Source organism: Scardinius erythrophthalmus, assembly GCF_964197995.2.
Source record: "Scardinius erythrophthalmus genome assembly, contig: HAP1_SCAFFOLD_46, whole genome shotgun sequence".
NCBI lineage: Eukaryota > Metazoa > Chordata > Actinopteri > Cypriniformes > Leuciscidae > Scardinius > Scardinius erythrophthalmus.
The window spans coordinates 780,365-924,543 of record NW_028296543.1 but is presented as its reverse complement, the minus strand read 5'-3'; the positions used below and the strand labels follow the sequence as shown (position 1 = coordinate 924,543).

The window sequence follows — 144,179 nt, the reverse complement described above, 5'->3', positions numbered from 1 at the left end:
AGGTGCAGGTGATGACGACAGATGGTGAATGTGATGAAGACAGAAGGTGAATGTGATGAAGGTGAATGTGACACCAATATCACTGAAACATTTGTGTGTGTGTGTGTGTGTGTGTGTGTGTGTGTGTGTGTGTGTGTGTGTGTGTGTGTGTGTGTGTGTGTGTGTGTGTGTGTGTGTGTGTGTGTGTGTGTGTGTAAGCATGCATTGAGTTAACATGGAAAAACTGGTTTGCTTTAGTGCAGAAAACTGGTTTAAAGTGAAAGTGAGCCAATAAGTGGTCTTCTACTGCCCTCTGCTGGCCATTCTACTTAATAATGAAATATTTTACATGTGCTTTTGCATTCATACTTGGACACACACTAAAAATCACGTATATAACTAACTATTATAACACAATAATATTTTGTCAGTGTTCATCACCTCATTTGCACTGACACTTCACATATTTGCTAGTAATGTGGTTAATCATGCTAGAAACATTGTAAATCATAGTAAATAATACTGAAATGAGGTGTATCAAGGTAAATCATGCTAGAATCCTAATAAATCATTCTGGAACATGGTATATGATAGTAAATCATGCTAGAATCATATTAAATAATTCTAGAATGTGGCAAATCGTTGTGGGAGGAGCCTATTTTACTCAAATGGCTATAACTCAAGAAGTAAATGAGATATCTTCACCAAACTCAGTACACATGTGTATGGGTTCAATTTGAGGTCACAGTAAACAATTCTATGGAGATCGGAGCATAGGTGGCGCTATAACTGTTAAAAAGCTTTAAAACCATATATATCCCATGGCAAATTGCCTGTATTGGCTGTAAATGGTCTTTTCCATCTATTATGTCAGTGGTTACATGCTTGCTAAATAAATCTTAATAACTTTTGATGCTTTTGTGCTTAAATGCCTTAAAGGCCTTAACTGCTTGAACCCCGATAAATGCTGCTTGCAGCTTTAATTATTATTATTATTTTTCCGCCATAAAACGCATCGTGCAGCCCAAACCGTAAGACCTAGAGACTTGAAACTTTGCCAGATGGTAGTACTATTGCTCGCTACTCAGATACACGGACTCAGCCCAATCGGCCCATAGGTGGCGCTATAGCAACCAAAAGCGCGAAACAGCTCATAACTCCTAGACCTTATGTCGTAGACTCAAGTGTCTTATATCATTGGAAAGCTGGACGCCTGACGAACAAAACGTATATCTCCGATTTCATTTCCGTCATGATAGATTTTCCGCCATTTTGAATTTTGTCAAAAACCTACTTTTGCGAACTAGTCCCTGGTTTTTTGCCCGATCGGAACCAAACCAGTGCAGAATTGTTCTCTGGAGTCTGAAGATCAATAATTATCGAAAAAAAGTCGAAATTCTGATTCTTGGTCGCTAGGGGGTGATAAATTAATGTTGTGGGAGGAGCCTATTTTACTAAAATGGCTATAACTCGAGAAGTAAATGAGATATCTTCACCAAACTTGGTACACATGTGTAAGAGGTCAATCTGAGGTCACAGTAAACAAATTGCGTCGATTGGCCACATGGTGGCGCTATAAAACAAAACAAAAACGTATAAACACCTGACCGTTTTTCCGAATGACTTGAAATTTGGTATGCAGTGTCTTGGCCCAAGGGGCCATGTATGTCTAAAAGGAATATGGCGTATCTAAAAAAACATGGCCGCCATTGGCCAATGAGGTTTGAGCACCGTTGACGAAGTCCGATCGGAGCGAAACTCGGTGGGCATGTTTGGCTCAAGCCCCTAGAGGTCTGTAAGAATTTTGAAAGAAATCGGCCACTAGTTGGCGCTAACGAGTTTTATGGCTCTGTAATCACGTGGTGTAACAAATTTCGTCACAAAATGCATTATCATTTGATAGACCTCCTCATCCTGAACAACTTTGCCTCAAAAACCATTGCTGTCAATCAAACAGTTCATTAAATATTCATGAATATGTCAAAAACCTACTTTCGCGAACTAGTCCCTGGTTTTTCGCCCGATCGGAACCAGACCAGTCTAGAACAATTCTCTGGACTCTCTAGATCAATAATTATCAAAAAAAAGTTGAACTTTTGCATTTGGATGGCTGTAATAGGGTCATTTATAAAATGGGCGGGGCAAAATAAATAAAAAAGCCTATAAATCATAAATAAAAACTCAGAACTTCACAAAAATTGGTGAACATATGTGAAATAACATCATTAACAAGCATGCCAAATTTTATGGAGATCGGACCAAAGGTGGCGCTATAACTGTTAAAAAGCTTTAAAACCATATATTTCCTATGGTAAATGGTCTTTTTCATCTATTATGTCAGTAGTTACATGCTTGCTAAATAAATCTTAATAACTTTTGATGCTTTTATGCTTAAAGGCCTTAAAGGCCTTAATTGCTTGAACCCCGATAAATGCTGCTTGTTATTATTATTAGGGGTTCAAGCACGAAGTGCTGAAACCCTATTGTAATTGCTCTGATTTTTAGGGGTTCAAGCACGAAGTGCTGAAACCCTATTGTTATTGTAAGGATTTTTATTAGGGGTTCAAGCACGAAGTGCTGAAACCCTATTGTATTTGTGCTGATTTTTATTATTATTAGGGGTTCAAGCACGAAGTGCTGAAACCCTATTGTAATTGTGCTGATTTTTATTATTATTAGGGGTTCAAGCACGAAGTGCTGAAACCCTATTGTAATTGTGCTGATTTTTATTATTAGGGGTTCAAGCACGAAGTGCTGAAACCCTATTGTAATTGTGCTGATTTTTAGGGGTTCAAGCACGAAGTGCTGAAACCCTATTGTAATTGTGCTGATTTTTATTATTATTATTATTATTATTATTCTGCCGTAAAACGCATCGTGCAGCCCAAACCGTAAGGGCTAGAGCTTTGAAACTTTGCCATATGGTAGTACAAAAATCGAGGAGAGGTTATCAAATTATGACCCCGATTGGCCCATAGGTGGCGCTATAGCAACCAAAAGCGCGAAACTGCTCATAACTCCTAGACCGTAAGTCATAGACTCAAGTGTCTTATATCATTGGAAAGCTGGACGCCTGACGAACAAAACGTATATCTCCGATTTTATTTCCGCCATGATAGATTTTCCGCCATTTTGAATTTTGTCGAAAATCTACTTTTGCGAACTAGTCCCTGGTTTTTTGCCCGATCGGAACCAAACCAGTGCAGAATTGTTCTCTGGAGTCTGAATATCAATAATTATCAAAAAAAAGTTGAAATTTCGATTCACGGTCGCTAGGGGGTGCAAAATTAACGTTGTGGGAGGAGCCTATTTTACTAAAATGGCTATAACTCCAGAAGTAAAAGAGGTATTTTAACCAAACCTGGTACACATGTGTAAGACGTCAATATGAGGTCACGGTAAAAAAATCGCGGCGATTGGTCACATGGTGGCGCTATAACATGAAAAAAACATAAAACAGGCTATAACCACCTGACCGTTAGTCCGATTGACTTGAAAATTGGTATGCAGTGTCTTGGTCCAAGGTGCCATGTATGTCTATGAGGACATTGGTGTATCTCAAAAAACATGGCCGCCATCGGCCAATGAAGTTTGAGCACCTATTAGACAAGGTTAACGGAGGCCTATCGGAACGAAACTCGGTGGGCATGTTCGACTCATGGCCCTAGAGGTCTGTAAGAATTTTAAAAGAAATCGGCCACTAGTTGGCGCTAACGAGTTTTATGGCTCTGTAATCACGTGGTGTTACACTTATTGTCACAAAATGCATACCATTTGATAGATCTCCTCTTGTTGAACAACTTTGCCTCAAGAACCATTGCTGTCAATCAAACCGTTCATTAAATATTCGTAATTATGTTAAAAACCTACTTTTGCGAACTAGTCCTAGGTTTTTCGCCCGATCAGAACCAAACGAGTCTAGGACAATTCTATGGACTCTCAAGATCAATAATTATCAAAAAAAAGTTGAACTTTTGCATTTTTCGCATGGGTATATTGGGTCATAAAGAAAATGGGCGTGGCAAAATGCACTCAAAAGCCTATAAATCCTAAACAAAAACTCAGAACTTCACGAAAATTGGTGAGCTTATGTGCCATAACATCATTAACAAGCATGCAAAATTTCATGGAGATCGGACTATAGATGGTGCTATAACTGTTAAAAAGCTTTAAAAAACACATATTTCCTATGGTAAATTGCCTGTATTGGCTGTAAATGGACTTTTCCATCTATTATTTCAGTGGTTAAAAGCTTTCTAAATAAATCTTAATGTCTTAAATGCTTATGTGCCTAAAGGCCTTAAATGCTTGAACCCCGATAAATGCTGCTTGCAGCTTTAATTATTATTATTATTATTATTATTATTCTGCCGTAAAACGCATCGTGCAGCCCAAACCGTAAGGGCTAGAGCTTTGAAACTTTGCCATATGGTAGTACAAAAATCGAGGAGAGGTTATCAAATTATGACCCCGATTGGCCCATAGGTGGCGCTATAGCAACCAAAAGCGCGAAACTGCTCATAACTCCTAGACCGTAAGTCATAGACTCAAGTGTCTTATATCATTGGAAAGCTGGACGCCTGACGAACAAAACGTATATCTCCGATTTTATTTCCGCCATGATAGATTTTCCGCCATTTTGAATTTTGTCGAAAATCTACTTTTGCGAACTAGTCCCTGGTTTTTTGCCCGATCGGAACCAAACCAGTGCAGAATTGTTCTCTGGAGTCTGAATATCAATAATTATCAAAAAAAAGTTGAAATTTCGATTCACGGTCGCTAGGGGGTGCAAAATTAACGTTGTGGGAGGAGCCTATTTTACTAAAATGGCTATAACTCCAGAAGTAAAAGAGGTATTTTAACCAAACCTGGTACACATGTGTAAGACGTCAATATGAGGTCACGGTAAAAAAATCGCGGCGATTGGTCACATGGTGGCGCTATAACATGAAAAAAACATAAAACAGGCTATAACCACCTGACCGTTAGTCCGATTGACTTGAAAATTGGTATGCAGTGTCTTGGTCCAAGGTGCCATGTATGTCTATGAGGACATTGGTGTATCTCAAAAAACATGGCCGCCATCGGCCAATGAAGTTTGAGCACCTATTAGACAAGGTTAACGGAGGCCTATCGGAACGAAACTCGGTGGGCATGTTCGACTCATGGCCCTAGAGGTCTGTAAGAATTTTAAAAGAAATCGGCCACTAGTTGGCGCTAACGAGTTTTATGGCTCTGTAATCACGTGGTGTTACACTTATTGTCACAAAATGCATACCATTTGATAGATCTCCTCTTGTTGAACAACTTTGCCTCAAGAACCATTGCTGTCAATCAAACCGTTCATTAAATATTCGTAATTATGTTAAAAACCTACTTTTGCGAACTAGTCCTAGGTTTTTCGCCCGATCAGAACCAAACGAGTCTAGGACAATTCTATGGACTCTCAAGATCAATAATTATCAAAAAAAAGTTGAACTTTTGCATTTTTCGCATGGGTATATTGGGTCATAAAGAAAATGGGCGTGGCAAAATGCACTCAAAAGCCTATAAATCCTAAACAAAAACTCAGAACTTCACGAAAATTGGTGAGCTTATGTGCCATAACATCATTAACAAGCATGCAAAATTTCATGGAGATCGGACTATAGATGGTGCTATAACTGTTAAAAAGCTTTAAAAAACACATATTTCCTATGGTAAATTGCCTGTATTGGCTGTAAATGGACTTTTCCATCTATTATTTCAGTGGTTAAAAGCTTTCTAAATAAATCTTAATGTCTTAAATGCTTATGTGCCTAAAGGCCTTAAATGCTTGAACCCCGATAAATGCTGCTTGCAGCTTTAATTATTATTATTATTATTATTATTATTCTGCCGTAAAACGCATCGTGCAGCCCAAACCGTAAGGGCTAGAGCTTTGAAACTTTGCCATATGGTAGTACAAAAATCGAGGAGAGGTTATCAAATTATGACCCCGATTGGCCCATAGGTGGCGCTATAGCAACCAAAAGCGCGAAACTGCTCATAACTCCTAGACCGTAAGTCATAGACTCAAGTGTCTTATATCATTGGAAAGCTGGACGCCTGACGAACAAAACGTATATCTCCGATTTTATTTCCGCCATGATAGATTTTCCGCCATTTTGAATTTTGTCGAAAATCTACTTTTGCGAACTAGTCCCTGGTTTTTTGCCCGATCGGAACCAAACCAGTGCAGAATTGTTCTCTGGAGTCTGAATATCAATAATTATCAAAAAAAAGTTGAAATTTCGATTCACGGTCGCTAGGGGGTGCAAAATTAACGTTGTGGGAGGAGCCTATTTTACTAAAATGGCTATAACTCCAGAAGTAAAAGAGGTATTTTAACCAAACCTGGTACACATGTGTAAGACGTCAATATGAGGTCACGGTAAAAAAATCGCGGCGATTGGTCACATGGTGGCGCTATAACATGAAAAAAACATAAAACAGGCTATAACCACCTGACCGTTAGTCCGATTGACTTGAAAATTGGTATGCAGTGTCTTGGTCCAAGGTGCCATGTATGTCTATGAGGACATTGGTGTATCTCAAAAAACATGGCCGCCATCGGCCAATGAAGTTTGAGCACCTATTAGACAAGGTTAACGGAGGCCTATCGGAACGAAACTCGGTGGGCATGTTCGACTCATGGCCCTAGAGGTCTGTAAGAATTTTAAAAGAAATCGGCCACTAGTTGGCGCTAACGAGTTTTATGGCTCTGTAATCACGTGGTGTTACACTTATTGTCACAAAATGCATACCATTTGATAGATCTCCTCTTGTTGAACAACTTTGCCTCAAGAACCATTGCTGTCAATCAAACCGTTCATTAAATATTCGTAATTATGTTAAAAACCTACTTTTGCGAACTAGTCCTAGGTTTTTCGCCCGATCAGAACCAAACGAGTCTAGGACAATTCTATGGACTCTCAAGATCAATAATTATCAAAAAAAAGTTGAACTTTTGCATTTTTCGCATGGGTATATTGGGTCATAAAGAAAATGGGCGTGGCAAAATGCACTCAAAAGCCTATAAATCCTAAACAAAAACTCAGAACTTCACGAAAATTGGTGAGCTTATGTGCCATAACATCATTAACAAGCATGCAAAATTTCATGGAGATCGGACTATAGATGGTGCTATAACTGTTAAAAAGCTTTAAAAAACACATATTTCCTATGGTAAATTGCCTGTATTGGCTGTAAATGGACTTTTCCATCTATTATTTCAGTGGTTAAAAGCTTTCTAAATAAATCTTAATGTCTTAAATGCTTATGTGCCTAAAGGCCTTAAATGCTTGAACCCCGATAAATGCTGCTTGCAGCTTTAATTAGGGGTTCAAGCACGAAGTGCTGAAACCCTATTGTAATTGTGCTGATTTTTATTATTATTATTATTATTATTATTCTGCCGTAAAACGCATCGTGCAGCCCAAACCGTAAGGGCTAGAGCTTTGAAACTTTGCCATATGGTAGTACAAAAATCGAGGAGAGGTTATCAAATTATGACCCCGATTGGCCCATAGGTGGCGCTATAGCAACCAAAAGCGCGAAACTGCTCATAACTCCTAGACCGTAAGTCATAGACTCAAGTGTCTTATATCATTGGAAAGCTGGACGCCTGACGAACAAAACGTATATCTCCGATTTTATTTCCGCCATGATAGATTTTCCGCCATTTTGAATTTTGTCGAAAATCTACTTTTGCGAACTAGTCCCTGGTTTTTTGCCCGATCGGAACCAAACCAGTGCAGAATTGTTCTCTGGAGTCTGAATATCAATAATTATCAAAAAAAAGTTGAAATTTCGATTCACGGTCGCTAGGGGGTGCAAAATTAACGTTGTGGGAGGAGCCTATTTTACTAAAATGGCTATAACTCCAGAAGTAAAAGAGGTATTTTAACCAAACCTGGTACACATGTGTAAGACGTCAATATGAGGTCACGGTAAAAAAATCGCGGCGATTGGTCACATGGTGGCGCTATAACATGAAAAAAACATAAAACAGGCTATAACCACCTGACCGTTAGTCCGATTGACTTGAAAATTGGTATGCAGTGTCTTGGTCCAAGGTGCCATGTATGTCTATGAGGAGATTGGTGTATCTCAAAAAACATGGCCGCCATCGGCCAATGAAGTTTGAGCACCTATTAGACAAGGTTAACGGAGGCCTATCGGAACGAAACTCGGTGGGCATGTTCGACTCATGGCCCTAGAGGTCTGTAAGAATTTTAAAAGAAATCGGCCACTAGTTGGCGCTAACGAGTTTTATGGCTCTGTAATCACGTGGTGTTACACTTATTGTCACAAAATGCATACCATTTGATAGATCTCCTCTTGTTGAACAACTTTGCCTCAAGAACCATTGCTGTCAATCAAACCGTTCATTAAATATTCGTAATTATGTTAAAAACCTACTTTTGCGAACTAGTCCTAGGTTTTTCGCCCGATCAGAACCAAACGAGTCTAGGACAATTCTATGGACTCTCAAGATCAATAATTATCAAAAAAAAGTTGAACTTTTGCATTTTTCGCATGGGTATATTGGGTCATAAAGAAAATGGGCGTGGCAAAATGCACTCAAAAGCCTATAAATCCTAAACGAAAACTCAGAACTTCACGAAAATTGGTGAGCTTATGTGCCATAACATCATTAACAAGCATGCAAAATTTCATGGAGATCGGACTATAGATGGTGCTATAACTGTTAAAAAGCTTTAAAAAACACATATTTCCTATGGTAAATTGCCTGTATTGGCTGTAAATGGACTTTTCCATCTATTATTTCAGTGGTTAAAAGCTTTCTAAATAAATCTTAATGTCTTAAATGCTTATGTGCCTAAAGGCCTTAAATGCTTGAACCCCGATAAATGCTGCTTGCAGCTTTAATTATTATTATTATTATTATTCTGCCGTAAAACGCATCGTGCAGCCCAAACCGTAAGGGCTAGAGCTTTGAAACTTTGCCATATGGTAGTACAAAAATCGAGGAGAGGTTATCAAATTATGACCCCGATTGGCCCATAGGTGGCGCTATAGCAACCAAAAGCGCGAAACTGCTCATAACTCCTAGACCGTAAGTCATAGACTCAAGTGTCTTATATCATTGGAAAGCTGGACGCCTGACGAACAAAACGTATATCTCCGATTTTATTTCCGCCATGATAGATTTTCCGCCATTTTGAATTTTGTCGAAAATCTACTTTTGCGAACTAGTCCCTGGTTTTTTGCCCGATCGGAACCAAACCAGTGCAGAATTGTTCTCTGGAGTCTGAATATCAATAATTATCAAAAAAAAGTTGAAATTTCGATTCACGGTCGCTAGGGGGTGCAAAATTAACGTTGTGGGAGGAGCCTATTTTACTAAAATGGCTATAACTCCAGAAGTAAAAGAGGTATTTTAACCAAACCTGGTACACATGTGTAAGACGTCAATATGAGGTCACGGTAAAAAAATCGCGGCGATTGGTCACATGGTGGCGCTATAACATGAAAAAAACATAAAACAGGCTATAACCACCTGACCGTTAGTCCGATTGACTTGAAAATTGGTATGCAGTGTCTTGGTCCAAGGTGCCATGTATGTCTATGAGGACATTGGTGTATCTCAAAAAACATGGCCGCCATCGGCCAATGAAGTTTGAGCACCTATTAGACAAGGTTAACGGAGGCCTATCGGAACGAAACTCGGTGGGCATGTTCGACTCATGGCCCTAGAGGTCTGTAAGAATTTTAAAAGAAATCGGCCACTAGTTGGCGCTAACGAGTTTTATGGCTCTGTAATCACGTGGTGTTACACTTATTGTCACAAAATGCATACCATTTGATAGATCTCCTCTTGTTGAACAACTTTGCCTCAAGAACCATTGCTGTCAATCAAACCGTTCATTAAATATTCGTAATTATGTTAAAAACCTACTTTTGCGAACTAGTCCTAGGTTTTTCGCCCGATCAGAACCAAACGAGTCTAGGACAATTCTATGGACTCTCAAGATCAATAATTATCAAAAAAAAGTTGAACTTTTGCATTTTTCGCATGGGTATATTGGGTCATAAAGAAAATGGGCGTGGCAAAATGCACTCAAAAGCCTATAAATCCTAAACAAAAACTCAGAACTTCACGAAAATTGGTGAGCTTATGTGCCATAACATCATTAACAAGCATGCAAAATTTCATGGAGATCGGACTATAGATGGTGCTATAACTGTTAAAAAGCTTTAAAAAACACATATTTCCTATGGTAAATTGCCTGTATTGGCTGTAAATGGACTTTTCCATCTATTATTTCAGTGGTTAAAAGCTTTCTAAATAAATCTTAATGTCTTAAATGCTTATGTGCCTAAAGGCCTTAAATGCTTGAACCCCGATAAATGCTGCTTGCAGCTTTAATTATTATTATTATTATTATTCTTCTCCGCTAAAACGCATCGTGCAGCCCAAACCGTAAGTGCTGGAGACTTGAAACTTTGTCAGATGGTAGTACAAAAATCGAGGAAAGGTTCAGAGAGTATGACCCCGATTGGCCTATAGGTGGCGCTATAGCAACCAAAAGCGCGAAACTGCTCATAACTCCTAGACCGTATGTCGTAGACTCAAGTGTCTTATATCATTGGAAAGCTGGACGCCTGACGAACAAAACGTATATCTCCGATTTCATTTCCGTCATGATAGATTTTCCGCCATTTTGAATTTTGTCAAAAATCTACTTTTGCGAACTAGTCCGTGGTTTTTCGTCCGATCGGAACCAAACCAGTGCAGAAATGTTCTCTGGAGTCTGAAGATCAATAATTATCGAAATAACGTCGATATTTCGATTCAAAGTCGCTAGGGGGCTCAAAATGAACGTTGTGGGAGGAGCCTATTTTACTAAAATGGCTATAACTCAAAAAGTAAATGAGATAGCTTCACCAAACTGGGTACACATATGTAGGATTTCAATCTGGGGTCACAGTAACAAAATAGCGACGATTGAACACTAGGTGGCGCTATAACATGAAAAAAACATGAAAGGGCTATAACCACCTGACCGTTAGTCTGATTGACTTGAAAATTGGTATGCAGTGTCTTGGTCCAAGGTGCCATGTATGTCTATGAGGACATTGACGTATCTCAAAAAACATGGCCGCCATTGGCCAATGAAGTCGAGCACCTATTAGACAAGGTTAACGGAGGCCGATCGGAACGAAACTCGATGGGCATGTTCGACTCATGGCCCTAGAGGTCTGTAAAAATTTTGAAAGAAATCGGCCACTAGTTGGCGCTAACGAGTTTTATGGCTCTGTAATCACATGGTGTTACACTTATTGTCACAAAATGCATATCATTTGATAGATCTGCTCATGCTGAACAACTTTGCCTCTATAACCATTGCTGTCAATCAAACCGTTCATTAAATATTCGCAAACATGTTAAAAACCTACTTTTGCGAACTAGTCCTAGGTGTTTCGCCCGATCTGAACCAGACCAGTCTAGGACAATTCTCTGGACTCTCTAGATCAATAATTATCAAAAAAAAGTTGAACTTTTGCATTTGAGTGGCTGTAATAGGGTCATTTATAAAATGGGCGTTGCAAAATACACTCAAAAGCCTATAAATCCTAAATGAAAACTCAGAACTTCACAAAAATTGGTGAGCATATGTGACATATCATCATTAACAAGCATGCAAAATTTTTTGGAGATCGGACCAAATGTGGCGCTATAACAGTTAAAAGGCTTTAAAACCATATGTTTCCTATGGTAAACTGCCTGTATTGGCTGTAAATGGTCTGATCTGTAAAATGGTCTGTAAATCTCTGATCATATAATTTTCATATCATAATGTTCAAAACTAGTGCAATACAATTCTCTGTACTCACTAGATCAATAATTGTCAGAAAAAGTTGAACTACTTCATTTGGTTAGCTATAATAGGTTCACTTCAAAATGTGGCCTTTACCAAGTGTCCCCGAAAGCCTATATCTCTTTAATAAAAACAAGTCAGAACTTAAGAAGTTCTGCTCTTAAGAAGCATGAAAAATTTCAGACAGATCGGACAAAATTTGCCTCTATAACAGTTAAAAAGGTAAAAATGATATAACATGGCATATTAAGTCAATAAGTGGTATTGTACTGCCCCCTGCTGTCATTTCATCATACTACTCCCTAATATTGTTATATAATTCATATTTAGACTTTATAAAATCATTATTTTAACATTTACAATCACATTTTGTCAAAACTCATCTATTGAAGTATTACTATTGACAATTCTGTCAAATTAAGGAATGGAATCCTGAAACGAAAGTAAAAACGGAGGCCGCCATTTAGGCCACGCCCCCCCAGTACAAATTCACTCATAACTCGAAAACGGAAAGACGCTGCACGCTCAAATTTTGATGGTAAGGACCTCTCTTGATCGAAACGTATCGTCGCGGGCCTCGGGCCTTCCAGAGATAAAAGCCCTGAAATATATGCCTTTGAACGATCAGAACTCCCGGTCCCAATCGCCCCAAAACACCGCGATGGTCTCATTCAACAAGACTCCTCAAGCACTATCTATGCTCTGAGTTTCAGAATTTTTCGCCTTTTGGTTCCGGAGATAAAAGTGATAAACCAAATTCCCATTCATTCATTCATTAATTCAATCAATCACTTCAACTGTTGCACCACTAGAAACACACCACTGTTGTCCACTGGAGGGAGCAGCAGGATTACACATGATCTTTTTATTCGCTTTCAGTATTGGGAAACAAACAAATGCTTTAAAAAGCAATCTTTTTTATTATGATGTTTTTTATTTTATTATGATATTTGTATATATTTTATTTTTTAATTTTTTATTATGATTATTATGAAGTTTTATATTATTAGATAAAGAAATGCCTATAGACAATTAAATATTATTATTATTATTATTATTACGGACTGGTAATACAGATCACAAAGAAATATGTGAAATGGTTAGACCATTAAAAGATATTTTCACAATATCACATCCTAAAAACATGGAAAACATATTTATCTTTGTGTGTGTGTGTGTGTGTGTGTGTGTGTGGATGTGTGTGTGGATGTGTTTGTGTGTGTCTGTGTGTGTAAGCATGCTTAATGGAAAGAACATGGAGAAACTGCTTTGTTTTACTGGTGGATAAAAAAGTCTTTCAAATGAAAGTGAGTCAATTAGTGGTCTTCTACTGCCCTCTGCAGGACATTCTACTTAATAAAATATTTTCACCTGTGCTTTTGCATTAATTTTTGTATAAAGTATATAATTACTTGCATGAAAATCACCTATTATAACACAATCATGTTTTGTCAAAGTTTATCACTTCATTTGTACTGAGCTCTCAGTTTGAACAATTCTGCCCCTCAATCTGAAAATGGTGTTATACAGAGGAGATTTGCAATTATCATTTTGTTACCTATCTTTTATTTTAAATATCTACATCTACAACAAAATGTGTGTGCATGTGTGTGTTCAAGCATGGTTAGTGTATTAAGTATTATTGTTTAAGTATTATTGTTTTCATTTACATTTTAACCACCAGATGAAGACCACTCATTGGTTCATTCTGCTCACTAAAATATTATTTTTCATTTTTTTTCCATTTGAAATATTGTTTAAACTTAATAAAATCATTAAAATAACATTTCAAATCATATTTTGTCTGTTTATAAATCCCACAGACTCACATTGGCTGCAATACTAATGTTTTTGTAAGACACAGACCTGATAGTCTAATCTGTGTGTATTGTGCATATATTATTGATATTATTACTATTGCAAATCATGTTATTGTAACTCATATCTTAATAGAATATTATTTGTAATTTTAATTCTTTATTTCTTAATTGATTTTTTTATGATTACTACAGATATTATCACCAAAGATATAAACTACACCTTCACTTTTAGTATTGATACGCTGCACACACAGCACAATCACACACTCACTAATGCATTCAAATAAATGTAATCTTAATGTGCTACTTTATTTGTACATGATTAGAGTGAACAGAAATCTAAGACTATTTTTCTTCTTTTGTTAAAGCCATTTCAGACTACAAGTAAGCATTATATTACTAATCATCTATTTTAAAGGTGCCATACAATTGAAAACTGTATTTATCTTGGCATAGTTGAATGATAAGAGTTCTGGACATGGAACTGACATACCGTGAGCCTCAAACACCATTGTTTCCTCCTTCATGTGTAAATCTCCTGTTTGCAAAAGACCGCTGAAAAATGAGTGAATCCCAGCATAACACTGACTGTGACGTTGGAGTCAGGATCATTAATATTTATACCCCCCAAATTTGCATATACCAGCCCATGTTCTAGGCCAGGCAGTGTTAACGTGGACCTGCACAGCTGAATCATCAGAAGATCTGCAGGTATTGTGAAGAAGCAAGCAAGGACAATAGTGAAAATGGCAGATCATGGATATAAATGTTATGTTCGAGGCTGTGCTGCAGATTTGAGAACTTTTCATTCCCTTCCCACAAAACTGTCAACAGGCATGGTTGATGTTTACAACAGGATACCTCACCATTTTAATTCAAAGCTGTTAGTTTGCTCTGCCCATTTTACCACAGACAGTTTTTCTAACCTGGGAGTGGGACAATATCAAGCAGGTTTCGCTCATTGTTTGATACTGAAGAAGGGGGCAGTTCCAACTAATGTTATATTTCCATTACAACCCCTACCGCAAGCAGAAAGTAACATTAGTGATTTTATCCACTACTTGACTGTTGAAGACATTTCTGTTTCAGAGATATCAGAGAACAATTTAAAATATATCAATGCATTCTACAGCACCTTTAAAATAATTATTTAAAATGGAGATCAGGCCATATAATCACAAAAACAGGAAAAGGGCTATAACCACCTGACCATTAGTTCGATTGACTTTAAAATTGGCATGCAGTGTCTTGGTCCAAGGTGCCATGTATGTCTATGCCGCCATCGGTTTTTAGCCCGATCGGAAATATACCAGTGCAGTACAATTTTCTGGAAGCTCTAGATCAATAATTATATAAAAAACTTAAACTTTACCCATTGGGTAGCCATAACAGGATCATTTAGAAAATGGTTATGGCAAAAAACACTCAAAAGCCTGTAAATCCTAAACAAAAACTCAGACAACTCACTAAACTGCCTTATGTGCTTAAAGACCCTAAATGCTTGAACCCCGCTAAATGCTGCTTGCAGCTTTAATTATTATTATTATTCTGCCGTAAAACGCATCGTGCAGCCCAAACCGTAAGGGCTAGAGCATTGAAACTTTGCCAGATGGTAGTACAAAAATCGAGGAGAGGTTCAGAGATTATGACCCCGATTGGCCCATAGGTGGCGCTATAGCAACCAAAAGCGCGAAACTGCTCATAACTCCTAGACCGTATGTCGCAGACTCAAGTGTCTTATATCATTGGAAAGCTGGACGCCTGACGAACAAAACGTATATCTCCGATTTCATTTCCGTCATGATAGATTTTCCGCCATTTTGAATTTTGTCGAAAATCTACTTTTGCGAACTAGTCCCTGGTTTTTTGCCCGATCGGAGCCAAACCAGTGCAGAAATGTTCTCTGGAGTCTGAAGATCAATAATTATCAAAAAAAAGTTGAAATTTCGATTCACGGTCGCTAGGGGGTGCAAAATTAACGTTGTGGGAGGAGCCTATTTGACTAAAATGGCTATAACTCCAGAAGTAAAAGAGGTATTTTAACCAAACCTGGTACACATGTGTAAGACGTCAATATGAGGTCACGGTAAAAAAATCGCGGCGATTGGTCACATGGTGGCGCTATAACATGAAAAAAACATAAAACAGGCTATAACCACCTGACCGTTAGTCCGATTGACTTGAAAATTGGTATGCAGTGTCTTGGTCCAAGGTGCCATGTATGTCTATGAGGACATTGGTGTATCTCAAAAAACATGGCCGCCATCGGCCAATGAAGTTTGAGCACCTATTAGACAAGGTTAACGGAGGCCTATCGGAACGAAACTCGGTGGGCATGTTCGACTCATGGCCCTAGAGGTCTGTAAGAATTTTAAAAGAAATCGGCCACTAGTTGGCGCTAACGAGTTTTATGGCTCTGTAATCACGTGGTGTTACACTTATTGTCACAAAATGCATACCATTTGATAGATCTTCTCTTGTTGAACAACTTTGCCTCAAGAACCATTGCTGTCAATCAAACCGTTCATTAAATATTCGTAATTATGTTAAAAACCTACTTTTGCGAACTAGTCCTAGGTTTTTCGCCCGATCAGAACCAAACGAGTCTAGGACAATTCTATGGACTCTCAAGATCAATAATTATCAAAAAAAAGTTGAACTTTTGCATTTTTCGCATGGGTATATTGGGTCATAAAGAAAATGGGCGTGGCAAAATGCACTCAAAAGCCTATAAATCCTAAACAAAAACTCAGAACTTCACGAAAATTGGTGAGCTTATGTGCCATAACATCATTAACAAGCATGCAAAATTTCATGGAGATCGGACTATAGATGGTGCTATAACTGTTAAAAAGCTTTAAAAAACACATATTTCCTATGGTAAATTGCCTGTATTGGCTGTAAATGGACTTTTCCATCTATTATTTCAGTGGTTAAAAGCTTTCTAAATAAATCTTAATGTCTTAAATGCTTATGTGCCTAAAGGCCTTAAATGCTTGAACCCCGATAAATGCTGCTTGCAGCTTTAATTATTAGGGGTTCAAGCACGAAGTGCTGAAACCCTATTGTAATTGTACTGATTTTTATTAGGGGTTCAAGCACGAAGTGCTGAAACCCTATTGTAATTGCCCTGATTTTTATTATTATTATTATTCTTCCCTAAAACGCATCGTGCAGCCAAAACCGTAAGGCCTAGAGATGTGATACTTAGTCAAATGGTAGTAGTATTGCTCGCTACTCAGATACACGGACTTAGCCAAATCGGCCCATAGGTGGCGCTACAGCGACCAAAAGCGCGAAACTGCTCATAACTCCTAGACTTTATGTTGTAGACTCAAGTGTCTTATATCAATGTAATCAAGACCTCATGGCAAACAAAACGTATATCTCCGATTTTATTTCCGGTATGCAAATTTTTCCGCCATTTTGAATTTTGTCAAAAACCTACTTTTGCGAACTAGTCCTAGGTTTTTCGACCGATCGGAACCAAACCAGTGCAGAAATGTTCTCTGGAGTCTGAATATCAATAATTATCGAAAAAAAGTTGAAATTTCGATTCACGGTCGCTAAGGGGCGCCAAATTGTATGTTGTGGGAGGAGCCTATTTCACTAAAACGGCCATAACTCCAGAAGTAAATGAGGTATCTTCACCAAACTCGGTACAATTATTTATGAGGTCAATCTGAGGTCAGAGTAAAAAAATTGCGGCGATTGGCCACATGGTGGCGCTATAACATGAAAAAAACATAAAACTGGCTATAACCACCTGACCATTAGTCCAATTGACTTGAAAATTGGTATGCAGTGTCTTGGTCCAAGGTGTCATGTATGTCTATGAGGACATTGGTGTATCTCAAAAAACATGGCCGCCATCGGCCAATGAAGTTTGAGCACCTATTAGACAAGGTTAACGGAAGCCGATCGGAACGAAACTCGGTGGGCATGTTCGACTCATGGCCCTAGAGGTCTGTAAGAATTTTGAAAGAAAACGGCCACTAGTTGGCGCTAACGAGTTTTATGACTCTGTAATCACGTGGTTTTACACTTATTGTCACAAAATGCATATCATTTGATAGATCTGCTCATGCTGAACAACTTTGCCTCAAGAACCATTGCTGTCAATCAAACCGTTCATTAAATATTCGTAATTATGTTAAAAACCTACTTTTGCGAACTAGTCCTAGGTTTTTTGCCCGATCGGAACCAAACGAGTCTAGGACAATTCTATGGAATCTCAAAATCAATAATTATCAAAAAAAAGTTGAACTTTTGCATTTTTCGCATGGGTATATTGGGTCATAAAGAAAATGGGCGTGGCAAAATGCACTCAAAAGCCTATAAATCCTAAACGAAAACTCAGAACTTCACGAAAATTGGTGAGCATATGTACCATAACATTCTAAAGAAGCATGCAAAATTTCATGTAGATCGGAAGATAGGTGGCGCTATAACTGTTAAAAAGCTTTGAAAACCCTGTATTTCCTATGGTACATTGCCTGTATTGGCTGAAAATGGTCTTTTCCATCTATTATGTCAGTGGTTAGATGCTTGCTAAATAAAACTTAATAGCTTTTGATGCTTTTGTGCTTTAAGGCCTTAAAGGCCTTAATTGCTTGAACCCCGATAAATGCTGCTTGCAGCTTTAATTATTATTATTATTATTATTATTCTGCCGTAAAACGCATCGTGCAGCCCAAACCGTAAGGGCTAGAGCTTTGAAACTTTGCCAGATGGTAGTACAAAAATCGAGGAGAGGTTATCAAATTATGACCTCGATTGGCCCATAGGTGGCGCTATAACAACCAAAAGCGCGAAAGTGGTCATAACTCCTGGACCGTATGTCGTAGACACAAGTGTCTTATATCATTGGAAAGCTGGTCGTCTGACGAACAAAACGTATATCTCCGATTTCATTTCCGTCATGATAGATTTTCCGCCATTTTGAATTTTGTCGAAAACCTACTTTTGCGAACTAGTCCCTGGTTTTTTGCTCGATCGGAACCAAACCAGTGCAGAATTGTTCTCTGGAGACTGAAGATCAATAATTATCGAAAAAAAGTTGAAATTTCGATTCAGGGTCGCTAGGGGGCGCAAAATTAACGTTGTGGGCGGAGCCTATTTTACTAAAATGGCTATAACTCCAGAAGTAAATGAGGTATTTTCAACAAACTTGGTACACATATGTAAGAGGTCAATCTGAGGATACGGTAAAAAAATCGCGGCGATTGGCCACATGGTGGCGCTATAACATGAAAAAAACATAAAACAGGCTATAACCACCTGACCGTTAGTCCGATTGACTTGAAAATTGGTATGCAGTGTCTTGGTCCAAGGTGCCATGTATGTCTATGAGGACATTGGTGTATCTCAAAAAACATGGCCGCCATTGGCCAATGAAGTTGAGCACCTATTAGACAAGGTTAACGGAGGCCGATCGGAACGAAACTCGGTGGGCATGTTCGACTCATGGCCCTAGAGGTCTGTAAGAATTTTGAAAGAAATCGGCCACTAGTTGGCGCTAACGAGTTTTATGGCTCTGTAATCACGTGGTGTTAGATATATTGTCACAAAATGCATATCATTTGATAGATCTGCTCATGCTGAACAACTTTGCCTCTAGAACCATTGCTGTCAATCAAACCGTTCATTAAATATTCATGAATATGTTAAAAACCTACTTTTGCGAACTAGTCCCTGGTTTTTTGCCCGATCGGAACCAGACCAGTCTAGGACAATTCTATGGACTCTCTAGATCAATAATTATCAAAAAAAAGTTGAACTTTTGTATTTGTATGGCTGTAATAGGGTCATTTATAAAATGGGTGTGGCAAAATACACTCAAAAGCCTATAAATCCTAAATGAAAACTCAGAACTTCACAAAAATTGGTGAGCATATGTGTCATAACATCACAAACAAGCTTGCAAAATTTTATGGAGATTGGACAATAGTTGGCGCTATAACTGTTAAAAAGCTTTAAAACCATATATTTCCTATGGTAAACTGCCTGTATTGGCTGTAAATGGTCTTTTCCATGTCTGATCATATAATTTTCATATCATAATGTTCAAAACTAGTGCAATACAATTCTCTGGACTCACTAGATCAATAATTGTCAGAAAAAGTTGAACTACTTCATTTGGATAGCTATAATAGGTTCACTTCAAAATCTGGCCTTTACCAAGTGTCCCCGAAAGCCTATATCTCTTTAATCAATGCTCAGACCTTCTTAAAAACAAGTCAGAACGTGTGAAATATCACCCTGAACAAGCATGAAAATTTTCAGACAGATCGGACAAAATTTGCCTCTATAACAGTTAAAAAGGTGAAAATGATATGATTTAATGGCATGTTAAGCCAATAAGTGGTATTTTACTGCCCCCTGCTGTTTAAAATAGTCATTTTCTCATATTGGTATTGGTATCAGCCATGGTAAATCATGATAAATGATGGTGTGTGTGTGTGTGTGTGTGTGTGTGTGTGTGTGTGTGTGTGTGTGTGTGTGTGTGTGTGTGTGTGTGTGTGTGTGTGGTACAAATATAACAAAGGTTTTATTTTCCAACATGAAAACAAACATAACAGAGTGCTAGTGCACAAACAATAACCGACAATGATAATGGATGAGAGGGGAACTTAAATACACAGATCAAGACAAGGACAACAGGTGACGGTTATGATGATGAGGAGCAGGTGATGATGAGGAGGGTGATGAGGAGCAGGTGCAGGTGATGACGACAGATGGTGAATGTGATGAAGACAGAAGGTGAATGTGATGAAGGTGAATGTGACACCAATATCACTGAAACATTTGTGTGTGTGTGTGTGTGTGTGTGTGTGTGTGTGTGTGTGTGTGTGTGTGTGTAGCATTATTGTGTGTAGCATATGTAGCAATTATGCATTATTGAGTTAACATGGAAACACTGGTTTGCTTTAGTGCAGAAAACTGGTCAAAATCATGAGGTTTAAAGTGAAAGTGAGCCAATAAGTGGTCTTCTACTGCCCTCTGCTGGCCATTCTACTTATTAATTAAATTTTTCCACATGTGCTTGCATTTATACTTGAATACACACTAAAAATCACTTATATAGCAATAACTATTATAACACAATCATATTTTGTCAGTGTTAATCACTTTATTTGCACTGACACTTCAAATAATTGCTAGTAATGTGGTAAATCATGGTAAATCATGGTTAACTATGCTCTGTGTGTGTGTGTGTGTGTGTGTGTGTGTGTGTGTGTGTGTGTGTGTGTGTGTGTGTGTGTGTGTGTGTGTGTGTGTGTGTGTGTGTGTGTGTGTGTGTAAGCATGCATTGAGTTAACATAGATAAACTGGTTTGCTTTAGTGCAGAAAACTGGTTTAAAGTGAAAGTGAGCCAATAAGTGGTCTTCTACTGCCCTCTGCTGGCCATTCTACTTATTAATGAAATATTTCAACATGTGCTTGCATTCATACTTGAATACACACAAAAAAAATCACTTATATAGCAATAACTATTATAACACAATCATATTTTGTCAGTGTTAATCACTTTATTTGCACTGACACTTCAAATAATTGCTAGTAATGTGATAAATCAGGCTAGAAACATGGTAAATCAAAGTAAATAATACTAGATTGTCGTTTATCTCCTGGTAAATAATACTAGAACGTGGTATATCATGGTAAATCACGGTTAACTATGCTGTGTGTGTATGTGTGTGTGTGTGTGTGTGTGTTTGTGTGTGTGTGTGTGTGTGTGTGTGTGTGTGTGTGTGTTTGTGTGTGTGTGTGTGTGTGTGTGTGTGTGTGTGTGTGTGTGTGTAAGCATGCATTGAGTTAACATGGAAAAACTGGTTTGCTTTAGTGCAGAAAACTGGTTTAAAGTGAAAGTGAGCCAATAAGTGGTCTTCTACTGCCCTCTGCTGGCCATTCTACTTAATAATGAAATATTTTACATGTGCTTTTGCATTCATACTTGGACACACACTAAAAATCACGTATATAACTAACTATTATAACACAATAATATTTTGTCAGTGTTCATCACCTCATTTGCACTGACACTTCACATATTTGCTAGTAATGTGGTTAATCATGCTAGAAACATTGTAAATCATAGTAAATAATACTGAAATGAGGTGTATCAAGGTAAATCATGCTAGAATCCTAATAAATCATTCTGGAACATGGTATATGATAGTAAATCATGCTAGAATCATATTAAATAATTCTAGAATGTGGCAAATCGTTGTGGGAGGAGCCTATTTTACTCAAATGGCTATAACTCAAGAAGTAAATGAGATATCTTCACCAAACTCAGTACACATGTGTATGGGTTCAATTTGAGGTCACAGTAAACAATTCTATGGAGATCGGAGCATAGGTGGCGCTATAACTGTTAAAAAGCTTTAAAACCATATATATCCCATGGCAAATTGCCTGTATTGGCTGTAAATGGTCTTTTCCATCTATTATGTCAGTGGTTACATGCTTGCTAAATAAATCTTAATAACTTTTGATGCTTTTGTGCTTAAATGCCTTAAAGGCCTTAACTGCTTGAACCCCGATAAATGCTGCTTGCAGCTTTAATTATTATTATTATTCTGCCGTAAAACGCATCGTGCAGCCCAAACCGTAAGGGCTAGAGCTTTGAAACTTTGCCAGATGGTAGTACAAAAATCGAGGAGAGGTTATCAAATTATGACCTCGATTGGCCCATAGGTGGCGCTATAACAACCAAAAGCGCGAAAGTGGTCATAACTCCTGGACCGTATGTCGTAGACACAAGTGTCTTATATCATTGGAAAGCTGGTCGTCTGACGAACAAAACGTATATCTCCGATTTCATTTCCGTCATGATAGATTTTCCGCCATTTTGAATTTTGTCGAAAACCTACTTTTGCGAACTAGTCCCTGGTTTTTTGCTCGATCGGAACCAAACCAGTGCAGAATTGTTCTCTGGAGACTGAAGATCAATAATTATCGAAAAAAAGTTGAAATTTCGATTCAGGGTCGCTAGGGGGCGCAAAATTAACGTTGTGGGCGGAGCCTATTTTACTAAAATGGCTATAACTCCAGAAGTAAATGAGGTATTTTCAACAAACTTGGTACACATATGTAAGAGGTCAATCTGAGGACACGGTAAAAAAATCGCGGCGATTGGCCACATGGTGGCGCTATAACATGAAAAAAACATAAAACAGGCTATAACCACCTGACCGTTAGTCCGATTGACTTGAAAATTGGTATGCAGTGTCTTGGTCCAAGGTGCCATGTATGTCTATGAGGACATTGGTGTATCTCAAAAAACATGGCCGCCATTGGCCAATGAAGTTGAGCACCTATTAGACAAGGTTAACGGAGGCCGATCGGAACGAAACTCGGTGGGCATGTTCGACTCATGGCCCTAGAGGTCTGTAAGAATTTTGAAAGAAATCGGCCACTAGTTGGCGCTAACGAGTTTTATGGCTCTGTAATCACGTGGTGTTAGATATATTGTCACAAAATGCATATCATTTGATAGATCTGCTCATGCTGAACAACTTTGCCTCTAGAACCATTGCTGTCAATCAAACCGTTCATTAAATATTCATGAATATGTTAAAAACCTACTTTTGCGAACTAGTCCCTGGTTTTTTGCCCGATCGGAACCAGACCAGTCTAGGACAATTCTATGGACTCTCTAGATCAATAATTATCAAAAAAAAGTTGAACTTTTGTATTTGTATGGCTGTAATAGGGTCATTTATAAAATGGGTGTGGCAAAATACACTCAAAAGCCTATAAATCCTAAATGAAAACTCAGAACTTCACAAAAATTGGTGAGCATATGTGTCATAACATCACAAACAAGCTTGCAAAATTTTATGGAGATTGGACAATAGTTGGCGCTATAACTGTTAAAAAGCTTTAAAACCATATATTTCCTATGGTAAACTGCCTGTATTGGCTGTAAATGGTCTTTTCCATGTCTGATCATATAATTTTCATATCATAATGTTCAAAACTAGTGCAATACAATTCTCTGGACTCACTAGATCAATAATTGTCAGAAAAAGTTGAACTACTTCATTTGGATAGCTATAATAGGTTCACTTCAAAATCTGGCCTTTACCAAGTGTCCCCGAAAGCCTATATCTCTTTAATCAATGCTCAGACCTTCTTAAAAACAAGTCAGAACGTGTGAAATATCACCCTGAACAAGCATGAAAATTTTCAGACAGATCGGACAAAATTTGTCTCTATAACAGTTAAAAAGGTGAAAATGATATGATTTAATGGCATGTTAAGCCAATAAGTGGTATTTTACTGCCCCCTGCTGTTTAAAATAGTCATTTTCTCATATTGGTATTGGTATCAGCCATGGTAAATCATGATAAATGATGGTGTGTGTGTGTGTGTGTGTGTGTGTGTGTGTGTGTGTGTGTGTGTGTGTGTGTGTGTGTGTGTGTGTGTGTGTGTGTGGTACAAATATAACAAAGGTTTTATTTTCCAACATGAAAACAAACATAACAGAGTGCTAGTGCACAAACAATAACCGACAATGATAATGGATGAGAGGGGAACTTAAATACACAGATCAAGACAAGGACAACAGGTGACGGTTATGATGATGAGGAGCAGGTGATGATGAGGAGGGTGATGAGGAGCAGGTGCAGGTGATGACGACAGATGGTGAATGTGATGAAGACAGAAGGTGAATGTGATGAAGGTGAATGTGACACCAATATCACTGAAACATTTGTGTGTGTGTGTGTGTGTGTGTGTGTGTGTGTGTGTGTGTGTGTGTGTGTGTGTAGCATTATTGTGTGTAGCATATGTAGCAATTATGCATTATTGAGTTAACATGGAAACACTGGTTTGCTTTAGTGCAGAAAACTGGTCAAAATCATGAGGTTTAAAGTGAAAGTGAGCCAATAAGTGGTCTTCTACTGCCCTCTGCTGGCCATTCTACTTATTAATTAAATTTTTCCACATGTGCTTGCATTTATACTTGAATACACACTAAAAATCACTTATATAGCAATAACTATTATAACACAATCATATTTTGTCAGTGTTAATCACTTTATTTGCACTGACACTTCAAATAATTGCTAGTAATGTGGTAAATCATGGTAAATCATGGTTAACTATGCTCTCTGTGTGTGTGTGTGTGTGTGTGTGTGTGTGTGTGTGTGTGTGTGTGTGTGTGTAAGCATGCATTGAGTTAACATAGATAAACTGGTTTGCTTTAGTGCAGAAAACTGGTTTAAAGTGAAAGTGAGCCAATAAGTGGTCTTCTACTGCCCTCTGCTGGCCATTCTACTTATTAATGAAATATTTCAACATGTGCTTGCATTCATACTTGAATACACACAAAAAAAATCACTTATATAGCAATAACTATTATAACACAATCATATTTTGTCAGTGTTAATCACTTTATTTGCACTGACACTTCAAATAATTGCTAGTAATGTGATAAATCAGGCTAGAAACATGGTAAATCAAAGTAAATAATACTAGATTGTCGTTTATCTCCTGGTAAATAATACTAGAACGTGGTATATCATGGTAAATCACGGTTAACTATGCTGTGTGTGTATGTGTGTGTGTGTGTGTGTGTGTTTGTGTGTGTGTGTGTGTGTGTGTGTGTGTGTGTGTGTGTGTGTGTGTGTGTTTGTGTGTGTGTGTGTGTGTGTGTGTGTGTGTGTGTGTGTGTGTGTGTGTGTGTGTAAGCATGCATTGAGTTAACATGGAAAAACTGGTTTGCTTTAGTGCAGAAAACTGGTTTAAAGTGAAAGTGAGCCAATAAGTGGTCTTCTACTGCCCTCTGCTGGCCATTCTACTTAATAATGAAATATTTTACATGTGCTTTTGCATTCATACTTGGACACACACTAAAAATCACGTATATAACTAACTATTATAACACAATAATATTTTGTCAGTGTTCATCACCTCATTTGCACTGACACTTCACATATTTGCTAGTAATGTGGTTAATCATGCTAGAAACATTGTAAATCATAGTAAATAATACTGAAATGAGGTGTATCAAGGTAAATCATGCTAGAATCCTAATAAATCATTCTGGAACATGGTATATGATAGTAAATCATGCTAGAATCATATTAAATAATTCTAGAATGTGGCAAATCGTTGTGGGAGGAGCCTATTTTACTCAAATGGCTATAACTCAAGAAGTAAATGAGATATCTTCACCAAACTCAGTACACATGTGTATGGGTTCAATTTGAGGTCACAGTAAACAATTCTATGGAGATCGGAGCATAGGTGGCGCTATAACTGTTAAAAAGCTTTAAAACCATATATATCCCATGGCAAATTGCCTGTATTGGCTGTAAATGGTCTTTTCCATCTATTATGTCAGTGGTTACATGCTTGCTAAATAAATCTTAATAACTTTTGATGCTTTTGTGCTTAAATGCCTTAAAGGCCTTAACTGCTTGAACCCCGATAAATGCTGCTTGCAGCTTTAATTATTATTATTCCGCCGTAAAACGCATCGTGCAGCCCAAACCGTAAGAGCTGGAACTTTGAAACTTTGACAGATGGTAGTACAAAAATCGAGGAAAGGTTCAGAGATTATGACCCCGATTGGCCCATAGGTGGCGCTATAACAACCAAAAGCGCGAAACTGCTCATAACTCCTAGACCGTATGTCGTAGACTCAAGTGTCTTATATCATTGGAAAGCTGGACGCCTGACGAACAAAACGTTTATCTCCGATTTCATTTCCGCCATGATAGATTTTCCGCCATTTTGAATTTTGTCAAAAACCTACTTTTGCGAACTAGTCCCTGGTTTTTTGCCCGATTGGAACCAAACCAGTGCAGAAATGTTCTCTGGAGACTGAATATCAATAATTATCGAAAAAAAGTGGAAATTTCGATTCACGGTCGCTAAGGGGCGCCAAAACGTACGTTGTGGGAGGGGCCTATATTACTAAAATGGCTATAACTCCCGATGTAAATGAGGTATCTTCACCAAACTTGGTACACATGTGTATGAGCTTACTCTGGGGTCACAGTAAAAAAATCGCGACGATTGGCCTCATGTTGGCGCTATAAAATGAAAAAAACATAAAACAGGCTATAACCACCTGACCGTTAGTCCGATTGACTTAAAAATTGGTATGCAGTGTCTTGTTCCAAGGTGCCATGTATGTCTATGAGGACATTGGCGTATCTCAAAAAACATGGCCGCCATTGGCCAACGAAGTTTGAGCACCTATTAGACAAGGTTAACGGAGGCCGATCGGAACGAAACTCAATGGGCATGTTCGGCTCATGGCCCTAAAGGTCTGTAAGAATTTTGAAAGAAATCGGCCACTAGTTGGCGCTAACGAGTTTTACGGCTCTGTAATCACGTGGTGTTACAAATATCCACACAATATGCATATCATTTGATAGATCTCCTCATCCTGAACAACTTTGCCTCAAGAACCATTGCTGTCAATCAAACTGTTCATTAATCATTCATTAATATGTTAAAAACCTACTTTTGCGAACTAGTCCTAGGTTTTTCGCCCGATCGGAACCAGACCAGTCTAGGACAATTCTCTGGACTCTCTAGATCAATAATTATCAAAAAAAAGTTGAACTTTTGCATTTGGATGGCTGTAATAGGGTAATTTATAAAATGGGCGTGGCAAAATACATTAAAAAGCCTATAAATCCTAAATAAAAACTCAGAACTTCACAAAAATTGGTCAGCATATGTGACATAACATCATTAACAAGCATGAAAAATTCTATGGAGATCGGACGATAGGTGGCGCTATAACTGTTAAAAAGCTTTAAAATCATATATTTCCTATGGTAAACTGCCTGTATTGGCTGTAAATGGTCTTTTCCATCTCTGATCATATAATTTTCATATCATAATGTTCAAAACTAGTGCAATACAATTCTCTGGACTCACTAGATCAATAATTGTCAGAAAAAGTTGAACTACTTCATTTGGATAGCTATAATAGGTTCACTTCAAAATCTGGCCTTTACCAAGTGTCCCCGAAAGCCTATATCTCTTTAATCAATGCTCAGACCTTCTTAAAAACAAGTCAGAACGTGTGAAATATCACCCTGAACAAGCATGAAAATTTTCAGACAGATCGGACAAAATTTGCCTCTATAACAGTTAAAAAGGTGAAAATGATATGAATTAATGGCATGTTAAGCCAATAAGTGGTATTTTACTGCCCCCTGCTGTTTAAAATAGTCATTTTCTCATATTGGTATTGGTATCAGCCATGGTAAATCATGATAAATGATGGTGTGTGTGTGTGTGTGTGTGTGTGTGTGTGTGTGTGTGTGTGGTACAAATATAACAAAGGTTTTATTTTCCAACATGAAAACAAACATAACAGAGTGCTAGTGCACAAACAATAACCGACAATGATAATGGATGAGAGGGGAACTTAAATACACAGATCAAGACAAGGACAACAGATGACGGTTATGATGATGAGGAGCAGGTGATGATGAGGAGGGTGATGAGGAGCAGGTGCAGGTGATGACGACAGATGGTGAATGTGATGAAGACAGAAGGTGAATGTGATGAAGGTGAATGTGACACCAATATCACTGAAACATTTGTGTGTGTGTGTGTGTGTGTGTGTGTGTGTGTGTAGCATTATTGTGTGTAGCATATGTAGCAAGTATGCATTATTGAGTTAACATGGAAACACTGGTTTGCTTTAGTGCAGAAAACTGGTCAAAATCATGAGGTTTAAAGTGAAAGTGAGCCAATAAGTGGTCTTCTACTGCCCTCTGCTGGCCATTCTACTTAATTAAATTTTTCCACATGTGCTTGCATTTATACTTGAATACACACTAAAAATCACTTATATAGCAATAACTATTATAACATAATCATATTTTGTCAGTGTTAATCACTTTATTTGCACTGACACTTCAAATAATTGCTAGTAATGTGGTAAATCATGGTAAATCATGGTTAACTATGCTGTGTGTGTGTGTGTGTGTGTGTGTGTGTGTGTGTGTGTGTGTGTGTGTGTGTGTAAGCATGCATTGAGTTAACATGGATAAACTGGTTTGCTTTAGTGCAGAAAACTGGTTTAAAGTGAAAGTGAGCCAATAAGTGGTCTTCTACTGCCCTCTGCTGGCCATTCTACTTATTAATGAAATATTTCAACATGTGCTTGCATTCATACTTGAATACACACTAAAAAAATCACTTATATAGCAATAACTATTATAACACAATCATATTTTGTCAGTGTTAACCACTTTATTTGCACTGACACTTCAAATAATTGCTAGTAATGTGATAAATCAGGCTAGAAACATGGTAAATCAAAGTAAATAATCCTAGATTGTCGTTTATCTCCTGGTAAATAATACTAGAACGTGGTATATCATGGTAAATCATGGTTAACTATGCTGTGTGTGTATGTGTGTGTGTGTGTGTGTGTGTGTGTGTGTGTGTGTGTGTTTTGTGTGTGTCTGTGTGTGTGTGTGTTGTGGGTGTGTGTATGTGTCTGCATGAGTGTGTGTGTGCGTGCGTGTGAGAGAGAGATTGTGTGTAAGTGTGAAAGAGTGCAAGAGTGAGTTTTGTGCTTCTACTCCTGCCATTCCCACACGAGGTAGCAATTCTTAAATGTGATCTAACAAAGGTAAAGAGAAAATATTGACCATATATGCTGTTTATATTGCTTGTAATTGGGATGAAGTAAACATCTGTTGAGTATTTTAACATAACATTTTTGATTGTGTTGAATTAAAAACCCAAAAATGCAGCGGGTCCACCAGACCCACGAACACTGGCTGAGTAACAAAAATATGAACACCACACAAGGGTTAAGTACCTTTCATGAACGTGGCTTAAAATAAGCTTAGTTAGTCTGAGACTACAGAGTCCTGGAGTAAATTAAGTAATCTTAAATGAAAACACCTGGGATAGGCCTGATTAAGTTGAGTATAAGCACATGCCGTTGGGCTGATGGTGCTCATAAAAACCTGGAATGGACCAGAAAACATTATTATCGGTGTACATTTTGACACAAAGCAATGGCAGATGCAAAAAGAATTCGTTCCAAAAACTTCAGTGAGTATGAAAAAACACTACTGAAACAAATTTTGACCAACCATCCAGTTATTGAAAGTAAAATCCACACTACTGCTAGTGAGCAAAAGAAAAGGAGTGCTTGGAATGCAATTTGCAATGAATTTAATGCAAATGAAAATGCAACCACAAGAACAATACAACAACTTCAGGTGAGATTTCTTCATTATTATCATTGCTCATTTCTCATATTCATATTTTTGGGACAATTTATAATGAATGATTTTTGCCTGTATAGACTCTGTGGAAGAACCTTAAACTGGCTTTAAAACGACAGAATGCAGAGATCAGAAGACAGCGATTTACTACTGGTGGTGGACCACCAAATAAAGACAAAACTGATGAATTGAGTGACTTGCTGTCTGGAATAATACAGCAACAGCAACCTCTGGATGGTATACCAGATGATGATCACTTGAACAGTTCAGATGAAGATCTGAGCACAAATGGTATGTTAGAAAGAAATTGATTTCTTCCTTTGGTACATATATTCCACTCTGTCAATTTTTAGTCTTCTTTCATTGTAAGGATCATGTGAATTTATTTGTGCCTCTGTTTTTCCCCACAGAAGAAAAGAATCTGAACGGGTTGGAAAAGCCAGAGCACAGTGAGTGTGTGCCTTCCACATCTGCTCCTGCATCCCTGAAAAAAGATGCTGCCACCACCTTTCAGCAGAGAACAAGCAAGATGACCATCCATGAAAAGTTAGCCAGAGAATTTCATGAGGAAAAAATGAAATATCTGAAGGAAGAACATGAAATGAAAATGAGAATTCTACAGGTTGAATTGGATATGAAGCTGGAAGAAAGAGGTATGATCCAAAAACGATACAGTAAGGAGGCAATTGTGATTACCAGCCATGGTGAACAATATGATGTATAAACAATAAAAACAAAAATAAACCTTTTGTCATTTAGATATTCATGACTGAGTGTATTTAAACAACCACAAACTACATTTTCAACCAGTATTGGTTTAGTAATTTTTTTTTAATTTTGCTGCACACTATTTTAATTTTCTACAGAACAAAAATTATCAAGGCAAAATAAGGCATAATGAATACATTCCATATTGAAATACATCTCATCTAGCTGAAGTGCTGCAATGTGAAAGCAACTCTGTGTGCAAGTCCTCGTTGGTCACTGGCTGCCTCAGTCATGGGCACATCTGCTTCATCGTCGTCTTCCATTGGAGGTTCAGGACAGCAGCGCTGCTTCAGGTAGTTGTGCAGCACCGCTGTAGCAATGATGACCTTGCAGCATCTCCTTGGCCTGAAGCGAAGTGTATTACGTAAACACTGGAATCGATTTTTCCATATTCCAAACATGCGTTCAACCATGCCTCTTGTTCGGATATGAGCTCTGTTGTATCTTTGCTGCTCAGCTGTTGTGGGATTTATGTATGGAGTAAATAAAAAGTTACTCTGACCATAACCACTGTCACCAAGTAGAAGTCCACTATACTGTCCACTCTGAAACTGAGCACATAATGAAGAGTTGACAAAAATCCTTGAATCGTGAGTTGAACCTTTCCAGCACGCAACAATGTTTGAAAACTCTAAATTAGGTGTGCATACACCCTGAACGTTGATAGAAAACCAGTTCTTACGGTTCCTGTACTCCTCAGCATCAGTGGTTGATGGACACTTGACAGGAACATGACATCCATCTATACAGCCAATGACACCTGGGAAGTGCCCATATTCATAGAATTGCACTTTATATTTGGCTTGGTCAGCAAGCATCAGGAAACTTTATGTAAAGACTCCTCAGTTCACAAATGGCTCTGCTGACTTTGTGAACTATTCTACACACAGTTGCTTCACTGGCACCACACAAATCACCAGTTTGACGGTGAAAGGTCCCGGATGCAAAAAACCTCAGTGTGAGCAGAACTTGGAGAGAAATGGGTAAAGGCCTTCCTCTCAGAGACAGACAGGAAAGTCTAGGCTCAAGCAAAGATATTATCTCAACTGCATTTTCCTTGGACATACGAAAGCGGTCTTGAAAAGCTGTGTCATCAAAGTAATGTAATGGATCACTCCTATCCACAAGTACTCTGGCTGGCCTCTGTTGTGCATGTTGGTTTTCATTTAGATATTCCAAATATTCCATGCTCCCTCACAAACAGTACTAAGCAGGAGTTAAACCTGCCTCTTTGAAGGATTAATTTAAGATTCAATTTAGTCATAGACTAGCTATAATCCTTCCTCTTGCAATCGGCTTTGTTTAATCCAGAACAGGCTAAATCTTTGACTATTTTAATATATATCTGTGCAAGTCGCTTTGAGTTAAGACAGCTCAAGTGGGCAGTCTAGTCTGGGACTAGGCTTAAGCCATGTCTGTGAAACCGGGCCTAAAAGCATCAGACAAGTCAGATCAAGATTTGGGAGATGAAAACAGGTTAAGAACGAACACCAGAATAATTCTGGTTGTGTCAAACAGCCCAAATTGTTCTAAATGCGAGCTCCTATCTCTGCTTGGCCACTTTAATTTTAGGGTAAAAATAATTCCACATGGCCGCCCCTATATATCACACCTTCTCTTGCTCGAATCCTCGGTCCACGCTTTAAGGCCCAGGTATACTTCAAGCAAAATCGAAGAACGAACTGATGTGTAATTTCTAACAGAATCAGGCCAAAATGAAGTTCGTTCGGAGTTCATTTTAGGAGTTCGAAAAAGCTTGCCAAAGTGAACTTAATGGAAAAGTTTGTTCCGGCCGGTTACATAATAGGTAGGTGTGATCGGAGGCCCGCCTTCTTACACATGAAAATCTTTTCTGGTTCATTTGGCCTGTTCAGTCGGATGAGGTCAGACGTCCGTGAGTAAAAACATGAACACACTAGAGAGCTGCTTTATAGTAGAAAATGAAGTTGTACTTCTGATGAAACGAGACAGTGACACTGTTTTTCATGTTGAATACGGAAAAGCGCCTTGATTTAAAGCTATTTGTTGTAAAGTGATATATAAATAAATGTGACGTGCCTTTACTGCAGCGCCATGGAGCTTGTGCAAACATCCACATCGCTATCAGATGCTTTTCTTATGTTTAATTAAAATGCTTCCTGTTTTCTCAATTTTGTTGTGTGTTTATTTTATTGAGATGAAAAGCACGCAGCACATATTTACATTTTATCTTTATTACATCTAAACCCTCAGTAGTATGGGCAGCGTCAGATGTTCGATAACAGTATATCGCTGGTCATGTATTTCGAACTTCGTTTTACCCCTAAACAAAAAACGAAAAAGAACTTTGCTGCGACTACTGTATATCGGGCCTTTAGAAAACCAAAAAACCAAGGGTGCTTGTTTGCATCTCCTTGGCCCCCCCAGCTTTTGGACATGCCAAAGTACCCAGCCTCCTCAGTGCTGTTTGAGCTTTTTACCCTCTAGTCGTAGCAGCTTTCCTGTGGGGGAAAAATAGACTGCCAACAGTATTCGAGTTCATTGTGACAATGAAGCAACCATTAATAAAGGCTGTTCTAACTCCCCTACAATGGTGCCGCTTCTAAGACACCTCATTTGGATTTCAGCTTGCGATTAATTTGTTATAACAGCCAAATACGTCCCTGGGTTCAAAAACCAAATCAGTGACACCCTCTCTCTTTTCTTTTCAGAAATTTAGGCTGCTGGACCAACCTCAGTACCTCACTATTGAGAGCTGATCTTTTCATAAATCACATTCTAAAATCTATTCTTGACGCATCGCTCGACTTCACCCTTCAAGCCATTTTTCCTCTAGAACCCTCCAATCATACCTGACAGCATGGAGAGGTTAAGACATTCCATATCACGTACAATTAGCTGTTTCTCGGTTTTTCCCTGCTTTCTGTCACCTCATTCATTTCTTATTTATCAAAAATCTCCAAAAAGGTTCCATTAGAGGCTACTTAGGTGGAATACAATTCTTTCATAAAAATGTATGTCACAGCCTCCCCGAGATAAACAATGTGCAGACATTCAAAGGTATTCAAAAAAAACCAACCACCTACCCGCCCAGACGCCAGAAAAATCATTACTCTCGACATACTTAGTTGGTATCTCCACCCTTCGCTTAGGCCATCACTCAACAAATACTGCCTGCACTCTTGACGCAATGTTCATCCTAGCCCTCTTCGGTTTTCTCAGGTGTTCCAAACTCGCCATCGCTTCCAATTTCAAACCAAAAGTCCATCCTACAATTTCAGACCTATCCGTTTTAGACAAGTGAAACCATTTCTTATTTCATTAAACAAAGCAAAACAGTTCACACCAAAAAAGGCCATTTCATTTACATCTTCAATGTCCTGTCACCTATTCAGCCATTCCATTGTCTTGTATCTTACCTATACTTTAGAAACTCACAGGCTAAATGTAACATTTACATTTGAAGATAAGCATCACATTGATAATAATGGGAGCAGGTACCATGAACACATACAAAATCCTAGACAATGTTCAGCAAATTATTTTATTTGCATATTGTTGATTCAGCATTAAACATCCTGAGGACAAAAAAAAAAACATTCTGAGTTTTTTCCATTAGCACTCTCAAGTCTCTGATGTTACTGAGTTTGCTCCTTTCTCATTTCTTGGTTGACTAAGCAGCTCCTCTATTCGTTGAAGGTCATTATCAGTGTCCTGGTGCTTCGCAATCCTCATTTCTCCAATTAGATCATCTGTAAGCTTTAGACGAGCATTCCTGCAATGGAAATATCAGCTCAGTTATCTTTTCAAAAGGATATGCGTCTCTTCAAAAAATCTGTGCATTTAAAAATATTCTCTTTTCTTGGTTGAACTAACCATTCAGTGACTCTCAGCTCATATAACTCTTGTCTTTCTCGTCGCCTCTTGTCACGCATAGTCTCGCCCCCCAGCTTCTGCAGACCCATGATTAAAACTCCAGCCGGCAACCTGTAACATCACATGTTCTTACAAATTCAATTAAGCAATATCACATGAGAAAGAGTGCTGCTATATTGAATATCAGCACAGATATAGAAACAAGGGGCACAGGACATCATAGCCATGCTGATATTCAGAACAACAGCATTCTATTCTCAATGATACTGCTATCATTCAACAGTAAGTTATAATAGCATAATTAATATTTCAGACACAATATGGCCAGCTATATTCTTATTGTTAAATCAATGTTAATCAATTTGTTATTTTTATTGTTTAATCAAACAGTTTGTCCCTGCTACATAGAATGCCAATGCTTGATCCTGCTTTGACTTCTGGAAGTGTGATGAATTAGTTGATGAATTTATGTAGTTGTTGTGGAGTTAACATTTTTCAACTTGTCTATTAGCATGTTCCGTCATGATCATCTATAGAACTGTAGTTGGATGCCTACAGAACCAGAGAATATATGTTGCATGGAGATAAAACAGGTATTGTTGTTTAATTACTACTCTTTGTACATGTCTCTTATCTTTAAGAAAACATACACCGTTTAAAAAGTCAGTCACCTTACTGTATTGTGCATAATAAATGTGCGTTTATGAATTATGCAGACGGTGAGTGTTTTCGGGATAAAACTAATGACATAGCACTGGTCTCTGTGAAAATAGTCAGAGACAATGGTAACTTTAGCCACATTAGCCAGACAGCATGCTAATAAGCACATTCAGAAATGCAATTTGGAAACATTCACAAAATATGAAGTGAGATACTTGTACTGTTTATGAAGTTTGAGCACAAACAGTGGATATTGACCCATCTTTCAGAATCAACTTTTGTGCAAATCCAGCGTTGAACTGACCCTTGTTTGCAAAGCAGTCTGGCGTAAAATAATTTGATCAAGCATATAAAACTTTACCTAATTTCTTTGGCACATTTCCTTCATAAATAAAATTCATCCACTGTGTCCTCAGTGGCTCAGATGCTGGGAGTCTATGGAGACTCATGTTCATTAGTACATTCAAAAACAGAAGATTTGTAATGTTTATCTGGCACAGACATTATATCAATAGGTGCTATGATGAGGATATAAACATTGCTGACTATAGCCAGTCAATTGCATTATGTACACTAAAATTTTTCAACAAAGTGTTTGTGCTGCCTTTTAATTTTAAGTTTAGTCAACTTAAAATGTGAAGTTGAATTAAGCGACAACTTGGATATTTTAGTTATCTTAAGTAAAATCAGAGAAAGTTTTTTTGACCCTAATGTTTAGGTCGTGATAGCAGATCTGACAGTGAATCAGAACGCAATAACTCTTTCAGACTGTGAGAAAGAACCAAATTCCAACTCCACACTCCGGACCCTTAATCAGACGATTTGTCATTTAAGACTCCATTCAGTCTGAGCTAACTAACGGAACTGTATGGCCATGCACGCTTGTAAGAGATGATCCTAGCTAAAAGAACGTTGTCAGTGTTAGGCAGTTAACCCAAGACTAATGATCAAAAGGACGAGACATCGTGACTTGCACGAGGAACACCACAAAGATAACGCCAGAGGTTGTTCGACCCCCAAGATATAACACAGACCATCTTCTCAAAGACCTCGGTTTGACCTGAGCTCTTAACCCCCTGAGGTCGACGGTATCGCCGGCGATACCAGCTCGCTTTTTTTTTATCAGTGTAAAAGAAACTCATAAATACTCTGTTGAGTTTGATTTTCCATAGGAGTTTCATACATCAATCGATTCTGTTAAATGTGTATTATTTTTGTGTATACTCACAATAAGAACAAAGTGTTGTGCTTTTTGACAAATAAAGAAAAATAAACACGAAGCGAGTTCTGCCTTCTCTCTGCCAGTAAAGTCCATTCTGAAACGCGTCCGAAAATGAACTGTAGCTCAGCGAATACTCAGTCAAACAGACATACAGACACACAGGCATGAAGCTTGAATTCTCTCCTTTTAAATGAAGTAATTTATATAAAAAACAAATATTCTCATCTTGTGAAATCTGTATTAAAAGAGAGCGATTCCAGTCGACCTAATTACAGCTGATTCAGATGTAATGTGACTCCGCCCACGGAGAGCGCGCGCTATTCAAACGCAAATGGCTGAGGCAATCCACGGTGCAATCCTGTGAACACCCACATATCAGCTCGAGAAAACACACAAGTTTATTCAGATCATTACTTGTTTACACCGTCTTGCAGCGCTGTGAGGAATAATAATAATAATGAAAAATGTCCCTCAGAAGTGCGGGTATATCGAGGAGCGAGCTGAGGAATACTAGTAAGTTTTTTTCCTTCACGAATTTCTTCACGTGGGTTTCTGTTTATGAATGAATAAACGGCAGAGATGGGCGCTGTTTACCACAGCTGGCAAAGACAGTTTAAATTTAAATCGCGTGTGTGAATGAATGATGATGTTTTAGCAAACTATTGCTATACTGAGATGAGTAAAAATCGACTGAAATATGTTGAAATAAAATGAAGGCTATTTGTATAAGCAACGTATTAAGGCCCTTTCACACCGGATGCGTAACGAAAAAGTTCGCGTCAAAACCCATCACATGAGCCACGTAAACACGGTCTCTATCTCTATCTTTGACGATTAGCTTTCTATCCCAAGTGTAGTTTAGCCTGCTAGCCTACACAGCACAGGACTATACAACAACTAAAACTATCACACAACATACTCACAGTCGTGATAACCGAGTTGGTTGGCAATGCTACGCCACACAATCATTGTCCTTGTAGTATATGATTGGCTGAAGTCTTTTCTGTCGCCGCAAAAGGAAAAAAAAATCGACATCGAAACGGAAAAAAAAAAAGTCGTTTTTTTGCCGCAGCACGTTCGCGTTCGGTGTGAAAGCACTCATTACACAAACAGCTGATCAAAAAATAAAACCATCGCGCGTATTATTCGTGCGTAAAAAACGCGTCCAGTGTGAAAGGGCCTTTAAACTGCAAATTAACAATATGCCCTAATATTTCATGAAAACAACGTTACAGTCAGGCGAAATATGAAAGACAACATCTTGTTGACTAGATTTGGGTACAGTTTTTACTGTAGAATACTGCCACGTCAAATAAGCTTTTGTTTAGCAATTTCTAGTTTTTAATCTAAGTTTTTAATCTAATCTAAGTTTTTAATAAAATAGCAAAACATATTTACAAGATAAATGTAAGCAAAATCTTAAATGGTCAATATAAGTCTTCTTCTAAATATATCTTTTGTCCTTGCATTGTGGCTCAGTCAGTGTCACACCTGAATGAATGGCTAATTATGCAGAGTCATTATGCAGAGTGGGTGGGACATTGTATTCTAAGGTGTAAACCACTCCTCGTTCACGCCCCCTCGCATATTGGCTTTCCAAGCAAAACCTGTTTTACATCAATTTATATCAATGTATGGTTTTATGTGAACGATAAAGCAAGACTATTTTCACATAATTTTGAAGAAAAAACTCTAGGCGAGGACATCCATTAGTCAAAAGTCTTATTGACACATATTTACTATGTGTTTTGTGGCCTTATTTCAGAAATTTTAGTTTTTTCAATAACCATGCATAAACATTATTCTCTCAAAAATGAAAACATGTACATACACGTGGCTCACATATTATGGTAGCCCTGTTTGTGCTTTATAGAGTGAATTTACACCTTTGCCATTAATATGTTTATAAGTAACTGAAAAAAGCACAAATGTCAGGGCATGTCAGAACATCTCAAGGGCCCCAAAAACAGCCCAGACCCCAGAGGGTTAAACCACAGGATTGAAATCCAAAAAAAAAAAAAAAACATAAAATGCATCAAATCATTCCAAAACAATGCAAAACTTATACAGGGTTCTTGCAGGTTTCAGTAAGTCAAATTTAAGACTTTAAGACATTTTAAGACCATAAAGATTGAAATTTAAGACCTACTTGGATACATTGCCAAAAAAATATTCAAATTGAAAAAGCATTCATTTAATTTACAGATAAAGCAATCACATTAGTAACCTTCCACAACCAACAACATGTGTCAGAGAAAAGAACAGAATCAGAATCTTTTTTAACTAATCGTACACAACAAGTCAGAGTTAATAATTTCTATTCTGAGATGAAAACTACCAATATAGGGGCCCCGCAGGGTTGTGTTAGCTCACCCTTTTTCTGAAATCTGACCGTTCGATCAAAATCAAAACTAGCACGATTGGCGCATACAGCTCAAAAAATTATAGGGCGGGAGGAAAAACTAACCATACAAGAGCTGTATGAGGTATCCATTTTAAGGCAAGCGAAAAAAATTGTCTCTGATGACACACGTTTTACATATGTATTTTAATTTGTTACCATCGGGGAGACGATTCAGGGTCTTGATGTGCAAGTCCAATCGTTATAAAAACTCTTTTGTCCCAACTGCGGTTAAAATTTTAAATAGAGATTTTCTTTAAAATTGATGTAGGATGCTGCTAGTTTTGAAATAATCCATCGAAAAGTTGCTATTCTCTTATTATTGCATGTTATTGTATGTACTGTGTTGTGTGTGATCGAAGTTGTGTACTGGCCATGTCATGCTGTCCAAGACAAATTTCCCAGAAATGGGACAATAAAGTATAAAGTAATATACTGTAAAAAACACATAATTAGTTGATTTTAGTTGCTCATAGTTGATCATAACTAGAGATGAAATGGCATGAACATTTCATTTCATGATTATAGTGACAAAAATTATCACGGTTATCACAGAATCCTGTTCAAAAAGTACTAATACTATACAATGAAATCAATTCACCAAGTTTTATGTCGAAAACCAGCAAATAACAAATAAAATTAGCATCAATATGCACTTTTTGTTTACATAAACATTAAAATAATACAAAAAAGGTTTTTATAAAAAGATAAACCTCACATATTTCAGACTTTAAACCATTTTATATAAAAAGAATGAGTCAAAAAAGATAAATTACTGACATTTACAATGCACTTTAGCTTATCTTTTATTATTAATAGTAAAATTCGGTCCGATTTTCCCGTGGCGTCTGTCGTTGCTATAAAAATCCTGTAAATTTACATGAAAATTTAACAGCAAAATGCTGTTTTCATGTAATAACTGCAAGTTACCGTTTTTTTGCAATGCATTATGGGAGAACTTGGTCGCTTCAAATTGCGTGTTGACCAGCAACAGTATGACACTGTTATTTAACAGTATAATATCATATTTTTCCATGCACATGTGAGTTTAGGAAGACATTTTAGTTTATCTGCATGAGGTCATTTTGCAGCTCTGCCTAGTATTATTTTACATGTAAACTACCTATTACTTTTAAATATTACATTTTAAACATCCAGTGATGTTTTTGCGATTTTAATCGGATGAAGCGACTTTAGACTTTGACCACAGGAATGTGAGCCCATTGTAGGCCTACAGACTGTCATCACATCACATTCAAACGGGTAAGAAACTTTTATTCAACTTGCACATTTTCCTTAACTTTATCTGAGTAAAAAATTAGTGTGGAGTGTTTTTTTCTTTTTTTTTTTTCTTATGTGGTTAATTTTTTTACGTGAGATTCAAACCGTCCATTATCTGCTGCTGTTATTTGCAACTACTCTTTGATTTGATCTGTAAGTTACCAAGTGGTACGTCAACATATTAACATACAGTATCCAGTGAAGTGTAATTAGATGACAGGATAGCGTGTTTTAATCATGGAAAAGTAACCGAGTAAAACGATAGCATGCTTGTGAGCTTGTTAGCAAACACTCAAGACTGCATTTCGTTTGTATTTGCTACCGTCATGCACAGTTTATGCATATGCAACGGACACATGTCCCAATCTTTATCGAAGCAAAAGATAGGTGAGGTATGATCAAAATTCATAAATCTTGTGTGATTACTGTGAACGTGCATGTTCAAACCTCTGCAGAAATAGCAGCATAACAGATGGACGGACGGAATGTTGATAATTTTCTGATTTTTCTATTTTATTGAGATTATTTTTTTAGGTATCTCTTCTTTACATTATGTTTTCCTTGTCATTGTAGTTAAACTCCTGAAGGCTAACTTTGTAGAGAAGCAAGGACTCATTCTTTAAAGAACTGTGAGTTTGCCTATTGTTTGTTCTATTAACACCTGTATAGTTCACCTAAAAATGGTAGTTATCTCATCATTTACTTAACCTTGTGTTGTTTCTTTCTCTTGGAGGAAAAATTAAGATATTGTTGTGGAGAAATGATGTCTGTTTTCCCAAACAATGGAAGATGAATGGGGACCAAACCTTCAAACTCCAAAAGGGACATAAAGGTACAGTACCATTAAAGGGATAGTTCAACCAAAAATGAAAATTCCCCCATGATTTACTCACCCTGAAGCCATCCTAGGTGTATATGACATTCTTCTTTCAGACAATTACAATCGGAGTTATATTAAAAAATGTCCTGGCTCTTCCAAGCTTTATAATGGGAGTGAATGGGCACCATTTTTTTAAAGTCCATCGAAGTGCATCTGTCCATCATAAAAGTGTCCCAAATGGCTCTCGGTGGTTAATAAAGGCCTTCTGAAGTAAAGCGTTGCATTCTTGTAAGAAAAAATGTAATATTTAAAACTTTATCGACTAAAATAACTAGCTTCCGGCAGATGGATATACGCAAGTCGACTTATGCCAGTTCAAACAAACAGGGCTGAGCAACCGCGTTCGTCATTACTTCGTGCGTCATGTTCAAGTGTTACTCTTTCGCCGTAAATCGATGCGTACGGCCGCCTGGCGGAAACTAGTTATTTTAGTTGATAAAGTTATAAATATGGATATTTTTATTTTATCTTACACCAATGCATCGCTTCACTTCAGAAGGCCTTTATTAACCCCTCAAAGCAGTTTTGGGACACTTTTATGATGGATAGATGCACTTGTATGGACTTGCCATTCACTCCCATTATAAAGCTTGGAAGAGCCAGGACATTTTATATATATATATATATATATATATATATATATATATATATATATATATATATATATATATATATATAACTCCAATTGTATTCGTCTGAAAGAAGAATGTCATATACTCCTAGGATGACTTCAAGGTGAGTAAATCATGGGCTAATTTTAATTTTGGGGTGAACTATCCCTTTAATCTAAGTCACCTGTCGTTTCATGTAATATCAAAGATTTGAGACCAAAGCATCAAAAAACTAGACTCCAATTGCTAGATGTACGGTGAGAGAAATTTAATCACTTCAGAAAACTGGTTAAAACATGTGACCCGTATAAATTAGGCTAATTTTATCTTTCATTTACTATGACTATTGGTGTTCCCCATTATTGATCCCCGTTCTCTTCTTTGCCATTGTAGGGACAAACAGACATTTCATTTCCATTAAAATTTCGTCCTTTGCATCATCAGAGTTTAAATCTGCATAAGGGTGAGTAAATGAGAAAATAATAATTTTTACATAAACCATTCATATTCTGAATATGTTAGGCCTATTGCCTCTGTAGAATATAAGCAACAAGTAGCACATTAAGTTTTACATTTTGTATTTACAGATACAAATACTGTCAGTCATCTTAAATTGTTTTCTTTACCAATAGATGTCTGCCAAACCTGCTGACCTTGAGAAAATGCTTGCCTGTGTCTCCTTGTTTGATCCTTCTTGGTAAGTATGTCATATTAGACATGTTAGACATGCATTTTGTTTCTCTAAAACAAAGCTCACACTCCAGACTGACACATAACTTTTGTTTATCAGGATAAGATCCACATTTATGGGCCTCATGCTAGAATCTACTGACTATAAATGTACTCTGTATAATCTCTGCAGTTAATTCCAAGTCTTCAGTGAATTATCCAGTAGTTTTTGGTTAGAATTTTTTAGATAACCAAAATTATACACTGCAAATCATTTTAATTGAAAATTTTCTCCTCTTATTTTTCAGATACTTTATTGGAATAAATCCGGAAAAGAGAACCAAAGCTGCACAGAGAAAAGAGGTGTGTAAAATAACTGGGAAAACTGCAGAAAAAGACTTTAACCATCAGTCCAAAAGTATAAAATGCTGATATATATTTTATAAACTATTTGTTTTGATATAAAAAAATTGGCTAGTGTTCACTGAAGCCTGACTTAAGAGTATATTTGTATTTTATGAACAGGTTATGTATGTATGTATGTATGTATGTAATTATGTATGCCTGTTTTAAGGCATATGGTAAAAGTCTATCTAATGTTGTATGAGAATAAATCTAAAAGTTTATCTAGTGTTGTGTTGTTCTTAACCTGTTAACCGTTGCCAGAGCGCGGGCGCACTGAAGCGGTTTTATTTATATATAGTTCAAAGTTATCAGATTTAATGTTATACCTTGACAAACTATACATCATTAAAAAGATATAAGACTCAAGTTTCAGTATTTGACCACTATTGTATTCTGAGAAGCTTATAGCGACAGTTATTTCTTAATTTGTGTCAGGAGTTATGAAATGAAAAAATGAGTCGATACCTTTAATATGAATTATGCGCGTCAGCCGCTTTCATTCATAAAAAAACTCCCGTGCTGTCGTCATGACAGCGATACACAAAACAACGTCCTTCTAGGCTTTAGCTCAAAAATGTGCAGATTTGGAGAAATATTGATATATTCTCATAACTTTACATCAGATTTCTATAGACAGGAATAATATTTATTGAATTTATACCCAAATGCGTCGATGTAATCATTATGAGCGTTTGCATACTCTGTTAATGTGTTTTTAATTCATACCAATAGCCTGAGGGCGCCCTCGCCGCCCTGTGCACAGTATTAGAACATGAAGAAGTGCCAATCATGTGACAATCCAGGAAGCCTCGAACACACACACAGCTAACAACAGATCGCGCTGTAACATGGAGAAACAGTCGTTTTGAAGACAATAAACATGTTTGCTATGATATTTGAGTTACCTGTGTTTTTCAATTCATGCCAGGTATTTCCATAATAATAGATTATATTTATAATGTAATGCTAATCTATATAGAATCGTTGTGCAGAACAGTATTAGACATTCTCTGACAATAGTATATTTTCTGTCTGATTTTTTATCTGAAGCCAAATTAGATCACAGAAAATTATTTAAAATACTCGATTTGCTTTATAAAGTAAGTTTATAAGCACAAACATGGTTTTAATCTCATAAATTGTCGTGTATTGATGGTGTGCTAAGCTAACATGCTAGCTAGCCCTAGGTGCACCTGCCACCTAGAAGTTATATTTTTATTATTTTTTGAAAGCTTACTGAAATGTTTCTTTATTCAAGAAATGCATTAGATACAGTTTAAAATGTAAGGGTGAACTTTGAGAAAAGAAATTGGTGATTGAAAGTGAAACCATATGAATAGCCTGTGAATAGCCAGTCGTTAGTAACTATAATGCAGACAAAAGAAATGCATATTTACAGCCATGACCAGGCTGGAGAGGTGTGAATGTGTTCAGGGGGAGACTGAGACTGAATGGGGCTCGTTTGCACCACAAAACAATAGACAATATACTGGATAGATGGTTAGAAGATGGCAATAAACATCAGAAGCATCTTAGCGTCAAATCAAAATAAAGTCACATGACATGGTCTTGAAAAACATTTCACTAAATACAGAGTTTTGGACTTACTATCTTAAGATTTTAAACATCAAATGTTTAGACATGTGGCATTAGCTGTAGTGCATTTCTAGATTGCTCCAGGGCCAACTTCAATTTTATTTTCATGAGGATATTTCATAAAAAATAATTTCTAATAACTTTACAAAACTTTGAAGCTATTTATAACAATTTTTGTCTTTATGACAATAATTAATTCTACATTTACAATAAACTGCCAGGTGTCAGCTTTCAAATGAGATCATACTTGTGCTTTTAGTACAAAGGGTTCATGAACTGTATATGTTTCAGTTTGGGTATGTCATTTCTTGGGATTTTTCAAAAGTGGGGTTGCAGCTTAACAGGTTAAAGGTATTAGCTTTAATAAAAGCATGTTTTAAGGTCATCTTTTGTTTGAGCCATTTGTTTGCAAGCAATTTTCAGTGTGTTTTAGAATGCAAATTTTAATGTAAATGTTTTAATTACAATGTAAAGCTCACATTTTAGAGTACTTTAATACACTTTTAGTAATACACAGTTTGTGTATATGCAGCTGAACACCTGACAGTATTATACTGTGCAGCCTATATTTTCTACAGCACAGTACTCCATGATATTGGTTTATTTTGAGTCGGAGGGACTGTCAGATACTTCCAAAAGTGATTACCGGCTTCAAGTGGAAACAGCTCAAGGGCAGATTTCTTTAGCGATACAACAAAACTTATGAGACAATGCATTTTTTTTAGGGATGACATCATTACACACCATTTAATCTGTAAAATGCCAAATGAATGGAAACAGGCTGGAGACAGCAAATTTCTCAATCTGTTTTTTACGCATATTCACTTTGTCGACAACAAAAAGTGGATGGAAACTTGGTTTATGCGGCTCACTCAGGACGGGATCTATGCTATTAGGGCAGGTTGTCATCTGTCATGGGCGGGGCTTGCACCTACTGTGACATCCCAGAAGGGGAAAATCTTGAACAGCGTATTTTCAGACACTGCTTCTGATTTATTGGGATTATACATATATATAAAAAATAGTACTGGGATTTCTAACATTATAGGCTGGTTGTTTACACACACTGTGGACATACTTAAGTGCTCAAACACCATGTAAAAGTTAATTTTGCATAATAGGTGCATAATAACAAACTAGCATTCACTATACACCAAGAAAGGAGTTTGACCAAAGATAGTAGGTCTACTCTTACAAGGGTTATTATAGTTTTTTCTTTAGTTATTCCTATTTTATGTGTTTTCAAGCTACACTTTCATTACTTTTTTCTCTTCTGTTTTTGAGTTTCTTTTCATTTAGTTTTTATAAATGAATAATTTAATAATTTAGTTTTTCATTTTGATTTTAGTATTTAAGGGCTGTCAGTTATTGTGCAGCCCTTTTGTGTACAAGTTATTGTGATAACTGGTATTATTTAAACATTTAACAGCATTAATGGTCTGCACACAGTCTAGTGTTATCTAGTGTTTTTTTTTTCATGTTTAATGCAGGTGGGTTGTAAAGCTTTTTAGGTTTTATAATACACCAAGTATCCAAAATAAAAATAAAAAATAAATAAAAAAAGAGAATGTCTGGCCATTCATTTTATTTTATTTTAGTTCAATTTGGAGTTGTGTTTTTAAATGTATGTTTTCATTTAGTTTTTTCATTTTCATTTCCAAGTCCAATAATAGTGAGCATGTTAGTGTCTTTAACTTCACACTATGTGGAGCATGCTGAACTATGTATGTGCCTTTTTCAATTTGCTGCCCATTTTGTTGCACCTGACTGAGGCATTAAAGTCTGTCTGCAGGCTCACTGTGCAGCAGGTGTGTGCTAAGCAGCTGTGTGAAACTCTTAAGAAAAACTTAAGAATATCTAGGCTAAAAGAAGCAAATACATTGTTAATATATTAATCACCTATCAATACAATTCATTTTTCGTTCCATGGTGAAAAAGTTGTATCTGTCTGCGAGGGAGGAAATGCATGGTTATAGGCTATGGGAGTAAGATAACAAGTTTGAGGGAGTTTAAAGACCTTCCTAAGCTGATACCACATCTTTAAAGAATTTACAACGATAGGGTTACATTTCTTAAATTTTCTAATAGGTTTATTTTCTGCAAAGAGTAAAGCGGGGAGGGAGGAATCCTGAATATCCCGCTCAATAACGAGCTATGCAGGAACGGTGGTAGTCAATACCTTGAGATATGCACTACGCCAATACATTAAGGCCCTTAAGTTGGCTGCCCAATAGTAGTGTTGAAAACAGGGAAGGCCTAGGCCTCCTACATCTCTCGTTTTACAGATATGAGCTTTAGATATACGATGATGGGCTTTATACCCCCAAATAAATGGCATGATCACCGAATCAAGTGTCTTAAAGAATGACTGGGTTAGAAATATTGGGACATTTTGAAACAAATAGAGAAACCTGGGTAAGGTAACCATTTTGATTGTGTTGACACGACCAGTCATTGTTAAAGGGAGTACTTGCCAAGTCTCTACATCACTCTTCAGTTTGTCTATCATAACTTTGTGATTTGTTTCATATAAACTTTTGAAATGTCTAGGGACAGTGATACCAAGATATTTTAATTCACTTACAGTTGAATTAAAAAGGGGAGGTTATTAACAAAAACTGGATCCATCGTATCATATAATGGCATAAACTCAATTTTCTGCCAGTTAACAGTATATCCAGAAAGGGTACCAAACTCTCTGATTAGGTCGAACAAGAAAGGCAGAGATCTCTCTGGCTCTGAAAGAAAAAGAAGAACATCATCCGCATATAACGAGATCTGGTGTTTTACACCCCCCATCGTAACAGGAGAAATATGCGGATGATTTCTTATACTTATCGCTAAAGGTTCCATCGCGATAGCAAAAAGTAAAGGGCTCAGTGGGCAGCCCTGACGGATACCACAATGAAGGCGGAAAGAAGGTGATCTGTTATTGTTTGTGAGAACAGAGGCCGAGGGGCAAAGGTACAACATCTCAACCCACGAAGAAAAATTTTGTCCCAGTCCAAATTCTTCGATGGTGCTTAATATGTAGGACCATTCCACACTGTCAAATGCTTTATAAGCATCCAAGGCAAGAATTGCTATTTTATCATGTTTTCCTTTACTGCCGAGCTTGTGTCTTCGGACAGGATGGCCGCCGCAGAGCCTGTTCACGTCACGTCTGCCGAGCCTGTGCTTTGGAGAGGATGACCGACGCCGAACCTGTGGCTTCTGTTCCTGAGCCGGTGGTGCCTGTTCCTGAGCCGGTGGTGCCGTATTTATTTCTGTTGGTTTATTGGTCAAGGCCCCGGATTTTAACTTGATGGTTTTTATGGCTCTACTAGCTTGTATGCCCCTAAGTTGACGAGCTAACAAGCGGTTGGGTTTGTCACCTTGTTCAAATTGTCTCTGCTTTATCTTTGATAAAAGGGTACTAATTTGGGCAGATAAGAGTGCATTATATTCATATTTTAGCTTCATAATACTCACCAAGATGGCCGCCGCCGAGCCTGTTCACGTCACGCCTGCCGAGCTTGTGTCTTCGGACAGGATGGCCGCCGCAGAGCCTGTTCACGTCACGTCTGCCGAGCCTGTGCTTTGGAGAGGATGACCGATGCCGAACCTGTGGCTTCTGTTCCTGAGCCGGTGGTGTCTGTTCCTGAGCCGGTGGTGCCTGTTCCTGAGCCGGTGGTGCCTGTTCCTGAGCCGGTGGTGCCGTATTTATTTCTGTTGGTTTATTGGTCAAGGCCCCGGATTTTAACTTGATGGTTTTTATGGCTCTACTAGCTTGTATGCCCCTAAGTTGACGAGCTAACAAGCGGTTGGGTTTGTCACCTTGTTCAAATTGTCTCTGCTTTATCTTTGATAAAAGTGTACTAATTTGGGCAGATAAGAGTGCATTATATTCATATTTTAGCTTCATAATACTCGCCAAAGTTAAATTGGACAATGTGAGTTTGAACTGATCATAGGTGTGATTGGCAAAGGACAAAAAAAGCAGGAAAATATACAGGAAAATATATTTTCCCGTTTATATTTTATATATAAAATATGTCACATGCCTGTCCTGTCTTGTGCTGCACATGGGTGTTTTGTTATTTTGGGCCATGTGCTCGTGTTATTGTCTGATCCCTCCCCCTTGTTATCTGATTATTGTTTGAGTTCATCCACCTGTTCCCTCCTGATTAGTTTCCCTTTATTAGTTCCCTCTTGTTTGCAGTCTGTGTCGGTACGTTGTCTTTTGTTTCCTGTTCCCCGAGATTTTCCAGAGTGTTCACAGTCTGTTATTGTTTTTGTATTTACTTAGTTCTGTTTTCCCCCTCGTGGGTTTTGTTTTGTGTTTTTATTAATAAATACTTATTTCTCCAGCTTTTGAGTCCTCACACCTTTTGTTTGTAGTCTGCCGTGACAGAACGTACCGACCATTATGAGGACTCAGCGGAGAAGAGAGGCGCAACCAGTCTCCTGTCCGCAATGGGAGCGGATTCTCCGGTTTCAGGAGTTGGTCTCCCTCCGTCAACGGGGGATGGAGGTGAGGGAGTTCGGTCAGAGGTTCCGTCGCGCTGCTGAAGGGCTGAACCTGGGCGAGGAGGCTTGCAGGGATCTGTTTAATTATGCGCTGGATGAACCAATGGACTGGCTGATCTGTAGAGATTTTGATCATGTCAGTTTTGAGGCGATGGTGGAGGGTTTCATTCGCCATCGGGAGAGGATCGCCAGGGGAGTGGTCTATGTTCCGGTGGACCCAGTTCCGGTGGTCCCAGTTCCGGTGGTTCCGAAACGGAGGAGGAGAAGGAAGAACCCCTCCGTGGCTATTCCGGTGGACCCAGTTCCGGTGGTCCCAGTTCCGGTGGTCCCAATTCCGGTGGTCCCGAGTCCGGTGGATGCAGTTCCGGTGGTCCCGAGTCCGGTGGATGCAGTTCCGGTGGATGCAGTTCCGGTGGTCCCGAGTCCGGTGGTCCCAGTTCTGGTGGTCCGGAGACGGAGGAGGAAGAGAAAGGCCTCCTCAATGACCTGTCCGGCGGCTCTTAACCCGGAGGCCATCCCGGAGGTGACTGCCATCCCTGACGCGTCGCCCTGGTACCTTGCCCTGCCGGTCTCGCCCGAGCTGCTCGCTCTACCAGCCCCGCCCAAGCTGCTCGCCCTACCGGCCCCGCCCGAGCTGCTCGCCCTGCCAGCCCCGCCCAAGCTGCTCGCCCTACCGGCCCCGCCCAAGCTGCTCACCCTGCCGGTGCCACCCCAGTGACCTAGCACGTCTGCCGATCCAGAGCCTGTGTCTTCAGAAAAGAGGGCCGCCGCCAGGCCTGTTCACGTCACGCCTGCCGAGCCTGTGTCTTCCGGCAAGATGGCCGCCGCCGAGCATGTTCACGTCACGCCTGCCGAGCTTGTGTCTTCGGACAGGATGGCCGCCGCAGAGCCTGTTCACGTCACGTCTGCCGAGCCTGTGCTTTTGGAGAGGATGACCAACGCCGAACCTGTGGCTTCTGTTCCTGAGCCGGTGGTGCCTGTTCCTGAGCCGGTGGTGTCTGTTCCTGTTCCTGAGCCGGTGGTGTCTGGTCCAGTTCCTGAGCCGGTGGTGTCTGTTCCTGAGCCGGTGGTGTCTGTTCCTGTTCCTGAGCCGGTGGTGTCTGTTCCTGTTCCTGAGCCGGTGGTGTCTGTTCCTGTTCCTGAGCCGGTGGTGTCTGTTCCAGTTCCTGAGCCGGTGGTGTCTGTTCCTGTTCCTGAGCCGGTGGTGCCTGTCCCTGTGCCTTGGCCGCCTGAATGGTCATCTCCGCCGTGGCCGCCCGAGGGGTTGTCTCCGCCCTGGCCGCCCGATGGACTGTCTGCTCCGCCCTGGCCGCCCGAGGGAAGGTCTCCGCCCTGGCCGCCCGAGGGAGAGTCTCCGCCCTGGCCACCCGAAGGGTCGTCTCAGCCCTGGCCACCCAAAGGGTCGTTTCCGCCCTGGCCGCCCGAGGGAAGGTCTCCACCCTGGCCGCCAGATGAACTGTCGTCTCCACTCTGGCCGTCTGCACAGCCTGCTCCGTCCTGGCCTCTTGAACCCTGTGGGCCACTCTGGTGTCCCAAACATTTTGTTTCTCCCGTCCCGCCCTGGTCTGTCCCTTCCGTCCCGTCCGGGTCTTATGGAGCCTCTGGTAGCCGCTCCATAGGGAGGGGGTAATGTCACATGCCTGTCCTGTCTTGTGCTGCACATGGGTGTTTTGTTATTTTGGGCCATGTGCTCGTGTTATTGTCTGATCCCTCCCCCTTGTTATCTGATTATTGTTTGAGTTCATCCACCTGTTCCCTCCTGATTAGTTTCCCTTTATTAGTTCCCTCTTGTTTGCAGTCTGTGTCGGTACGTTGTCTTTTGTTTCCTGTTCCCCGAGATTTTCACAGTCTGTTATTGTTTTTGTATTTACTTAGTTCTGTTTTCCCCCTCGTGGGTTTTGTTTTGTGTTTTTATTAATAAATACTTATTTTTCCAGCTTTTGAGTCCTCACACCTTTTGTTTGTAGTCTGCCGTGACAAAATATATAAAATATTTTATATATAAAAAAGCAGGAAAATATATTTTTAAAATATATTTTTATTTTATAATTAATTGATACCTGATTCCCTTACAAGAATTTTTGGCTAAAAAGTCACTGAATCGTTTCAGATCGTATCGTTCTAAATGAACCAATATCGTCCTTGAATTGTATCAACAACCACGAATCGCGATACGAATCGAATCGTTGTTAAAACGAATCGTTACACCCCTACTGCAAAGCCAACTCTGTGTTACAAATATGTTAGACCTATCACTTCTGCAACTTAAGATTGCTTTATTAATAATCTTCCTTTCATCATCTCAGCATCCCAGATAGCTTAGAAGAACTCAATATTGTGACAAACTTTTAACTCTCTCTTTTCCAGCACTTTAAACAAAGCTGCTCCTTTGCGCTTGAAGATTAAAAGAAAATAGTCCAATGCCATGGTACAGCGAGAACACTCAAGCCCTTAAGAGAACAGCCAGAAAAATGGAGCGCAACTGGAAGAAAACAAAACTAGAGGTATTTCGCATTTCATGAAAAGAGAGCACGATTGCATACAGGGAGGCCTTAAAAGCTGCTAGATCTGTTTATTTTTCAACCCTATTAGAAGAAAATAAACAAAACCCTAGGTATTTATTTGAAACAGTGGCTAAACTAACGAAAAATAAAGCTTCAAACCCAGACGTTTCCAAGCAGCACAGCAATAATGACTTTATGAACTTCACTTATAAGATTGATAATATCAGGGAGAAAATTATAACTATGCAACCGTCTACTACAATATCGCATCAGGCAGTGCATTGTAGTCTCCCTAAGGAAAAATTTGATTAATTCATTGCTATAGGAGAGGAAGAATTTTCTAAACTCGTTAAATCATCTAAATCGACAACATGTATGTTAGACCATATACCGACTAAGCTACTTAAAGAGATGTTTCCTTCCGAAACTACTTCATAAAAAAAAAAACGAAACTTGATCCTACAGAATTAGTCAATTACAGGCTGATCTCAAATCTACCTTTTCTGTCAAAGATACTAGAAAAGGCAGTCTCTTTACAACTATGTTCCTTTTTAGAAAGAAATTATATCTGCGAGGATTTTCAATCAGGATTTAGACCGTACCATAGTACTGAGACTGCTCTCATTAACCCCCTGAGGTCGACGGTATCGCCGGCGATACCAGCTCGCTTTTTTTTATCAGTGTAAAAGAAACTCATAAATACTCTGTTGACTTTGATTTTCCATAGGAGTTTCATACATCAATCGATTCTGTTAAATGTGTATTATTTTTGTGTATACTCACAATAAAAACAAAGTGTTGTGCTTTTCGCCAAATAAAGAAAAATAAACACGAAGCGAGTTCTGCCTTCTCTCTGTCCGTGTAGTCCATTCTGAAACGCGTCCGAAAATGAATCATAACTCAGCGAATACTTCTCACACAGGCACGTGAGATATGTCTTTATGAAGCTTGAAATCTCTTCTTTTAAATTAAGTAATTTATATAAAAAACAAATGTTTTCAACTCATGTAATCCGTTTGAAAGCAAGGAGAGGTACCGTTTTTCCTTCTCCCTTCATTATCTCTAAATGAGCTGCAGCCGCCCCGTCCCCGGCGCGATTCACATGTAAATAGTTAGGTGATCTAGTATGCATCGCATACACCCCCGATCAATGCCATAAAAACAGTTTCTTCATCAGACTTACTGATAGTTCATCGCGTTTTGAGTATGACACGCTTCTCCGGTAATAAAGACGCCCTTCAGATGATTCTGGACAGCGAGGAAGAATGCACCTTTTCCTCAGAGGAAGATTGTAACTCAGACGACGAACGGCAGCATTTTGAAGAGCGAATTCCGCCGAGAACCAAATTTCGGAGTAAGTTTTACTTAAAAGTCTTTTGTCTTTTATTTTTCGTGTTCGCATTTATGAGGAAAAAACAATATTACGTGACAGTTCTCCATTATGGACGTGAGCGCTCTAAAAAAAGCACTAAAAGACTTTCAAACTTTCACAGAGACCTCAAAACAGAAAGTACAAATCCTTTCTTTAAAACGAATTTCATTTTGTATCAATTGTATCTTAATTTTAATAATTTTTTCATTAACAAATTTCCTGGATTTAAAGTAAATATAGGCTAGCAATCACAACATAAGGTGCTTGAACTGGAGATCATCATGAACCAGACCGTAGCCTACTCGCCTCACATGTCTAAAAAATGTGAAATATATTTACAGAAAGCTGGTTCTAAACAAAACCATCCAAAACACTAGCCTACTGCGAAGATCGCGAGTCAATAGCCTATCGTCAACTTCATCTTTGCCAGAAGTTAAATTTAAATCGCGTGTGTGAATGAATGATGATGTTTTAGCAAACTGTATTGCTATACTGAGATGAGTAAAAATCGACTGAAATATGAATACATAGATAAAATGTAGGCCTATAATCATTTTTTTTTTACAAAGAAAGAGTACACTTTAAATATTGTTGAAATTGTAATTATTGTTGTAATTGTAACCTTTTTATTAAAATAGCAAAACATATTTACAAGATAGATGTATCAAAATCTTAAATGGTCAATATAAGTCTTCTTCTAAATATATCTTTTGTCCTTGCATTGTGGCTCAGTCAGTTTCACACCTGAATGAATGGCTAATTATACAGAGTGGGTGGGACATTGTATTCTAAGGTGTAAACCACTCCTCGTTCACGCCCATCTCGCATATTGGCTTTCCAAGCAAAACCTGTTTTACATCAATTTAAATCAATGTATGGTTTTATGTGAACGATAAAGCAAGACTATTTTCACATAATTTTGAAGAAAAAACTCTAGGCGAGGACATCCATTAGTCAAAAGTCTTATTGACACATATTTACTATGTGTTTTGTGGCCTTATTTCAGAATTTTTTTTTTTTTTTTTTTTTTAAATAACCATGCATAAACATTATTCTCTCAAAAATGAAAACATGTACATACACGTGGCTCACATATTATTGTAGCCCTGTTTGTGCTATATAGAGTGAATTTACACCTTTGCCATTAATATGTTTATAAGCAACTGAAAAAAGCACAAATGTCAGGGCATGTCAGAACATCTCAAGGGCCCCAAAAACAGCCCAGACCCCAGAGGGTTAAAGTCACAAATTATTTGCTCTTATCATCCGATCGTGGTTGTATCTCTCTATTAGTGTTACTCGATTTTAGTGCAGCATTTGACACCATCGACCACAACATTCTGTTAAATAGACTCGAAAATTATGTTGGCATTAGTGGAATTGCATTAGCATGGTTTAAAGGGGGGGTGAAATGCTCATTTTCACTCAATCTCCTGTTAATCTTGAGTACCTTTAGAGTAGTATTGCATCCTTCATATCTCCAAAAAGTCTTTTGTTTTATTATATTTTTAATTGAAAGATTGGCTGTACCGAGTCTTTCCGGAAAAAAACGAGCGGCTGGGGGCGGGCCGTGTGGGCGAAGCTTAGCTGTGCTAACGCGCCGAGCTAACAACACACAGAGACATTTGTTCAACAGTTTTACTCACCATTCCAACGCACGACCGCGAACCTTTATCATTGTGACTGCTCGATCCTTAAGCATTAGACGATCTGCAAATCCGTCGATCTTTGTTTATAAAACAATCATCGTCGAAATGCAGGGAACAACAGTCTTACACAACTCCGTTTATGCTCAGGAAAACAAACTCCATCCACGGGTTCCTTAACGCTGGGTTCTTTGGGAATCTGTGCAGGGTTGTCTTGCCCTGGCAACCAAAAACACACTTCTTTGGTGACATTGACTTCCCAAAAGCCGGGCAGGGCGCTTTGATGGCGAACTGCTTTCACTCTCTTGCTCTGTTCTACGAGTGCGCGCGCGCCCGCGATCTTACCGGAGAAGTGCCCTTAGGACCCATATAAGGAAATTCCGCTCTATCTTACGTAAGACAGAGCCATACTCGAAAAAAACTTTCCGAAACTTGTGACAAACCGGAAGGAGTATTGTTGGAACAAAAATACTCCTTCAAACGTACAACTTAGTTTTTGAAACTTTGTCCATGTTTAGCATGGGAATCCAACTCTTTACCAGTGTAAAAAACTCAGTATGCATGAAATAGCATTTCACCCCCCCTTTAAATCATACTTATCTGACCGTTATCAAGTCATCTTCATTTATATAGCGCTTTTAACAATGAAGATTGTTCCAAAGCGGCTTTACAGAGATACAAGGATAGTTTAAAGTAACAGAGACTGTTTTGGCTTTATAGCAGTTCTTGAATATAAGTTATTTTCCAGCTAAAGTTAATTTGATTGATTCACTTCCATCGCAACGATCATTAGTTATTAACTTAGGGGCCGCTAACACGACACCGTTTTAACAGGAAACTCTACACAGACTTTAAACGCGAAACCTGTGAGAACGCTGATGGCGTGCACATGCGTATTATGAGTTCAGTCTATTGGTAGGGAATTACAAACCTGCGCACATAAACACGCGTTTGAATCTATGTGCGCAGGTTTGTAATTCCCTACAAACCAAGCCTTAAAAACTACTTGTCTGGCCTTAACATTTTTGATACAGAATTGTATCACTTTGGGGTAGATACGCGAACCAAATTTGCCCGACAACGCTTTATCTGTAGAGTGGTAAAGGGATCCTCCATAAGGAGAAACTAGTTTAGCACCCTGCTATGAAATCGGGTCCAGGTGCAGGTCCTTCATCAGATCTGGATACAGCCCGGATCCGGCAGGCTGCGGGAAAACCTCGGGATAAAGCTTTGGCTTTAAGATATCTATCTTCTTTTTTACTAATAACTAATCTTTCTTTCTTTCTTTCTTTCTTTCTTTCTCTTTCTTTCTTTCTTTCTCTCTCTCTCTCTCTCTCTCTCTCTTTCTTTCTTTCTAACTAATCTATATATCTTTCTAACCAATCATTCATTAAGTTGTTTCATTAAACTTTTTCTATCTCTCTATCTATCTATCTTCAAACTTCTATCTATTTATCTATTTATCTATCTATCTATCTATCTATCTATCTATCTATCTATCTATCTATCTATCTATCTATCTATCTATCTATCTATCTCTTTCTACCTGATCTATCTTTCTTTCACACTATTTTTTTATTTCTAACTAATCTTTCTTTCTTTTTAACTAATCTTTATTTCTTTCTTTCTTACTAATCAATCTTTCTTTCTTTCTTACTAATCAATCTTTCTTTCTAACTAATCTCTTTCTTTCTTACTATTCTTTTTTTTCCTAACATTTCTTTAATTTTTTCCTAACATTTTTTTCTTTTTTCTTAACATTTTTCTTTCTTTCTTTCTCTCTATTCTTTCTTTTTTACTTTTCTTCCTTTCTAACTATTCTTTCTTTCTTTCTAACTATTCTATCTTTCTTTCTTACTATTCTTTCTTTTTTCCTAACATTTTTCTCTTTCTTTCTTTCTCTATTCTTTTTTACTTTTCTTCCTTTCTAACTATTCTTTCTTTTTTACCTGTCTTTCTCTTTCTTTTCTTTCTTTTGAACTTTTCTTTTTTCTTTCTTTCTTTCTTACTAATCTTTCTTTCTTTTTAAAACTGATCTTTCTTTCTTTTAAACTAATCTATCTTTCTTTCTTACTAATTTATCTTTCCTTCTATCTAATCTCTTTCTTTTCTTCTAACTAATCTATCTTTCTAACTAATCTATCTTTCTTTCTTACTAATCTATCTTTCTTTCCTTCTATCTAATCTTTCTTTTCTTCTAACTAATATATCTTTCTTTCTAACTAATCTATCTTTAACTAATCCATCTTTCTTTTTATTTTTTCTAACTAATCTAACTTTCTTACTAATCTTTCTATCTTTCTTTCCTTCTAATCTCTTTCTTTTCTTCTAACTAATCTATCTTTTTCTAACTAATCTATCTTTCTTTCTTACTAATCTATCTTTCTTTCTTACTAATCTATCTTTCTTTCCTTCTATCTAATCTCTTTCTTTTCTTCTAACTAATTTATCTTTCTTTCTAACTAATCTATCTATCTTTCTTTAACAAATCCATCTTTCTTTTTATTTTTCTAACTAATCTATCTATCTTTCTTACTATTCTTTCTTTTTTCCTAACATTTCTTTTTCTTTTTTACTTTTCTTTCTCTTTCTTTTTTATTTTTCTTTCTTTTTTCAAACTGATCTTTGTCTTTCTAATCTTTCTTTCTAACTAATCTATCTATCTTTCTTTAACTAATCCTTCTTTCTTTTTATTTTTCTAACTAATCTATCTATCTTTCTTACTATTCTTTCTTTTTTCCTAACATTTCTTTTTCTTTTTTACTTTTCTTTCTCTTTCTTTTTTCTTTTTCTTTCTTTTTTCAAACTGATCTTTGTCTTTCTAATCTTTCTTTCTAACTAATCTATCTTTCTTTCTAAATAATCCATCTTTCTTTTGTTCTTTCTCTTTCTTTCTAACTATTCTTTCTTTTTTACTTTTCTTCCTTTCTAACTATTCTTTCTTTTACTTTTCTTTCTTTTTTAACTTCTCTTTCTTTCTTTCTTTCTTTCTTTTACTTTTCTTTCTTTCTAACTATTCTCTTTTTTACTTTCCTTTTTAATTTTTCTTTCTTTCTAACTAATCTTTCTTTTTCAAACTAATCTTTCTTTCTAACTAACTAATCTTTCTTTCAAACTAATCTTTCATTCTTTCTAACTAATCTTTCGTTCATTGTTTCTTTCTAACTAATCTTTCTTTCATTCTTTTTTCAAACTAATCTTTCTTTCTTTCTAACTAACTAATCTTTCTTTTTTCAAACTAATCTTTCTTTCTTCAAACTAATCTTTCTTTCTTTCTAACTAATCTTTATTTCTTCTTTCTAACTAATCTTTCTTTCTTTCTTTCTCTTTCTAACCAATCTATCTTTCTCTTTTTCTTTCTAACTATTCTCTTTTACTTTTCTTTCTTTCTAACTAATCTTTCTTTCTCTTTCTTTTTTCAAACTAATCTTTCTTTCTTTCTAACTAATCTTTCTTTTTTCAAACTAATCTTTCTTTCTTTCTAACTAACTAATCCTTCTTTCAAACTAATCTTTCATTCTTTCTAACTAATCTTTGGTTCATTGTTTCTTTCTTTCTTTCTAACTAATCTTTCTTTCTAACTAACTAATCTTTCTTTCTAACTAACTAATCTGTCTTTCTTTTTTCAAACTAATCTTCCTTTCTTCAAACTAATCTTTCTTTCTTTCTTTCTTTCTTTCTTTCTTTCTAACTAACTAATCTTTATTTATTTATAACTAATCTTTCTTTCTTTCTAACCAATCTATCTTTTTCTCTCTTTCTAACTAAACTTTCTTTCTTTTTCTTTGTAACTAATCTTTCTTTTTTACTTTTCTTTATTTCTTTTTAACTTCTCTTTCTTTCTTTTACTTTTCTTTCTTTCTAACTATTCTCTTTTTTACTTTTCTTACTTTTTAACTTTTCTTTCTTTCTCTTTAACTTCTCTTTCTTTCTTTTACTTTTCTTTCTTTCTAACTATTCTCTTTTTTACTTTTCTTTCTTTTTAACTTTTCTTTCTTTCTAACTAATCTCTTTTTTTCAAACTAATCTTTCTTTCTAACTAACAAATCTTTCTTTCAAACTAATCTTTCATTCTTTCTAACTAATCTTTGGTTCATTGTTTCTTTCTTTCTTTCTTTCTTTCTAACTAATCTATTTCATTCTTTTTTCAAAGTAATCTTTCTTTCTTTCTAACTAACTAATCTTTCTTTCTTTTTTCAAACTAATCTTTCTTTCTTCAAACTAATCTTTCTTTCTTCAAACTAATCTTTCTTTCTTTCTAACTAATCTCTTTCTTTCTTTCTTTCTAACCAATCTATCTTTCTCTCTTTCTTTCTAACTAATCTTTCTTTCTTTCTAACTAACTAATCTTTCTTTCTTTCTAACTAACTAATCTTTATTTCTTTCTAACTAACTAATCTTTTTCTTTTTCTAACTAATATTTCTTTCTTTTTTCAAACTAATCTTTCTTTCTTTCTTCAAACTAATCTCTTTCTTTCTAACTAACAAATCTTTATTTATTTATTTATTTCTAACTAATCTTTCTTTCTTTCTAACCAATCTATCTTTTTCTCTCTTTCTAACTAATCTTTCTTTCTTTCTTTCTAACTAATCTTTCTTTTTTTACCTTTCTTTCTTTCTAACTAATCTCTTTCTTTCTTTCTTTCTTTCTTTCTTTCTTTCTTTCTTTCTTTCTAACCAATCTATCTTTCTCTCTTTCTTTCTAACTAATCTTTCTTTCTAATCAATCTATCTTTTTCTCTTTCTTTCTAACTAATCTTTCTTTCTTTCTAACTAACAAATCTTTATTTATTTATTTCTAACTAATCTTTCTTTCTTTCTAACCAATCTATCTTTTTCTCTCTTTCTAACTAATCTTTCTTTCTTTCTTTCTAACTAATCTTTCTTTTTTTACCTTTCTTTCTTTCTTTCTTTCTAACTAATCTCTTTCTTTCTTTCTTTCTTTCTTTCTAACCAATCTATCTTTCTCTCTTTCTTTCTAACTAATCTTTCGTTCATTGTTTCTTTCTAACTAATCTTTCTTTCATTCTTTTTTCAAACTAATCTTTCTTTCTTTCTAACTAACTAATCTTTCTTTTTTCAAACTAATCTTTCTTTCTTCAAACTAATCTTTCTTTCTTTCTAACTAATCTTTATTTCTTCTTTCTAACTAATCTTTCTTTCTTTCTTTCTCTTTCTAACCAATCTATCTTTCTCTCTTTCTTTCTAACTATTCTCTTTTACTTTTCTTTCTTTCTAACTAATCTTTCTTTCTCTTTCTTTTTTCAAACTAATCTTTCTTTCTTTCTAACTAATCTTTCTTTCTTTCTAACTAATCTTTCTTTTTTCAAACTAATCTTTCTTTCTTTCTAACTAACTAATCCTTCTTTCAAACTAATCTTTCATTCTTTCTAACTAATCTTTGGTTCATTGTTTCTTTCTTTCTTTCTAGCTAATCTTTCTTTCTAACTAACTAATCTTTCTTTCTAACTAACTAATCTGTCTTTCTTTTTTCAAACTAATCTTCCTTTCTTCAAACTAATCTTTCTTTCTTTCTTTCTTTCTTTCTTTCTTTCTAACTAACTAATCTTTATTTATTTATAACTAATCTTTCTTTCTTTCTAACCAATCTATCTTTTTCTCTCTTTCTAACTAATCTTTCTTTCTTTTTCTTTCTAACTAATCTTTCTTTTTTACTTTTCTTTATTTCTTTTTAACTTCTCTTTCTTTCTTTTACTTTCCTTTCTTTCTAACTATTCTCTTTTTTACTTTTCTTACTTTTTAACTTTTCTTTCTTTCTCTTTAACTTCTCTTTCTTTCTTTTACTTTTCTTTCTTTCTAACTATTCTCTTTTTTACTTTTCTTTCTTTTTAACTTTTCTTTCTTTCTAACTAATCTCTTTTTTTCAAACTAATCTTTCTTTCTAACTAACAAATCTTTCTTTCAAACTAATCTTTCATTCTTTCTAACTAATCTTTGGTTCATTGTTTCTTTCTTTCTTTCTTTCTTTCTAACTAATCTCTTTCATTCTTTTTTCAAAGTAATCTTTCTTTCTTTCTAACTAACTAATCTTTCTTTCTTTTTTCAAACTAATCTTTCTTTCTTCAAACTAATCTTTCTTTCTTCAAACTAATCTTTCTTTCTTTCTAACTAATCTCTTTCTTTCTTTCTTTCTAACCAATCTATCTTTCTCTCTTTCTTTCTAACTAATCTTTCTTTCTAACCAATCTATCTTTTTCTCTTTCTTTCTAACTAATCTTTCTTTCTTTCTAACTAACTAATCTTTCTTTCTTTCTAACTAACTAATCTTTTTCTTTTTCTAACTAATATTTCTTTCTTTTTTCAAACTAATCTTTCTTTCTTTCTTCAAACTAATCTCTTTCTTTCTAACTAACAAATCTTTATTTATTTATTTCTAACTAATCTTTCTTTCTTTCTAACCAATCTATCTTTTTCTCTCTTTCTAACTAATCTTTCTTTCTCTTTCTAACTAATCTTTCTTTTTTTACCTTTCTTTCTTTCTTTCTAACTAATCTCTTTCTTTCTTTCTTTCTTTCTTTCTTTCTTTCTTTCTTTCTTTCTTTCTTTCTAACCAATCTATCTTTCTCTCTTTCTTTCTAACCAATCTATCTTTTTCTCTTTCTTTCTAACTAATCTTTCTTTCTTTCTAACTAACAAATCTTTATTTATTTATTTCTAACTAATCTTTCTTTCTTTCTAACCAATCTATCTTTTTCTCTCTTTCTAACTAATCTTTCTTTCTTTCTTTCTAACTAATCTTTCTTTTTTTACCTATCTTTCTTTCTTTCTTTCTTTCTAACTAATCTCTTTCTTTCTTTCTTTCTAACCAATCTATCTTTCTCTCTTTCTTTCTAACTAATCTTTCTTTCTAACCAATCTATCTTTTTCTCTTTCTTTCTAACTAATCTTTCTTTCTTTCTAACTAACTAATCTTTCTTTCTTTCTAACTAACTAATCTTTATTTCTTTCTAACTAACTAATCTTTTTCTTTTTCTAACTAATCTTTCTTTCTTTTTTCAAACTAATCTTTCTTTCTTCAAACTAATCTCTTTCTTTCTAACTAACAAATCTTTATTTATTTATTTCTAACTAATCTTTCTTTCTAACCAATCTATCTTTTTCTCTCTTTCTAACTAATCTTTCTTTCTTTCTTTCTAACTAATCTCTCTTTTTTACTTTTCTTTCTCTTTTAACTTCTCTTTCTTTCTTTTACTTTTCTTTCTCTTTTAACTTCTCTTTCTTTCTTTTACTTTTCTTTCTTTCTAACTATTCTCTTTTTTACTTTTCTTTCTTTTTAACTTTTCTTTCTTTTTAACTTTTCTTTCTTTCTAACTAATCTTTCTTTCTCTTTAACGTCTCTTTCTTTTTACTTTTCTTTCTTTCTAACTTTTCTTTTTCTAACTAATCTTTCTTTCTCTTTCTTTTTTTAAACTAATCTTTCTTTCTTTCTTTCTAACTAATCTTTCTTTTTTCAGACTAATCTTTCTTTCTTTCTAACTAATCTTTCTTTCAAACTAATCTTACATTCTTTCTAACTAATATTTGGTTCATTGTTTCTTTCTTTCTTTCTTTCTTTCTTTCTTTCTTTCTTTCTAACTAATCTTTCTTTCTTTTTTTAAAATAATATTTCTTTCTTTCTTTCTAACTAATCTTTCTTTCTTTCTTTCTTTCTAACTAATCTTTCTTTCTTTCTTTCTTTCTAACTAATCTTTCTTTCTTTCTTTCTTTCTTTCTTTCTTTCTTTCTTTCTTTCTTTCCAATCTATCTTTCTCTTTCTTTCTAACTAATCTTTCTTTTTAACCAATCTATCTTTTTCTCTTTCTTTCTAACTAATCTATCTTTCTCTTTCTTTCTAACTAATCTTTCTTTTTAACCAATCTATCTTTTTCTCTTTCTTTCTAACTAATCTTTCTTTCTTTCTTTCTTTCTTTCTTTCTAACTAACTAATCTTTCTTTCTTTCTAACTAACTAATCTTTCTTTCTTTCTAACTAACTAATCTTTTTCTTTTTCTAACTAATCTTTCTTTCTTTCTTCAAACTAATCTCTTTCTTTCTAACTAACAAATCTTTATTTATTTATTTCTAACTAATCTTTCTTTCTTTCTAACCAATCTTTTTCTCTCTAACTAATCTTTCTTTCTTTCTTTCTTTCTAACTAATCTTTCTTTTTTACTTTTCTTTCTCTTTTTAACTTCTTTCTTTCTTTTACTTTTCTTTCTCTTTTTAACTTCTCTTTCTTTCTTTTACTTTTCTTTCTTTCTAACTATTCTTTTTTACTTTTCTTTCTTTTTAACTTTTCTTTCTTTCTAACTAATCTTTCTTTCTCTTTAACTTTCTTTTACTTTTCTTTCTTTCTAACTATTCTCTTTTTTACTTTTCTTTTTTTTAACTTTTCTTTTTCTAACTAATCTTTCTTTCTCTTTCTTTTTTCAAACTAATCTTTCTTTCTTTCTAACTAATCTTTCTTTTTTCAAACTAATCTTTCTTTCTTACTAACTAATCTTTCTTTCAAACTAATCTTTCATTCTAACTAATATTTGGTTCATTGTTTCTTTCTTTCTAACTAATCTTTCTTTCTTTTTTAAAAATAATATTTCTTGAACTAATCTTTCTTTCTTTCTTTCTAACCAATCTATCTTTCACTCTTTCAAACTAATATTTCTTTCTTTCTAATATTTCTTTCTTTTTTCAAACTAATCTTTCTTTCTTTTTTCAAACTAGTCTTTCTTTCTTTTTTCAAACTAATCTTTCTTTCTAACTAATCTTTCTTTCTTTCTTTCTTTCTTACCAATCTATCTTTCTTTCAAACTAATATTTCTTTCTTTCTAACTAATATTTCTTTCTTTCTTTTTTCTTTCTTTCTTTTTTATAACTAATCTTTCTTTTTTCAAACTAGTCTTTCTTTCTAATATATCTTTCTAACTAATCTTTCTTTCTAATATATCTTTTTTCTTTCTTTCTAACTAATCGTTCTTTCTTTCTAACCGATCTATATTTCTTTCTTTCTTTTCTTTCTTTCTTTCTAACTATTTTCTTTTTTAACTAATATTTGTCTTTCTTTCCAACTAATCTTTCTTTTTTTACAAACTAATCTTTATTTCTAACTAACCTGTCTTTCTTTTTTCAAACTAATCTTCCTTTCTTCAAACTAATCTTTCTTTCTTTCTAACTAACTAATCTTTATTTTTTTATTTCTAACTAATCTTTCTTTCTTTCTAACAATCTATCTTTTTCTCTCTTTCTAACTAATCTTTCTTTCTTTCTTTCTAACTAATATTTCTTTTTTACTCTTCTTTATTTCTTTTTAACTTCTCTTTCTTTCTTTTACTTTTCTTTCTTTCTAACTATTCTCTTTTTTACTTTTCTTACTTTTTTACTTTTCTTTCTTTCTAACTAATCTTTCTTTCTCTTTAACTTCTCTTTCTTTCTTTTACTTTTCTTTCTTTCTAACTATTCTCTTTTTTAATTCTTTCTTTTTAACTTTTCTTTCTTTCTAACTAATCTTTCTTTTTTCAAACTAATCTTTCTTTCTAACTAACAAATCTTTCTTTCAAACTAATCTTTCATTCTTTCTAACTAATCTTTGGTTCATTGTTTCTTTCTTTCTTTCTTTCTTTCTTTCTTTCTTTCTAACTAATCTTTCTTTCATTCTTTTTTCAAACTAATCTTTCTTTCTTTCTAACTAACTAATCTTTCATTCTTTTTTCAAACTAATCTTTCTTCAAACTAATCTTTCTTTCTTTCTTTCTAACTAATCTCTTTCTTTCTTTCTTTCTAACTAATCTCTTTCTTTCTTTCTTTCTTTCTTTCTTTCTTTCTTTCTTTCTTTCTTTCTTTCTTTCTAACCAATCTATCTTTCTCTCTTTCTTTCTAACTAATCTTTCTTTCTAACCAATCTATCTTTTTCTCTTTCTTTCTAACTAATCTTTCTTTCTTTCTAACTAACTAATCTTTCTTTCTTTCTAACAAACTAATCTTTTTCTTTTTCTAACTAATATTTCTTTCTTATTTCAAACTAATCTTTCTTTCTTTCCTCAAACTAATCTCTTTCTTTCTAACTAACAAATCTTTATTTATTTATTTCTAACTAATCTTTCTTTCTTTCTAACCAATCTTTTTCTCTCTTTCTAACTAATCTTTCTTTCTTTCTTTCTTTCTTTCTTTCTAACTAATCTTTCTTTTTTACTTTTCTTTCTCTTTTTAACTTCTCTTTCTTTCTTTCTTTTACTTTTCTTTCTTTCTAACTATTCTCTTTTTTACTTTTCTTTCTTTTTAACTTTTCTTTCTTTCTAACTAATCTTTCTTTCTCTTTAACTTCTCTTTCTTTCTTTTACTTTTCTTTCTAACTATTCTCTTTTTTACTTTTCTTTCTTTTAACTTTTCTTTTTCTAACTAATCTTTCTTTCTCTTTCTTTTTTCAAACTAATCTTTCTTTCTTTCTAACTAATCTTTCTTTTTCAAACTAATCTTTCTTTCTTTCTAACTAACTAATCTTTTTTTCAAACTAATCTTTCATTCTTTCTAACTAATATTTGGTTCATTGTTTCTTTCTTTCTTTCTAACTAATCTTTCTTTTTTACTTTTCTTTCTCTTTTTAACTTCTCTTTCTTTCTTTCTTTTACTTTTCTTTCTTTCTAACTATTCTCTTTTTTACTTTTCTTTCTTTTTAACTTTTCTTTCTTTCTAACTAATCTTTCTTTCTCTTTAACTTCTCTTTCTTTCTTTTACTTTTCTTTCTTTCTAACTATGCTTTCTTTTTAACTAATATTTCTATCTTTCTTTCTAACTAATCTCTTTCTTTCTAACTAATCTTTCTTTCTTTCTAACCAATCTATCTTTCTTTCAAACTAATATTTCTTTCTTTCTAACTAATATTTCTTTCTTTTTTCTTTCTTTCTTTTTTTATAACTAATCTTTTTCTTTTTTCAAACTAGTCTTTCTTTCTTTCTAACCAACTAATCTTCCTTTTTTCAAACTGATCTTTTTTTCTAACTAATCTTTCTTTCTTTCTAATATATCTTTCTTTCTAACTAATCTTTCTTTTTTCTTTCTTTCTAACTAATCTTTCTTTCTTTTTTTAACTAATCGTTCTTTCTTTCTAACCGATCTATATTTCTTTCTTTCTTTCTCTTTCTTTCTTTCTTTCTTTCTTTCTTTCTTTCTAACTATTCTTTCTTTAACTAATATTTCTCTTTCTTTCTTTCCAACTAATCTTTCTTTTTTACAAACTAATCTTTATTTCTAACTAATCTTTCTTTTTTCAAACTAATCTCTTTCTTTCTAACTAACTAATCTCTTTCATTCTTTTTTCAAACTAATCTTTCTTTCTATCTTTCTTTCTTCTTCAAACTAGTCTTTCTTTCATTCTTTTTTCCAAACTTATCTTTCTAACTAACTAATCTTTCTTTTTTCTTTTTAACTAATCTTTCTTTCTTTCTAACCAATCTATCTTTCTCTTTCTTTCTTTCTTTCTCCTACTTTCTTTCTTTCTTTCTTTCTTTCTTTCTTTCTTTCTTTCTTTCTTTCTTTCTTTCTCTTTCTTTCTTTCTAACTAATCTTTCTTTCTAACTATTCTTTCTTTTTTAACTAATATTTCTATCTTTCTTTCTAACTAATCTTTCTTTTTTCAAACTAATCCTTTCTTTCTAACTAACTAATCTTTCTTTCTAACTAATCTTTCTTTCTAACTAATCTTTCTTTCATTCTTTTTTCAAACTAATCTCTTTATACCTAACTATCTTTCTTCTTCAAACTAATCTTTTTCATTCTTTTTTCAAACTAATCTTTCTTTCTGACTAACTAATCTTTCTTTTTTCTTTTTAACTAATCTTTCTTTCTTTCTAACCAATCTCTCTCTCTCTTTCTTTTTCTTTCTTTCTTTCTTTCTTTCTTTCTTTCTTTCTTTCTTTCTTGCTTTCTTTCTTTCTAACTAATCTTTCTTTCAAACTAATCTTTCTTTCTAACTAACTAACTAACTAATCTTTCTTTCTTTTTTCAATCTAATCTTTCTTTCTAACTAATATTTCTTTCATTTTTCAAACTAATATTTCTTTCTTTCTAACTAAACTTTCTTTCTATCCAATCTTTTTTTTCTTTCTTTCTTTCTCTTTCTTTCAAATATCTTTATTTCTTTCTTCCTAATATTTCTTTACTAGAAACATGGTAAATCATGTTAAACCATGCTAGAACAGTTTAAAACTTTTTCAAACTTTCTGGCTAGGCTTTTTCAAGCCACCTAGTTTCCTATTATCACTGTAAAGCTGCTTTGAAACAATCCATATTGTAAAAAACGCTATATAACTGAAGGTGACTTGACTTGACTAGTGAGGTAAAAACATAGCATAATTATTTGTGTATCTGACTCAAAGTATTCCATTTATTATGTCTGTTGTGATGTTAAACAACGCATTAAAAACGGGAGATTATTTCTACATGTCAGCGGGAAATTTACTGACACATTATCCTCTCATGCCGTTACAGATGTAGCATTTTTATTCTATTTCTGTACGAGATGAGAATAATATCTTGCGTCAAGAAAGAGTTTTTTACCACCGCGGTGGACCAACTACCAACAACTGGGGGTTGAGGGAGTGTGTGTGTGTCAATTTAATACATTTTGAAATATAAAACAATAATAAACAAGGCTCAATAATGCTTTTGATTTTCACAGATGACTGCTTTGTGCTGTGTTCGGACCTAAAGACTTTTATTAGGACAATATAATTTTAGTGATATTGTTATTAATTTGTAAATGCATTGTTTTTAGTGTCATTAAATGTTTTGTTAATGTGCTATGGAAACAAAACAAAATGCTGACGAACAACGATGCTATAGCCTATTCATCTTGACAAACAACAACTGTGTAACAGGCTATGTTTGATTCTGTTATGATGTATTCATTCTGGATGTACTGGCACTCGTAGATAGCCATAGATAGACATAGATAGGCATGGGTCATGCGCACTTTTTTACTGGAGTGTCGTGGGTTTTTGGGCTAGTACACACGTGTTGCACTTAAAGTGGATCAGAGTTCAGACGGTTATCGTTTATTGTTTTCTTATTGCTGAGTGTTTAATCGAACACTGCACAAACACTCGGTCACAACTGTATGATGCGTCTCTTTTATAACAAGCACTCTTGACAATTTGTGGATACATCACCTTGCAAATTTAATTTTGATGTGGGATGTAGTTTTATAGTCAGTTTTAAAAACATTTTCATCGAGGAGAACTTAATCCTCATACGCACGTGTCGGTGATGTCACAAATGTGATGTCGTTATGAAATTAGGGAAGGCAAATGAATTGTAAGTCCTAATATTAATAATAATAACACTAGCCGTATAGTAATTTAATAGCCTACATTAATGGGAAAAAAAGCCAATTATCATCTTGATAATATCGCCATTTGCGATATCTCTGACTATAGACGATACTATTGTCTATCGGCAAAACCAGAATACACACACAGAATATCTATCTCTTTCTCTCAGTGTTCTACTCACCCCATCACAGCTCCTATGGCTGTACCAGCCAGCAGCCCTCTAAGTCCCAGATTCAGCCGGAACAATCCTCCTGTTGCAGCTAAACACATAAACATTGTCATTCATTGTTGTCATCTTAGTATAAAGCAAAAATTCTATGAAAATCTACATAAAAAAAACCCTACTAAACAATCAACAAATAAGTTTATGAACTTACCACCTGCAACAGTAAAATGGCTCAGAGCATCTTTGTCTCTATACACTGTCAAGCCAGTATTTACAGTGCTGTGTAAAAAATAATAATAATAATTATATACATTTGAATAGCATGTGTTTTTCATAATTGGTGAAACTGACAGCAGGATATATCCATGGTTTTTAAAATCAAATTCAAGGCTTTTTAAGACCTGCACGGGTGAGGTAGGGCAATGTCTATGGCAACATCCTAAACATGCAGGGCTCACATTTAATAAGATCATAGTCCATCAACAGTGTTGGGAGTAATGCGTTACAAAAGTAATGTATTACAGTAACTTAGTAGTGTAACGCAGTAGTGTAAGGCATTACTAATCAATTTTCAGTAATATCTTGCACTTCTTCTTCTTGCTTTACTGCTACTTCCTGAAAACAATTTCACCTGATGATTTGAATAGCTCTTTTTGTAATGATTTTTGTAATTTTTGTAATTCTGGGATGATTGGGGTAATTGTGTAGGGTAGGCCTAGTCAGTGCTTGAAGTGGGGGTAAAAAGGTGCCGGTACTCTCTTGCCTTACTCTCACCGCCTTCACCCAGGGCCGGATTAACAATTTCCTGTGCCCTGGACAACCAGACTCAAGACTCCCGTAGTTAGGGGGGTTCGGGGGCATGCTCCCCCGAGAAAATTTGGATTTCTCTGATCTACATATAAGCAATTTAGGACTTTTGAAGGCCAAAAAATTATAAGAAATAGGCTATCTTTAAAACCTTGTCATTAGATTATTTATCAATAGGCTACCTGCTCTCTCCTCATCTTTATATTTATTTTCTCTCAGTCTTCTTATCCTGGACTATTTCTTCCCCTCCTAAAGCTGAACTTAAGCCGCTAAAAGCCGCCTAGTGCATCTGCATAGAAACTAATAAACAAAATACAAATATAAATACAATAAAACACAAATACACGAGAAATAAAGCGGTGCTTTATGTTTTTCAGGTAAATTAACTGTATTAAGTATTAATACAGTTTATCTTTTGACTAAACTTTGATGAACTTTGGTGACACAAACAGCTGCAGGTATATTGGGTGCTGTCCCTTTAAGACGAATGCGCGTATCTAATACCGGTAATGACACGCGTCCGTTTTATTTTGACTGCGTTTACAGGGAAACTCGTTGAGACGGACACTGGCTTATTTTTTCGTGCACATGTCTGTTCAAACACAAATAGATAAGAAAGAAAAGGGAATTCGGTGTTCACGAACTTCACGTGCTGTCTGCGACTGCGTGGCTCTGTGCGCCGACAGACCATCTACACTTGGATGTTAAACATAATATATATAGCCTGATACAGCAAAGACAAAGTCGGCAGTATTGACGGCAAAATAGGCTACAGAATATTTCGTTCTGTAGGCCTATTGACGGGGCAATATTTGAAAATCGATAATTAGGTCTATTTTTTAAATTACAATTATATATGCATTTGTCAAAACCGAGAGACTTTCCAGCATCAAAATGTAATTTATTAATATGTATTTGCGCCTTCTATTTTGTCTGAAAACTTCCAACACTCTTGCGTGTCGCGTGAAAAATAGGCAGTGGTTGCGGTTCTATTTCTAGCACGCGGTTTCGGCGCGGCTCGAGAAGTGTGTGTGTCACGCAGGCATTGTGCTCTAACACAAGCTCTAACCAGTTAACATGAGAGCCGACATAAAAACGGACACTCCACGCCACGCAGAGAGAAATGTGATGCAGTGGCAGATCCAGAGTGAGACAGAAACACTAGTGGTTCACGCTTGCGCACATACTGCTGGTTTGGCGCGCAGTGTTCTGATTCGCTTATTTCCTATTTACTTGTTGGTGGACGCAATCCAGAATTACTGTTGTTTAAATTATAATCAGACCCTCTCAACCCCCCCCCCCCCTCCTAAAAAAAAACTCTTCGGATCTGCACGATTCACACAAGTCACCCAAACTGACGTGAAAAAAGCGGGAGGCGCAGAAAAGCGCGATGTTTGCACCCCTGGTCAATAGCCGTGTGTGGTGTCCAAGTTTGTAAATAACGACTAAATGAACGACTTCTGATATATTTGTATGGCGATTTATTTCATTGATCTCCCTCTTGCTGGTGTACCTTTGTATTGTGTGACATAGTCCAGTAAAAGCGTGTTTAGGGCAGGTTTTTACGGTGACCGGGAGGGGACATGTTCGGTTCACTTATTTTTGTCGTGGCCACAACATATAAACTCGTGGGAACGTGATATTAAGTCGTGGGAACGTCATAATATCTCGTGGGAACGTCATATTAAGTCGTGGCCACGAGATCATTTTGTTGAGGTAACGACATCATTATGTCGTGGCCACGCGATGCAAAGTCGTGGCCTCGAGATCATATGTTGAGGGAACGATATATTTTTCTCGTGGCCACGAGATCATTTTGTTGAGGTAACGACATCATTATGTCGTGGCCACGCGTTGAGGGAGCCACAGCGGCCAATACTGTAACCGTACCATAGACTGGGCTACAGCAGAGATGGAGATGACAGAAGAAATAACATTTTACTTTAAATTAGGAATGTCATATAAAGATATAGTGCGGTCTTTGGCATTAAGACATGGGTACGTTATAAGTGAAAGACACATGAAGCGCATTCTTAGACTTTGCCGCACGCATATTTAGGGACCGTCTCAAAATTACATGCGACATTGGCATAAACATTTCTAACTTCAATAGCATTTGAAGACAACGACTTACAGTCATAAAACCAACTGTACACTGTTCACCCAGGTCTCATGTATGATGCACACCTTTTAGATTTTTATGACAACAAACTGCTAAATCATATGCAAATATTGTAGGCATATTTCACTACTGCCACATACCTGACACCTAGATGAACAATGTACAGTTGGTTTTATGACTGTAAGTCATTGTCTTCAAATGCTATTGACCTTTAAATGTGGTCATATTCTGTATATGATCCCACACAGTAGTGAAATACATAGCATTATTTGCATATGATTTAGCAGTTTACTGTCATACATATCAAAAATATTAAAGGTGTGCATCATACATGAGATATGAACAATGTACAGTTGGTTTTATGACTGTAAGTCACTGTCTTCAAATGTTATTGAGCTTTAAATATTGTCATATTCTGTATATGATCCCATACAGTAGTGAAATTCATAGCAATATTTGCATATGATTTAGCAGTTTATTGTCATAAATATCAAAAATATTAAAGGTGTGCATCATACATGAGACCTATATGAACAATATACAGTTGGTTTTATGACTAAGTCATTGTCTTCAAATGATATTGAGCTTTAAATATTGTCATATTTTGTGTATGATCCCATACAGTATGTGAAATAGGCCTACAATATTTGCATATGATTTAGCAGTTTATTGTAATAAATATTAAAAATCTAAAAGGTGTGCATCATACATGAGACCTGGGTGAACAATGTACAATTGGTTTTATGACTGTAAGTCATTGTCTTCAAATGCTATTGAAGTTAGAAACGTTTATGCCAATGTCGCATGTAATTTTGAGACGGTCCCTAAATATGCGTGCGACAAAAAAAGTCTAAGAATGCGCTTATCTTTATAACGTACCCATGTCTTAATGCCAAAGACCGCACTATATCTTTATATGACATTCCTAATTTAAAGTAAAATGTTATTTCTTCTGTCATCTCCATCTCTGCTGTAGCCCAGTCTATGGTACGGTTACAGTATTGGCCGCTGTGGCTCCCTCAACGCGTGGCCACGACATAATGATGTCGTTACCTCAACAAAATGATCTCGTGGCCACGAGAAAAATATATCGTTCCCTCAACATATGATCTCGAGGCCACGACTTTGCATCGCGTGGCCACGACATAATGATGTCGTTACCTCAACAAAATGATCTCGTGGCCACGACTTAATATGACGTTCCCACGAGATATTATGACGTTCCCACGACTTAATATCACGTTCCCACGAGTTTATATGTTGTGGCCACGACAAAAATAAGTGAACCGAACATGTCCCCTCCCGGTCACCGTAGGTTTTACAGGAGTGCCGCGAGGCATGATTTCGTTCTCTGTGCTCGCGTTGGCCAGTGGAAAAGCGGTTAATGGGAGAATATGGTAGAAGAAGACTCATTCGCGGGATGGACGCATGCGCGTTTGTTCTGTGTTTTCTTTCTAACCAGAGAGCAGTCTGTTTTCTTTCGTTTTGAATTGTTCTGTTTAAAAATAGACATGTCTGACAGTGAGGCAAGTAGGCACTGAGTTTCGGTTCATTTATGAGACGCGCTTCAGTTCACGTGTCGGCGCCTCCGTGTCCTGATGAGCTCTTGTCTACTATATCTTATTTATTAAATCCAGGCAATTGGTTGATGAAACATTGATTAAAATTAAGATACAATTAATACAAAACGAAATTAAATTTAAAGACATGCTTTGTGCTTTCTGTTTGAGGTCTTTGTGAATGTTTTAAAGCAGTCTTGTAGAGCCGCTTTCAGAGCGCTCACGTCCATAACGGAGAACTGACACGTCCGTAACATCGTTTTTTTCCTCATAAATGCGAACACGAAAAATAAAATAAAATGAATATATTATGTTCTGTGGAGAGCCAACCCTTCTTCATCCGGTGGGTAGTATTACTTTTGGTTTGCTTAGTGTAATTCACAGAATTACTAAAAAATATTTTGCTACCTAAAAGTTAAAGATTTTTGTGTCACGCATGCATGCATGTCTATTTCCCTCATATTAAATAGAAAACGCATGTGTGTAGACTGATATTTTTCTAATATCTGGACTCCTTTATTAAGGGAGTAGCCTATGGATATATAAACAGTCGTTTCAATATATTGGTATTAAATGCATTTTCTGAGAATTTATATTTCAAGTTTTTACAGCAAATGTCACGTCCATAACGCTGGAATTGCCCAATTTTAAAGAATTTATTCTCAACTAGTTTTGTGGTGTAGGCACGTATTTTAGAATGTTAATTTCACATAATACTAATAGTAATTTAAAGATGTGGTAGCTTTGGATCTGGACGGGAAGGATAACTCTGGGAGTTGGAAGGGGTGTGTCGTGATTCTGCCTCCTCACACCGCGCACCGTGACACAGGTTCGTGGATCTGAGTGTCGCGGTTTCATATCACATATCTTTACAGCCCTAGGCATTTTAGAATGTTAAGTTCTACTTCTGTAGTTATTTTGGTGAAAGTAACTCAAAAGTAATACAGGAGTAATGTAACGCATTACAATTCTGAGACAGTAATATTGTAAGGTAAATAATTACTTTTAAATAACAGTAGCAAGTAATGTATAATGTATTACAGTTTGGAAGTAACTTGCACAACACTGCCCATCAATCACATTAAGCAATATTGTGATTCTTGTTTTTCTGTTGCCAAATTGAAGACCTCTTGAAATAATAATTAAGACTTTTCTTTAAACTGTGTTTAAACTTGCATATGAATGTCTTATTTTTAGTTAAATATTATATGTAGGAGAGGACAAAAATATTTGACATAAAAACTTAAAAAAAAAAAATGTTTGTGCTCATAAATAATAAACAAACAAAAAACATTACCATTAACATTAAGTAAGACAAGTTAATTCAAAAGTGTAATTAAACTGATTCACAAACATTACAACTCAATATATCTATACTTACTTAAACAGGGTCACAAATGCTGCTACCCTCCAGCTCCACCTCAAGCCAAAGCTCACAAACCCACGAATAGCTGCATTATGTGCGGAGCGCTGGTGAGACAAAAAAAAAAAAAGAAAAAAAAAAAATTATATAGACCATCAGTATGTGCATATTTTGACCACATAAAATAATGTGCTTTTCAGCTATATAAAATGTAAAACAAAGCAATTCAAGCCTTAAAAAACAATGGGAAATTAGAGCAGATATCTGTATAAACAAAACATGACAAAACCACTACAAACAGATGAATACATTTTCAGCCTGTCTTGTGTCTTACCACTGCATCCACTCTGTTTTGGTACATTGCAGCCTGGCTGAGCTGAATAAATCTCCCACGAGCATGTCTGGCTCCTGGTAGGCCTCCATAGACCATCCCTAATATGGCTGCAGCAATTCCACACTTTACTATATTCCTTAACTCTTCTGAGTACATCTCACCTTCACTGTGTGGAGAGCAGAACATAATTAAAGAGAAGCAAATGCACCATGCACCACATATAGTCCATAAGAATGTCTCTGATATTGCGCACAATATGGTAACCATATGTCTCTGGTTTTCTGGAGACAATCCCAGTTTTGGCATCCTGAAACATGAGGTGCATTGTTTTGGACACAATTTTGAAACATTTGAACAATTCACAGTAAATTACAAACACACTCACCTTAACTACACCACCACTATAGTTGTGTACACTTAATATGAATAAATCAAAACCACAATATTAAATGCCCTGGATTTACTGAGTAATCCACTATTTTGTAGAGGGAAAAAACATAAAATTTTCACCTAAGATCTGCAGCAAATTAAATGATGGAAAATGACTTAGTACGGTGACCGGGAGGGGACACGTTCGGTTCACTTAGTTTTGTCATGGCCATGACATATAAACTCGTGGAAACGTGATAAGTCATGGCCACACATTTTTTTGAGATAACGTCATCCTTATGTCGTGGCCACACAATGTAAAGTTGTGGTCTTGAGATTCTATGTTGAGAGAATTACATATTTTTTCTCTTGGCCACAACTTCATATGTTGAGGGAACTAAATCTATTTCTCATGGCCATGAGTTAAATTAATAAACAACCTGCACGACCATAGCGACCTGAAATAGTCAGAAATGGATAGGCCTATAATATTTATTTTTAATTAAGAATGACAAAATAAGGGCGAAATTAAGAAATTATTATATCAATATATTATAGGCTATTATATTGTGCGCAATGTTGCCTATAGACAGCATTTAAATGAAGTTTATCAATAAATGATCAAAGAAAATGTAAGAACATAAAAATATTATAAATATATTTATATATCCCATCTCACAGCCTTTTAAAGGTGCAGTGTGTGGTTTTTAGCAGCATCTAGTGGTGAGGTTGTGAATTGCAACCAACAGAAGTTATGGTGACCGACAGGAAAAAATGTCGTCGTCTGAGACAGCAGAGAGTAGCCAGTTAAGCAATGAGGTTTCTTTACAAAGACAAATTAAGAAATCATGTTTACTTTATTATTCAGTAAAACGATATGTAATTGTGAATATTATTGTTACTTGTTCATCATTGTGTCAGTGTTTTATTCACTGACTTTAGATAGCTTCCTTGCACAAAGGACAACATAGTGATGAAACGCGTTTGTCCGTTTAGGGCTACTATAGAAACACGACGGCGCATTTCAATGTAAGGGGACCCGTGGTGTACTGTATGTAGAAAGAAATGGAAGTCAGGAAAAATGCGTGACATTAAAAATAATAAAATAAATAAATTACCATTGTAAACAGTAGGATGCTTATTGGCTATTTTCACTCCCTAATATAATTTATTTCACTCGGTTTGCTTTTTAATTAATATTAAGACATTATGAATGATAATAATTAAAGTTAATTTCATCTACACCCTAAACTAAGCTTAGTGCTTTATTGTCAGCCCCAGTGCTACCAGATATTTTTTTGTAAAACTTAGTGTCTGCGGTGCCACTGCCCTCAGATGTTAGTCTGGTGCCTGTGAACTTAAAATAAAACTGCACATTGTAATATCTGTACATTAAGTCTATTTATTATTAAATAATTTGTCAGTAGTTATTTTGGGGGAAATTTGAATAATTGCATTGCAAGTTGATTTAAGGTGTGCCCCTAAATTTTCTGCTTGTGCTCCTAAAATTTTCAGTCAGGGGCTACAGCGCTCCTAGTAAAAAAAGTTAGTCTGGAGCCCTGAATATCGCGTTGTCCTAGAAGACTGTAATTCTGAGGTTGTTGGATTCTCGTCTGTGGCACCACTTTCAGTATTTTGCCAATTACTCGAGAGGTAAATTGCAATCAAGGATTTTTTTAATCGAGTACTTGACTATAATCGAGGAATCTTTACAGCCAATAACATATCCAAAAAACATATTTGTGTGTGCGTGTGTGTGTGTGTGTGTGTGTGTGTGTAAGCATGCATTATTGAGTTAACATGGAAAGACTGGTTTGATTTAGTGCAGAAAACTGGTGCAAATCATGAAGTTTAAAGTGAAAGTGAGCCAATAAGTAGTCTTCTACTGGCTTCTGCTGGCCATTCTACTTATTAATGAAGTCTTTTCACATGTGCTTTTGGATTCATTCATATTTAGAGTAGACACTAAAAAAATCACTTGTGTAACAATAACTATTATAACACACTCATATTTTGTCAGTGTTTATCACTTCATTTGCACTGACACTTCACATAATTGCTAGTAATGTGGTAAATCATGGTAAATCACGCTAGACACATGGTAAGTCATAGTAAATAATAGTAGAATGTGGTGTATCAAGGTAAATCATGTAAGAATCCTAGTAAATCATTCTAGAACGTGGTATATCATGCTAGAACATGGTATATCATGGTAAACTATGCTAGAACAAGGTAAATCATGGTAAACCATGATAAATCATGATGAACTATGGTAAATCATTTTAGAATGTGGTGTATCATGGTAAATCATGCTAGAACATGATCTTTTCCATCTATGATGTCAGTGGTTACATGCTTGCTAAATAAAACTTAATAACTTTTGATGCTTTTGTGCTTTAAGGCCTTAAAGGCCTTAATTGCTTGAACCCCGATAAATGCTGCTTGCAGCTTTAATTAGGGGTTCAAGCACGAAGTGCTGAACACCTATTGTAATTGTACTGATTTTTATTATTAGGGGTTCAAGCACGAAGTGCTGAAACCCTATTGTAATTGTACTGATTTTTATTAGGGGTTCAAGCACGAAGTGCTGAAACCCTATTGTAATTGTACTGATTAGGGGTTAAAGCACGAAGTGCTGAAACCCTATTGTAATTGTCCTGATTATTATTATTATTTTTCTTCTGCCGTAAAATGCATCGTGCAGCCCAAACCGTAAGACCTGGAACCTTGAAACTTTGCCAAATGGTAGTACAAAAATCGAGGAGAGGTTATCAAAATATGGCCCCGATTGGCCCATAGGTGGCGCTGTTATGACCACATTTACTGAATCGCCCATAACTCCTAGACACTTTGTCCTAGAGTCTCAGCTGTAGCATCTCAGTGATCCCTGGCTCCAGACGGACAAAATGGCTATCTCCAAATCCCGATTCGAGCAAAATTATAACAAAAAAATTATAAGGGCAATTTTGTCCAAAACCTACTTTTGCAAACTAGTCCCTGGTTTTTGGCCCAATCCAGACCAGACCAGTCTAGCACAATTCTCTGGACTCTCTAGATAAATAATTATCGAAAAAAAGTGGAACTTTTGCATTTGCCTGGCTGTAACAGGGTCATTTAGGAAAGGGGAGGGACAAAAAAACACTCAAAAGCCTATACAACCTAAGGGAAAACCCCAAACTTCACAAAAATCGATGAGCAGATGTGTCACAACATGGTGAAGAAGCATGCCAAGTTTCGTGAAGTTCGGACAATAGGTGGCGCTGAAACCCTATTGTAATTGTAAGGATTTTTATTATTAGGGGTTCAAGCACAAAGTGCTGAAACCCTATTGTAATTGTCCTGATTTTTAGGGGTTCAAGCATGAAATGCTGAAACCCTATTGTAATTGTACTGATTTTTATTATTAGGGGTTCAAGCATGTAGTGCTGAAACCCTATTGTAATTGTACTGATTTTTAGGGGTTCAAGCACGAAGTGCTGAAACCCTATTGTAATTGTACTGATTTTTATTAGGGGTTCAAGCACGAAGTGCTGAAACCCTATTGTAATTGTACTGATTTTTATTAGGGGTTCAAGCACGAAGTGCTGAAACCCTATTGTAATTGTGCTGATTTTTATTATTATTATTATTATTATTATTAGGGGTTCAAGCACGAAGTGCTGAAACCCTATTGTAATTGTGCTGATTTTTTAGGGGTTCAAGCACGAAGTGCTGAAACCCTATTGTAATTGTACTGATTTTTAGGGGTTCAAGCACGAAGTGCTGAAACCCTATTGTAATTGTGCTGATTTTTATTATTAGGGGTTCAAGCACGAAGTGCTGAAACCCTATTGTAATTGTGCTGATTTTTAGGGGTTCAAGCACGAAGTGCTGAAACCCTATTGTAATTGTCCTGATTTTTATTATTATTATTTTTCCGCCATAAAACGCATCGTGCAGCCCAAACCGTAAGACCTAGAGACTTGAAACTTTGCCAGATGGTAGTACTATTGCTCGCTACTCAGATACACGGACTCAGCCCAATCGGCCCATAGGTGGCGCTATAGCAACCAAAAGCGCGAAACAGCTCATAACTCCTAGACCTTATGTCGTAGACTCAAGTGTCTTATATCATTGGAAAGCTGGACGCCTGACGAACAAAACATATATCTCCGATTTCATTTCCGTCATGATAGATTTTCCGCCATTTTGAATTTTGTCAAAAACCTACTTTTGCGAACTAGTCCCTGGTTTTTTGCCCGATCGGAACCAAACCAGTGCAGAATTGTTCTCTGGAGTCTGAAGATCAATAATTATCGAAAAAAAGTCGAAATTCTGATTCTTGGTCGCTAGGGGGTGATAAATTAATGTTATGGGAGGAGCCTATTTTACTAAAATGGCTATAACTCGAGAAGTAAATGAGATATCTTCACCAAACTTGGTACACATGTGTAAGAGGTCAATCTGAGGTCACAGTAAACAAATTGCGTCGATTGGCCACATGGTGGCGCTATAAAACAAAACAAAAACGTATAGACACCTGACCGTTTTTCCGAATGACTTGAAATTTGGTATGCAGTGTCTTGGCCCAAGGGGCCATGTATGTCTAAAAGGAATATGGCGTATCTAAAAAAACATGGCCGCCATTGGCCAATGAGGTTTGAGCACCGTTGACGAAGTCCGATCGGAGCGAAACTCGGTGGGCATGTTTGGCTCAAGCCCCTAGAGGTCTGTAAGAATTTTGAAAGAAATCGGCCACTAGTTGGCGCTAACGAGTTTTATGGCTCTGTAATCACGTGGTGTAACAAATTTCGTCACAAAATGCATTATCATTTGATAGACCTCCTCATCCTGAACAACTTTGCCTCAAAAACCATTGCTGTCAATCAAACAGTTCATTAAATATTCATGAATATGTCAAAAACCTACTTTCGCGAACTAGTCCCTGGTTTTTCGCCCGATCGGAACCAGACCAGTCTAGAACAATTCTCTGGACTCTCTAGATCAATAATTATCAAAAAAAAGTTGAACTTTTGCATTTGGATGGCTGTAATAGGGTCATTTATAAAATGGGCGGGGCAAAATAAATAAAAAAGCCTATAAATCATAAATAAAAACTCAGAACTTCACAAAAATTGGTGAACATATGTGAAATAACATCATTAACATGCATGCCAAATTTTATGGAGATCGGACCAAAGGTGGCGCTATAACTGTTAAAAAGCTTTAAAACCATATATTTCCTATGGTAAATGGTCTTTTTCATCTATTATGTCAGTAGTTACATGCTTGCTAAATAAATCTTAATAACTTTTGATGCTTTTATGCTTAAAGGCCTTAAAGGCCTTAATTGCTTGAACCCCGATAAATGCTGCTTGCAGCTTTAATTAGGGGTTCAAGCATGAAATGCTGAAACCCTATTGTAATTGTAAGGATTCGTAAAACGCATCGCGCAGGACAAACCGTAAGGCCTAGAGACTTGAAACCTGGCCAGATGGTAGGCCTCAATTTGGGGACAACCTATCAGAGTATGACCCCGATTGGCCCATAGGTGGCGCTACAGCAACCAAAAGTTCAAAATCGCTCATATCTCTTAGACCGTTTGTCCCAGGATCAAGTGTCTTATATCGTTGGAATCCTTGGCTCAAGGCGGACAAAATGGCTATCTCCGATTTGGATGTAGGCAGGGAAAATTTTCTGCTATGTTGACTTTTGTCCATAACCTACTTTTGCGAACTAGTCCCTGGTTTTTTGCCCGATCGGAACCAAACCAGTCTAGGACAATTCTCTGGACTCTCTAGATCAATAATTATCAAAAAAAAGTTGAACTTTGGCATTTGCGTGGCTGTAACAGGGTCATTTAGAAAAGGGGCGTGGCAAAATACGCTCAAAAGCCTATAAATCCCAAAGGAAAACTCAGAACTTCACCAAAATTGATGAGCATATGTGTCAGAACATGGTGAGGAAGCATGCAGAGTTTCATGGAGATCGGACCATAGGTGGCGCTATAACTGGCAAAAAGCCTTCATTCTTATTAGGGGTTCAAGCATGAAATGCTGAAACCCTATTGTAATTGTAAGGATTCGTAAAACGCATCGCGCAGGACAAACCGTAAGGCCTAGAGACTTGAAACCTGGCCAGATGGTAGGCCTCAATTTGGGGACAACCTATCAGAGTATGACCCCGATTGGCCCATAGGTGGCGCTACAGCAACCAAAAGTTCAAAATCGCTCATATCTCTTAGACCGTTTGTCCCAGGATCAAGTGTCTTATATCGTTGGAATCCTTGGCTCAAGGCGGACAAAATGGCTATCTCCGATTTGGATGTAGGCAGGGAACATTTTCTGCTATGTTGACTTTTGTCCATAACCTACTTTTGCGAACTAGTCCCTGGTTTTTTGCCCGATCGGAACCAAACCAGTCTAGGACAATTCTCTGGACTCTCTAGATCAATAATTATCAAAAAAAAGTTGAACTTTGGCATTTGCGTGGCTGTAACAGGGTCATTTAGAAAAGGGGCGTGGCAAAATACGCTCAAAAGCCTATAAATCCCAAAGGAAAACTCAGAACTTCACCAAAATTGATGAGCATATGTGTCAGAACATGGTGAGGAAGCATGCAGAGTTTCATGGAGATCGGACCATAGGTTTCGCTATAACTGGCAAAAAGCCTTCATTCTTATTAGGGGTTCAAGCATGAAATGCTGAAACCCTATTGTAATTGTAAGGATTCGTAAAACGCATCGCGCAGGACAAACCGTAAGGCCTAGAGACTTGAAACCTGGCCAGATGGTAGGCCTCAATTTGGGGACAACCTATCAGAGTATGACCCCGATTGGCCCATAGGTGGCGCTACAGCAACCAAAAGTTCAAAATCGCTCATATCTCTTAGACCGTTTGTCCCAGGATCAAGTGTCTTATATCGTTGGAATCCTTGGCTCAAGGCGGACAAAATGGCTATCTCCGATTTGGATGTAGGCAGGGAAAATTTTCTGCTATGTTGACTTTTGTCCATAACCTACTTTTGCGAACTAGTCCCTGGTTTTTTGCCCGATCGGAACCAAACCAGTCTAGGACAATTCTCTGGACTCTCTAGATCAATAATTATCAAAAAAAAGTTGAACTTTGGCATTTGCGTGGCTGTAACAGGGTCATTTAGAAAAGGGGCGTGGCAAAATACGCTCAAAAGCCTATAAATCCCAAAGGAAAACTCAGAACTTCACCAAAATTGATGAGCATATGTGTCAGAACATGGTGAGGAAGCATGCAGAGTTTCATGGAGATCGGACCATAGGTGGCGCTATAACTGGCAAAAAGCCTTCATTCTTATTAGGGGTTCAAGCATGAAATGCTGAAACCCTATTGTAATTGTAAGGATTCGTAAAACGCATCGCGCAGGACAAACCGTAAGGCCTAGAGACTTGAAACCTGGCCAGATGGTAGGCCTCAATTTGGGGACAACCTATCAGAGTATGACCCCGATTGGCCCATAGGTGGCGCTACAGCAACCAAAAGTTCAAAATCGCTCATATCTCTTAGACCGTTTGTCCCAGGATCAAGTGTCTTATATCGTTGGAATCCTTGGCTCAAGGCGGACAAAATGGCTATCTCCGATTTGGATGTAGGCAGGGAACATTTTCTGCTATGTTGACTTTTGTCCATAACCTACTTTTGCGAACTAGTCCCTGGTTTTTTGCCCGATCGGAACCAAACCAGTCTAGGACAATTCTCTGGACTCTCTAGATCAATAATTATCAAAAAAAAGTTGAACTTTGGCATTTGCGTGGCTGTAACAGGGTCATTTAGAAAAGGGGCGTGGCAAAATACGCTCAAAAGCCTATAAATCCCAAAGGAAAACTCAGAACTTCACCAAAATTGATGAGCATATGTGTCAGAACATGGTGAGGAAGCATGCAGAGTTTCATGGAGATCGGACCATAGGTGGCGCTATAACTGGCAAAAAGCCTTCATTCTTATTAGGGGTTCAAGCATGAAATGCTGAAACCCTATTGTAATTGTAAGGATTCGTAAAACGCATCGCGCAGGACAAACCGTAAGGCCTAGAGACTTGAAACCTGGCCAGATGGTAGGCCTCAATTTGGGGACAACCTATCAGAGTATGACCCCGATTGGCCCATAGGTGGCGCTACAGCAACCAAAAGTTCAAAATCGCTCATATCTCTTAGACCGTTTGTCCCAGGATCAAGTGTCTTATATCGTTGGAATCCTTGGCTCAAGGCGGACAAAATGGCTATCTCCGATTTGGATGTAGGCAGGGAAAATTTTCTGCTATGTTGACTTTTGTCCATAACCTACTTTTGCGAACTAGTCCCTGGTTTTTTGCCCGATCGGAACCAAACCAGTCTAGGACAATTCTCTGGACTCTCTAGATCAATAATTATCAAAAAAAAGTTGAACTTTGGCATTTGCGTGGCTGTAACAGGGTCATTTAGAAAAGGGGCGTGGCAAAATACGCTCAAAAGCCTATAAATCCCAAAGGAAAACTCAGAACTTCACCAAAATTGATGAGCATATGTGTCAGAACATGGTGAGGAAGCATGCAGAGTTTCATGGAGATCGGACCATAGGTGGCGCTATAACTGGCAAAAAGCCTTCATTCTTATTAGGGGTTCAAGCATGAAATGCTGAAACCCTATTGTAATTGTAAGGATTCGTAAAACGCATCGCGCAGGACAAACCGTAAGGCCTAGAGACTTGAAACCTGGCCAGATGGTAGGCCTCAATTTGGGGACAACCTATCAGAGTATGACCCCGATTGGCCCATAGGTGGCGCTACAGCAACCAAAAGTTCAAAATCGCTCATATCTCTTAGACCGTTTGTCCCAGGATCAAGTGTCTTATATCGTTGGAATCCTTGGCTCAAGGCGGACAAAATGGCTATCTCCGATTTGGATGTAGGCAGGGAAAATTTTCTGCTATGTTGACTTTTGTCCATAACCTACTTTTGCGAACTAGTCCCTGGTTTTTTGCCCGATCGGAACCAAACCAGTCTAGGACAATTCTCTGGACTCTCTAGATCAATAATTATCAAAAAAAAGTTGAACTTTGGCATTTGCGTGGCTGTAACAGGGTCATTTAGAAAAGGGGCGTGGCAAAATACGCTCAAAAGCCTATAAATCCCAAAGGAAAACTCAGAACTTCACCAAAATTGATGAGCATATGTGTCAGAACATGGTGAGGAAGCATGCAGAGTTTCATGGAGATCGGACCATAGGTGGCGCTATAACTGGCAAAAAGCCTTCATTCTTATTAGGGGTTCAAGCATGAAATGCTGAAACCCTATTGTAATTGTAAGGATTCGTAAAACGCATCGCGCAGGACAAACCGTAAGGCCTAGAGACTTGAAACCTGGCCAGATGGTAGGCCTCAATTTGGGGACAACCTATCAGAGTATGACCCCGATTGGCCCATAGGTGGCGCTACAGCAACCAAAAGTTCAAAATCGCTCATATCTCTTAGACCGTTTGTCCCAGGATCAAGTGTCTTATATCGTTGGAATCCTTGGCTCAAGGCGGACAAAATGGCTATCTCCGATTTGGATGTAGGCAGGGAAAATTTTCTGCTATGTTGACTTTTGTCCATAACCTACTTTTGCGAACTAGTCCCTGGTTTTTTGCCCGATCGGAACCAAACCAGTCTAGGACAATTCTCTGGACTCTCTAGATCAATAATTATCAAAAAAAAGTTGAACTTTGGCATTTGCGTGGCTGTAACAGGGTCATTTAGAAAAGGGGCGTGGCAAAATACGCTCAAAAGCCTATAAATCCCAAAGGAAAACTCAGAACTTCACCAAAATTGATGAGCATATGTGTCAGAACATGGTGAGGAAGCATGCAGAGTTTCATGGAGATCGGACCATAGGTGGCGCTATAACTGGCAAAAAGCCTTCATTCTTATTAGGGGTTCAAGCATGAAATGCTGAAACCCTATTGTAATTGTAAGGATTCGTAAAACGCATCGCGCAGGACAAACCGTAAGGCCTAGAGACTTGAAACCTGGCCAGATGGTAGGCCTCAATTTGGGGACAACCTATCAGAGTATGACCCCGATTGGCCCATAGGTGGCGCTACAGCAACCAAAAGTTCAAAATCGCTCATATCTCTTAGACCGTTTGTCCCAGGATCAAGTGTCTTATATCGTTGGAATCCTTGGCTCAAGGCGGACAAAATGGCTATCTCCGATTTGGATGTAGGCAGGGAACATTTTCTGCTATGTTGACTTTTGTCCATAACCTACTTTTGCGAACTAGTCCCTGGTTTTTTGCCCGATCGGAACCAAACCAGTCTAGGACAATTCTCTGGACTCTCTAGATCAATAATTATCAAAAAAAAGTTGAACTTTGGCATTTGCGTGGCTGTAACAGGGTCATTTAGAAAAGGGGCGTGGCAAAATACGCTCAAAAGCCTATAAATCCCAAAGGAAAACTCAGAACTTCACCAAAATTGATGAGCATATGTGTCAGAACATGGTGAGGAAGCATGCAGAGTTTCATGGAGATCGGACCATAGGTGGCGCTATAACTGGCAAAAAGCCTTCATTCTTATTAGGGGTTCAAGCATGAAATGCTGAAACCCTATTGTAATTGTAAGGATTCGTAAAACGCATCGCGCAGGACAAACCGTAAGGCCTAGAGACTTGAAACCTGGCCAGATGGTAGGCCTCAATTTGGGGACAACCTATCAGAGTATGACCCCGATTGGCCCATAGGTGGCGCTACAGCAACCAAAAGTTCAAAATCGCTCATATCTCTTAGACCGTTTGTCCCAGGATCAAGTGTCTTATATCGTTGGAATCCTTGGCTCAAGGCGGACAAAATGGCTATCTCCGATTTGGATGTAGGCAGGGAAAATTTTCTGCTATGTTGACTTTTGTCCATAACCTACTTTTGCGAACTAGTCCCTGGTTTTTCGCCCGATCGGAACCAAACCAGTCTAGGACAATTCTCTGGACTCTCTAGATCAATAATTATCAAAAAAAAGTTGAACTTTGGCATTTGCGTGGCTGTAACAGGGTCATTTAGTAAAGGGGCGTGGCAAAATACGCTCAAAAGCCTATAAATCCCAAAGGAAAACTCAGAACTTCACCAAAATTGATGAGCATATGTGTCAGAACATGGTGAGGAAGCATGCAGAGTTTCATGGAGATCGGACCATAGGTGGCGCTATAACTGGCAAAAAGCCTTCATTCTTATTAGGGGTTCAAGCATGAAATGCTGAAACCCTATTGTAATTGTAAGGATTCGTAAAACGCATCGCGCAGGACAAACCGTAAGGCCTAGAGACTTGAAACCTGGCCAGATGGTAGGCCTCAATTTGGGGACAACCTATCAGAGTATGACCCCGATTGGCCCATAGGTGGCGCTACAGCAACCAAAAGTTCAAAATCGCTCATATCTCTTAGACCGTTTGTCCCAGGATCAAGTGTCTTATATCGTTGGAATCCTTGGCTCAAGGCGGACAAAATGGCTATCTCCGATTTGCTCGCCCTTCAGGCACCAATTTTGAGTAAATTGCATTTTTTTGAAAAACCTATTTTTGCGAACTTCTCCTAGGTTTTTTGCCCGATCGGAACCAAACCACTGCAAGAATATTCTCTGGAGGCTGACAATCAGTAATCATCCCAAAAATTCAAAATTTCAATTAACGGTCGATAAGGGGAACCAAAATATTTGATGGCACCAGGGCCACTTTTACTAAAACGGTTATAAATTGTGAACAGAAAGAGATTTTTTTGCTAAACTTGGGATACATCTTCCTGAGCTCAATCTGAGATCACTTGAAAAAAATGCCAACAATTGTCCACTTGGTGGCACTATAAAACGGTTATAACTTGTGAACGGAAAGAGATATTTTTGCAAAACTTGGGACACATGTTCATGAGCTCATTCTGAGGTCACGTGAAAAAAATCATGACAATTGGCCACTTGGTGGCACTATAAAATGGTTATAACTTGTGAGCGGAAAGAGATATTTTCGCTAAACTTGGGACACGTTCATAAGCTCAATCTGAGTTGACATGAAAAAAATCGTGACAATTGGCCACTTGGTGGCGCTATAACAGTGAAAAAAATCATAACAATTGCTATAAGCGCACCCAACTGTTAGTCTACTGAAAATTTGGCACGCAGTGTCTTTGTCCAGGGTGCCATGATAGTCTATGAGAACATTGGTGTATCTCAAAAAACTCAGTATACGTCATTGGCACAATGCCTTGAAGGAGCCTTAGAAGTTTCAAGCCAGTGTTTTTTCACAGGAGTGACCTCCTAAGACTCCTGAATCCTTGCCGAGTCCAACAATACCAAACATGACAGGTTTCGCCCATAGACTGTAAAAAATATGGACAAAGCGTCTGTGACGTCACCCATAGACTTTCTGCAGAACGGTTTTGAAGCCTTTTATGGGGGGTATGGGCGGCGCCATCTTGGAAAATCTTGGGAAATCCTAACCCCGCCCACCTTCTGACGCAGCGCGCGTCACTCAGCTCGCTCTGCTACTCCGGTTATCTCTGTGTATATTTTAGGCAACGAAATATGTTATAAAACACCATACTAACTCTTTTCGTTTTCATTTAAAGAAATCTTAATATTATAGCCACACAAATGTGGTTCAGGCAACGCGTATTGATTATATTCACTGCACATAGTTTGCATATTTATAAAAAAAACTAAATATAAAACACAAACCTGCCTCTTTTCGTTTTAAATATAATATAAAAATATTAAACATTTTAATATGGTCCAGGCAATATGTGCATTTGTACTAAACAACAGATTTTGCAGTAAACAACATATAGATCATCTTCGTTGTGTTAAAATTTAAAATGACAAAACTCAACCCAGTCTCTTTTTGTTAAATTTCAGTTGTGTCAATATTAGCCATTATAAAAGTATAAGTAAAAGGTATAAGAAGCTATACAAATAAAGCAAACAATTCAGTCAAACACACAAAGTCAGCGCTCGATCTAGTCTAACAATACAACAGTAAAGTTAAATAGTTTATAAAGTTATGAAACTTCCCCTCAGCAAAAACGATTGGCCAGGGAACAAATTATAGTTTCACGAAACCAAAAATCGCCCGTTGGATATAGACAAGATGAATTATATCTCATGTTTAACCACTACAGAGACCCCAGGGTCAGCGGCGAACGACTAGCCGAGGAAAAGCTGTTCCAGGCAGGGTACATGCGCCGAGCGCCCGGTCATCATCGCTGGATCTTACAACTGGATAAAATTTTCATAAATCTTTAAATAAACCACAGATTTGAGCTTTAAACAACTACATTCTCGCCTGAAAAACTCTTAAAACTACATTTCATGATACAGAAACCGTAGTATTATATTTCAACTGTGTTAAAAAATGGCGCTTCTTATGTTGTCATTCACCTTGGCGCAGCCTAAGCTGTCAATCAAGCTGTCAATCAAAGTTAACCACGCCCTTATTTGTCATACATTTTATATCTAAATACTATCTAAACTAACGAGTTAGAAAAAAATTCACTACCCTCGCCATTGTCAGGCACTCGGAACCTATCGAAAAATACAATAAAAGTCCATGGGACCAACCTGTAAAAACATGAATTTATGCTGTGAAAACGGACATTTTAACATGGGGGCTATGGACATTTGCTCCCTTTTGGGACCTTCCCCTAGCAGATTTTCGATGTATTGCAGTTTTTCGCACTTCCGGGTAGGCTTCATTTTTCAGATGAGAATGTTGCCCCTTGGTTTCGCCTTATGGTTTTTGTAAGTGTCATTTAGAGCTTTAAAAAATTGTGGTTATCTTCAAAGCCGTTAGTCCGATCAAGACAAAAAAAAAAAAAAAAAGCTAAACAATAACACCAAAATGTTAAAATTATGATAGGGACTGACAAAAAAAATAATTATATCCAATCAATTTCACCCATGGATCATTTTGATGCTCTCACATGTTTGAAACGAACAATTGATGGATTGTGATGAAATTTGTTTTAAATTGGGACTGGCGAATCCCTGTCCGTAGAGCTAGTAAGTCCCGCCCATCCGTAAAACCCCACTGGACCTCTAGGTTGAAAAATCGTCAATGCAAGTGAATGTAAGAAAATAATTCTTTTCCGGTCCAGTTTGAATTGTGCCATGAATGTGAACATACGTTGTCTGTGAATTTTTTATATAATTTTTCATGTTACGAGTTTGACAGTATATTGTATGATTCTTTGGCTAGCAGTTGTGGAAAAGACATAATGAGAAAGACTACATGTCGCCTATGTGACGTCACCCGATAACACATTTTTCCTTCCACTTGTCAAATCACGGTGCTAATGCTGCGATAATCTATGGAGACAGATCGAGATGCCTGTGTGTTTTGTACCCAAATGTCACCATTCAAACCAAATGGGTTGTTCTTTCTTCAGATTCCCGTCTGATGTAAAAACTAGTTGTAGTCCACAAAGTGCTCTCACACAAAGTCTAACCGTATCAAACTTCTACCCGCTAAATTGTAGCATTCTTCACACGAAAAATTATATTAAAAATTCACAGACAACATATGTTCACATTCATGCCAAAATTCAAACGAGACCAGAAAATAATTATTTTCTCACATTCACTTGCATTGACGATTTTTCAACCTAGAGGTCCAGTGGGGTTAGCGGAAGGGGCGGGACTTACCAGCTCTATACTGTCAATGACCGTTTGCAAAGACCCGCCCACTTTAGTTACTGTTGCTATGTCTGACAAGCGACGCCACTCTCACACCACACCAAGTTCTCACGCAGTGAAAAATACACTGCGGATCAGAGAGGATACTGCGCGCTGACAGACAAGTACTTTTGATATGAAACAAAGTCTCACCTTTCAAATGTAGTCATTTTTTAGAGACATTTAAACAATAAATACCGTTTTGTGACTCTTTAATGTGTCTGACAGATCGCTGTAGACTCGAGGCTCAGTTAAAGCTGCTCGTGAACCGATCATCTCTTCCTTCTAGTTAATTTATAGCATTAAAATAAACATAAATGAACATATAAGGAATGTTGTTTTAAAGTGCTATGACGTCAGTACACTTTGTTTTTCAAATTGAAATCCTCCAATGTTAATCTACTAACTCTCCTGACTGCTTTGTTGGACAAAATGGCGGATTATGATTAGTCAGATCGCCTGTCATTCAAACTCCATGCGAAGGGTCAATTGAGAATGCCCATGCTCACAATCCTGATCTAATCGACAACTTTGCAGTTGCACATAGGAAAGCCCGGAAAATCCCACTATAATGTAAGAGAGCATCTTTTTTATGTATTTGGACCTAGGCCTAACAATGTGTTATCGTGCGCTGACACCATGTTTTTTTTTTTTTTTTTTTTTTTTTTTTTGAGGCTACTCCTGATTTTGTTAGTCATCTCATCTCTTATATGCTGTGTATGATCATATCCTGCCCTATTCATGGTAGCCTACTTGCAGACATTGCGTCATCAATATCATTAATTGCGTCATCATACTTAAGGGCCCAGTGTTGACTGGTTACGCCACTGAATATAATTGTCTAAACTCCTTATCAAAATTACATATTTACAACAAATTTGACACATATATATGGGCACACTTTGAGTACTACTAATAAAAGTGGTGGAGATCAGGCAAGACTGTAAGAAGACTCAGGCAAAAAGGTGCTATAACTGTAAAAACGCTTTAAAACCATTTATTTCCTATGGTAAACTGCCTGTATTGGCTGTAAATTGACTTTTTCATCTATGATGACAGTTGTTAAATGCTTGCTAAATAAAACTTAATGTCTTTTGATGCTTGTGAGCTTAAAGGCCTTAAAGGCCTTAAATGCTTGAACCCCGATAAATGCTGCTTGCAGCTTTAATTAGGGGTTCAAGCACGAAGTGCTGAACACCTATTGTAATTGTACTGATTTTTATTAGGGGTTCAAGCACTTCAGTGCTGAACACCTATTGTAATTGTTAATTTTCCCATGATGCAACATTCAGACATAAAACTGATCGGGCAGACCAAACCGTAAGTCGTGGAGACTTGAAACTTTGGGGGCTGATAGTACTCACACCGCCTACAGCGTCACCAAGGCCCGCCCCGATCGGCCTGACGGGGGCGCTACAGCGGGCAAAAGTACGAAACGGCTCATAACTCATCAACCATGAGGCGTAGGCTCAAGTGTCTTATATCGCTGGAATCCTTGGCTCGAGGCGGACCAGATGCATGCCTCGGATTTGCTCGTCACCCGGGAAAATTTTAGGGTATTTGGGGTTTTTCCAAAAACCTACTTTCGCGAACTAGTCCTGGGTTTTTGGCCCGACCGGAACCAAACCAGTGCGGCAAGATTCTCTGGAGTCTGATTGTCAATAATTATCAAAAAAAAGTGTAAATTTCGCTTCACGGTCCCTAAGGGCCGCCAAAATGTTCGAAGTGGGAGGAGCCCATTTTGCTTAATTGGCTATAACTCGTGAACGGAACGAGATTTTTGCACCAAACTCAGCACACGCATGTACGAGCTCATTCTGTGGTCACGTGAAAAAGGGCGCAGCGACTGGCCACTTGGTGGCGCTATAACTGTTAAAAGGGTGTCAAAATGATGTATTTCTATGGAAAAAACACATGAAATGGCTGAAAGCGGCCATCTTGCTGTCTGATTTGCATACAAGCTCACAAAATCGGGCATGCGCATGCGTCACGTGATCCTGAAGAAGCTTGAAAACTTTCATGGACGTCGGGCCATTGGTGGCGCTTTAACTGTCATAAAGGTGAGAAGGCCTCTGTATTACCCTATGCAAAATGACATTTAAATGACTGAAAAATGGGGGGAAAAGAGCAGAGCTTCACCAAATTAGCTGAGCACATGCGCCATATTATTCTAAAGAAGCGTGCAAACTTTTATGGAGATCGGGCCATCAGTGGGGGTGTCACAGTTTAAAAGGTAAAAAAAAAAATGCACCACATTTCCATGATAAATGAGCTAAAAGGGCAACAAACGTTCTTTTTCCTCTCCGAGGCACATGTTAGAAGGCTGGATAAAGTTTTTGGAACGCAGCAGCGCAGACGGCAAGCGCCTAGACCCTATAGTTTTTTTTTTAGAGGCCTTTTTGTGGCCCTTTTTTAGCCACTTATTAGGGGTTCAAGCACTTCAGTGCTGAACACCTATTGTAATTGTTAATTTTCCCATGATGCAACATTCAGACATAAAACTGATCGGGCAGACCAAACCGTAAGTCGTGGAGACTTGAAACTTTGGGGGCTGATAGTACTCACACCGCCTACAGCGTCACCAAGGCCCGCCCCGATCGGCCTGACGGGGGCGCTACAGCGGGCAAAAGTACGAAACGGCTCATAACTCATCAACCGTGAGGCGTAGGCTCAAGTGTCTTATATCGCTGGAATCCTTGGCTCGAGGCGGACCAGATGCATGCCTCGGATTTGCTCGTCACCTGGGAAAATTTTAGGGTATTTGGGGTTTTTCCAAAAACCTACTTTCGCGAACTAGTCCTAGGTTTTTGGCCCGACCGGAACCAAACCAGTGCGGCAAGATTCTCTGGAGTCTGATTGTCAATAATTATCAAAAAAAAGTGTAAATTTCGCTTCACGGTCCCTAAGGGCCGCCAAAATGTTCGAAGTGGGAGGAGCCCATTTTGCTTAATTGGCTATAACTCGTGAACGGAACGAGATTTTTGCACCAAACTCAGCACACGCATGTACGAGCTCATTCTGTGGTCACGTGAAAAAGGGCGCAGCGACTGGCCACTTGGTGGCGCTATAACTGTTAAAAGGGTGTCAAAATGATGTATTTCTATGGAAAAAACACATGAAATGGCTGAAAGCGGCCATCTTGCTGTCTGATTTGCATACAAGCTCACAAAATCGGGCATGCGCATGCGTCACGTGATCCTGAAGAAGCTTGAAAACTTTCATGGACGTCGGGCCATTGGTGGCGCTTTAACTGTCATAAAGGTGAGAAGGCCTCTGTATTACCCTATGCAAAATGACATTTAAATGACTGAAAAATGGGGGGAAAAGAGCAGAGCTTCACCAAATTAGCTGAGCACATGCGCCATATTATTCTAAAGAAGCGTGCAAACTTTTATGGAGATCGGGCCATCAGTGGGGGTGTCACAGTTTAAAAGGTAAAAAAAAAAATGCACCACATTTCCATGATAAATGAGCTAAAAGGGCAACAAACGTTCTTTTTCCTCTCCGAGGCACATGTTAGAAGGCTGGATAAAGTTTTTGGAACGCAGCAGCGCAGACGGCAAGCGCCTAGACCCTATAGTTTTTTTTTTAGAGGCCTTTTTGTGGCCCTTTTTTAGCCACTTATTAGGGGTTCAAGCACTTCAGTGCTGAACACCTATTGTAATTGTTAATTTTCCCATGATGCAACATTCAGACATAAAACTGATCGGGCAGACCAAACCGTAAGTCGTGGAGACTTGAAACTTTGGGGGCTGATAGTACTCACACCGCCTACAGCGTCACCAAGGCCCGCCCCGATCGGCCTGACGGGGGCGCTACAGCGGGCAAAAGTACGAAACGGCTCATAACTCATCAACCGTGAGGCGTAGGCTCAAGTGTCTTATATCGCTGGAATCCTTGGCTCGAGGCGGACCAGATGCATGCCTCGGATTTGCTCGTCACCCTGGGAAAATTTTAGGGTATTTGGGGTTTTTCCAAAAACCTACTTTCGCGAACTAGTCCTAGGTTTTTGGCCCGACCGGAACCAAACCAGTGCGGCAAGATTCTCTGGAGTCTGATTGTCAATAATTATCAAAAAAAAGTGTAAATTTCGCTTCACGGTCCCTAAGGGCCGCCAAAATGTTCGAAGTGGGAGGAGCCCATTTTGCTTAATTGGCTATAACTCGTGAACGGAACGAGATTTTTGCACCAAACTCAGCACACGCATGTACGAGCTCATTCTGTGGTCACGTGAAAAAGGGCGCAGCGACTGGCCACTTGGTGGCGCTATAACTGTTAAAAGGGTGTCAAAATGATGTATTTCTATGGAAAAAACACATGAAATGGCTGAAAGCGGCCATCTTGCTGTCTGATTTGCATACAAGCTCACAAAATCGGGCATGCGCATGCGTCACGTGATCCTGAAGAAGCTTGAAAACTTTCATGGACGTCGGGCCATTGGTGGCGCTTTAACTGTCATAAAGGTGAGAAGGCCTCTGTATTACCCTATGCAAAATGACATTTAAATGACTGAAAAATGGGGGGAAAAGAGCAGAGCTTCACCAAATTAGCTGAGCACATGCGCCATATTATTCTAAAGAAGCGTGCAAACTTTTATGGAGATCGGGCCATCAGTGGGGGTGTCACAGTTTAAAAGGTAAAAAAAAAAATGCACCACATTTCCATGATAAATGAGCTAAAAGGGCAACAAACGTTCTTTTTCCTCTCCGAGGCACATGTTAGAAGGCTGGATAAAGTTTTTGGAACGCAGCAGCGCAGACGGCAAGCGCCTAGACCCTATAGTTTTTTTTTTAGAGGCCTTTTTGTGGCCCTTTTTTAGCCACTTATTAGGGGTTCAAGCACTTCAGTGCTGAACACCTATTGTAATTGTTAATTTTCCCATGATGCAACATTCAGACATAAAACTGATCGGGCAGACCAAACCGTAAGTCGTGGAGACTTGAAACTTTGGGGGCTGATAGTACTCACACCGCCTACAGCGTCACCAAGGCCCGCCCCGATCGGCCTGACGGGGGCGCTACAGCGGGCAAAAGTACGAAACGGCTCATAACTCATCAACCGTGAGGCGTAGGCTCAAGTGTCTTATATCGCTGGAATCCTTGGCTCGAGGCGGACCAGATGCATGCCTCGGATTTGCTCGTCACCCTGGGAAAATTTTAGGGTATTTGGGGTTTTTCCAAAAACCTACTTTCGCGAACTAGTCCTAGGTTTTTGGCCCGACCGGAACCAAACCAGTGCGGCAAGATTCTCTGGAGTCTGATTGTCAATAATTATCAAAAAAAAGTGTAAATTTCGCTTCACGGTCCCTAAGGGCCGCCAAAATGTTCGAAGTGGGAGGAGCCCATTTTGCTTAATTGGCTATAACTCGTGAACGGAACGAGATTTTTGCACCAAACTCAGCACACGCATGTACGAGCTCATTCTGTGGTCACGTGAAAAAGGGCGCAGCGACTGGCCACTTGGTGGCGCTATAACTGTTAAAAGGGTGTCAAAATGATGTATTTCTATGGAAAAAACACATGAAATGGCTGAAAGCGGCCATCTTGCTGTCTGATTTGCATACAAGCTCACAAAATCGGGCATGCGCATGCGTCACGTGATCCTGAAGAAGCTTGAAAACTTTCATGGACGTCGGGCCATTGGTGGCGCTTTAACTGTCATAAAGGTGAGAAGGCCTCTGTATTACCCTATGCAAAATGACATTTAAATGACTGAAAAATGGGGGGAAAAGAGCAGAGCTTCACCAAATTAGCTGAGCACATGCGCCATATTATTCTAAAGAAGCGTGCAAACTTTTATGGAGATCGGGCCATCAGTGGGGGTGTCACAGTTTAAAAGGTAAAAAAAAAAATGCACCACATTTCCATGATAAATGAGCTAAAAGGGCAACAAACGTTCTTTTTCCTCTCCGAGGCACATGTTAGAAGGCTGGATAAAGTTTTTGGAACGCAGCAGCGCAGACGGCAAGCGCCTAGACCCTATAGTTTTTTTTTTAGAGGCCTTTTTGTGGCCCTTTTTTAGCCACTTATTAGGGGTTCAAGCACTTCAGTGCTGAACACCTATTGTAATTGTTAATTTTCCCATGATGCAACATTCAGACATAAAACTGATCGGGCAGACCAAACCGTAAGTCGTGGAGACTTGAAACTTTGGGGGCTGATAGTACTCACACCGCCTACAGCGTCACCAAGGCCCGCCCCGATCGGCCTGACGGGGGCGCTACAGCGGGCAAAAGTACGAAACGGCTCATAACTCATCAACCGTGAGGCGTAGGCTCAAGTGTCTTATATCGCTGGAATCCTTGGCTCGAGGCGGACCAGATGCATGCCTCGGATTTGCTCGTCACCCTGGGAAAATTTTAGGGTATTTGGGGTTTTTCCAAAAACCTACTTTCGCGAACTAGTCCTAGGTTTTTGGCCCGACCGGAACCAAACCAGTGCGGCAAGATTCTCTGGAGTCTGATTGTCAATAATTATCAAAAAAAAGTGTAAATTTCGCTTCACGGTCCCTAAGGGCCGCCAAAATGTTCGAAGTGGGAGGAGCCCATTTTGCTTAATTGGCTATAACTCGTGAACGGAACGAGATTTTTGCACCAAACTCAGCACACGCATGTACGAGCTCATTCTGTGGTCACGTGAAAAAGGGCGCAGCGACTGGCCACTTGGTGGCGCTATAACTGTTAAAAGGGTGTCAAAATGATGTATTTCTATGGAAAAAACACATGAAATGGCTGAAAGCGGCCATCTTGCTGTCTGATTTGCATACAAGCTCACAAAATCGGGCATGCGCATGCGTCACGTGATCCTGAAGAAGCTTGAAAACTTTCATGGACGTCGGGCCATTGGTGGCGCTTTAACTGTCATAAAGGTGAGAAGGCCTCTGTATTACCCTATGCAAAATGACATTTAAATGACTGAAAAATGGGGGGAAAAGAGCAGAGCTTCACCAAATTAGCTGAGCACATGCGCCATATTATTCTAAAGAAGCGTGCAAACTTTTATGGAGATCGGGCCATCAGTGGGGGTGTCACAGTTTAAAAGGTAAAAAAAAAAATGCACCACATTTCCATGATAAATGAGCTAAAAGGGCAACAAACGTTCTTTTTCCTCTCCGAGGCACATGTTAGAAGGCTGGATAAAGTTTTTGGAACGCAGCAGCGCAGACGGCAAGCGCCTAGACCCTATAGTTTTTTTTTTAGAGGCCTTTTTGTGGCCCTTTTTTAGCCACTTATTAGGGGTTCAAGCACTTCAGTGCTGAACACCTATTGTAATTGTTAATTTTCCCATGATGCAACATTCAGACATAAAACTGATCGGGCAGACCAAACCGTAAGTCGTGGAGACTTGAAACTTTGGGGGCTGATAGTACTCACACCGCCTACAGCGTCACCAAGGCCCGCCCCGATCGGCCTGACGGGGGCGCTACAGCGGGCAAAAGTACGAAACGGCTCATAACTCATCAACCGTGAGGCGTAGGCTCAAGTGTCTTATATCGCTGGAATCCTTGGCTCGAGGCGGACCAGATGCATGCCTCGGATTTGCTCGTCACCCTGGGAAAATTTTAGGGTATTTGGGGTTTTTCCAAAAACCTACTTTCGCGAACTAGTCCTAGGTTTTTGGCCCGACCGGAACCAAACCAGTGCGGCAAGATTCTCTGGAGTCTGATTGTCAATAATTATCAAAAAAAAGTGTAAATTTCGATTCATGGTTTCTAGGGGGCGCTAATTGATCGTTGTGGAACGAGCCTATTTTACTAAAATGGCTATAACTCGAGAAGTAAATTAGATATCTTCACCAAACTTGGTACATATGTGTATGAGTTCAATTTGGGGTCACGGTAACAAAGTCACGACGATTGAACACTAGGTGGCGCTATAACATGAAAAAAACATGAAAAGGGCTATAACTACCTGACCGTTAGTCCGATTGACTTGAAAATTGGTATGCAGTGTCTTGGTCCAAGGTGCCATGTATGTTTATGAGGAAATTGGCGTATCTCAAAAAACATGGCCGCCGTCAGCCAATGAATTTTGAGCACCTATTAGACAAGGTTAACGGAGGCCGATCGGAACGAAACTCGATGGGCATGTTCGACTCATGGCCCTAGAGGTCTGTAAGAATTTTGAAAGAAATCGGCCACTAGTTGGCGCTAACGAGTTTTATGGCTCTGTAATCACGTGGTGTTACACTTATTGTCATAAAATGCATATCATTTGATAGGTCTCCTCATCCTGAACAACTTTGCCTCAAGAACCATTGCTGTCAATCAAACAGTTCATTAAATATTCACGAATATGTTAAAAACCTACTTTTGCGAACTAGTCCCTGGATTTGTGTCCGATCGTAACCAAACCAGTACAGAAATGTTCCCTGGAGTCTGAATATCAATAATTATCAAAAAAATGTTGAAATTTTGGTTCCTGGTCACTAGAGTTTGATAAATTAATGTTATGGGAGGAGCCTATTTTACTAAAATAGCTATAACTCGAGAAGTAAATGAGATATCTTCACCAAACTTGGTACACATGTGTATGAGTTCAGTCTGGGGTCACAGTAAAGACATCGCGATGATTGAACACTAGGTGGCGCTATAACATGAAAAAAACTTGAAAAGGGCTATGACTACCTGACCGTTAGATATTAACGTATCTCATGTATCTCAAAAAAACATGGCCGCCATCGACCAATGAAATTTGAGCACCTCTTAGACAAGGTTAATGGAGGCCGATCGGAACAAAACTCGATGGGCATGTTCAACTCATGGCCGTAGAGGTCTGTAAGAGTTTTGAAAGAAGTCGGCCACTAGTTGGCGCTAACGAGTTTTACGGCTCTGTAATCACGTGGTGTTACACTTATCGTAACAAAATGCATAACTGCTTGAACCCCGATAAATGCTGCTTGCAGCTTTAATTATTATTATTATTATTATTCTTCTCCGCTAAAACGCATCGTGCAGCCCAAACCGTAAGGGCTAGAGCATTGAAACTTTGCCAGATGGTAGTACAAAAATCGAGGAGAGGTTCAGAGATTATGACCCCGATTGGCCCATAGGTGGCGCTATAGCAACCAAAAGCGCAAAACTGCTCATAACTCCTAGACCGTATGTCGTAGACTCAAGTGTCTTATATCATTGGAAAGCTGGACGCCTGATGAACAAAACGTATATCTCCGATTTCATTTCCGTCATGATAGATTTTCCGCCATTTTGAATTTTGTCGAAAATCTACTTTTGCGAACTAGTCCCTGGATTTTTGCCCGATCGGAACCAAAACAGTGCAGAAATGTTCTCTGGAGTCTGAAGATCAATAATTATCGAAAAAAAGTTGAAATTTCGATTCATGGTCGCTAGGGGGCGCAAAATAATCGTTGTGGGAGGAGCCTATTTTACTAAAATGGCTATAACTTAAAAAGCAAATAAGATAGCTTCACCAAACTCGGTACACATATGTATGGGTTCTGTCTGGGGTCACAGTAAAAAAATCGCGACGATTGAACGCTAGGTGGCGCTATAACATGAAAAAAACATAAAACAGGCTATAACCACCTGACTGTTTGTCTGATTGACTTGAAAATTGGTATGCAGTGTCTTGGTCCAAGGTGCCATGTATGTCTATGAGGACATTGGCGTATCTCAAAAAACATGGCCGCCATTGGCCAATGAAGTCGAGCACCTATTAGACAAGGTTAACGGAGGCCGATCGGAACGAAACTCGATGGGCATGTTCGACTCATGGCCCTAGAGGTCTGTAAGAATTTTGAAAGAAATCGGCCACTAGTTGGCGCTAACGAGTTTAATGGCTCTGTAATCACGTGGTGTTACACTCATCCACACAATATGCATATCATTTGATAGATCTGCTTATGCTGAACAACTTTGCCTCAAGAACCATTGCTGTCAATCAAACCGTTCATTAATTATTTGCGAATATGTTAAAAACCTACTTTTGCGAACTAGTCCTAGGTTTTTCGCCCGATCGGAACCAGACCAGTCTAGGACAATTCTCTGGACTCTCTATATCAATAATTATCGAAAAAAAGTTGAACTTTTGCATTTGGATGGCTGTAATAGGGTCATTTATAAAATGGGCGTGGCAAAATACACTAAAAACCCAATAAATCCTAAATGAAAACTCAGAACTTCACAGAAATTGGTGAGCATATGTGTAATAACATCTTTAACAAGCATGCAAAATTTTATGGAGATCGGACCAAAGGTGGCGCTATAACTGTTAAAAGGCTTTAAAACCATATATTTCCTATGGTAAACTGCCTGTATTGGCTGTAAATGGTCTTTTCCATCTCTGATCATATAATTTTCATATCATAATGTTCAAAACTAGTGCAATACAATTCTCTGGACTCACTAGGTCAATAATTGTCAGAAAAAGTTGAACTACTTCATTTGGATAGTTATAATAGGTTAGCAAGTATCCCTGAAAGCCTATATCTCTTTAATGAATGACTCAGACCTTCTTAAAAAGCCAGTGAAATATCACTCTGAACATGCATGAACATTTTCAGACTGATCGGACAAAATTTGCCTCTATAACAGTTAAAAAGGTGGAAATTATATCAATATAATGGCATATTAAGCCAATAAGTTGTATTTTACTGCCCCCTGCTGTTTAAAATAGTCATTTTGTCATATTGTTCTATAATTTATATTTAGACTGTATAAAATCACTATTTTAACATTTACAATTACATTTAGTCAAAATCCATCTGTTAAAGTATTAGTATTGACAGTTTGATTACATCATATAGTTCAAATGTCTGTATCTACAACATATGTGTGTGTAGTCTTAGGTTTCTGAATAAATTCTGAATCTTCTGATTAATAGCTTACAAAGACTTTGTGAAATGTTTATAGATCATTCAAATATATTTTCATTATGACATATCCCAATAGCATTGAAAAAACAACAACAACATTTGTCTTTGTGTGTGTGTGTGTGTGTGTGTGTGTGTGTGTGTGTGTGTGTGTGTGTGTGTGTGTGTGTGTAAGCATGCATTATTGAGTTAACATGGAAAAACTGGTTTGCTTTAGTGCAGAAAACTGGTAAAAATAATTAAATTTAAATTGAAACTGAGCCAATAAGTGGTCTTCTAGTGCCCTCTGCTGGCCATTCTACTTATGAAGTCTTTTCACATGTGCTTTGTGCAAATCACTTATATAACAATAACTATTATAACACAATCATATTTTGTCAGTGTTTATCACTTCATTTGCACTGACACTTCACATAATTGATAAATTCATGGTAAACTATGCTAGAACAGGGTAAATAATGGTAAACCGTGGTAAATCAAGATAAACTATGGTAAATCATGCTAGAATGTGGTATATCATGGTAGATCATGCTAGAACATGGTAAATCAAGGTAAACTAAGATAAATTCATGGTAAACTATGCTAGAACAGGGTAAATCATGGAAAACCATGGTAAATCATGCTAGAATGTGGTATATCATGGTAAATCATGCTAGAACATGGTAAATCAAGGTAAACTAAGATAAATTCATGGTAAACTATGCTAGAACAGGGCAAATCATGGAAAACCATGGTAAATCATGCTAGAATGTGGTATATCATGGTTAATCATGCTAGAACATGGTAAATCAAGGTAATCTAAGATAAATTCATGGTAAGCTATGCTAGAAAAGGGTAAATCATGGTAAACCATGGTAAATCAAGATAAACTATGGTAAATCATGCTAGAAAAAGGTATATCATGGTAAATCATGCTAGAACATGGTAAATCAAGGTAAACTAAGACAAATGAGTGGTAAACTATGCTAGAACAGGGTAAAAAATGGTAAACTATGGTAAATCAAGTTAAACTATGATAAATCATGCTAGAATGTGGTATTTCATGGTAAATCATGCTAGAACATGGTAAATCAAGGTAAACTAAGATAAAGTCATGGTAAACTATGCTAGAACAGGGTAAATCATGGTAAACCATGGTAAATCATGATAAACTATGGTAAATCATGCTAGAATGTGGTATATCATGGTAAATCATGCTAGAACATGGTAAATCAAGGTAAACTAAGATAAATTCATGGTTAACTATGCTAGAACAGGGTAAATCATGGTAAATCATGGTAAACCATGGTAAATCATGCTAGAATGTGTTATAACATGATAAATCATGCTAAAACATGGTATTTTCCATCTATGATGTCAGTGGTTACATGCTTGCTACATAAAACTTAATAACTTTTGATGCTTTTGTGCTTAAAACCTTAAAAGCCTTAATAGCTTGAACCCCGATAAATGCTGCTTGCAGCTTTAATTAGGGGTTCAAGCACGAAGTGCTGAACACCTATTGTAATTGTACTGATTTTTATTATTATTATTATTATTATTCTTCTCCGCTAAAACGCATCGTGCAGCCCAAACCGTAAGTGCTGGAGACTTGAAACTTTGTCAGATGGTAGTACAAAAATCGAGGAAAGGTTCAGAGAGTATGACCCCGATTGGCCTATAGGTGGCGCTATAGCAACCAAAAGCGCGAAACTGCTCAGAACTCCTAGACCGTATGTCGTAGACTCAAGTGTCTTATATCATTGGAAAGCTGGACGCCTGACGAACAAAACGTATATCTCCGATTTCATTTCCGTCATGATAGATTTTCCGCCATTTTGAATTTTGTCAAAAATCTACTTTTGCGAACTAGTCCGTGGTTTTTCGTCCGATCGGAACCAAACCAGTGCAGAAATGTTCTCTGGAGTCTGAAGATCAATAATTATCGAAATAACGTCGATATTTCGATTCAAAGTCGCTAGGGGGCTCAAAATGAACGTTGTGGGAGGAGCCTATTTTACTAAAATGGCTATAACTCAAAAAGTAAATGAGATAGCTTCACCAAACTGGGTACACATATGTAGGATTTCAATCTGGGGTCACAGTAACAAAATAGCGACGATTGAACACTAGGTGGCGCTATAACATGAAAAAAACATGAAAAGGGCTATAACCACCTGACCGTTAGTCTGATTGACTTGAAAATTGGTATGCAGTGTCTTGGTCCAAGGTGCCATGTATGTCTATGAGGACATTGACGTATCTCAAAAAACATGGCCGCCATTGGCCAATGAAGTCGAGCACCTATTAGACAAGGTTAACGGAGGCCGATCGGAACGAAACTCGATGGGCATGTTCGACTCATGGCCCTAGAGGTCTGTAAAAATTTTGAAAGAAATCGGCCACTAGTTGGCGCTAACAAGTTTTATGGCTCTGTAATCACATGGTGTTACACTTATTGTCACAAAATGCATATCATTTGATAGATCTGCTCATGCTGAACAACTTTGCCTCTATAACCATTGCTGTCAATCAAACCGTTCATTAAATATTCGCAAACATGTTAAAAACCTACTTTTGCGAACTAGTCCTAGGTTTTTCGCCCGATCTGAACCAGACCAGTCTAGGACAATTCTCTGGACTCTCTAGATCAATAATTATCAAAAAAAAGTTGAACTTTTGCATTTGAGTGGCTGTAATAGGGTCATTTATAAAATGGGCGTTGCAAAATACACTCAAAAGCCTATAAATCCTAAATGAAAACTCAGAACTTCACAAAAATTGGTGAGCATATGTGACATATCATCATTAACAAGCATGCAAAATTTTTTGGAGATCGGACCAAATGTGGCGCTATAACAGTTAAAAGGCTTTAAAACCATATGTTTCCTATGGTAAACTGCCTGTATTGGCTGTAAATGGTCTGATCTGTAAAATGGTCTGTAAATCTCTGATCATATAATTTTCATATCATAATGTTCAAAACTAGTGCAATACAATTCTCTGTACTCACTAGATCAATAATTGTCAGAAAAAGTTGAACTACTTCATTTGGTTAGCTATAATAGGTTCACTTCAAAATGTGGCCTTTACCAAGTGTCCCCGAAAGCCTATATCTCTTTAATAAAAACAAGTCAGAACTTAAGAAGTTCTGCTCTTAAGAAGCATGAAAAATTTCAGACAGATCGGACAAAATTTGCCTCTATAACAGTTAAAAAGGTAAAAATGATATAACATGGCATATTAAGTCAATAAGTGGTATTGTACTGCCCCCTGCTGTCATTTCATCATACTACTCCCTAATATTGTTATATAATTCATATTTAGACTTTATAAAATCATTATTTTAACATTTACAATCACATTTTGTCAAAACTCATCTATTGAAGTATTACTATTGACAATTCTGTCAAATTAAGGAATGGAATCCTGAAACGAAAGTAAAAACGGAGGCCGCCATTTAGGCCACGCCCCCCCAGTACAAATTCACTCATAACTCGAAAACGGAAAGACGCTGCACGCTCAAATTTTGATGGTAAGGACCTCTCTTGATCGAAACGTATCGTCGCGGGCCTCGGGCCTTCCAGAGATAAAAGCCCTGAAATATATGCCTTTGAACGATCAGAACTCCCGGTCCCAATCGCCCAAAAACACCGCGATGGTCTCATTCAACAAGACTCCTCAAGCACTATCTATGCTCTGAGTTTCAGAATTTTTCGCCTTTTGGTTCCGGAGATATAAGTGATAAACCAAATTCCCATTCATTCATTCATTAATTCAATCAATCACTTCAACTGTTGCACCACTAGAAACACACCACTGTTGTCCACTGGAGGGAGCAGCAGGATTACACATGATCTTTTTATTCGCTTTCAGTATTGGGAAACAAACAAATGCTTTAAAAAGCAATCTTTTTTATTATGATGTTTTTTATTTTATTATGATATTTGTATATATTTTATTTTTAAATTTTTTATTATGATTATTATGAAGTTTTATATTATTAGATAAAGAAATGCCTATAGACAATTAAATATTATTATTATTATTATTATTACGGACTGGTAATACAGATCACAAAGAAATATGTGAAATGGTTAGACCATTAAAATATATTTTCACAATATCACATCCTAAAAACATGGAAAACATATTTATCTTTGTGTGTGTGTGTGTGTGTGTGTGTGTGTGTGTGTGTGTGTGTGTGGATGTGTGTGTGGATGTGTTTGTGTTTGTGTGTGTCTGTGTGTGTAAGCATGCTTAATGGAAAGAACATGGAGAAACTGCTTTGTTTTACTGGTGGATAAAAAAGTCTTTCAAATGAAAGTGAGTCAATTAGTGGTCTTCTACTGCCCTCTGCAGGACATTCTACTTAATAAAATATTTTCACCTGTGCTTTTGCATTAATTTTTGTAAAAAGTATATAATTACTTGCATGAAAATCACCTATTATAACACAATCATGTTTTGTCAAAGTTTATCACTTCATTTGTACTGAGCTCTCAGTTTGAACAATTCTGCCCCTCAATCTGAAAATGGTGTTATACAGAGGAGATTTGCAATTATCATTTTGTTACCTATCTTTTATTTTAAATATCTACATCTACAACAAAATGTGTGTGCATGTGTGTGTTCAAGCATGGTTAGTGTATTAAGTATTATTGTTTAAGTATTATTGTTTTCATTTACATTTTAACCACCAGATGAAGACCACTCATTGGTTCATTCTGCTCACTAAAATATTATTTTTCATTTTTTTTCCATTTGAAATATTGTTTAAACTTAATAAAATCATTAAAATAACATTTCAAATCATATTTTGTCTGTTTATAAATCCCACAGACTCACATTGGCTGCAATACTAATGTTTTTGTAAGACACAGACCTGATAGTCTAATCTGTGTGTATTGTGCATATATTATTGATATTATTACTATTGCAAATCATGTTATTGTAACTCATATCTTAATAGAATATTATTTGTAATTTTAATTCTTTATTTCTTAATTGATTTTTTTTATGATTACTACAGATATTATCACCAAAGATATCAACTACACCTTCACTTTTAGTATTGATACGCTGCACACACAGCACAATCACACACTCACTAATGCATTCAAATAAATGTAATCTTAATGTGCTACTTTATTTGTACATGATTAGAGTGAACAGAAATCTAAGACTATTTTTCTTCTTTTGTTAAAGCCATTTCAGACTACAAGTAAGCATTATATTACTAATCATCTATTTTAAAGGTGCCATACAATTGAAAACTGTATTTATCTTGGCATAGTTGAATGATAAGAGTTCTGGACATGGAACTGACATACCGTGAGCCTCAAACACCATTGTTTCCTCCTTCATGTGTAAATCTCCTGTTTGCAAAAGACCGCTGAAAAATGAGTGAATCCCAGCATAACACTGACTGTGACGTTGGAGTCAGGATCATTAATATTTATACCCCCCAAATTTGCATATACCAGCCCATGTTCTAGGCCAGGCAGTGTTAACGTGGACCTGCACAGCTGAATCATCAGAAGATCTGCAGGTATTGTGAAGAAGCAAGCAAGGACAATAGTGAAAATGGCAGATCATGGATATAAATGTTATGTTCGAGGCTGTGCTGCAGATTTGAGAACTTTTCATTCCCTTCCCACAAAACTGTCAACAGGCATGGTTGATGTTTACAACAGGATACCTCACCATTTTAATTCAAAGCTGTTAGTTTGCTCTGCCCATTTTACCACAGACAGTTTTTCTAACCTGGGAGTGGGACAATATCAAGCAGGTTTCGCTCATTGTTTGATACTGAAGAAGGGGGCAGTTCCAACTAATGTTATATTTCCATTACAACCCCTACCGCAAGCAGAAAGTAACATTAGTGATTTTATCCACTACTTGACTGTTGAAGACATTTCTGTTTCAGAGATATCAGAGAACAATTTAAAATATATCAATGCATTCTACAGCACCTTTAAAATAATTATTTAAAATGGAGATCAGGCCATATAATCACAAAAACAGGAAAAGGGCTATAACCACCTGACCATTAGTTCGATTGACTTTAAAATTGGCATGCAGTGTCTTGGTCCAAGGTGCCATGTATGTCTATGCCGCCATCGGTTTTTAGCCCGATCGGAAATATACCAGTGCAGTACAATTTTCTGGAAGCTCTAGATCAATAATTATATAAAAAACTTAAACTTTACCCATTGGGTAGCCATAACAGGATCATTTAGAAAATGGTTATGGCAAAAAACACTCAAAAGCCTGTAAATCCTAAACAAAAACTCAGACAACTCACTAAACTGCCTTATGTGCTTAAAGACCCTAAATGCTTGAACCCCGCTAAATGCTGCTTGCAGCTTTAATTAGGGGTTCAAGCACGAAGTGCTGAAACCCTATTGTAATTGTACTGATTTTTATTATTATTATTATTTTTCTTCTCCGCTAAAACGCATCGTGCAGCCCAAACCGTAAGAGCTGGAGCTTTGAAACTTTGCCAGATGGTAGTACAAAAATCGAGGAGAGGTTATCAAATTATGAGCCCGATTGGCCCATAGGTGGCGCTATAGCAACCAAAAGCGCGAAACTGCTCATAACTCCTAGACCGTAAGTCATAGACTCAAGTGTCTTATATCAGTGGAAAGCAGGACGCCTGACGAACAAAACGTATATCTCCGATTTTATTTCCGCCATGATAGATTTTCCGCCATTTTGAATTTTGTCGAAAACCTACTTTTGCGAACTAGTCCCTGGTTTTTTGCCCGATCGGAACCAAACCAGTGCAGAATTGTTCTGTGGAGTCTGAAGATCAATAATTATCGAAAAAAAGTTGAAATTTCGATTCACGGTCGCTAGGGGGTGCAAAATTAACGTTGTGGGAGGAGCCTATTTTACTAAAATGGCTATAACTCAAGAAGTAATTCAGTAAACTTCACCAAACTTGCTAAACGTGTGTAAGAGGTCAATTTGAGGTCACAGTAAAAAAATTGCGTCGATTGGCCACATGGTGGCGCTATAAAACAAAAAAAACGTATATACACCTGCCCGTTAGTCCGATTGACTTGAAATTTGGTATGCAGTGTCTTGGCCCAAGGGGCCATGTATGTCTAAAAGGATATTGGCGTATCTCGAAAAACATGGCCGCCATTGGCCAATGAGTTTTGAGCACCTATTAAAAGAAGGTTAACGAAGTGCGATCGGAACGAAACTCGGTGGGCATGTTCGGCTCAAGCCCCTAGAGGTCTGTAAGAATTTTGAAAGAAATCGGCCACTAGTTGGCGCTAACGAGTTTTAAGGCTCGGTAATCACGTGGTGTAACAAATTTCGTCACAAAATGCATATCATTTGATAGACCTCCTCATGTTGAACAACTTTGCCTCAAGAACCATTAATGTCAATCAAACCGTTCAATAAATATTTACGAATATGTTAAAAACCTACTTTTGCGAACTAGTCCTAGGTTTTTTGCCCGATCGGAACCAGACCAGTCTAGGACAATTCTCTGGACACTCTAGATCAATAATTATCAAAAAAAAAGTTAAACTTTTGCATTAGGATGGCTGTAATAGGGTTATTTATAAAAGGGGCGTGGCAAAATGCACTAAAAAGCCTATAAACCCTAAATGAAAACTCAGAACTTCACAAAAATTGGTGAGCATATGTGACATAACATCATTAACAAGCATGCAAAATTTTATGGAGATCGGACCAAAGATAGCACTATAACAGTCAAAAGGCTTTAAAACCATATATTTCCTATGGTAAATTGCCTGTATTGGCTGTAAATGGACTTTTCCATCTATTATTTCAGTGGTTAAAAGCTTTCTAAATAAAACTTAATGTCTTAAATGCTTATGTGCTTAAAGGCCTTAAATGCTTGAACCCCGATAAATGCTGCTTGCAGCTTTAATTATTATTATTTTTCTTCTCCGCTAAAACGCATCGTGCAGCCCAAACCGTAAGAGCTGGAGCTTTGAAACTTTGCCAGATGGTAGTACAAAAATCGAGGAGAGGTTATCAAATTATGAGCCCGATTGGCCCATAGGTGGCGCTATAGCAACCAAAAGCGCGAAACTGCTCATAACTCCTAGACCGTAAGTCATAGACTCAAGTGTCTTATATCATTGGAAAGCTGGACGCCTGACGAACAAAACGTATATCTCCGATTTTATTTCCGCCATGATAGATTTTCCGCCATTTTGAATTTTGTCGAAAACCTACTTTTGCGAACTAGTCCCTGTTTTTTTGCCCGATCGGAACCAAACCAGTGCAGAATTGTTCTGTGGAGTCTGAAGATCAATAATTATCGAAAAAAAGTTGAAATTTCGATTCACGGTCGCTAGGGGGTGCAAAATTAACGTTGTGGGAGGAGCCTATTTTACTAAAATGGCTATAACTCAAGAAGTAATTCAGTAAACTTCACCAAACTTGCTAAACGTGTGTAAGAGGTCAATTTGAGGTCACAGTAAAAAAATTGCGTCGATTGGCCACATGGTGGCGCTATAAAACAAAAAAAACGTATAGACACCTGCCCGTTAGTCCGATTGACTTGAAATTTGGTATGCAGTGTCTTGGCCCAAGGGGCCATGTATGTCTAAAAGGATATTGGCGTATCTCAAAAAACATGGCCGCCATTGGCCAATGAGTTTTGAGCACCTATTAAAAGAAGGTTAACGAAGTGCGATCGGAACGAAACTCGGTGGGCATGTTCGGCTCAAGCCCCTAGAGGTCTGTAAGAATTTTGAAAGAAATCGGCCACTAGTTGGCGCTAACGAGTTTTAAGGCTCGGTAATCACGTGGTGTAACAAATTTCATCACAAAATGCATATCATTTGATAGACCTCCTCATGTTGAACAACTTTGCCTCAAGAACCATTAATGTCAATCAAACCGTTCAATAAATATTTACGAATATGTTAAAAACCTACTTTTGCGAACTAGTCCTAGGTTTTTTGCCCGATCGGAACCAGACCAGTCTAGGACAATTCTCTGGACACTCTAGATCAATAATTATCAAAAAAAAAGTTAAACTTTTGCATTAGGATGGCTGTAATAGGGTTATTTATAAAAGGGGCGTGGCAAAATGCACTAAAAAGCCTATAAACCCTAAATGAAAACTCAGAACTTCACAAAAATTGGTGAGCATATGTGACATAACATCATTAACAAGCATGCAAAATTTTATGGAGATCGGACCAAAGATAGCACTATAACAGTCAAAAGGCTTTAAAACCATATATTTCCTATGGTAAATTGCCTGTATTGGCTGTAAATGGACTTTTCCATCTATTATTTCAGTGGTTAAAAGCTTTCTAAATAAAACTTAATGTCTTAAATGCTTATGTGCTTAAAGGCCTTAAATGCTTGAACCCCGATAAATGCTGCTTGCAGCTTTAATTATTATTATTTTTCTTCTGCCGTAAAACGCATTGTGCAGCCTAAACCGTAAGTGCTGGAGACTTGAAACTTTGCCAAATGGTAGTACAAAAATCGAGGAGAGGTTCAGAGAGTATGACTCCGATTGGCCCATAGGTGGCGCTATAGCGACCAAAAGCGCGAAACTGCTCATAACTCCTAGACCATATGTCGTAGACTCAAGTGTCTTATATCATTGGAAAGCTGGAACCCTGAAGAACAAAACGTATATCTCCGATTTCATTTCCGGTATGCAAATTTTTCCGCCATTTTGAATTTTGTCAAAAACCTACTTTTGCGAACTAGTCCTAGGTTTTTCGTCCGATCGGAACCAAACCAGTGCAGAAATGTTCTCTGGAGTCTGAATATCAATAATTATCGAAAAAAAGTTGAAATTTCGATTCACAGTCGCTAGGGGGCGCAAAACTAATGTTGTTGGAGGAGCCTATTTTACTAAAAGGGCTATAACTCAAGATGTAAATGAGGTATCTTCACCAAACTCGGTCCACATGTGTAGGAGTTCAATCTTGGGTCACAGTAAAAAAATCGCGACGATTAAACTCTAGGTGGCGCTATAACATGAAAAAAACATGAAAAGGGCTATGACGACCTGACCGTTAGTCCGATTGACTTGAAAATTGGTATGCAGTGTCTTGGTCCAAGGTGCCTTGTATGTCTATGAGGACATTGGCGTATCTCAAAAAACATGGCCGCCATCGGCCAATGAAATTTGAGCACCTATTAGACAAGGTTAACGGAGGCTGATCGGAACAAAACTCGGTAGGCATGTTCGACTCATGGCCCTAGAGGTCTGTAAGAATTTTGAAAGAAATCGGCCACTAGTTGGCGCTAACGAGTTTTACAGCTCCGTAATCACGTGGTGTTACAAATATCCACACAATATGCATATCATTTGATAGACCTTCTCATGGAGAACAACTTTGTCTCAAGAACCATTGCTGTCAATCCAACCGTTCATTGAATATTCGTAATTATGTTAAAAACCTACTTTTGCGAACTAGTCCCTGGTTTTTCGCCTGATCGGAACCAAACGAGTCTAAGACAATTCTATGGACTCTCTAGATAAATAATTATCAAAAAAAAGTCGAACTTTTGCATTTTTCGCATGGGTATATTGGGTCATAAAGAAAATGGGCGTGGCAAAATGCACTCAAAAGCCTATAAATCCTAAACCAGGCATGAAAACAGGTCAGGGGTAAAAAAGGTGAGAAGGCGGCATACCCAGCCCATACCCAGCCCCCCCCCCCCCACACACACACACACACAAATTTTTTTTTTAAATAAATGTAATGAGTGTGTAACGCGTGACAGTTAACACGAACAGATGAAATTAGTACAAATTTCTCATTTATTAATAGAATTGAACTATACACTGTAAAAAATGATCGTGATTTTAACAGTAAAAGACTGTAAAAATGCTACAGTGAAAAACTGTTAATTGGTTAACAGAAAGTTTCCGTACTATATACGGTAAATAACTGTGATAGATCTAATGGTACATTTAATGTCATTTTACTGTAAAATACCGTTAAATTTACAGTTTTTGGAAGTTATTTTTTGTTGAAATAACTATATTTCATCATAGTTTTCTTAGTTTTTTTTATAATCAGTTATGTACATTAGGGTTTTATTTTACATTTAATGTTGTTAAATTAATGTTTATTGTATTTTTAAAATTTCATGTGTGTTACCATTATGGTGTTTAATGTTTGTTTGAATGACACTGTGCACCTTCTGTATATTAAAATTAATTTACTTGTGGAAGTACTACTTGTGATGAGCTTTGATTAATCATGTAACTCTCATTACTGCTGAGATTGTTGGTTTGTAAGTGTAATACTATGGTACAAAACAGATATTAATACTTCAATAGGTCGTATAACATTATATCATATTACTGAAATCCAATGTTAAATATACATGTTTAAAATGTTAAATTTACATGTAACTCCGTAAGTATGTTTACGGTTTGATGTGTTTTTTACAGTATTGTTCTGGTAACCACAGCTGCCAGTTTTTTTCCGTAAAAACAACGGGATTTTTTTTACAGTGTACTCCACAGTGATGAACACCCCCCCAAAAAACATGTAAGCTGCATTGACATAGTATTAGGCTACCAGTGTTTCTCACAGGATTTTTGGATCACTGTGATGAGTGGACCTCTGCCACTCTAGGGGGGTTCGGGGGCATGCTCCCCCGTAAGAAAATTTTGTGCTTTTTAAATGTTAAATTCATCAATCTGGTGCAAATTAAACAAAGAAAAATTCAAAACTCTTTTAGTTACAGTGTCTGTCTACTACTACAATAATAGTTATAATATTAATCCCATGATAGTAATAGCCATATATTGTAAAACAAATGCACTGAAAAATAAAGGAAACTTTCATAATTAGTTTTGTACTAATTTCTATACTAACTTAATCAAGAAAAGAACCAATGGGCCGCTGATCTACTAATTTCATCGGGTGTCAGAGGAAAAAAAACTATTTACTATACTATTTATCACGCATTAAAAATGCCCCAAACCAGTCGTCTGTATGATAATCTGAAACAAGGACTGTCCTGCTTCACTTCACAGATGCTGAGTGAAAGGAGAATTATAGAATGAAAGGATACTCATTTATATGACACTTCATCACGAGAACAGCTCGTTCAGCTCGTCATACGTCGTCCTTTCAGTTTCGGTTTTCAATCGATCAAGTTTTTTCACGTTCTCTCGATAAACCACCCCTTTCAATCCAATCGAAATTATTTGTAATAGAGCTGACACTTTGAGTTTTTAACGGGTTATGTTAAAGCCCTACTTGTTATTAATGTTTTTATGAAATATCTCTAGTGAATGCATTATCATATCACCGTATTATTTACCGCCATGCGAGCCACAAATTAAAGCTTGGCGAGCCACATGAGGCTCGCGAGCCGCGCAATGAATAACACTGCACTAACTGTTACTTGTTTCCTGCTCGCTCAGCGCTCACGGCGCCCGCGCCCGCTCGCGATATTATCTCGCCCACTTCTATGTCAAAATGTAAAAATAATGACATTGGCAACATCACTGTCTGTATCTGACAGGACAGTTAACATTGTAAGCTAACTTACCTCAGGCTTGCTTTCCGACGTGCGGTTCTATGTTCGGCAGTGTGTCCAGTTGTCAGACTCGCGGTGTAAGACTTAGAAAACATTTCTGCCCGTTACTCTGACTCGTATTGGCTGTCATGTTTCGGCATTAGGAATGATGATTGTTTTTTAAAGCTGCGAAGTTTATGGTAACTTTATAGGGGATAAATGCTGGCCTCGACCTCGTGTTGGTACTGTTGCAACTGTGCTGTGATGGAAATGGGAAACTAGGCGATTAGCAGCTCCAATTATGTGTTTTATGTTCGGTAGTTTGAAACCATTGTTTATTGCAAGTTGAAGTGTGTTGAGTTGAATCTCAGAAATTAGTGTCAAAGAACTACACTTCCCAGAATGCACCAGCAGCAGCAAACCGGCTGCTTATCACCTGATCAGTTATCATCACTGATTTGGAGCACCTGGGAAGACATGAGGTCCTCAGTCATTTAAACAAACAAACTTCACAGAGAAGACACTCCAAGTTCACTCACTCGTAGGTTCAGTCCAAAGACGCCAATGGTTGGTGAAATGTTTTATTTACTTTCATGGTGTTTGAAATGTTGCTTAATATGTTTGAACTGTTTAACCCTCTGGGGACCAGGCTGTTTTTGGGGTCCTTGAGATGTTCTGACATGCCTTGACATTTGTGCTTTTTTCAGTTATTTATAAAGACGTTAATGGCAAAGGTGTAAATTCACTCTATATCGCACAAACAGGGCTACCATAATATGCGAGCAACGTGTATGTAGATGTTTGTATTTTTAAGAGAATAATGTTTATGCGTGGTTATTGGAAAAAATTTAAATGAAAGTTGCTGAATTAAGACCACAAAACACATATTAAATATGTGTCCACAAGACTTTTGACCAATGGATGTTGTCCCTTTGAGTTCTAGCTTCAAAATTATGTTAAAATAGTCTTGCTTTATCGTTCACAAAAAAAATACATTGATTTAAATGGTGTAAAACAGGTTTTGCTTGAAAAGCCAATATGCGAGGGGGAGGAGTAGTTTACACATTAGATTTCAATGTCCCACCCACTCTGCATAATGACTCTGCATAATTAGCCATTCATTCAGGTGTGACACTGACTGAGCCACAATACAAGGACAAAATATGTATTTAGAAGTAGACTTATATTGACCATTTAAGATTTCGCTTACATCTCTCTTGTAAATATGTTTTGCTATTTTATTAAAAATGTTACAATTACAAGAATAATTACAATTTCAACAATATTTCAAGTGTACTCTTTCTTTGTAAAAAAGAAAAAGAAAAAAGATTATAGGCCTACATTTTATCATATGTATTCATTAGTTTGAATATAGACAATTGCTAAACAAAAGCTTATTTGATGTGGCAGTATATTCTACAGTAGCCTAAAAACTGTACCCAAATCTAGTCAACAAGTGACTGACTGTAACGTTGTTTTTATGAAATATTAGGGCATATACATGCTAATTTGCAGTTTAATACGTTGCTTATACAAATACATTTTAATTCATTTTATTTCAACATATTCCAGTCGATTTTTACTCATCTCAGTAGGCTATAGCAAAGCAGTTTATTCTTTCACACACAGACGCGCGATTCATATTTAGGCTAAACAGTCTTTACAAATATGTCCCCTTCATTCATCTCACAGAAAGGCGAGTCATATTGTAGAAATGCGCTTCATCTTTTTGCGGTTTACATAGGCCTACACTAACGTTATTCCATAACGTTATTCCACACGTGAGAAAAGAAAACAGCCTACCTCTTTCCTCAGTGGAATCTGCTCCTCATATCAGGATATATTGCTCCTCATATCAGCAACATCTTTTCTCCATAAGGTAGGCTAAATTATGCCTCACTCGATCGCGACGCGCTTTGTTTACAGCTGATGTGGGCGTTTCACAGGTGTGAAATGGTTCTCAGAATTTGCTTTGAATAGCACGCGCTCTCCGGGGAGTGGTCACATTACTGTGAATTAGCTCGTAATGAGCTCGACTGGAGTCGCTCTCTTTTTATACAGGTTACAGAAGCTGAGAATATTTGTTTTTTATATAAATGACTTCATTTAAAAGATGCAATCTCAAGCTTTATGCCCGTGGGTCTGTTTGCCTGTTTGACTGAATTTTCGCGGAGTTATAGATCATTTTCGAACGCGTTTCAAATGGGAGTTTACTGACAGAGAGAAGGCAGAAATCGCATCATGTTAATTTTTCTTTATTTGTCAAAAAGCAAAACACTTTATTTTTATTATGAGTATACAGAAAAAAAATAGAAACTGAACAGGATCGATTGATGTATTACACGAAAATGAAAGATCAAAATTAACAGAGCATTTAGTGTTTATTTTCATTGCAAAAAAAAAAAAAAACGAGCAAAACAGGCGGGCGCGTTTCTGGTCCCCAGAGGGTTAACTGCTGTGTAGATTGGTTAAGGAACACATTGTAGCATTGACTTCATTGCATTTTTGTTAAATGGGTTCTTTATTCAATGTAAAAGGCTTAAGTGGGTAATCAATCATAAAATGTATTTAAAATGTTTAATTAAATGTTTAAACTCATTTAAAATTCATTTAAAAATGTTTAACTGAAATGTTTAATCAAAAATGGTAACTTTTGATCTCTGTCTTTAAAGGTTTACAACCTAATTCATTGAACAGATCAATCAACTGACAAAGCCAAAAGAAAAATAAAAGTGATTGAGTCGGAAATTTGAGTTGTCCTTGTGTCCTTTGGAAATTGAGCAAGAGTAGGACTTGACAGTTGTAAACCTTTAAAGACAGAGATCAAAAGTTACCATTTTTGATTAAACATTTCGGTTGACATGTTCAGAGTCCTGGAAAACAGATATGGCAACAAGTCAACCATCACAGTGGAAATCCTTGAAGAGCTGGAGAAGATGCCACATGTGAAAGGGAACCAGCCAAGAAAGGTCATTGACCTCATACAGTCAGTAGAGAAAGCCCTAGCAGATCTTACAGAGTTAGGAAACTCTGGAGCCATAAAGAACCCACTGGTAATTAAAACCATTGAAAGCAAGTTGCCTGACTTTATTAAAAGAGACTGGGTGATGTTCATGGTTGAACCCAGAAACAATGTCACATCAGATAACCACTTTGTCATGCTCTTGAAGTTCCTGAAAAGTCAAGAAGAAATCTTAGAGAGACTCGAACAGCTCAGAACTGTGGAGAAATCAGATCGTTCAGACAAGATGTATGATCGAAAGATTGCCTCAACAAAAACCACAAAGAAAGAAGAGCTTGATGAGGTATGTGGTGTCTGTGGTGATAGGTTAACCCTCTGGAGTCTGAGCGGTTTTCTGGGCCCTTGAGATGTTCTGACATGCTCTTACATTTGTGCTTTTTTCAGTTGCTTATAAACATATTAATGGCAAAGGTGTAAATTCACTCTATAAAGCACAAACAGGGCTACCATAATATGTGAGCCACGTGTATGTACATGTTTTAATTTTTGAGAGAATAATGTTTATGCGTGGATATTGAAAAAACTAAAAACTAAAATTTCTGAAATAAGGCCACAAAACACATAGTAAATATGTGTCAATAAGACTTTTGACCAATGGATGTCGTCGCCTATAGTTTTTTCTTCAAAATTATGTGAAAATAGTCTTGCTTTATCGTTCAAATAAAACCATACATTGATTTAAATTGATGTAAAACAGGTTTTGCTTGGAAAGCCAATATGCGAGGGGGCGTGAACGAGGAGTGGTTTTCACCTGAATTACCACCCACTCTGCATAATGATGAGCCATTCACACAGGTGTGAAACTGGCTGAGCCACAATGCTTGGACAAAAGATATTTAGAAGAAGACTTATATTGACCATTTAAGATTTTGCTTACATCTATCTTGTACATATGTTGTGCTATTTTATTAAAAAGGTTACAATTACAACAATAATTACAATTTCAACAATATTTCAAGTGTACTCTTTCTTTGTAAAAAAAGAGAAAGATTATAGGCCTACATTTTATCTATGTATTCATTACTTTGAATATAGCCAACATTGGAACAGCTAACATCTTAGTTGATGACTTTATTTTTGACAAAAATATTAGGCTATTTTATATATAGAAATTGCTAAACAAAAGCTTATTTGACGAGGCAGTATATTCTACAGTAAAAACTGTACCCAAATCTACTAAACAAAATGCTGTCTTTCATATTTCGCCTGACTGTAAAGTTGTTTTCATGAAATATTAGGGCATATAAATGTTAATTTGCAGTTTACGTTGCTTATACAAATAGCCAACATTTTATTTCAACATATTTCAGTCGATTTTTACTCATCTCAGTATAGCAATACAGTTTGCTAAAACATCATCATTCGTTGACGATAGGCTTATTTACTTTAAATCCAGGAAAGTTGTTAATGAAAAAATTATTAAAATTAAGATACAATTGATACAAAACGAAATTCGTTTTAAAGAAAGGATTTGTACTTTCTGTTTTGAGGTCTCTGTGAAAGTTTGAAAGTCTTTTAGTGTTTTTTTTTTTAGAGCTCGCGTCCATAATGGAGAAAAAACAGAGCGCATGCCGTTCATTCGTCAATAAACAGAAACCCGAGAAGGAAAAACTTACTAGTATTCCTCAGCTCGTATTCCTCGTATTCCTCATTATTCCTCACAGCGCTGCAAGACGGTGTAAGCAAGTAATGTTCTGAATAAACTTGTGTTTTGGTTTTCTCGAGCTGATGGGGGCGTTCACAGGATTGCGCGGATTACCTCAGCCATTTGCGTTTGAATAGCGCACGCTCTCCGTGGGCGGAGTCACATTACATTTGAATTAGCTCTAATTAGGTCGACTGGAATCGCTCTCTTTTAATACAGATTTCACAAGATGAGAATATTTGTTTTTTATATAAATTACTTCGTTTAAAAGAAGAGATTTCAAGCTTCATAAAGACATATATCACTTGTATGTGTGAGAAGTATTCACTGAGTTATGGTTCATTTTCGGACGCGTTTCAGAATGGACTACACGGACAGAGAGAAGGCAGAACTCGCTTCGTGTTAATTTTTCTTTATTTGTCGAAAAGCACAACACTATGTTTTTATTGTGAGTATACACAAAAATAATACACATTTAACAGAATCGATTGATGTATGGAACTCCTATGGAAAATCAAAGTCAACAGAGTATTCATGAGTTTCTTTTACACTGATAAAAAAAAAGCGAGCTGGTATCGCCGGCGATACCGTCGACCTCAGGGGGTTAATGATCAGATAATTTTCTTCTGTAGAAAGTTCAAAAGACTTAAGCTACCTGAAAAAAAAGCTGTTTTAAGAAAGCTGGGAGCATGCAGAAAATGTCTCGGATGCCATGATGAAGATGGATACTGCAGAGACACTTTCCTATGCAGAAATAAAGACTGTAAAAGGGAAGGTGATGCCCCAGACCACCATTTTTTTCTCTGCCCAAAAGGAGAAGTCAAAAGAGGGGAAGAGAGAAAGCGTGGAAAAGACGGCAAAGGTGAAAGCAAACTAACGGAGGAACAAGAGGAGATCTTGTCTGAACTTTCCCCAGAAATGGCAGATAGATGCAGAAAGGCTTTCACCAACACCAGCAAAACCTCAGTGACACTCGATGCTTCAGGCCAGTCTGAGCTACTGCAGAGGATGTGGCTCAGACCAAGTTTACAGCTACCAGTAACTGTGAGTTCCTTGAGTGGTGGCACTGGGACAGCATCGGAGCTGCATGTGAGCCAAGATGTGGAGGTTGCCGATGTGGAAACTGTCCACCAGGAGGAAAAGAAATGACCCTGGCAGAGGAGAGGGAACTGGAAATCATTAAAGGAGGCCTCACCTACAAGAAGGGGGATGCTCACACACCAGCTCCACATTGGGATGCAAAGTATCCTTGGACGGTAGATCCAGCCTCTCTCCCAAACAACAAAGGTGCAGTCCAGGCTTGTTTCTTAAGGATGGAAAAGCAACTAAGCAGAGAGCCAGACTGGAAAATCGCATATGCTGCCCAGATCCATGAGATGGTCGAACGAGGCGCAGCCATAAAACTCACCAACAAAATCATGGACGAGTGGAACGGACCAGTGTGGTACGTAAGCCACCTGGTGGTGCCAAACCCTCATTCGGTGACAACACCAATTCGTATTGTATGGAATAGTAGCCAGAAATACAAAGGCATGAGTATGAATGATCTTCTTCTGAAGGGACCAGACGTTCTCAACCCTATCAGAGCTGTCCTGCTGAGGTTCAGAGAAGGGACGTATGCATCTTTAGGAGACATCAAAAAGATGTACAACTCTGTATGGCTGGAGGAGCGTGAGATGCATCTTCACAGGTTCCTCTGGAGGGACAGCCCAGATGAAGAGATAAGTGAATATGCAATTACCAGAGTCAACATTGGGGACAGACCTGCTGGGTGCATTGCTCAGTTGGCTATGAGGGAAACAGCACGGCTGCCCAACTTTCTTCACTTGGAGGATGAGCGCAGAGTCATTGAAGAGGACAGTTATGTGGATGACCTCTTAACCTCCCAAAATGACCTAAATAAACTTGACAAAATCACAGCAAATGTTGAAGAGATCTTGAAAGCTGGCGATTTCTTCCTCAAACCATGGGTCCGGTCAGGGCAAAGTGGGAGGCAAGGAATGGAGACGGAGGATCTAACAGAGACACAAGGTAAAACCTTAATTCTTCCTAATCAAATGAGGGACGAAGACAACAAAGCCTTGGGTATCGGCTACCAAATGGATGAAGACAAGCTCTACATGTTAACCTCAGTAAATTTTTCCAAAAGGAAAAAGAAGATGAGAGTTGGGAAAGATCTTCTCGAGGAGGAGGTGAGAACTGAGACGCCTAAGCCACTAACTAGGAGAGCTCTCTTAAGCCAAGTGGCTGGACTGTACGACCCAATTGGCTTAATTACACCTGCCAAACAAAAAGGAGCAATTCTTGTAAGAAAGGCATTCCAAGAAGGAGGGGGTGGGAAACTAACCCAAGAAACCTGGGACCAACCTCTCTCAGAAAGCCTCAGAGAAGAAGCCATACAGCTTTTTGAAGAATATGTGCAGCTTGGACAGGTGAAATTCCACAGGAGCCTCACACCAGCTGGCTGGGAAGGGAAACCTTGGGGCATCACATTCTCTGATGGAAGTGATAAATCCTGTGATGTACTTAAGATGGGAGACAAGTCAAGGCACTGAAGTTCGATTCGTTGAATCAAAAGCCAAGTTGACACCCCTGGTTCAGAAGGGAGAAGCTGTAAAAGCTGAGATCTGTAGTGCTGTTTTCGCAGCCAGGATCAGGAAGTATGTGGAAAAGCATGCTCGAATGAAGATCGAGAGATGGTTCCATCTACTCGACAGTCAAACGGTCTTGAGAGCCATTCAAAGAGTCAGCTATGGGTACAAAACCTTCTTTGCAAATAGAGTGGAAGAAAACCAGAAAGCTGGACTAGTGCAAGACTGGTGGTGGATCCGTGGAGATCTAAACATAGCTGACATTATAACAAGAGGGGGTGCTCCTGAAGATTTGAAGGAGAATTCCATATGGCAAAATGGACCAGAGTTCCTGAAGTGGCCAGTGGAGAAGTGGCCTATAAGATCAGCTGGAGAGGTAGCAGCTCATGCCAGGGAGAGTGTAAACAAGCTCCAGAGGAAGGCATTCTCAGGTGCATTAACAAGAGCTCAAGCAAGAAGGAGTCAGCAGAAAGAAGACCAACGAGGCACTCAGGAAAGTCCAAAGAGTGAAACTCAAGAGGGAATACCTGTGGAAAACCCAACTCTTCTTCTAAAAAGGAAGCCCACTGGCTGGGTTAAAGATCTTGTGGAAGTAAGAAGATCCAGTAGCCTGTCTAAACTGGTGAGTCGTTGCCTGGGTTTGTCTAGCTGCCAAGCAGTGGCTGAAGAGGAAGTGCCGGGCCCCTAAACAGTCAAAGTGGGAGATAAGATCACCGAAGCAAACTGTGCTAACTGTCAAAGAACGAGAAGATGCACTCAAAGACATTTTCCTTGCAGCTCAAAAAGGTACAGTTTTTTCAGACACAACTCTAAGCAGACTGGCAGTATACAAAGATGTGAACTCTGGATTGCTAGTTTGTGGAGGCAGGATTCAGACGTTCAACGAAGAGAAGACAGTAGTGCCAGTTTTACCATTTGAAGCATGGGTGTCTACACTGCTGGCACAGGAATCCCACAAAGCAAACCATGAGGGAGTGGCAGGAACCCTTCTCCGGATGAGGAAGAAAGCCTGGGTAATAAAAGGCCGTAGACTTGCCAAGAAAATGGTTGACAGCTGTGTGGTCTGCAGGAAAAACAAGGCAAAACGGTGTCAACAAATCATGGCTGACCTGCCTCTAGAGCGAACAGGCCCGGCTGCACCTTTTGAATTCACCACTATGGACCTGTTTGGCCCTTATGAAGTGAAAGATGAGGTCAAGAAGAGAACTAGACTCAGAGTATGGGGAATGGTCTTCTGCTGCATGGCTTCCAGAGCCATACACACTGAAGTGGTGAGTGACATGTCATCTGAAGGATTCCTGCTAGCCTATCAAAGGTTCACTTCACTGAGAGGACACCCTAGGAAACTCTGGTCAGACCCTGGCACTAATTTTGTGGGAGCCAAACCTGCACTAGAGAAGCTTAACAAATTCCTTAACCGACTAAACAAGTCTGAAATTGAAGAAACAGCTGCCAAGCATGGTACAGAATGGTCGTGGAAGATTCACCCTGCAGACTCTCCCCATAGGAATGGTGCAGCAGAGGCAGCTGTCAAAGTAGCGAAGCGGGCGTTAAACAACCTTGGTGGAGATGGTGTTTTTACATGGGGAGAATTCCAAACTTTTCTCTTAATGGCAGCTAACCTTGCAAACGAGAGAACCATCGATGCAAGAACTCAAAGCAGAGAAGACTGTGTAGAGTACATCACCCCAAATTCTCTGCTTTTAGGACGTGCCAATCCAAAGGGAGACCCTGGAGATTTCCAGTTTGATGGCTACCCTTACAAAAGACTTAAACATATTCAAGCAGAGGTAAGCAATTTCTGGAAGAAGTGGAGCCAATTGGCTGGACCTAATCTGTTCATAAGAAACAAATGGCACACTAAAGAGCGAAATGTTGCTGTTGGAGATGTGGTCTGGTTGGCTGATCAAAACGCCCTGAGAGGACAGTACAAGCTGGCTAGAGTGGTCAGTGTCAATGCTGACAGCAAAGGTATTGTAAGAGATGTGCTTGTGAAGACATTTCCCAGCTATCCTGTTCACATCACAAAGGCAAACAACAAAGAAGGGCCCACAAGAGCTAACAGAGAAAGAACCAAGAGACTCCAAACCAAAATCCCAGCCACAATTCTTCAGAGATGTCAGACGCCTTGTCATTCTACTTCCCATTGAAGAACAAGCAGAGGTGTGAAGGGCTTGTGTGACCTCTCTGGTTTTGAAAAAAAAACAGGAGTTCAAGTGGGAGGTGTTGAGTTGAATCTCAGAAATTAGTGTCAAAGAACTACACTTCCCAGAATGCACCAGCAACAGCAAACCGGCTGCTTATCACCTGATCAGTTATTATCACTGATTTGGAGCACCTGGGAAGACATGAGGTCCTCAGTCATTTAAACAAACAAACTTCACAGAGAAGACACTCCAAGTTCACTCACTCGTAGGTTCAGTCCAAAGACGCCAATGGTTGGTGAAATGTTTTATTTACTTTCATGGTGTTTGAAATGTTGCTTAATATGTTTGAACAGTTTAATTGCTGTGTAGATTGGTTAAGGAAAACACTGTAGCATTGACTTCATTGCATTTTTGTTAAATGGGTTCTTTAATCAATGTAAAAGGCTTAAGTGGGTAATCAATCATAAAATGTATTTAAAATGTTTAATTAAACGTTTAAACTCATTTAAAATTCATTTAAAAATATTTAACTGAAATGTTTAATCAAAAATGGTAACTTTTGATCTCTGTCTTAAAAGGTTTACAACCTAATTCATTGAACAGATCAATCAACTGACAAAGCCAAAAGAAAAATAAAAGTGATTGAGTCGGAAATTTGAGTTGTCCTTGTGTCCTTTGGAAATTGAACAAGAGAAGGACTTGACAAAGTGTGAGTGCGAAATAGGGCTGTGAGTCCCATTCAAGTTCATCGTTAGCGTTGGCAAAAACCATGTTTTTGACATTGTCATGCACGCAGGCGGTGACCTTTCCAGTTAGCCTCCACTGGTCTCTAGCATTAGAAATAACAAGTGCCAGATTTTCAGCCGTGTTGCTCTAGCATGGCTTTGGTCTGCAGAACGGCACCCTTCATCTCCCAGTTAAGCATGCAATGGCAAGTGATCGTAACATATAATTAATTTGTCAGTGCCGTCCACTAGAGATGCGCGGTTGGCGGTTAAAGCCGCGGACTCCGCGGATAAACCGCGTATCGGGCGGATGACGTGACGAAAAATAATATTTTAATTAAATTCGGGCGGGTGGCGAGCGGTTGAACCAATCAAATGAAAAATATATGTATACACCAATCAGCGGATGGCGGGCGGGTGATGAGTTTTGTGATGCGGTTGCGGATGAAATAATAGCCCATCCGCGCATCTCTACCGTCCACGAATCTGTGGTCAATGACACTGTACGTGCCCTCGCTAAACAGCCGCGCAGATTAGTTGCGATTTCACCATGCATTTTTTTTCTACTCTGGTGGTGATTGTTTTTCTTGTTGGAATGGTGTATTCTAGGGCTGCAGCTATCGATTCTTTTTGTAATCGATTAATCTAGCACTTGATCGATTAATCGAGTAATCGGATAAAAAAAAAAATCTGTGTTTTTAAACAACCAAAAATAATGCATAACGAAAATTATGTGGTTGTAAAATGATCAAGCATTTGGCTTTTATTTCTCAAAAAAAAAAAAAAAAAAAAAAAAAAAAACAGAGGTATTTATTCCAACTCCAACATTTGGCTCCAAAACTAAGCCTATTTATTGCAATTGCCAGTGCCAACAATTATATAACAATACAGTTAAGTCAACTTACTGTAAAACATGTATAACATGTAAAACTATGAATACAAACTTAAATAGTAAAGGCCATTTGGCCTTAGTTTTTTCTTCTTAATACAACATAAAAAAAAAAAAAAATTGCACCTTCTGCAAATTACCCACCTGAGAACAAAAATAAATGAAATTAAGTCATCTTCATTTATATAGCGCTTTAACAATGTAGAACAGGGAACGACAACTGGCGGCCCGCGGGCCAAAACTGGCCCGCCAGCAATATTTTCTGGCCCGCCGGAACATTTTGGAAGTCCTAAATGCTGCACAAATCTCTTCCACTACTTGAGAAAAGCCGCAGTCACGCAGCGATTTCACCAGCCGCATACTGTGTGAAACGCCCATAGGGAATAATGCGGCGCGTGATTACATTTTAAATTATACCACCGGACGCGAATAGCGCGTCAAATTCGCGCCTGCCACGTCTAGTTATACGCTTCTTTACCACTTTGTGTGCATTCGCGCGTCAAAAGACGGTAGCGGTCAGAAGTCTGGTGTACTTTGGACGGAGCGGGCGGTCTGACTAACAATAGCCAACCCCGACATCTTTTGACAGCGTATCCACACTTCATTCTGACCGCCTGTAGGCTACACCTAGCTATGATGGTTCTGATAGTTTGGTACTGAAACCATTGTCAGTCAACAACATTCTTTTTTTGCAAGGATGTTTGAAATAGTTCGACAGAAAATAGCCTACTTCATTTGTCAGTAGGGCAATATGATTTTCGTTTATGTTGCTTAGAAATTTGAGAGATAGGCTTTGTCCTATTTAATTTGTTATTTATATTTCAATTTTTTTTTCTGTGGCAGTACAATGTTAAAATAGCCTAATATTTATATTGACACGAACACAATTTTTGTATAGCATTTAATTATTATAGGCTACTTAATCTCCTTCTTTCCGAGACTTTCTTTTAGAGACATTTGAATGTGAGATTATGGAAACGAGATCTAAATTTTGCGGACCCGTCAGGTCGGGAAATAAAGCGGGTGAACATCGAGTGTATTTTAAGCGGTTGCTGAATAGAACCTTGTGGGAGAAGGACGAAAAAAAAAAAAAAAAAACAGTCCCACGTAGACCTCCTTAAGCCATAGGTGTGTATGTGTGTGTCCCGAATAAATAATAATAATAAAAAAGGAATAAAGTTCAAAAGTCGGACTTTATTAAAATGGCTGTAATCTGTTACCACAATAGTACTTGATCTGTTTAAAATGTGTAAAATTAAAAATCAAAATTAAAATTTGTCTAATCCAGTAATTATTTTTTTCTATTTTTGATCTGAGCATAATCAGAAAATCAGAAAACCCGTCATTATTCGTTTTTTTTTTTTTTTTTTTTTTAGTTCAGGAATGGAAAAACAAGTCGTTTTTCATTTTATTTTTGGTTTTAATTTGAAAAAACGATTGAACGAATGATCCACGGACTGTGACGACCCATCATATTCCGCGATCTTAGGCCTATATAAGAGTATTTAATTTGTATCCATAGGCCTACTCTGTGTAGCTGGCCCGCCATCTACTGACTAAAAAAAATATTGGCCCGCGGCCAAAGTTACTTGCCGACCCCTGATGTAGAATATAAAATATCAAGCCAAACAGGTACAATATGTATACATTTTATAAAAAAAAAAAAGTGTAGCTTTGGAAAGGGGAATGTTTTATTGCAAATATGCATTTTGTTAAATAGAAAAAGAACAGCATTTTGTTTTTCACTTAGGCTAGTTGATGTATATTAGCACGTTTTGTAGTATTATATTTTTTTGTTAATTGAAAATGTTCTATGCTCAATTACTTTGGTAGCTGATTATGTCTTCCCCAAAAGTATGAGTGGATTTGGAGAAGCAGGCTGGGGAGTTTCATTTTTTTGTTGTTGTCTGTAACTATTTGGCAGACGTGACATAGCCTACAAACAAGGTCTCGCAAAGACTGCAATACAATATTTGTTCATCACGTCCCGGTGTATACAGTGAATGCATGCTGAAATTGTTGCGTGGCTACATAAAAGTTTAAGCATATGTAATGCATTGCCGCATTGGTCTGATTGGCGCGTGAGAGAGACGAGGGTGCGGGTGCGGGTGTGTGTGTGTGTGAAGGGGTTCTTTTTTTAGGCTATACTCTGTTGCAATTGAACGTGAATACGTTTACTACTTAAAAACATCAAAGCTAAACATCATATCTAGTCAAACCGCATCACGACATCACTACAAATACAGTATGGGATTAAAATCAGCAAACATCAATGTATAGGCTTAGGCACGGGCGGAAATATTAGCGCTGGGTCAAAAAAAAAAAAAAATGCGGAATCGTTACCTTGTTTCAGCGACGCTGAAAGGAAGCGATCCCAAACTTTAGACATTCTCTGCCGTTTATGGACATCTTTACTCTCCGCCATCGCGCCAACTAAATTCAAAATGTATCACGCGCTATGGTGTGCTTCCTGAACATTGAACAACGGTCCGTGTGAAACAATCAGATCCCTGCGCGTATAGTGCGCGTCATAGGAATTTAACGAGGCTTCGAGGCAGAGTTTTTGACTCGAGGAATTTTTGTAATCGAGTTAATCGCGTAACTCGATGAATCGTTTCAGCCCTAGTGTATTCAGGCTCAATGAATTTCAGTAGCTCCCGGAAACCTTCTCCTTCAACAAAGGTGACGGGGAGCATATCCTTTCCTATCATCTTAGTAATAGCATAGGGATCTGCTCACTGCGCCAAGCATCCAATTTGTGTCTACCCAAGAAACTAGCCATTGACTGCTGGGTGCTGCCTGAGGAGGATGAAGCTGCTCCTGGGTGCTTTGATCTCAGGTGGCTATGCATCGTTGTTGTAGAGTGGTGGTATGCCAACTTTGCTTGGCATAATTTATCATTGTTAATTTTTTTTAAATGAGTCCCACATAGGCCGTGAGACAGAGGGTTGATCGGTACCATTTTGAGGGATTAAACCGCATGGTGATTTTTGTGTAGGTATATGACTCTGTATTTGAAAAATGTGTGATAGCATTAGATTCAAGGTAGTTTTTGGTTACGGAGGACGATTTTCAAACATATGTCAAGAAAAAGGATAAATGAAATATGTATAGGAGTTTGTATAAGAGTATTGAGTTTGTACAAATTTGTATAATTTGTATTTGTATAGTATCAGAGCCTGAGGAAGCATGGTGTATGATACACTTGTCTTCTGGCATTCCCTTCTCCTTTTCCATGTTGAAGTGGATAGCACCACCACTAAGCCTGAAACAGCATAAAACATTTGATTATCACACCTCCAGAAAAGTACTTCAAGTACCAAAATTCTCAAGTAGAATTCCGTGAAAAAGTCCAAATCAGAAAAAGCATGGGATCAAAACACAAAACAAAACAGCCATTAGAGCTGGGACGGTTACCGCATTACCGCGGTCACGTGACACCTACCGCGGGTCTGATCTAGTCACCGTCATCACCGCAAATTATTATTTTTTTTTTTAAATAAACACTGGCCTTCACATGTGTTCACGTTGTGTCTAATGACATGCGTCTAATAACATTGTGTCTTACATGGATTCAAGGTTTTCTAAACAAAACTTATCATCAAAAGATGGAGCAAATCCGACCTTTCGCAAGTTGGGCAGCGCAATGTTCCATGACACATAATAACATGACGTGGCTGCCGGAGCTGATCGCGCCCACTCTAGTCAATGCTTGTGTTTACACCAGCCACGACGCGGCGCGTATCAGAAGCGTCTCTCCGCGCCGCTTCGCTAAAGATAGGCGCCTAGTCTATTTTCGACGGACGCCGCGTCCAAGCCAAGTAAATACAAAAAAAAGTAAAAAAAAAAAGTCAATTTCAAAATAAACACCCTGTGCAGACTCCCAATTATATTGCAAATGTCTTATAGCCTATAATTTGAAGCCCCAAAAGCAGGACCTCAGCTTTTAATTGCACGTGCTTATTTAACACAATTCTCTCACGTGAAGACCACGTTTGTCAACCCTCGCGGAGTCGCGGCAAGTGCACAGCACCAGAGAGTAATCTTGACGGCACTTGCAAGAAAATGGATAAGCAGCTAAATAATCAAATTCACAAATATTACACCATTTAAACATTATTAAAAATGCATAGGCTACTGAGTTACTAAAACAATCTTTGTCAAAGAATACACTTGTATGTTCACAGTTTGAACGTTCTTATTTCCATTTGTTTAATTTCAAGATCTGAGGTGAATTATCCATTGTTGCTTTTACAGCCTCAAAGCTGGAGCACTAAACAATATTCAAAGTCACATTGCATGCTTTTAACATTAAATAAAGCACATAAGCAGTAGGCCTACCTGCGATTATCATTGCCACACTTTGTTTGTTGTTCCAGCCGCAACGTCGCAGAAAAAAAAAAAACGTGGGGAGGGGGGTTGAGGTTTAAAGCGGTTTACCGCAATACCGCGGTAATTTCTTGCTTTTCAACCACGGTAAGAAAAAATCCATACCATCCCAGCCCTAACAGCCATATCACCATAAACTGTTGTTCAATAGAACGATTTTTTTTAAATGATTTTCAACTCAAAGTTTCTCAGCGCCCCAGAGGCCTAGAAAGGTGGTTGACATCATTTTAAAGCCCCGACACTGCCTCTTCCAATGCAAAAAACAACCGTTTGGATTATAGAAGCATTTTTCTCTCTCGTAGTCACTGAACACCTTATCTTGAGATAGGATGATATAAGTGTTGATTTCTCATGAAAGCTACCATGGATCGGATGCTATCACACATTTTCCAACACTAGAGATGTGTAGCTTCATGAAAATCAAAAAGAAATTTAATCCCTCAAAATGGTACCGGTAGCCCAAATTTGGGGTCCCATCTCATGGCCTAACACGGAGCTTCTTGGTTGTTGCATGGTTGGTCGCAGAGTTAACGGGCACAAGGTCACGACAATGCTCTTCTTCTGTTGTTTGTTTACACTATGTACACAACGCAGGTAGCCTAGATCGCGCAGTAGGCATAGATATCATATATAAACGCTAGATGTCTCGTGTGCGCTGCTGGCCAATGGAGGTCGACGTCAGCACATGGCGGCCATCATGCCACAGGCAGCTCGCTCACTCGTTTAATGGTGCATGTACTTTTAAATAACCATAACTTGCTCAATGTTCTACCGATTTTCAAACGGTTTGGTTTGTTATAAATGTCAGAGATGTAGTTATGACACTGCACACATACACTGCATACATATGAATAATTATAACATACATGTTCAAGCATTCGGAATTATAGCCACGTTAATAACGTTTGCAAGAAACCAAACCGTTTGTAAATCCGTCAAGATTTCAGCGAGATAAGAGGATTTGTGTGCGTGCTGATCATTCACTTTACATTAAGCCTGCGACAAGATGGCCGAACGGTGATGCCGGAAGTGACTGCGCCATAAGACATCTAGCGTTTATATATGATATCTATGGCAGTAGGGCGTTACATTCATGTTAGCGACACCTTGCTAAAATACCCTGCTGCGTGATCTGTGACAGTAGGCGCGGTGTCAATTATGTAGAACACATTGGAATTGTGCGAAAATATAATGATATTCGAAAAAGCTATTTTATGATCGAATTTCGCACGCAGTTCGACTATTCGAAGATCGCGACTCATCCCTAGTTGACAACAATATGGTATTATGTGAATAAGGTATTAAAGCAATCCACCCTTTTCACTAAATTTACATACATACTACCAGGACAGATGTTTGGGTGTACCATTAGAAAGATTTTTAAACTGATATTTAAAAGGTATAATATATATATATACCTTATTACGCACGTATATATATATATAAACACACACACACACACACACACACTGGGGAGAACAAATATTTGATACACTGCCGATTTTGCAGGTTTTCCTACTTACAAAGCATGTAGAGGTCTGTAATTTTTATCATAGGTACACTTCAACTGTGAGAGATGGAATCTAAAACAAAAATCCAGAAAATCACATTGTATGATTTTTAAATAATTAATTTGCATTTTATTGCATGACATAAGTATTTGATCATCTACCAACCAGTAAGAATTCCGGCTCTCACAGACCTGTTAGTTTTTCTTTAAGAAGCCCTCCTGTTCTCCACTCATTACCTGTATTAACTGCACCTGTTTGAACTCGTTACCTGTATAAAAGACACCTGTCCACACACTCAATCAAACAGACTCCAACCTCTCCACAATGGCCAAGACCAGAGAGCTGTGTAGGGACATCAGGGATACTACTTATGTCATGCAATAAAATGCAAATTAATTACTTAAAAATCATACAATGTGATTTTCTGGATTTTTGTTTTAGATTCCGTCACTCACAGTTGAAGGGTACCTATGATAAAAATTATAGACTTCTACATGCTTTGTAAGTGGGAAAACCTGCAAAATCGGCAGTGTATCAAATACTTGTTCTCCCCACTGTATATTATATATATATATATATATATATATATATAACACAGCTGCTTTAAAGTCAACATGAAACAGAAGCAGCGATAGCCTTTTCTTGCCTATTGTGACGTATATTCGGGTGAAAGGGCTTTTTGAACAAGAAAAGATTGTTGGGATTTGATTTTGTCCATCAGGAATTGATTGGATCGTTGTCATTTGCTGTTGCTGATATAATGTGGGTGGCAGGTTGAGAAGAGATGAGCATCCGCAATCATATACCTCCCTACTTTATAGTAGGCGAAAAACAGCATGTGACAAAAAGTATGTCCAAATTCACAGGATGACCTACTACTTCCTGCGAGATTTTTAAGTGTGCATACGATGGAGGCCACATGAGAGGTTTAATGAATGGCAGTAAAGGCTGGAATACACTAGGCATGTGCCGGTATCAAATTTTCATGCTGCGATTAATTGATTGAGCTTTTATCACGGTATACGGTATTATCACGATATTTTAATTGCTCAAGAGAAACGGATGGATTGGGAGGGGATGTAGAAAAAAACAACAACTTGCATCACAATAGGTGTAATTGTGATTGTCAAAACATTTGGTAACTAAAAACAGAATTTTACACAATTTTCACGATTTCAATTCAATTCTTGGGATTTGATTTCAATCTTGATTCAATATTGACTCTTTGGATAAATATTAGGTAGGCACCAGTAGATTGCCTACATGTTAATTTTTCTGAAGAAAAAATATATCTCACATAATGCTGTAAACAGGCTACAGAGAGCCCTGTCAGCTGGTATTATTAAAGGTTAAAAATTAACAAATTAAATTAAATATAATTTGGTTTTCATTATAACAACAATTATGACACAAGTAAAAATATAATACAAATGTAATATAGTGCACATATTTAGCAAAATACTCCTCTCTATAGCTATTTTTTCTAGTCAACTAACGTGTTGGTCATTAAATGGCTTTCCTGAGGTAAATGTAACGTTCTGTGACATAATTGTTCACCTGCAGTTTTACTGACCTCTTTTCGTGGTTGAAAAACACTGATTTATCGATATTATGTATGAGGCATAAATACCTTTTTGGTAAGTTGTACTGTATCTTTAAATAAAAAGTAACAGATGATCGGTTTACTTGAACTGAGGCGCTACAGCGATCTGTCACGTCACATTTACAAGCGCCAAAACGGTATTTATTGTCTGAATTTCGTAATAAAATGGACAGAACCTGATAGCTGAGAATTTTTTTCATATCAAAAGTAACCTGCTCTAGTCTGTCGGTGTCAGTGTCCTCTTTGCTCCGTGATTTTTTTCTGCGTGAGAAAATGGATGTGTGGCGCGAGAGCGTGTGAAAAGTGTCGATTGCGTGAGTCTCACGCTGAATGCGTAGAGTTGGCACTTGGCAGCCCTGCTTTTAGAAGGGGGATAAATCCTTTATTTTACTGTCTATGGATAAATCGTCGGCAGCGTTCCTCCTTCCGCCATGCTGCTTCTCCTTGTGAGGATTGTTTACATTAGACTAGAGTGCGCATGCACACGTGCTTCATGTGGGGATTGTTTACATCAGAGTGCGCACGTGTTTCGCGCAGCATATACGCAGTGTTTGTTTGAGCGGTTGATGGAAAATAAGCTAATGCGTGTTCTATAAAAATAAATTCTGATCTATTATTTTTCATGGTATTTTGAAGTGCCCGCGATAACAATATCGTGCATATTCATTACCGCGATTTATCGCATTACCGAATACCGGCACATGTCTAGAATACACTACATGACTTTTGCTCAGATTTTTACCCCGATTTGAGATCTGGGTGAGTCTGCAGTAGTTTCCAAATGTCTGTGCCAGTCTGCAGATTTTGTGTGTTCGGAGTTGACAGAATTCACAGAATATCACGTAGTGTATGATGGGCACAGACTCAGATTTTTTAGCTTCAGACTTTGATTCCATCCAGTTGGAGGACATCAAAACACGTTTGATATTTTGAGCCGATTTTAGAACACATATAGTGTGTGAAGCATCGCTAATACATATACTGTACATAATACAGTCATAATACGCTGACCAGACAATGGAAATCAAGGGTGCAAAGTCACAAAGATCGAGAAAAAATAGAGATGACTTACGAGAATGGGTAAAGTCAAAAAAAGAAGGAAAAACTTACCATCTAGATCACGGATCACGAACTTGGCGCTTGATCGTATTGAGATAATAGGAGATGGAGCCGCGAGCTTACGCATGCCATGCATGAAATAAATGTGTTAGGAAAAAGCAGAATCTGCCGTTTGTTTAGTAATTGTTTGCAGCAGTTTCAGTATTCACACAGTGGGGTTAACACAGCTCACTTCACTCCCAGGTCGAAAAATACGGAAAAATCACAAAAGAATGCATTGAGTTTCTGTTTAGTGTATTGTAGTGTAGTCGTGTATGATCCTCAGTCGTGTAGTGTATGATGCCCAGCTTTTCTCTCTAACCATTTACAAAAGTCGACAAGTGTAAGACGCCAACCGTTTAAAAATCTGTTCAGATTTTAAAAGTCATGTAGCGTATTCCAGCTAGGGTTGCAAAATTCTGGGAATTTTCAAAGATGGAAACTTTCCATGGGAATTAATGGGAATTTAAGGGAATTAACAGGAATTTATGGGAATAAACTGGGAATTTTCAAATTTGAAGGTTGGCTCTTCATAGGGAACTTAAATATAGTTGAGGAAAGTATATTTTAGCATAATCTTGACTAAAACAAACAGATGCCATTCAAATACACTTGAATATCCATGCCATTCCTCAATCACATGCACATAGCACACTGCTTACTGCATGGCTATTGAGACCACACCCCCTACTGGCACTGTGCATGCCTCCATCACATGCACAGAAACCCAAAGCACAAGACTATTGAAGGCACACATTTGAGCCTGTGGACTAAACTAAGTGAAGTAAGTTTTGATGATATTATGGGGAAATATATTTATTAAATGTGTAAATTGAAAATATCACATATAAATGTATACATCTAGTAGATAGCAAGCTGATAAGTTAGATGCTAAATAAGCTAGCATAACTTTATTTACCACATAAGTAGGGCTGGGCGGTATGACGGTATATGTTGTTACCGCGGAAGAAAATGTCAACCGTAATAGATTTTTTTATTCCGTGTATACCGCGACATGTAAATAAGTAGGCGTGGTTAACTCACGTGCAGCGTGCGTGAGACTGAGACACTGATATTTGTCAAAGAAACATGAAAAATGACCAAGAGGATCCACAAAAGGAATTACGTTTTCAAAATTAACGTGATATTTTCGGGGGGGAAGGCGCAGAAGTCAACTAGAGCAGTGCAGCACACTGAAAGTTTAGAGAGACACACATGCTCGCAACAGGGCTTACTTGACAACAAGTTCATATATCAATATTCTAACGAATAGAAATAACCTTAAATAATGTATTTATCCGTCTCTTATGTGTACAGTTACTTTCAGAGTGGACGCGCAAGCGGTTGCCGTGGTAATGAATATTTCCAAAATTCCCCAGCTTAACTTCCCATGGAAATTTACCGGAAACTTTCCGGAAATTTACCGGAAATTTTCCACCCCTTTGCAACCCTAATTCCAGCCTTAAAGCGATGTAACTGACGCTGGTAGGTCACATGATAATGACAACATGGCAAATGCAGTACGCCCTGATTACAGTCATTCTTCACACATTCATACTATATAGAACATAGCCTACTTTGTAAGCGGTTGTGAATTACTTATTCAAAATAAGTACCTACTCAAGAGAGAATGCGATTTCAGTCGCAGCCAAGATGTCGCTGCCAAAGGGAAGGGAAGTTTATCATGCAGACATTAAATGATAAATATACTACAACCCTGTGTTGATGAATTGCGAACACATTACTAATACTCACCCCCTGCTAAAAAGATCTTTGATGCGGTCCCATCCAGTGTCAGGGAACTCTGGCTTGCCTATGTGTTGTGGTAAGGTCTGTGCAGAGGTACTATCAGACGCATACACACGAGGAAGATGGAGCCCAAGAAGAGCCATGAGAGGACCCAGATGTGAGCCCCCAAGTACACTCGCATCTGTCCCCCCACATAAATCCTGCCGCCTTGCAGTACACATCAACACGCTGTCAATGAATGAGAGAAACAAAGCCAGAGAAATGAGATCGTGTTTATGCACTTTCATCCACACTGACATACATGCCCTATGGTTATGACAGAGATTCATGCAGACAGGCTGCATTTTAACACCTGAAGCAACGCAGCTGTAAAAAAAGAGTTTCTGCATCACAGAGGAATAAAGGGTCTGTTACTGGAAAAAACTGCCCGTGACTTTTTAATTAAGAGTTGGAGGTTTGGGAAGAGTGCACCGAGATATTTACCCTTTCAAAGGAGGAAAGACATAGTTATGCCAGCCGTAACGTACATTCGAAGACACGCCAATGCACTCAAATCAAATCATTAGTAAACCATAGTAAAAAGACAATATGAACGCTACTTTGGAGGCAGGCAAAAAGTCGAACACAAAATTCTAAACAAGAGCAGAGAATTAAGCATGTATAAAATAGCTAATTCATAATACACCGTCAGACGCAGACCAACGTCGGCAGTCACCAGATTACAACAAGTCACTTCTCAGATATTTTCAGCTTGTTCAATTGGTGAAACAAAGCTCCGAAAGACGGAACAGACCACGACAGGGGTAACAAACACACACATATCCGACAAAACCAGATGAAGTGTCTGTTGCCGTCTGTCGACGCGGTGTGAATTGGCCTTAACCTTTCTTATACTGTCTATGGCCTTAACACAGAGACTTCGTCGGCGTTGTTCAGCGCTTGTTTTCGCTGATTACCAGTAATATTGTTGAATCGCGTTTGTCGGGTCGTGGAATGTCTGAGAAATTACGTAATTTACTGTAATCTGGTGATTGTCGACGCAGTACCAAATTATATTCTACATTCTAAGTAGAATTCTAGTCGTGCATTCTCCTCCACAAAGAGAGTTGACTGTAAAGTATTTGCAGCATGACATTGATGATAAATTATCATAAATGAATCAAGTTCTAGACTAAATCAATGACACAAAATCCGGCATCTCACCTTCTTTCATTCACCAGTCTTTCCTTCTTCTTCTTCTTCTTCTTCTTCTTCTTTGTTACGTTTAATGGCGGGTGGCAACCAGCATTATGGTGCATTACCGCCACCTACTATGTTGGAGTGTTGGCCAGAGTTTTCCTTCCCTTAAAGCAGTGATCTCAAACTCAATTTCTGGAGGGCCACAGCTCAGTTTTGTACGGTGACCGGGAGGGGACATGTTCGGTTCACTTATTTTTGTCGTGGCCACAACATATAAACTCGTGGGAACGTGATATCAAGTCGTGGGAACGTCATAATATCTCGTGGGAACGTCATATTAAGTCGTGACCACGAGATCATTTTGTTGAGGTAACGACATCATTATGTCGTGGCCACGCGATGCAAAGTCGTGGCCTCGAGATCATATGTTGAGGGAACGATATATTTTTCTCGTGGCCACGACTTCATATTTTGAGAGAATGACATCTATTTGTCGTGGCCACGAGTTGAGGGAGCCACAGCGGCCAATACTGTAACCGTACCATAGCATAGACTGGGCTACAGATGGAGATGACAGAAGAAATAACATTTTACTTTAAATTAGGAATGTCATATAAAGATATAGTGCGGTCTTTGGCATTAAGACATGGGTACGTTGTAAGTGAAAGACACATGAAGCGCATTCTTAGACTTTTTTGTCTCAAAATTACATGCGACATTGGTATAAACGTTTCTAACTTCAATATAGCATTTGAAGACAATGACTTACAGTCATAAAACCAACTGTACATTGTTCACCCAGGTCTCATGTATGATGCACGCCTTTTAGATTTTTGATATTTATATCAATAAACTGCTAAATCATATGCAAATATTGCTATGTATTTCACTATTGCCACATACCTGACACCTAGATGAACAATGTACAGTTGGTTTTATGACTGTAAGTCATTGTCTTCAAATGCTATTGAGCTTTAAATATGGTCATATTCTGTATATGATCCCACACAGTAGTGAAATGCATAGCATTATTTGCATATGATTTAGCAGTGTACTGTCATAAATATAAAAAATATTAAAGATGTGCATCATACATGAGACCTATATGAACAATGTACAGTTGGTTTTATGACTGTAAGTCACTGTGTTCAAATGATATTGAGCTTTAAATATTGTCATGTTCTGTATATGATCCCATACAGTAGTGAAATATATAGCAATGTTTGCATATGATTTAGCAGTTTATTGTCATAAATATCAAAAATATTAAAGGTGTGCATCATACATGAGACCTATATGAACAATGTACAGTTGGTTTTATGACTGTAAGTCATTGTCTTCAAATTATATTGAGCTTTAAGTATTGTCATATTTTGTGTATGATCCCATACAGTAGTGAAATAGGCCTACATAGCCATATTTGCATATGATTTAGCAGTTTATTGTCATAAATATCAAAAATCTAAAAGGCGTGCATCATACATGAGACCTGGGTGAACAATGTACAGTTGGTTTTATGACTGTAAGTCATTGTCTTCAAATTCTATTGAAGTTAGAAACGTTTATGCCAATGTCGCATGTAATTTTGAGACGGTCCCTAAATATGCGTGCGACAAAAAAGTCTAATGCTGAGTCCCAATTCGCATACTATCCGTCCTAAATAGTATGCGAAACTAGAATTAGTACGTCCCAAATCGTAGCATGTTGAAATGAGTATTCCAAAGATACCCGGATGGTCTACTATTTCCGGTTAGAATTCGAAGTGCAGATCAATGCACACTCTAACCAATATTATCTGCCTGCAGAGCCAGAGGCTGCATTTTCAGGACCCCACTTCTAGGACCGCATTTCTAGGACCCTAGTTTTTTGTGACAGCGCCACCTACCGACTCGGAGAACCGCAGTCTCAGGAACGCATTTCCAGGACCCTAGTTGTGCCAAGCAGTATTTCCACCCACCCAGTTTTAACTACATTAGAGTTTTACAGTTTTATTACACCCAAATACTACTTTATTTATTGCAATTAAACCTGGTTCCTAGGAATGTTGAGAAATTATTGGGTCTAGCATAATATAATAACTCAAGTAAAATAAACAAGGAATCATGTTATAGTCTTTTCAGTCACTAGATCGACCACATTTTCAAGTATAGAGGGAAGACAAGGATGACTCTGGGGGTAGATTGTGTATATTTTACAAAATAATATATCACACCTCAACTTGAACACACTAAATATTTTACAAAATAATATATATCAACTGAACTTGCACACACAAAATATTTTACAAAATAATATATAATAACTGAACTTGCACACACAAAATATTTTACAAAATAATATATAATAACTGAACTTGAACACACACAAAAACAAATTTGTTCATGATGTGGACCACAAACAGAACTTCATGGACAACATCATCACTGACTCCTAAGAGAGAGAGAGAGAGAAAGAGAAGTGAATTAAATAAGGAACATTTAGTTGAACATGTTCTACTCTTTAATTTTTTTTTCTTAGTTACCAAACAGTGCACACATATCAATTAATGTTCATAATACTATTATTGCATACTGTTCAAAGATTTGAAAAAAAAAAAGGTTTTGATGTTGTGGGAACAAAGGTTCTAGAAACACTCATGTCAATAAAGCCCATCTCAATTGAGAAATCTGAATAGAAATAACATTGACACGACTTTTTTTCTGACCATATATATATATATATATATATATATATATATATATACACACATTTACATATGTATAATATTTAAAGCACACATTATAAAACCATGTCAAAATGAAGAGACGCATGTAGACGCATACTACACATAACATGTATTGTGGGTAACGTTAAACAGGCTGACTGTGAGCACGTGACAGTGAAAACATTAAGATTATTTTAACTGAATTAAAATGGAAGAACAATGAGTAATTAACAAGCTTTCAGAACGAACATGCTACAGTTTTATTGTGCTGTCAATAAGTCAACACAGGCTTATCACGCAACAGTTCCGTTAAATGAACGTGCTAACAATTCATTTTCAAGCATTAGAGGCTAAATACTATGGCTATGCATTCAAGACTATTTATTTAGCAAATCACCATCACGTTTGCTAAGTTAACTTTCCAATTAAATGCATCGCAATTGTAAAAATTTATTCGCATTTGATACTCACACTCTGATTGTCATCCATCTTCGCTGGTCCTCTAATTCGGTAGGTGGCGCTGTCACTAAAAACCTAGGGTCCTAGAAATGCGGTCCTAAAAGTGGGGTCTTGAAAATGCAGCCTCCGGCTCTGCAGGCAGACCCTACTCACTCTAACGGCTAATATTGCCCACAACCCATTGCGTGCGGGAGGGAGGAGCTTTGCGGTGATGATGGTGATGTAAACCTGGCAGTCGGATGCAGCAACGGAGATGCGCCCTCAGTTTTTAAGTGTAAGAATTCAAATGTTGAACCCTAATTAAAGTTATATTTTATTGTCTCGTAATATTAATGGGTTGATGTTGTGCCAAAAAAAGTACCGTGTTTATCTTGTAGGGTCCGATGAAGATACCGAGCGCCTCATTGCAGGCTACAAAACAATAAATAAAAAGGCTCTAGTACAGTGTCATGCAAGTGTCTTTTTTTTTTATGTATTTCTTTTGATGTTTCTGTCTGACTTATTTGTAGTAATACTGTGGCTGTACATATGTTAACTTTATCTGTCCAACCAAAGAAACATGGTTACTACACTTTTACTATAGTAAAAGCATGGTTCATTTTCATCGGGGTATTTTAAGTATTATACATTAGCAGTGTTGGGGCTAGTTACTCAAAAAAGTAATATATTACTCTCAAAAATAGTAATGCCTTACTTTACTTTATTACTCCCTGGAGAAAGTAACTAGTTATATTACTAGTTACATTTTTTTCTTAATTACTCTATAATTGCCTGAGATGCATCAGATGGAGGGAGAACATACAAAGGAGGAGTGTTCTTTAGGGTCTTTATTACGCCAACAACAGACTGGCACTGTCTAGCACAAATAACTACAAACAACTGTACTTGTACTTGCTGTTGTTGACGCTTCCATTTTTCCCCATCTGTCCCAATAATATCTGTCTGCAGAGCCGCAGAGCCACAGTTTCACCCCAGCAGTTTTACCCGTGCATGCGCAGTTTCAGGTTGTAATTCAAGCCCTATAAATAGTCATTTATATGCAAAATTGTCTATAAAACACAACCGGTCTTCCGACCTTTTACTATATGCGCGAGGGAGAGAGAGCAATACAGCGCTCATGTTGTTTGAAGGCGGTGAGAGTGAACGGGCTACGCGCGCTCGTCCGGAGCGCTATATTTTTTTTCCCAGGATGGTAGGGGAAGACTCATGAATATTCATTAGGGAAGTCATCCCTGATTGGCCTTAACTGCCGCGTGTCGACCAATCGGTGATGGTAAATGATACCTCGTGCCAAACCCAGACCAATCACTGTATCATTCACGCCCTCCTCCCCTTCCCTTCTGTTCTCTGTGTTGTGTGCCTTGTGTCAGAGATGCTCACAAGTCTCTGAGCTAGAGTCCAAGTCAAGTCTCAAGTCTCTGAGCTAGAGTCCAAGTCAAGTCTCAAGTCTCTGAGCTAGAGTCCAAGTCAAGTCTCAAGTCTCTTGTGGTTATAATAAGTGTTGAATCAAGTACAGCGACCCATCCAGGCTGCTTAGAACACTGCATAGATATATAAGGAATTCAAAGCATGTAATATGTTTGTCTCCTTTATTTATTATCATATATCAACTTTGATTTTGGTATATAATCAGTGTAAACAGGCTATTGCAACATGACATAAACTGAATTTTATTAGGTTTAGTGGCAACATGTTACAATGTTAACATGGTACAATTTCTGGTAAGCTACGTTTTGTTATTATTGCTTGACACAAATTTCACGATTTCAATTAAATTAAATTCTTGTGATTTGATTTAATATTTGGATAAATATTAGGTACACAATATAGGTGTTAATTTTTGTCAAGAAAAATAAAACTCACCTAATGATGTAAACAGCTGGTAGTATTAAAAATAACTCAAATTAAATATAATGCGTTTTTTTTATTATAACAACTTTAGTAAAAGTAAAATAAAATGTTAAGTAAAAATATAATAAATAGCCTACGTAATATAGTACACATATTTAGCAAAATACTCTCAAAGCTCTTTTTTTTCTAGCCAACTAACATGCTATAGCCCATATTATGATCATTAAAGGGCTTTTCTGAGGTAAATGTTATGTGACATTGTTCTCCTGCTGTTTTATTGATCCCTTTCCGCGGATGAAAAAACACTGATTGATCGATATTATGTATGAGGATGGAATATACATTTCGGTAAGTTGTACTGTATCTTTCAACAGTGTTGGTGTTTATTTACTATTAGCTAGTAGAAAGGGTCTGTTCACGTGCCGTTAGGGATCCGTCACGTCACATTTACAAGCGCCAAAACGGTTTTTATTGTTTGAATTTCGTAATAGAATTGACAGAATTTGAGAGCTGAGTGAAGTAAGTAACAACCTAAGTAACCTACTCTGTCTAGTCTGTCGGTCTCCGTGACCGTGTCCTCTTCGCAAGTTTTCTCTGCGTGAGAAAATGTATGTGTGGTGTGAGTGAGAGCGTGTGAAAACTGTCAATCGCGTGAGTCTCACGGTGAATGCTTGACAGTTGGCAGCCCTGCAGAAATTTTTAAACCCAAAGCTTACGATGAACGGCACAGCAGCCAGCGGCCGGTGCGGTACATGTTTGTTGTCCTCTCATGTTTGGACGGTTTGGACGCGCGCAGCAGATAGTACTTCACGTGTTACGTAGGCAGGTTATAGGTAACGGAGGGAGGGGAATAACAGCGAGCTCATCAGACGTTTTAAAAAAAAATAAACATTGTTCACGAGTCCCGCAGCTCGAGTCCGAGTCGAGTCTGAAGTCTTTCGAGGACGAGTCTCAAGTCAAGTCTGAAGTCACTGTGTGTGCGACTTAAGTCGCACTCGAGTCCGAGTCTCAAACTCGAGTCCCCATCTCTGCCTTGTGTGTGATGAAGGTGCAAATGTAACGCAAGTAACTAGCTCGGGAAAACTGTAATAATATTACTATTTTCAGACGAGTAATGCCTTACACTACCAGTTACTGAAAAAAGTAATATTATTACAGTTACACCCAACACTGTACATAAGTATAAGATTAAGTATAAAATACGTTAAACAATACACTATAAACTTTAAATATTTTAACTCAGAAAATAAGTAGCGCTAGCTTTCGTTACACACATTTGCACATGAACGTCAGAACCAGCCGCCTCACAAACGACCTGCGTTTGGTTGATCTACGACGACGCCCTGCTTCACTCCTCAATTTGGTAAACACATTGTAAATGTATTGTGGAAAAAAAGATGGGAATAGTAAAATTATATTGCATATATAAGAATGAATGAAATGTTAAATGTTTTGTTAACAGTCGCGGTGTGCGTAACTAGGCAACCACGTTCAAGTTCACGTTGCATGACGTCATCGAAGTATGTCCCAGAACGTGCATACTTTTTTGCTACACACTCAAAAGTATGTACTTTTTCATCACAAAAAAAGTACATACTTTTAGGTCGTAGTATAAGTAGGTGCTTCTCAATATCCCTCCTCGTCTCCTCTCTCCTCCGTCCTCCCAGCTAACAATTTAACGTTCTGGGAACGTTCTGGGAACGTTAGTTTTTGGTTCCCAGAACGTTCCCAAGAACGTTCCCTATTGGTTAGCCAGGAAAGTTTTCTTTACGTTAATAGAACGTTCCCTATAGGTTAGGGGAACGTTCCCGGAACGTTGCCGAAAGGTTCCCAGAACGTTCCCGAAAGGTTCCCGCAAGGTTCTCGTAACGTTCCCGGAAGGTTAGGGGAACGTTCCCGGAACGTTGCCGAAAGGTTCCCAGAACGTTCTCGGAACGTTCTCCTAACGTCTACACATCCTGATATGCCTGTACACAAATTATAGGTCTACAAACATATTCTACATTGTTTATTGTTCAAACACTTACGAATCCTATGAATATATTATTACAATAAATTGAATTTACAGAAACTATCATTAATAAGTAAATCAATCAGTTTGTATTAAATAAATCAGCACACAATCCATGTTTTTGTTGATTCTTTAATTATCAACCTAAAATAAGTCATTAAAAACAGCGTTAGCAAAATGTATTCAGGAACAGTAATTTACATTTAATATTTCAAACATGAAAATATTTCAATAAATAAACTGCACAAACATTTTAATTAAAACTATCTTTTGCAAACTAGCCTATAACTTTGGCTAAAAAGTTGAAAAAGTATTTATTTATATACAATATACATGAATGTGCCAACCTTCACACCGCTCAAAACATTTAAACTCCCAACACCATCTGCAAATTTAACAAGAAAATAAAAAGACAACGTGTTACATGGACACACAATCCCATGCCAAAATTCAAGCCCTGTAATGGCATTAATATTCATCTGGAGCAAATGAAAAGAGTGAGGTGGGATTGTGTGTCACAAGCTGTAGGAGATATGAGAGCACGAGCGCTGCTGGTATCATGTATTTATTCAGATATTTCAGCATCAATGTGTATAGAAAAATGTATATATTTCAAAACACTACATTGCATTTATTTATATTGCACTATTTATTATTTCAGACTACAAATCAAAAAAGGAATGTTTTATATAGGGGTAAGGGTACCCATTAAGCCTCTCTCTCTGAAGTCAAATAAAAAACAGAGAAAATAATATTTAAGTCTAGTGAACTCTGACCTGCGAATTCGCTCTACCTTTTATGTATAAGTCTCACCCTCCAATGAAGAATTTGAAAACCTGTAACTGCTGTGTTGTTTATGAGAAAGAAAGTGAAAAAAAGTTTGAAACTGCCATCAATTTTTTTTTTAATCTCTGTGACTTTACACCTACAAATTCCACTGTCACAGGTGCTCAGTTTTGCTATAATGAAACCCTCACAGAACATGGTAATAATCAGCCATCCATGCAAAAGCAAAGGTCGGTGTAGTTTACAGGTGCATCTGTCCAGGCCAACGTCTGATGCCTTGATGCCTTCCGCTGGAACCTGAAATAAAAAAAAATAGTACAGTTCAAAATCTATCATACATACATCTCATCTGGTATCACAAATTATCATTCCAGGTTCACTTTAAGATATGCTCAATATTAGTGCTGCACGATATTGAAAAATTTAGAGTTTATTTAGAGATATCAGCCGTATGGTTTAGTGCATGCGCTAACGGCTCCAGGTTTGTATCTGGTAAATTACCCCACTAATAATGCCCAGAATGGTACCAAACTACTACAGTAGTACAAATAGGTTCTGTACTCATTAAACAAGGCATTGGAAAGTTTGTAAGTACATCAGGAGTTTATTTAAATAACACTTGCCTGACGGCGAATGCTACTGCTGATGTTGACGTCACTTTATGAGTACAGAACCTATTTGTACTACTCATTTTCCCCGACATAGAGCAGAAAACAGAAGTAAGAATTTTAGTGTAATAAGCAAAAATTAACAGTAAACTCAGAGATCACCTACCGCTGCAGATGTGTACGGAAGTGAAAAGCGGAAATGCTTAGACCTATTTCCGGTTCAACCGCTGGGCGCTCCTCATAACCCCTATTGGGGGGATTTTGTAGAGGAGTGAACCTGCATAGAAAATTACAATAGATAACAAGCATAGATAAATACAATAGAAGAAAAACACAGTTGAAATAAGCAGTGCATTATGTTTTTCAGTTAAATCTAACTTATCAGGTACAGAAATTGATTTATCAAAATGTAAAATAAGTCTTCAGTGTAAAAATAAAATAACTATAAAATTAATGTATCTTTGCTAAAGCTACAAGTCATTTTATCTTTTGATGTTTGATCACCATTGGCGACACAAACAGCTGCGGGTACGTTAGGCTGCTGTCCCTTTAAGACGAATGCGCAGAACTAATATAAATGACACGCATCCGTTTTCTTTCTGTTTAAAACACAAGACAAGAGGAAACTTGCCATTTTGACTTCATTTTGCGTGCACGTGTCTGTAAAAAAAAAGTGAAAGAGAACTGAATTCGGCTAAACTCACCTTCTTCATCTACTGACTGTGGATGGCATCAAGGTCTTGTCCTGAAGAATACAGGGCCAAACAATAGGGATTTTATCTCATCTGGTAACAAGAGCAAAGCCATAACTTTAAGAACTCTACTGATATATTTACCCCCTGATATTGCATTTGGGATATCAATTCAAACATTTTTAAAGGCTAAGAGTATGAGCCACAGCT

The 144,179-nt window shown here is 37.7% G+C and overlaps 1 protein-coding gene and 1 pseudogene across 2 annotated transcripts; both read right to left on the bottom strand.

Annotated features, from left to right (window-relative positions):
* Window positions 1-30,827: 30,827 nt before the first annotated feature.
* On the bottom strand, window positions 30,828-31,854 carry LOC308686218 (putative nuclease HARBI1; annotated as a pseudogene). The gene has a single exon. The product of its transcript is annotated as a putative nuclease HARBI1 (transcript).
* A 2,316-nt stretch (window positions 31,855-34,170) lies between these two features.
* Window positions 34,171-135,582, bottom strand: timmdc1 (translocase of inner mitochondrial membrane domain containing 1). Its single transcript, XM_081394588.1, has 8 exons — window positions 134,883-135,582; window positions 133,686-133,907; window positions 73,951-74,116; window positions 73,635-73,723; window positions 67,977-68,044; window positions 67,781-67,859; window positions 34,522-34,632; window positions 34,171-34,420 (listed from the first exon to the last, which is right to left on the bottom strand). The coding sequence occupies exons 1-8, from the start codon at window positions 134,975-134,977 to the stop codon at window positions 34,270-34,272; spliced, it is 981 nt and encodes a 326-aa protein (XP_081250714.1). The 5' UTR covers window positions 134,978-135,582; the 3' UTR covers window positions 34,171-34,269.
* Window positions 135,583-144,179: the final 8,597 nt, after the last annotated feature.

Excerpts from the sequence above, each read along its gene's own strand:
- timmdc1 (XM_081394588.1), bottom strand. The coding sequence starts at position 134,977 with ATGCACCATAATGCTGGTTGCCACCCGCCATTAAACGTAACAAAGAAG. Across the intron at positions 74,117-133,685 it reads AAAGATCTTTTTAGCAGGGG|TGAAGGTGAGATGTACTCAG; the intron begins GTGAGTATTAGT and ends CTCTCCACACAG. Across the intron at positions 67,860-67,976 it reads CCATTTTACTGTTGCAGGTG|CTGCAACAGGAGGATTGTTC; the intron begins GTAAGTTCATAA and ends TTATGTGTTTAG.